The sequence below is a fragment of the Lissotriton helveticus genome, chromosome 6 (assembly GCF_964261635.1).
Source record: "Lissotriton helveticus chromosome 6, aLisHel1.1, whole genome shotgun sequence".
Classification (NCBI taxonomy): Eukaryota; Metazoa; Chordata; class Amphibia; order Caudata; family Salamandridae; genus Lissotriton; species Lissotriton helveticus.
The window spans coordinates 1856592459-1856736637 of record NC_136067.1 but is presented as its reverse complement, the minus strand read 5'-3'; positions in this window follow the sequence as shown (position 1 = coordinate 1856736637).

Sequence of the window (144179 nt, the reverse complement as noted above, 5' to 3'; positions counted from 1 at the left end):
ATCAGTTTTTAGGGGCCCTGTCCCACCCGGGCCCCTGGCAACAACTCCTCCTTCTGGGGATCTTCTGTGGCTATTCTGGGGGTCCTGCTCCCACCCGGGACTCCAGCATGCCTTCTCGATGTAGGGCAGCCCAGAAAGCCTAACCCCGGCTGCCCCCACCGGCTCCCAGTGCGGCCAACACTCTTTTGTGCTGCCGCGGGAGCCGCTTGGAACTTCTACTCTGCCCGCTCCCGCGCTGGCAGACGTGGCCTCATCCGCCGGTCCAGCAGAATCATGGGGGAGTGTGGCGGCACTCCCCTGGCTTCCTCTCATTCTTTGGGGCCCGGGGATGGGGTCCCGGGCCCATGGAACACCTTTGGGGGGTGATACCGTGCCCCCCCTTCACCACGTCATTTTGGGCCCAGGGATGGGATCCCAGGCCCGCTTCTCCATCTCGCGGGGAGCGCGCCGTCGCTCCCCGTCCTTGGCGGTTTCGGCGGGCGCAAGGATGGGCTCCTGGCACTCCGTTGGGGGCATCTTCTTGCGCTCCCCGACTTTGCTTCGGGGCCCTGAGATGGGGTCCCGGGCCCCTCCAGACTGCGGGGCGCGACGGTGCTCCCCTGCCTCCATCTTCGGTGGGGGCCAGGGTGGGCTCCTGGCCCCCTTGCAGGGCACCTTCACGAGGAGCACGGCGGTGCTCCTCAGCTTGCCTTCTCCTTGGGTGCAGCCCCTGGGACCTGACCCACCCCGGGGGCATCTCTGAGACCCACGCGCTTCGTTGTCGGTCTTCTTAAGGTCAAAGGTCGCCTACCTTCTGGGGGCCATATGTCAGCACCTGGGGGTCCGATCTGCCCCATTTTTGCGTCTTCTTGCTTCTGGTGGTGCCCCCCAGCCACTGGGAGCACTCTCCCTTGCCCTCCCGGTCTCCAAGAGGGTGTATTCTGCAGGGAGCGGTCTTCACTGGCTCCCTGCGCCAGCCTTTTTGCCTGGCTCTCCTCCTGGGCCTCTCTTCTCCCTGTGCAGAGGCCCCTGCTTCTGCGCACCGGTCCTGGGCTCTTCTTCTGGAGCTATTAGGGGCCTGGGGGGCAGCCAGGGGGGTCTTCCTTCCAACAGCCCATTGTCAGGCTCCAGGACCTTCCACCCCAGAGACCGCTTCTCTTCCTGTGCAAGATCCTTTAAGAATTTGGGGAGGGGGCTGGCAGGAAGTCTCTGTTTGCCATATCACTCAGCGACACATCACTTCCCTGCCACTGCTCCCTCCTTCTTGTCCTTCTTGTCCACCCTCTAGGTTTGGTCTCTGAAACCCAACTCATTTCCCCCGCTGCCTTCCCTCCTTGGTGCAGCCTGGTGACTGGCATCCACTGATAGCTGATAATCTTCTCTTCGGGGAGCGGAGGACTTAGCTTGTGGAAGAAAGGTTATCAATCCATCCAGCTGAGGACAGCCCTCAGCCTGGGTCTGGTCATGGCTGGCTCAGAGAAATATGACAGTTCTTTATGACCCAAAAGCAGTACAAATATGACTTTGGACTTTGCAGAATACTTCTTTTCATATCCGCTACAGTGAACTTCAGTGCGTGTCTGGAATCTGTAGGTCCTATGGAAGTTACCTTAGCCCATGGGCTCCACACTCCATAGGGGAATAATGAAGTGAAAACCAGTAAAACACACTGACTTTCCCTGGCATGTCCCTTCCCAGTGTATAAAGCCTATTCCATGTCACCACCTAATTTTGCATAAGTCCTGCAACACCCTTCACTCTGTAGCTGCTCCTGGACTGCGCACGCTAGGAATCTCCCTTGCGCAGCCCCTACACGTGTGCCAACGCATGTACACCTGTGTATGCATGTAACCAGCCTGGTGCCCCTTACTCCCGCTGCTGCGCAGTGGCCTGGAAGCCAGGAGGACACCAGTAAAATCCCCATGCAGTCTCTTACATCCTGAGTTCACTGTGGGTGGGTCCCAACTTATGGGGTTCCCCCACAGTAAAAGTTCAACCATTAGGTGCTCAAAAAGCAAAAAATCCGGGCGGCCCATATTGTCAGGACCACCTTCTAACAGTGACCATCTACGATTGGCTAAAGTCACAGGCACAGTGGCCTGCTGGGATCAGCAGACCACCATGTCTGTGATTGCTTTGAAATAAGAAATTAAATTTTTTTAAGGGCAGACTGTTTTTGCTAAAAGGGAAAATGGGCTGGGTTTAAAACGCACAAAAAAAGAAACATTTTATAATCCCTTTTCAGGAGACCAAGGACAAAGATGTTTTGTCTACATTCAAAAAAGGAGACTCTTTCATGATTTTTCAGGAGACCAGGGACCACTGGCGTCTCCTAAAATGTATTTTGTCCATATTCAAACAAGGGAAGGTGGTCCATTGGAGACCACTTCCTCTTTGCAAATGGTTGCCAATTACTTTGACTTAGTGGTAAAATATTAATGTTATGCAACGACTTTCAGTTGCAAAACATTAGTACATAACTTAAGGGCTCAGTATTTGGAAGGGAGACCCTTGACACTCCCCTTCCCCAAAAAAAAATCGTTATTTAATTGCAAACCCTAATTGTGATTTAGTAATGTTACTAAATCTGAATTTGGTTTTTGTATATTCAAAAATGACATTTGCGTTTCTTTTGACACTTACCTTTCTATATAGTAAATACCTTGAGTTTTACATCGTGCTTCATTACCAACGTCGGGTATTTCTAAGCACTGTGAATAGCAAATACTATGTTTAATGGTGCTCAATTGATCAACTTCAGGAGGATGGAGGCCTGAGTCAGTTATACATTTGAATGTGCTTCTCACTGCCAGCTGGGTATTCTGCTCCCTGTCTTAGCAGACCTGCAGCTGCAAGGACTGTAGTGAAAGTGGTCATGTCATTTCAGCCGAGAGCATCCAATTTCTGAGCTTGATTAGCAGGTTTTAGAGTATATAAAAGGTAAAAGAAATGGGCCCAAAATTAAAAAAAACTGGGATTTTTCTCCGAGAAGAGGGAGTTTCTCTCAGTGCACGTTTATGTCTTTATAATTAACTAGCGAGTGAATTTGGAACTGTGCTTTGCACCACTATACCTCAGATCAAACCACTGTTGTTAAAATATCAACTAGGCCTCTGTGACATGACTTTAGTGGACATTAGCACTAGAAGTAAATACTATCACCTTCATTCGGGGGTAAATTATACTGAATTTGTTTGTGTGTAAACTTTCTTTAGGGGAACTGGTGAATTGTTACATGAAATGTGATTAATGTACAACTCATTTTCCACCACTTTTGAATTAGTCCTCAAAAAGTTTTGATAGAAATATACTATCAGGGGGTGGCATAACACAATTATTGATTGCCCTGGTAGCTTTTTTGAGAGATATCTTGAATTTCACTTGACCTTGCTGCCTCGCAGATATTAACCACAGGGCCTTGGTTACACCAAGGGGGTTATATTAAGGCATTTTATCAGCCCAAAACTTCATTACTCTGTTTGTCCCTCTCTAAGTTACAGAAGTTGACCCTATTTTCAAGGATCCATTCTCACATCTATGGTCCAACGATTGTGCGTTACAGGTGGGCAAGTGGTTTCTTACAACACTTGCGTCCCATATCCACAACATGTACCTTAGTGTTGATCAACAGCTGACTGGCCACTCTGCAGCTGGTCAGCACAGCACTCTATGAATAATAAGGTATTAATTGCATGCCCATATTTGGCATATTCATGGACCTGCAGTAGGGGAGACAAAACTAGACAGGTGCACAAGAGACCTATAACTGTGAATCAGGGTAGGTGCTTCGGTATAAGTCACCTACATCCATGGCCATGCCCCCATCCCAAATGTTGTGCATGACCCACCTACGTGGGCAGTGTAGATTGTTCACATGCAAAAGCACTTTTTTAATTTGGCTATGTGCGCATTGTATCTTTTTCAAACAGTGCACACGGATGCAACCAAAGGATTCAACAATTTATAAGTATTTCAGGACAACACTGTGCACCTGTAGGTTCTCTTAGTATAAGTAATTCTCGAACTGCGAACTTATTGCAAAGTCAAATGAACCATTAACTCTTACCTAAACACTATGAATAAATGGCCGAACCTTGCAGAATGTAATGAGTAATTACATACATGCTGCCCATTAAAATAGAGAAAATGCTCCCTTGTAGAAAAATTCAGTTTGCTACTCAACTGTTTGGGGTTATATTAATACTGGCTTTGGTTGCCTTTTGAGGGCAACCTCCATTAAACGACAGATTCTAGAAAAAAGCTCAGAAAAAGACCCCCTTTTAAATGAGTTTACAATGAGTAAAAGGCACATCTAGCTTGCACTTCATAAAGCATTGGTTATGCAAGTTTGCCAAACAGCCTGGTAACAAAACAGTGCACATTGTATTTTTACCAGCGCTGTAGGAACTTTGCCCGATTGCTTTTGCGTAATTAGGTAACATTTCAAAGAGCTTGCACAAAATTACATGCAATTAAAAAGAAATGCAAAACTGGTATTATTGCACAATGCGGCAGAATAGCGCAGGAATTTCACGTAATAAACGTAATTCTGAATTACCATAACTGAGCGAGCTTATGCCAGCGTCCTAAAAATTTCGCATGGGCCTACTTATTGCCATTGGGCAGTAATCTTTACTGCTATATGATGAATGTTACACCTGGTGCTATATTTATAGCTGCTAATTGCAGGGTAATGATGTACGTATTTCCAGCTGTATTTATATGCATTAATTGGCACTACCACATCCTACCTTCCACCCCTTCTCGTTTGGTATTTCCATTCCACAGTTAGTATTGCATGGTAGAGTTTCCCCTTTAAAAAAGGTCCCTTCTGTGCGTTTTCTACCATCCAGTGGCTACAGGAGAGAAATCAGTCATTTAGTCTAGGCCCCCAGAGTGATGGCTGCACCTGCAACAAAACCCTCTGTGTATAATACGTACAGTTAGTGCACCCATTACAACTCTCCAGCAAAACAACTTGGCTGAAAAACCTTCTTTAAACGCTGCGCCTGTGTACGTGTCTCGCAGATACAGAAATCGGAAAGGGGATATATGATATAGGGAACCAAAGTGATCTTTATCGACAGGGCTCAGGAGTGCACATGGATTTACAGCAAACGCGTCATCCATCATCCTGCCACGGCGGTCCACGGGCCTTAGCGCTACCTCCCTGGTGCAGTCATCTGTGATGAAGTTGTTACTGGACAGACCTTTCCTCGCTACGGTTTCATCTAATAAATAGTTAAAGGTTATGAGAGACGACTGACTTCTTTTTTTTTTTAACAGCGGCAGCGTGTATACGAGCTTGACTTTCTCTTCCTTTTTAACATCTTCCTTTTCATATGAACTGATTAAAAGTGAATTTCCATGCTAAGAGGCTGGCATATGATATGAAGGGTAGGCCTTCCTCTTAGCCGGGCCCGCATCGCTATTAATTTTCCCATATTTCTGGCGCGGGGGTTACTGGGTCCGGCTCTTTAATTAGATTTGAACAAATTGAATTCAGGAAAAAAAATGAAATCATACATTTCAACATCACCTAATTTGTGATAGTTTTTGGAGTTGATGTACTCAAGATATAAAAGTGTCAGGCCGCTGTGTATAATAACCGGCCAATTATCTCGCTTCTTACGGTTACATCATTATATTGCTCGGACTTGTTAGCTGCTTGCAGCCCGCCTCTTTCTGCATGACTGAAATTTAAACGTTTGATGCATTAAATGTTTTTGGGGAAGCCTGAACAAGACAGGAAAGAATGTTATCTGGACAGAATTTTGAGGGTTTTGAAATATAGCCTAAACTGAGCGCTCAAGATGTGCAGTCATATTAAATCAGTGGTTAAGTTACAACTCTCATAAATTGTCTTTATGCTAATGGTCGAGCCTGATTTACTGCAGCCATTAAACGTGCAGAATAGGGGGAAATAGTCTTCTCACGACTACCATTTTCTCTCTTTCCCATTTTATTCCTTTGCAGTTCCACAAAGTGTGCCAACTTCCTCAAGAATTTGTAGCATAAACAGTTACAGCGTGGAGGTGACCTGGGAAAAGCCTACGGGGGTCGCAGGTGTGATTGAGAGGTATATGTTGAAAGCCTACCCAGAGGAACAACCAAATGTGTCCCCTCTCACTGCTGTCGTCACTGATACAAGCAACCGTACAGGTAAATTGTGCAGGATGTCGAGTGAATTTGAGATAAAAAGCAAAATAACAGTTTTTGCAGACTAAAATTCTTGCAATGTGACCACAACTCGCAGATTCAGTATGAGGTATATTTCTTGAATCTTTCTTTCATATCTATTACTCATTTTGTGTGTTATCTATCCAGTGCCCATGGACTGTTTACAATATTGCCATGTGAATCAATTTCGAAAATATCCCAGATCTTAGCTTCTGCATTTTGAGCAACTTATACTGGACAGAGCAGGCTAAATGAACCAATGCTGTATAACAGGATATTCTTAGAAGAACTGTATGTCCCAATGTATACAACAGTACAACAAAACTCTGCAAGGAACCTGAAGGTCCAAATTCAGCTTAAGATAGTGATATAATATACCTTTAGGAGAAAAAGCAATACAAATTGGATCAGCAGATCAACCAGCAGTATTCTTTAAACTCATTCCCGGTTAAAATAATGACTGCAGCAAGTGAGTTCCGCCTATTTATTCCCCCAGGATTTTTCACACTAGATTCTATCGATTTCATGAGTGGGATGGGGCATTCATTTTATACCCCAACAACACGTGTATGTCACAGTGTTATAAACAAATACCCTCCACTTCGTTTATTATATTTTTATTTGGCATATATAGCCATAAAAAGAAAGAACTACAATACATACTATTAAACTCTGCTTTGTACAAGCCCTATAACGTTAAAACAGTATAAAACATAATAAAATCCAGATAAAATTGAACAAAGAATCTCATGCAAACCGTAGGTGGTACCTAATTCATCATCGGCGAGGGGATCACTTATATTGGGTATACGTTTGTGCATCCGCCATAGGAAACAGGGTCCCGGAATAACCCCTAGCATAGGTAACGTAACGTTTCAACCCCACTCCTTATAAATTCTATAACCAGGTCCTTCAGTAACTCCTGTATGGCAATTAAAAATCTTCCCATTGCACATGTTACATTTAAAAATCTCATATTTATCAACAAGCTAAGCGCTTGATCCCTACAAAAAATTTCATAGACAATAAAAAGAGGTTTTAAAAATGTTTTCCGTTCTTCTAAGAACCACAAGCAGTCCAACAAAATATGTGGGCCATTGCATTTTACTTGCAATCCACATGTACACAGACCTTGCTCATTCGTCATTGCAGATTTTATCATCCGATCCGTGTTGCATGGGTTCAGGCCCACTCTAAATCTCAAGATTGTATTTCTAAGTTTTGGATTGGACATGGCCTCGATATAGGGGAATGTTTGGTCATTGGTCCACCCGTTTATCAAAAACCGGGAGGACGATTTGCTCCTCAAATAACCCAAATCTTCCTCTCGGGCCTTCAAGTTAATAATAGCTTAGGGATCTACTGCCCCGACCTCCATTGGTCTGAATCTAAGGATAGTGTGACACACAACTTATCTAGCCTGGTTCTAGCTTGGGACGCCCAAGTTAGTTCACTAGCCTCTATTTCTTTTTTGCAGAGTTTTTCTATTTTGGCAGGCCCCTCCACTTAAATAGGTGTACATCGAACAAACATTTGTGAAAAAAACTAGATTTTTGTTCTATATACACCTATTTAAGTGGAGGGTATTTGTTCATAACACTGTGACATACAGTTTGAAGGGTGTCTATATTTTTTACAGTAAATACGGGGCCCGAATGAGTAGGGATAATACCAATGTAGTATGAAGTTGTTGGGGTATAAAATGAATACCCCATCCCACTAATGAAATCAATAGAATTGAGTGCTCGTTGATGATCGGGTTTGATGTTGTCTTGTTTGTTGCTTTCAGTGGAGGGCAAACTGACTTCTGGTTTCAGAGGAAGACATGAGCACATGCATGTGTGCACATGCGAAGGCCATGCTTGTAAGACTACTGTCTTGCACAGCCAAGTATCTGTGCACAGATAGCCTGTCTCACAAGGAACTCTTCAAGAGTTCGTACTGACCTGGGGTAGGCCTTATAATGTGAGTGGGCATTCACAGTGTAGGTCTGTGGTGCTTACATTGTATTACACGCTTATAGGTGAATTCTGCACTAAGTTGCAGTTTCACCCTACTTGGATCTACAGGGTCCAGAGAAGTATCAATCCAGCGGTAAACTTGCACCCCAAGTGTAGATTTGCATTCCTGAACATCATATGTAGACTTACTTATGGCACTTTAAAACTTGTCATGCTTCCCTGGCTAAGCTCATAATCAGATTCCAAACCTGTGTTCATCCTACTGGGACATATTAATTACTTTGCTTTCCAGCAGGTGGATCAAACAACTCCAGACACAATAGGACTACGTGCAGTATTTGACTGAGTTCCAAGAATAGGAGAGGGTGAGAAAGAAATCTGCATCTGTTAATTACCTTGTCACACTGCCCCAGGGGTGAAACAGCCCAAGCCTACAGAAAAAGAGGAATAAGGTCAGACATCTGCAGAGAAGGGCAGAAGAGGTTACATTTTGGTGGGAAAGTGTCAGGCCACTGTGTCACTTGGGAGAAATGTTTCCACAGTTAACTTGAAGTGCCCATATTGATTTGTCCCAGAAAGCTGTGCAAGAGGGTTGGGACAGGGGTGACGTGATGATGTAGCTCCTTAGGACTGGCCAGGGTGTCTGTCTTCTAGAAGTTTCCCTCTCTACTTAAAAACTCCTGCACAAGGGAAAGACTCTTGAGAGGACACCGAACCTGGGAGTGAACACGCAAAAGAATGCCCAGCTGGAAGGAGAATCCACCTGATGCTCCTCCAAGGATGGGCTTTGGGATTTTGACTCCACCTGATCCCGAGGAGAGGATGGGTCTCCCCAGGGCCAGTGGAATGGACCTGGTGGTGGACCCTTAATAATTCAGTTGGAACTTGTGTGTAGTGGCCGTTGATTGACTCCCCTGACACCCAGGTGCCCTGCAAGTAACCAGGAGGCTGAGCAACTTGGAGTGTGAAGCTGTGATGGTGTGCTGCATGTTGACTGTGGAGGGGCTGTGCAAAATGCCCCCACAGGTAGCAGCACCAGACAGAGAGCAGTTTCATGCAGAGAGTCAGAAAATCCAGCTTTCCACAAAAATCACCCTTTAAAGCCTTAAGAGACTACTCTTGGTGGCTATGGTGTGCCACAAGAAGCAAAACAAATTCAAAATTTGGCCGGTCAGCCCTAAGAGCCAAAGATAGGCAAAGAATGCTGCGTGTAACAATTCATAGTGATTTCTTAAACTTTCCCCCGGGAGGGCCATGTTCCTGGGGGTCAATGTAACAGTTACATTTCATATTTCATATTATTTTGAAACCTAATTTTGGCCCCAGGAACTTTATCTCGTGGGGCCTGCCATAGTAATACACGGTAACATAGGGTACCCTATCTATTTGGAGCAAAGAAGACTGGAAAGAAAATGGCCAGCAGGTGCTCAAGTGCCCCAATGTGTCAGGAATACGCTCCACAGGATCCGGCTGTTGCTCATAGGGGTCCACCTCCTAATGTTGCCAACTCCCTGATCTTATAAAACAGGGAGCTAGAACCATTAAGCGAGGGAAAAAAAGGGAGGGGAAGGAACTGCTGGGACAAAAGGCTCTGAAATGACATAAACATAAAGACACGGTTATGCAATGCCTGTAACAAACAACTACTCTCATAATTTCTCGCTATAAGAAGTGTACTGAATGACCATCAACACACCTCAAACCTTAGAACCAGCACTCAGTCAGCAGTTCAGGAAATTAGCTAATAACACACAAGTTAGATCTCTGACTTCAGGAAAGGGAGAAGAAACTCAGTTTTCAATATAAGGATATAGGTTCCTGTATACTCCATAGAACAATAGAGATTCGGCATGAGCACAGTTCATCTCTATACATCTCCAGCTTCAAAGATAATGTTTCTGGAATATTGTCTCATCATATTCCTGTATAACATAGTACTTGGAGTCCCAACAAAAGATAATCGGTTTAAACACGGTAGAACGTAGTGGCCACCACAATCCTCAGTTGTAAAACACAATACCCGGATATCCAAAACTACACGGCAGCAAGTGGTAACCAAACACACCTTGCTCCGCTAGTCTCGTAGAAAGAGAACATCCAGGAACGGTAACGCGTGGCAAACAATACACACCGCGTTCCGCTCTATCAGAAATGAAGAATAAAGTGTCACGGCAGCATGTAGCTCCCACCACTATGCCCCGCAACAATTCCGCAATGCCCCAGGTGGCAATAAACGGTAACGCTTGGTCAGCCGACACACAGCGTTCCGTTCTTGAATCACAAGCGCCGCCGCGCTGGAAGACAGAAGTAATGGGGGAACAGCGGTCAAATCTGTATCTACACGGTAACGCATGGTCAGCCGACACACAGCGTTCCGTGTTTTGAAGAAGGCGCAGCCGCGCCGGTAACTCACCGACCTTCAGAGCAGCGCCCGGCAACTTGAATCGCTGGAACTTGATCCGGGAGTTCAAAGCACAGAGAGACCAGCTCCCCGAGACGCAGAGGGGGAAAACAGGAAGTAAACAGAATAACGCGCATCCCCCTTAGCGCGTGAAGTCATTAAGTACCTCCCACTACAAGAGGCTCATGGGAGTTGTAGTCTTTAGGCGCTAGGTAGGCGCCACGGAACTCGAATCCTGACACAATGCCTATGTCTAGCTAGCACACCTCGGTCAAAGCCTCCATGTGAAGTCAGCACAGCGTGAGGAACACTGGTTTCTGCTAACACCTTTTGGAAACAGCACCAGTGGGAGTAGAGAAGATGTACAGAGAATGCCAATTCCTGAGTGACACAGGCCTCCACAGCCGCACAGACCCTGCCAGCAATGAGTGTGTGTCAAAAACACACACAAAAAAAGAAAAAGACAATGGCGTGATGCCTCAGCAGCAAAGACAAAACATTTCTGTGAGTGCAGAAGCCATTGAATGTGCACTGAGATTGAAGTGCCCCATAAGGCTTACCATGAGCTCGTAGTTTGCATACCCTGTGAATGGGCAAATGGGACATATTTTCCAAGTGTTGTGAGGGGTCTAAGGGGTTGCAGCAGCTCCCTAAAGATTGGCCCCCTAAAATTACCCTATCTGTCCCTAACTTTGAGAGAGGTTTTGCCTAGTTTCAAAATGCTCCTGGGGCTAGAGCGTTTGTGTTCCTGGCTTTGGGAGCTCCTGTTGGTTGGTTCTAAAGCTGCAGTAGTATCACAGTGAAAGTAAAAAAGAGACCCTGGGACACATGTTTTAGAACACAGTTATGTATTGACAATGGTAACAGAAGACAAAGTTTTAACATTATAATGAATGCTCCTGACTGCTGAAACAACCCTATTGACTTCAATTGGGGGTGATAACATGCATTGTTTATTGGTGCTGTCCACATTGACTTCAGTGGTGTTACTTTGGCAAAGTATAAGATATGGCTGCTATTGTTTTTGTTATGACACCTGAAAATGCCAGTAGGTCTGCTATATTGATAATGACATCACCTTAAATTGTGATGTAGCATCTAGTATAGGTGGGGGATATTTTGATTTAAGGATCCAGTACCCACTAGAGGTGTAATGCAATATGAGGATATCACCAAAGGTATTCCAACTATCTGATTTTATATTTTTGTCAATAAAAAGTTTAACATGCAGTATGTGTGTGTAATAAAAGTACGTTTCCTTTTTAAAAGAAAAGGCACTAACTGCACAGTGATTTACTGAGTAGTGTTGTTGTGCAGCAGTGGGCCGAGGTTACACGCCCAAACCAAGTCTTTGAAGTATGCATAGGACTTCTCTGCTTCACTGTTCTGAGAGAGTCAAGTGACACAGTGAGCTACTTGGTTCCCAATAAAAAGACAATTGTGGATTTATTGCTTTTGAAGTACTCACTTCCCTCGCAACCAATAATCTATTTTCTTACAGATGATTAATCTAGTCAATTGTTATTTAAACAGGGGAAAACGTTACCTGACAAATAAAAGAACGTGTGGTTACCTTAAACCTTTATTGAGCGCACATTCAAATCCATAACCATGCCTTCTAAGCTACATTTGAGCTGGGCGATGAAAAGTTGAAACTACAGTAGTGAAGAATGTGCAAATGTATGAGACGTGTGTCAATTCATCCAAAGAATCTGTCAAACCATGTCACACAGGTTCCAAGTGTAGAAATGCATCAGAATTTGAGTTGAAGTGAGTAAGTAAACCTGTGTCTGTAGCTGCTGAGACAATGTAAACTTGGGTGCAGGCAATTCAAACTTCAATCAAGACTTTGTATATTAATGGTGGTGAATGTTTTCTGTGCTTGACAATTTGATCTAGATTAGTCATGCCAAGTTATTTATAGCCAAGTAATGGGATTTCAAGTTATCCATTTGAGTTGTAAGCCTGTAGCCATATAACTTAGTTGTGCTGGGTTTGAAGATTCAATCCTGTTGCAGCCTCTGAATGTACAAAGAAACATTGCTGAAGTGCGCTTATTGGATCTGTCTCCACACATTGACCTCTTAGTAAAGAGTTTCAGGGATCTCCCCACTGCATTCAGGTTAAGAGGGCCTCTACAAACACCCCTAGGGCAGCAAAAAACGAGACCAACTGAAAAGACAGGATCTCAGTGCCTAGACCTTTAAAAAACCCACAGGGTTCTGGTGGGCAGCAGCCACCTTAGCAATGTGTCAGACATTCCAAAATGCTTAAGATTCCTATAATCTTGGGTAAACGTCAGTAAATTGTATGTAAAAAACCAGAACCGTTTTCTTGTGTGCGATTCTTCTCTCCTCTTGCAGATGGATGCTGGTATGTACCATTGGTAGAATACTATTTAATTATCTCAGAAGTCCCACAAAAAAATACAAAATCCTAAACTACAAATGGTTATAATTATTGTGCACAGGGCAGGAACTGACATTAGAAAGCTGCTAGAGGGGACATAGAAGGGCAAGATGGTGACGGCACGCTAGACCGCTGTTAGATGCATCCTGACCAGTACCGATGATATGGATACCGCGGGATGAGAGCTATATTACATCTCGGGCAATTGATGCTATAAACCACCCCGAGTCTGGCGATGTATAGTTTGGCTTGGTGAAGCATTGTTAAAGGGGAAAAGGAAAAATGAAGACGGGAGTGCTTTTCCCATTGGAGCTCACGGACTCAGCAAGCGAAAGGAAGGCTGTACTTAAAACCCAGCTCTCTCTTTTCACCTCCCTGATTGGAGTTACAGTTCTGCGGTTGCTTGAGGGTCTACGGACAGCTGAGCCCTTCCTAGTTAGTCCACAACGGATTGATCCTAAAGACGAAAATGAAGCTTACATGGCAGTTAACCGTGACGGCGCGACCATGGCCCCGAAAAATGCAGCAGCGCTGGTGGCCGCAGCCGCGAAGACCAGAGCGGCAAAGCAGGCATTACGGGATCGGGAACAGATGTTGAAGCGGGGCGGCGATATAGGCACTCTTAGCGCTGGTAGCAGTGAGGCAGGGGGACCCGCTGTGGTCACAACGCTCACCCCAAAGTCAGCAAGACAACCTGTAGCCGCCCCCGGACCCACGGTGATGGATATGCTCTGCCGAGCCCCCGGGATATCCTTTACGAAAACAGCCCTGAAGACACCGGTGTCTGACGTGGAGAAGGCACAGCCGGCAGTACAGACCTCGCCTAGTGCACAGGAAAACTTGGAAACCACGGATGGAGTGCTGGAGCGGACCGGAGGGGCTGATTGTTTTGTTAGACTCGAGGCTACAGAAACAGAAACTTCCGCAACTGCAGAGATCCCTGAGGGGCTCGAGCCCAGTGAGTTACCTGATGTGGAGGAGGTGGGCCAGTCTAAAGGTATGACCCAACAAATAATAACTGTTAATTCCCCAAAGATTGTTTCCTTAAAATCGGTAGAAACGCCGTGTATAACAAACGTTATAAAGTTTGCTTCTCCTGGTCCCCCGGGGGGACAAGCAATAAATCCGATAATACCAGTGTTGGTACTCTGAGGAGGCTATCTCAATCGGGAACTTGGGGGTAAATGAGTCAGGTAAAACAAATATTTCTGAGGCCGCAGCCTTGTCAACAACTGAGAATGTAGAGACGGATAAAGATCCCACACATTTCTACTCTTTCTCTGAGGATGCCGGCTGGTCGGGGGATACAGAGGAGGATATCGAAGATGATGCCGAGTCTAACCTCACTACAGAAAGCGATCAAGATTTGAAATATAATGATCCTAGGGCTGGTCGAAAAACAGTTCTAAAAAAGAAAAAGAGCCACCATGGTGCAACAGACCTGGCATGGGACTACTCCCCATCATTACAGTCTATAAACCAAACCCACCCACCCCACTCCTCTCGCTCAGTATTACTAGACCATCCAGACCAATCTGGAGCAACACTGACTTCAGTTATGGATACTGTTCTTCAGGCCATTGCCTCACACCGAGAGGAGACCTCTAAAGACGGGCGCAAGGCACAAGCAGCCCTTCACAAAGTTCAGGGGGTTGTACGTAAATTAGCAAAAACTGTGGGCACCTTTAATGAACAAATGGTCGAGATGGAAGCCCGCATAGTGTCCAACGAAACTGAGGCTGCAGCAACCCAAGAACGAGTTGACTCCCATGAGGCAGAACTAGAGGATGTAAGGTGGAAGCTAGAAAATTATGAAAATCGTCTACGCCGAAACAACTTGCGCGTCCTAGGAATCCCAGAAAAAATTGAGGGAGACGATATCTGCGCATACATTATACAACTTTTCCGAGACACCCTCCCTGAACTCTCCGGTTGGAACTGGGATCTGGAAGTACAACGAGTCCACAGAGTCCCACTGACATTGAAACCCACAACTAAACCTGGAGGTTACCCCCGAGCGATTCTAGTATACTTTGGAAACTTTCTCTTAAGACAAGCCATTTTTGATAAGGCCAGGCCCGAAGCACGTCGTAGCAAAGACTCCATCTCATACTTCGCCCGACCGGATTTTTGACACGTAACAGTGGAAAAGAGATGGCGCCTGCGACAATTGATTAAACCATTCTTAGAGAAGAAGGCGCAGGCATATCTCAATAACCCGGCTAGACTGAAGATAATATTTGGAGGACAAACGAGATTCTTTACCTCTGAGATCAAGGCTAAAGAATATTTAGATAGCCTGAGTTAACTTTAGATTTAAAAGAGCAGGGGGGGGAGGAGGAGGATAGTCTTGTTATATCTTCTTATCAATGCATGTCTATATTTAGAATTTTTTTCTTTTTTTTATCAGCCAGGTATAGGTGTTGTTGTTGGTTTCCTCTTTGAAAAAAAAAGAGATTGCTTGGTAGAGTAAAGGACTAGTTATATGGCACACCATACTATATGGCATGATTCCTCTTTTCTCCCATTTTTTTCTTTTCTCTCCTATTCCCGCGTGATAATTATTTTTTTTCTTTGTTCACTGTTTTAATATCATTGAGTACTGGTTAGGTAGCACTATCCCATCACCAAAGACTCTCTTGAGTCTGATTGCCTTTTTTGGGGGTGTGAGGGGGGGAGGGGTATGGAGCGGGGAGGTTCCTGAAGGGGAGGGGGGAGGGGCAGCAAAATAATAAAGATAAAAAGAGCAAGTTCGAATGCACAAATGATACATTAAGTTCAGTAACAAGTGGTGTACAACTAATTCTAAGGAAATTGGGAAAGTGGAAATTATGGTCATATTTATCTAGGCAAAAAATGTTATGTTGTATTATTAATAGTTTAAATGCTGAATATGTACAATGGGGAAGCTAAAATTATGTAGCTGGAACATCGCAGGTCTCAACGACAGAGGTAAAAGGGCACAACTCTATCAGACAATTCGCCAAGGCTCTTATGACATACTCTGTTTACAGGAGACTCACATCCCAGTGGGGGACAAGGAGCATCTAAAAATACCTGGCTATAATATTCTTGCTTTAACAACACAAACGTCTAAGACACAAGGGGTTGCTATTTTAGTAAAAACTACTTTGGGTCAACCCAGGCGCAGATTGGCTGATCCCCATGGTAGATGGGTTATAGTTCAACTTGGCTTAGGCATTACCATCTGCTCACTCTATGGATCAAACCAGGATGTGCCCCAGATTTTCCAAGATCTTGAGCTCGAATTGGCATCCTGGGCAGGCTCATTGATTGTCTGTGGAGATTTTAATGTAGCTCTGGGTTATACACAGAACAGTCAATTACAGCAGACTTATAATGGACGTAAGCCTAAAGTGTATAGGGCAGTAAGGCAACTTACGGATAGCCACAACTTAATTGACATCTGGGCTCTGAAAAATAGAAACGATCCTGGATATACTTATTTCTCCTTTCCTCACAATAAATATGTCCGGATCGATTATATAATGACCTCTATGGAAAATGCCGCAAACGCGGTGATTGTTAAATCTCCTAAAACACTGTCAGACCACAATGCGATTATTCTTTCCCTCGATGTCACAAACTATAAGAGGCCTCACTGTCAATGGTCATTTGATCGAAAACTCCTGGTCAACAGAGAGTACATAACATATATCACGCTCTGGGCACAGGAATTTTTCGACTATAATCAGTATAGTGCCCCTAGACTGGTGGTCTGGGACTGCTTTAAAGCAGCTCTAAGGGGGGAGACCATCGCTTTTGTGGCTAAACGTAAGAAAGACCAGGATAGGCTAAACGAACAAATTAATTCCGAACTAGCAAACTTAGAAGTACAACATGCCACCCAGATACACCAAGGGGAAGAGTGTGACAACACCTTGCATAAAATATTAGTCCTCAAAGCAGAGATCAATAGCGGCTTCACCCAAAAAGCAGCTGAAACCTTTCAGGCGAATCAAAATAATGTTTATGAAAATGGGGAAAAGGTGGGGAAACAACTTGCCCTTCGAACACGCCAGAAACAATCTCATAATGCCATACAATCTATTGAATTTGAGGGACAGAAACATACGTCATCTGTAGACATCGCAGGGGCCTTCCAACGCTACTATCAAAAACTCTATCAAAACGAGGATCAAGCAATGGTAGCTGACACAAAAGACTTTCTAAATGACTGGCTTCAAGATTCAGATCTAATTAGAACGATTGATGAACCAACTAGGGAAGACCTTGAAAAAGAAATCTCAGTTACCGAGCTTGAATTAGCACTCATAGAGTTGGCGAACGGAAAAGCCGCAGGCCCAGATAAAATCCCCCTTGATCTGTACAAAATACTTGGAAAGCAGATCATCCCTTATTTATTAGATCAATTCCTTGGGGTCCAATGGTATGGCATCCCACCTGAATCATGGAAAAACACAAACATAGCTATTTTCCCCAAAAAAGGAAAATCTCCCGAGCTGCCATCCTCATATCGACCCATTTCACTCATAAACTCCGACTCGAAGCTTTATGCCAAGATTCTCGCTAACCGGCTTAGCGGGATCATCGAACATCTGGTCTCCCGAAGGCAACATGGCTTCATCCCCGGTAAGGGCACTACAGATCACACCCGTAGAGCCATCTCCCTTTTTGACATCATGGGAATGACGGGGGGCCGGATGTCGATGATCCTGCTCGACGCCGAGAAGGCTTTCGACCGAGTCTCGTGGCAATTCCTATGGGGAGTCTTGGAACTAAACAACTTCGTACTGGGTGTTGTTAAATCCATCAAGGCACTATATGTCGACCCTAAGGCTAAACTCACCGTTGGGGGCATCGAATCGGAGTCCATCAATATTCAAAGGGGCACGAGACAGGGGTGTCCGTGCTCCCCAATCGTATTTGCCCTCTACATCAATCCACTTATCTCAAAGCTGCTTATTTCCACCTTAATAGAGCCTGTGACAGTCAGCATATTCATACTAAAATTCTAGCCTATGCCGATGATGTGGCAGTATTAACATCTAACCCTACTGAGGGAATTTTGGAGATTGAACTAATTACCCAGACCTTTGGCTCTTATTCAGGGTATTCCCTGAATAGGGATAAGACAATGGTTTTATGTACAGAAAACATCCAATATGAAAGCCCGTATAGAGTCAACCAAGCTACATATCTCAGAATCTGTATATCTCCTAAGGTAAATGAAATTAATCAACTTAACTACGATCCACTGATTAAGAAAATAAAAAAGGATCTCATAAGAGTTAATAACCTCCACCTATCAATTCTAGGCAGGGGGAATTACCTCAAGATGAATATTTTCCCGAAAATACTTTATTTATTTCGAGCAATTCCACTGATGGTCGAAGAGAACATTATTAAGGTTTTAGATTCTTGTATGTCCAAATTTGTATGGAGCTATGGAAAAATTAGGAGGGCGATGCCATATTTGACATTATCACAGCAGAGGGGAGGGTTAGCCATTCCAAATTTGACGCTATATTTATGGGCAACTCTCCTTCAGCAAATGGCCCCTTTGTTTAACACCAACCCAATAACCGCTGCTGAATTAGATCAGAATATTCCTTCGATATATGAATTGGTATTAGGGGATAAAGCCAGAGGGCTGTTATTAAGGCAAGTAGAACCTTCATATTTAAAAAATAAATAAATTTAAGGTTATTACTGATGCATGGAAGATCTGGAAACATACAACAAAACATCTAGCAATACCGAAATTTACCAAATATACCCCTCTCTGGTATAGCTCGATCTTACCAGCTCAGCTTAACGATAGCACCTCTAGAAAATGGGAACACTTAGGGCTTGTTACTGTCGGAGATTTTCTTGGTCGAGGTCCCACAGTGTCATTTGAGGATCTACAGCGAAAATTCGCAATCTCTCCGACTGACTTTCTGAAGTACTTACAAGTCTATACTACCATTCGGCAATCTTCACCAAAAATTCAGCCAGAAATTATCCCCTTCTTTGAAATTATAGCTAGGCGGACCACCAGGATAGGGGCTATATATGAGCTATTGACAAAGAATCAGAATGATGATATGGAGCGCGTTGAGAAAGGATGGGTAACAAAACTAGACAATCCTAATGTAGACGTTGACATGTCACTGATTTTATCCTCTAAATTGTTCTTAGCGTCCAATTTAAAGGCCCAACATTATCGAACAATATATGACCTTTATTATACACCAGCTAAGTTATTTACTTGGGGCCAAAGGCCCAATGATCAATGTCCAAGATGCGGTCTAGGCCCAGCGAATCTCATACACATGTTTGCTGATTGCCCTAAATTAAATTTTAATAAAAGAATGATCACCGAATATTGGACAGAAATTTTTGGGCATAAATTAAGAACTTCGCTTACTCTGTATGTACTAGGTCATGATAACTCTCTGGGCTACAGCAAGGAAGAAGTAATATCTGTATTCCTAGGCATGGCTGTGTTTCGAATCATACTGGCAGCCCGTTGGAAAGAACCAAACGCACCAACCTTCCAAATGTGGTTAAGCCAATTCTTGGGGACTTATAAGCAAGAAACAGCTATTTACGAAACTAGAGGGAAAAAATCAAGAATCCTTGGGGCTCAGATTTGGGCTCCTATAACCCCCTGGTATGAAAATAAAAGAGGTCCCTAAATACCTCCTATGATAGAACTATGAACTCTATAGATGAACTTTATAATTCAATGTATGATATTATCCCTGACCTTTTTCTTTTGGTCTAATGCAAGATTGTAACTCTGTATGTTTTGAGCTATTTCGTGGTTACTATTAATTTATGCTATTTATTATATATCAACTGACTTTTTCTTATTGTTGTATACATATGAACTTGCTCAAATAAATACAAAAAAATAAAAAAAAAGAAAGCTGCTAAAGGCATTCAAGCTAATACACTTTTACTTAACAGGGGAAGTGCTCCCTACACCAGAGCTCCTTCAAGCATCACACTTTCATCTATTTGCTTATTAATATACACTAGACCAAAGACAGCATTCACGGTTCTCTACCTACTACTGCCAGGACCAGTATTGTACAGGGTGTGGTCTGCTGTCTTATATGAACCCTCAGTATGAATAGAACAAGCAAAAACTGCAGCACCTATTGTGCTTATGGGCAGTATAATAGACTACTAGCACTTACTGTGCTTCATCGCCTTTCCCCCAGAAGATCATTAAACCTTAATGCATCTTCCTGTTGGCATTACCAGATGGGGTCTTATTGTGATCAGCTGCCTCTATCACAGGACAAATAACTAAGAGCAATTATATGTTAGACTTTTAGGAGACATAGCTGCAGTTATCAGATTCAGCAAAGTCAAAATTATGCCCAAAGAAAGTAAACAAGTGTGATGAACACACAAAATTTGTTAGGTTTTCCACAGATGATCCAGGCACACATACTTATATCACAAAACACAATCACGGATTGTCTTGAACAAATCCAAAGCCTCTTATGTGGTCTGTGACATTCTACACACGTTTCTATTTTAGCTACAACATTATTAAACATATATAATACATGTAACACTGAAATCATTCCTTGCTGAATCCAAAGTGAAGGTTCATCAGTACGCAGATGAAACCAAACATTATTTAAATATATCACCTGTGGAAGACAAAGGCTACGTTCCTACCTCCAGAGAATCCAAAAATGTACCTCTGAAGATATACTAGTATTAAACATTCAGAAAAATGAATTACTTTTTGTATCTCCAATACATCAATAGCAACTGAATTCAGGCTTATTGGCTGAGTTGAATGTCTTTACCTTTGCCCCAGTCCTCTCACATGAAGTAAACCTACTTTTTTTCATCCGGGATAACCTCTTATCTCTTTCCTCTCATGAAAACAAAACCATCTAAGTTTTTCCTCCATTTCTTAAAAAAATAAATAAAGAACTATTTCACATAACTACAACTGTGCTTGTAGGTGTCTCCCAAACAAACATGTCCCCGTTATAAACTCTGTTTCACTCTACAGCACTGTTGGTCACTTTAAAGAAAACAATTAACCAAAACCAACGTAGCTGTAAAAACCTTTTTCTATGGTATTGCTCTCTGCCCAAAAAAATCTGAGGATGATGCCATCACTTCTCTTTTCAAAAAATCTTGGTTTGCATATACCTCAACAGGATATAAGTTTTTTTTGCTTTGGCAATAGAAGTGGGACCATCAAAATGGAGTTACCAAGTACCACTTACCTCTCTGTTTTCTTCAGCCTATTATTCCTCTCAAAGATTCTGTCCTTTTAATAGAAGGACTTAATTTGATGTTTTGTATGACGAAGGACATTCATTTGGAATATGTAGCTAGCTTCACCTCATACTGAAGTTATGCAGGATTATATTGAGGGTTTAATAAGTGGCTATTACTCAATAGGCTTCTTAAAGAAGATTAAAGCATGTTTCTTATTGTTTTGAACGAGGTAGTTATCAGTTCATGAAATAAGTAAATGGAGCTCTTTAACTGGTGGGTCCCTTCATAATTCAATTAAAAAACGATTCCAGTTTGGCAAAACATCAGGGGGAGCTGGCAGTTGTCATGTGAAGCACAGCATTCTCACCACATAGCTGCCGACATGACTTACCAATGAGAAGATTTCCCAAGGGTGCTCCTTAGACTTTTAAATCAGTTACACTCACAACTAGGGGTTCACTAGGCCAGCAACAGCAATTGCAGTCACAAACTATTGATACAATCCTCTCTGAATAGGAAATAGGAGGTGGAGCCACTTTCACAGAAAAGTTCCTAAAAGCCCTTTGATGAGTTAACAAACGAATCTGCCACCTAAAATTAATTTTGTATAAGAAGAAAAGCCCTTTGGTGGTTGCATACCCTGTGATTTCGCAATTTATAATGTTTACAATTGCAAAAGGCCTTTGTACATCTGGCTCCCAATGCATAAACATTGTTGGAGATCATTCACTAACACCATGGTTTTGCTAAGTTTATTAGTCTTAATCGTATCATAGCTTACATTTCTGGTTAAAAATTACTTTTTACCTTACTGAACATGGGTCGAGGCACCGAAGAAATAAAGGAATGCCCTGTCACAATTGAAACTTGAATTGTAATGGGCTGATGTACAAAAGAAGTAGTCTGCATTATAAAAGCTTTCACATAATGTGGAAAACAAATCATACTATAATTTAGACTAAAAATGAATTACAATCAATCTGGATTAAGGATTTATAACTCGAATGACCATATGGAAATATGACCAGCTACAATTCTGGAGAAGGGTACTTTTAGGTTTGCTTTTTCTAAATTCTGTGGTTGTAACATAGAGGAAGAAATATTGATAGTTGCTATGATGAGGAAATTGTTTGCAGTTCTAGGCCTGTTCATTGCTATAGGGGATTTCAACTTTGTTCTGAACTATACTCTAGTTCTTTTATGGACTTCCTGATTCTGAGCCATTTATGTAGAAATGCAGTATGGTACCGGATAAGGATGAAGGATATGGGATAGATTATCTCTTCTTAACAAATTGTGTTAATACCATAGCCTTATAGCCACAGCCAAATGCTATACCAATTGTTAAAGGTTATGAAATCGTGTTATAGGCACAAACTGAAGATGGGACCCTCTAACAGTGGAGAAGGTCTATTAAAATCTGTATACCCAGAGGCAGAAAGGCTATTTGAATATTCCACCCATTGAGAACAGAACGTTCTAAATAAAAAAGGAGAATCAGAAAGGCAAATATTTGAATGTTGCAGCAGAAGATTTAGAACAACAATTATTATCTCTGAGCTATTCCACTGGAGCTCCCAACATTAAAATCTCATAATGTTTGTTTACAGCACATGGAAAATCAGAAAATGCACTTGTTTCTCCTATTTCTACTTTTTAAGCATTTTATGAATCAGTAATAAAAGTACTATTCAGTTTATTACAAAATATGAAGGTTTTTAAAATTCAATTTGGTTTTACCCCCCTGCTTACAGTAAGAACTCTACTTGGGGGCCTTCAATAGATAATTCATGTGAGAAGAGTAAGGCCAGGGCAGCTCAAATTTTTCAGCTGAATAGAAAAAAACATATTATAGAGAAAAAGCAATTAGGTTGCATGTCCTTAATCTTGCTGTTGAATGAGACAGTGTTGCTGAGAAAACAAGGCATATTTGAAATAGGGAAGAAAAGTAGTGGGGTAGTTGGCTACCATGTGAAAGCCAAAAGAGTCAAGAAAAAAAGCTCTGGTGATTGCGCATTCCACCTTAAAAGAGCTGGAATAACGGATGAGCACATATGTTATGTTATGTTATGTTAGCTGCTTTTGTACCGCGCACAGCTGCCCCAGCAAAGGGGCGTCCTGGCGCCCAGAAGGGTAACCACAACATTACAAATAGTCGCCAAATCAGAAATTTTTATTAAAAAGTACAGTTTTAATAGCACGTCTGAACTGGAGTAGGTCTTCCACTGCTCGAATTTCAGCAGGAAGAGAGTTCCAGAGTTTTGCGGCTACTACTCGAAAAGAGCGGCCGCCGGACCTACTTAACAGAAAACGTGGAACAACAGACAGATTCTGACCCATCGATCTCAGGGGTCGAGAGGGAACATACGGGGTCAGTAGATTCATCAGTATGGGGGGGGCTGTGCCTTTTAAAATTTTAAAAGCCAGGCAGAGCACCTTAAACTCGATCCTCCTAGCAACTGGGAGCCAGTGGAGCGCCTGCAGTGTTCTTGAGACCGAGCATCTCCTAGGCAGCCCGACCACCGCTCTTGCAGCTGCGTTCTGTACTCTCTGCAGCCGCTTGAGTTCCGCCTGGTTGGTTCCTGCTAGTAGAGCACTGGCATAATCTATCCTAGATAGTACTGAAGCCTGAACCACTAGCTGTCTGGCGGGGGCATCGAAAAATTTCAGTACCGGTCTGATGCCCCTGATGATACCAAAACAGGAGGCGGCCACCCTCTCAGTATGGCAAGTAAAACTAAGGGTGGGATCCAACCAGACTCCAAGGTTTTTCATCTCCATAGCAGGAGAAGGGATCATTCCTAGCTCCGGGGGCCACCAGTCATCGTTCCACCATCCAGGTTGCTTACCAAACACCATGACCTCTGTCTTCTTAGTGTTCAATTGGAGACATTTCTGATTCATCCAATTGGCCACCGCACGGAGCCCCTCGCAAAACTTGAGGGCCTCCACAGCTGAGTCCCCACTTAACGTGACCGCTAGCTGTGTGTCATCCGCATAGGAGACCATTGTCAGGCCCCAGCGTTTGACTACAGCAGCCAGCGGTCTAACGTATATGTTAAAAAAGGTGGGGCTCAGCGATGATCCCTGTGGGACCCCCAGTGTGAGCGGGTAAGAGGTAGATTTACCGGGAGGAATTGCGACCTGGAATGATCTGTCGGAAAGAAAGGAACGGAACCAGCACAGAGCCGATCCCCTAACGCCTACATCCTCTAACCGCCGCAACAGGATCTCGTGGGACACTGTATCGAACGCGGCACTCAGATCTAATAGCAGGAGTGCCGCTGTTCGTCCGTTGTCCAGCACGGAGCGCAGATGTTCAGTCATAAACAACAAGGCAGTCTCCGTGCTGTGGCCTGCACGAAATCCGTTTTGGGTGAGATCCAAGATGTTAGCTTTGGCGAGATGGTCAGCCGGGATCCCATTCACGTGGGCCTCGGTGACTTTGGCGGCCCACGGCAGCAGTGAGATAGGGCGATAGTTCTCTGGTTTGACCGGATCTAAAGAGGGCTTTTTTAAGATAGGTGTTACTACCGCATGCTTCCACCTAGTGGGCACAGTCCCTGAGGATATGAGATGTATGACGGAATTGCGCATGGAATTACCAAGCATGCCTTTACAACTTCCTCATTATCACGCAAATGCCTCTATCATGCACATTTTTACCATGCATATGCTTGTTTAGTAGGTCGTCATGGCCTATTTGACTTCGGTGCGATCTTCCCAATGATGTCTGCAACCTTGCCCTGCTGAAGGATTCTGAGCTCTTAAAAAGAGACTAAGTCTGTGCAAACAAATTCTGACTTGGCAAAGGATTGAAAAGTATCAGACCCCCAAGAGGACTGCCAGGGATGCACATTTGAACATTTTTTGCCAATATCAATCAATCAATCTATTTGTAAAGCGAGCTACTTACCCGTGAGGGTTTCAAGGCGCTGGGGGGAGGGGGGATGCTGCTACTGTTCAAATAGCCAGGTCTTGAGGAGTCTCCTGAAGGTCAGTAGGTCCTGCGTCCGCCATAGGTGGAGGGGGAGGGTGTTCCATGTCTTGGCGGCGACCTCATCCAGTGGCTATCTAGCTGGTAGAGGACTTCCTCAAACACTGTCTGCAACCTCACCTGACTGAAAGAATTTGGCTTTATTTGAGAGACTTCGCCCTGTGGTAAATCCTTGACTTGGAAAAACACGCTTGGTGTATCTAACCCATGCTCCATCATGGTTAACCTGAAATGGATTACTGATTGATGCTTTACTTTTTTCTTTGTGGCTCTTTTCTTTAATCTTTAAAATGTATGTCTGTTTCTCTCTATTGGTTTTTTATCTTTTTTGTTTATACAATTAGTGTCTTTTTTTATGAATTGGAGTGGGATTTTTATTGTGTTGTGTGTTTGACTTTTAAACTATTTTGATAATGTTAAATGCTTTGCACATTTTCTTTAAATTAAACCTGTCTGCTCTGTGCCATAGCTATCAAGGGTTGAGCTCAAATTTAAATTATTAAAACATTTACCGGAACCTAACTAGTTACTGCCTTTATTAAATGTGATAGACAAACATCCACCCCAATTAATAATTTGCTTTCATGCACATACCCCCATACCATTGCCATTTTAATTTGTACCACTCTGGATGCAGTTGACTTTCTTTGTTTGGATATGTTGTCCTTTTGTTTTGGGAATAAATATTGAGAGATTACAAATAGTCAGATTGGGTTCCAGTCTGGTTTTCATTGCGAAGCATGAGTTATTAGTAAGTGTGCCATATTTTTTTCACTGACGTTGAACATTACATAATCTAAAACCGACTACACCAACAATATGTTCCTTCATTTCATTTCAGTATCAAGGCCCAGTAGGCACCCAGATATTTGACATACAAGACAATCAGAAACCAATTATAATCCAGATTAAAACATGTTCCAACGTTATGAAATGTTTGTCAAAATTCTGTAATGAAGGAAAAATGTCCAAATAAAAGCTTCCAAATAACAAACTTGGGATTTCATGCAAAAACATAAAACTAAATTCAGTCCATCTATGCTTTCCTTTGAGTAAATGTACAATTGTTCCTTCTAGGCATTTCATCCAATTATCAACCATTACACCAATTTTCCTAACTCCTATAATCCATCACCCTCTTTGCGTTGTTTTTAGGAGTGTATTATTTCCAACATTTTTTTTTGTTTAAATCTTTTTATTAGGCTTTTACATTTCAGGTTCCCATGTGGGATGTCAGATCAATCATAGGTCAGTCATCACATGTATAATGGCTACACATTATCTACAAACATAATACATCATCAGCATTTTGGTTCCGTTCCACCAAGTATGGTTACACATCATCTCTCATGGACTAGTTGCTAGGTCAGCTCGTTACATGATAATGTGTCTCACTGTGTCTGGTCCCTAGAGCTGTATGATGGCGAAGACTGGTGTGGGTGTCTCCCCTCTGCTTGTATATGTGACCCCTTGCTATGTAGTCAATTATTAATATTCTGTAGGTAAGTTGGTATCCGAACCGCCGACTGAAGATTAACTAGAAACGGTGTGAAGCAAATTCTTCCAAAAGAGTGGGGAAGGGGAGTGCGAAGGGCGGGCGAGGGCAAGTGGCTGTGGCGGGCGGAGTGTGTGCTGGCCATTGATCCGAGGGGTGGGGTCGTGAGGGTCCCGGGGGGGGGGGATTTAGGAGTCTATTATATCCAACATACTGCAGTTTTGTCCAAACAGTGTTATGGAATTCCTCAAAGTGTCTTATTACAAGGTAGCTTTTTATTGGTAATAACTTGCATTTATAATTTGTGTGCTCTTTAACAGCAAAAATTACTTCCAATATACTTTTTGCCACATGGACATACCATTGCATATACCATGAAATCTGATAGCATGTTAAGTGTGTGAGGATTTTTAATTTTGAGCTATGGGGAGTAGTATTTAGAGTCCTGTTTGGACTGCACTTCCAGTTTTTATATTTTCCATCTGAAAAAAAAGTGAATATGCCGGCTTCTTCAAGTGGCTATTAGCGTCCATCTCTCGGATGAATACATTTCTTCTTTCTGTTGACATGTTCTCTGTGTGTGTAACAGTAGGGCTAGGTGGAATGTTTAATTCCTGCTGCAGAATTAGCACAATTTGATGCCTCTGCGTTACTCTTGTAACACAGAGTTCCAGCCAAATTCCTCCAGTTGCTGCATGGCGAAATGCAAGCACAAGCAAGGTTTTGCATCCCAGAGTGTGATATTCTAACGCCGGTGGTCATGGTCAGAGAGCTGCTTCTCGAGAAATGTGCTGCCACTCTCGCGTATTTTCTACTCAAGCGGCAGCAAATTCAGCTTGAATGGAGGAACGCTCCTGCACACCACATGATGCCATTTGCACTGACTTTTCATCACTGCTCGCACTACCGGCACTAAATTCCAGTGCGATGTTCATATTTTCCGCTCATTGGCGGACCTCCTCAGAATCTCTCAGAGTTTTTATGTAACTCAGTGGAATTCCGCAGAGTGAAGTTCCACGAGTTCCACTCACCCCTGTTTAATAGTTACTTCATAATTTCTAAAAACATCCAGTTGTTTTATTATCCTCTGTTTTAAGATATGGGCATGGAAATATAGGTGGTTATCATTCAAACCTTTATTGTTTTCCTCTTGAGAAGCCTCAATTATCATATTATTCTTAGAATATAAAGTAAATTATCTCTGCTTAAAGCATCTATGTTTGTCGAGCTGTGCCTTGACTACTCGACCAGCTAACCCTAAAAGAATAAGGCGCTCATTATGAGCTACCTTGATTTTTTCCCAGTTAATTCATTCTCTGGAATTGCCGATATCAGGGGTTTGGTAACTCTAGGAGGAGAGAGAGTTGCACTTCGGCATGGAATCCTGAGGTTTACTTGAGAAATTACCAGAGAAATCAGTAATTCCAGGTCAATTTCCAATTCCCACAATAATTGCTTTTTTTCCGAGACTCTCAATAAGACATTTTGTTTTCTTTCAGCTGCTGAAGTCTCATGTTGACCAAAAACAGTTATGTAGAGATCTGAGGATCTCACAGTTCTGAGAGCAACTGCAGGACCTCTCAGAATTAGTTGACCATTCGTGATGATGGCCCAAAAGATTTGAGAGGCAAAGTTCAATTCCAGACCAGGTGCAAAATCCCTGGTAGTGGAGAACATTTACAATCTTACACATTCCATTGCCTGATTTAGGATAATAGCCTGATAGGTCTGTCTCCTGAACAAGTTTAATTCAGTTTGATAAAGAAAGTATGGTCATTTTCAGTGACTAAATGTAAAGGGAAGGTGAGCAGCAAATACATTTGCACAAGCCCATACTCAACTAGATTTAACGTTTCAGAGCTAGCCGTGATAACTTTGTTCCTTTCAGCTTTATAGTTGTTTCAAATGACGCAAAGGAATTGTTCTGATAAAAGAAAATACCAGAAGAAAACATCACAACTGTGACAGTCATGATTACCTTAATATAATTCCTTGCAGTTGTTGCAGCATTTCACACTTGTACTGTAGATGCCAGCAGTAGCCTGTAATGTATTTTTCAGAGGATGCCTTTATATGCTCTAGCTTGACGCGCTGAACAATAATATAGTGCTAATATATTGCATTCACTTCATAGCCCATGAAGCAAGGTTTTAATGTATACATGTAATGGTTTTCCTGTTACTCTTTAAAATTCCTTTAAAATATCTTTCTTCATTTTAAATGGCCGCTTAAACATTATCAATGCTTCTTTTTGTCTCAAGCGTATGGTAAATCTTGTATTTATTCGAATTAATGCAAGTATTTTTGCTATGGGAGAGGAAAATCATAGTATTTCATGATATCAAATGTATGTGGGAGTACCTTTTGACAAGTTGAGCCTTGGACTTGAGGCATCTTAAGGATGAAATACAGTAGAAGGATGAACACTTTTCTCTCATCAGGCATATTTATGATTCTATGAGAAATGTGTGACTCATATAACTACAGTTGTCTGGTATTCGATGTGAGTGTATTTGTTGCTGGTCTAAACCCATGCAGCTATCAATCTACTGAACTAGCTCTATATTCCGAGAAGACATTATGGCATCAAGCGGTGGAGTTACCTCGCCTTGATAGTGCCATTTCAATCAACACAGTGAGATTCACACAGTTAAAAGCCTCCCCTTTGATTATGAAAAGAAAATATAAAGGGCAGAGAAAACAGTGTTTGTGGGAGTGTTCACACCAGAACCAATCGTTAAATATGGGTGGGCATAACTGGCGTAATTCTCTCTGGTGTAGTTACTTTTATTTACTGTAAAATTACTTGTAATCATGCGTAATTAAGTGAGAAGCTTAATCCAGCACATAGCACTATTTTCTTAGTGCAAAGTGTTCTCTTGTGTCCAAAATGGGCCAGAGAATGCAATTTATGCTAAGAAAATAGCACTAAATACTACACAACTCAAACATCAGCAGCCAGCAGTTACTCGTTCTCTTAGTTCATTGTTCATGTGCTTGTGCAGTAGGATTTTAGCCCCAAATTACTCTTAATTTCGGTAATTTTGTGTCACAGGAGTAAGACCTGATTACTGAAATTACTCTGATTACCCTTGATTTAAAAAAAAAAATCCTGGTCCTATAAGTAAAGTGGGTGGGTGTTGCAAAAAACAGCTTGCTGTACTTCAACGCTTTGAACAATTATAATCGATATTCTTGTTGCATAATGACTGCTGATCTCTCCATTGCAGGGATCTTTTTCCAATGTATGCGGACAGGAGGTGAGGAGAGATGAGGGCAGAAATGCACCCACTCATCTGCAACACTGTAGGAATGACACATTAGGAGGATACCTCTAACCCCCTTGTGCCACTTGAATTTGAACGGTGCCTACCATGTCCAATGTCTACAGCCGATTTAATGCATTCTCCCAGCATTGTGGAAGGTCATTGAACCTCTTAGCTCATGAAGGTAATGTTGCCAAGAGTAAATTGCACTCTGATTGGTGGCCATCACTGGAATGCTGGTCTGCTTGGGTCAGCAGACCACCATGTCCGTGATCACCTTTTATATTAAAATACTGCACATTTAAAATAAAACTTTGTTTTTTTATCAAGTTTGTTTGCAAGTTGGCAGTAGTCCCCTGTACCACTGCCTACAACCCCAACACAGTTTTTTTTTTAACATTCACCAAGAGGAAGGGGTTCTTGACTCTTCAAATGGGATTTGTAAATAGGAAAAATATATTTTGCAGTTGCAAATTCTAAATCGGAGTGTTTGTGACCATGAATTAGGTAAGTACATATGTCCCATATTCCTTCAGAGGTTTTTTATAAAAGGTGGACTGTGTGCGTATCTGTGTTCACACTAGCTGACAAGCAGAACGAAGAGTCAGGCAAAGGACATGCATGCATGTCATTTAGGGGTCACAAGGGACCTCAACTGTGACCCATGTTACATGTTTCTACCATCACCTCCCAGTCCAACTGTCGTCCCCAAGATTCTACTGTCCCCTTTTTTACCTAAACATTCCTTAACCATGACATTCCACTCCATCATTAAGGTTAAGTCCCAACACATCCGTCTCCTTATAATTTAACAACAAAACATATATGTAAAAGTTAAAATTACATTTATGTAACCTACAATTTAAAACACACTATAATATTAAATTGCCCGGTATCAAGGAACCAATGGCAGAAAACAAAAGAATGCAAAGGCAAATACATATCATAAAAAAGACCCATATTTAAAGTTACTAATGTGAATACAATCATCGCTGTTTCTCAACTGGATCTTCAGCTCTTTTCGTAAGGCTAAAGGCACCCTCTGGACTTTATGTATTACGGGATGTGCTCTATCCATCACTCTAACTTTATGCATGAAGTCTTTAAATAAACCTAAATCTTCTTTGAAAGCTTCAAGATAATCCTCCCCCCCATTTATTATTTTTTATGGATAGAATTCAGACACAATCTTTCCTTAATATTACCTGAGCAGGGTTGATAGGATCTAACAATATTCCCAAATTCTTTTTGTCATGCTACTCCAATAAACAAGCATTAACTTTAGCCTCGTAGACAATGCCCTGTATTCTGTTGTTTTTAAAATATAGTTCTATTTCAAACTCTCCCATCACTTCAAGGGTTTGCCTCCATAATTTACAGGCCGGATAATTGATTTCTTCAGTTGGATTCCACACTCACTAAAGGCCTCTTTCCATTTCTTTTCACTCAACAAAGTGCACGGGGATATAGAATCAGCCATCACTTTTACGTCTACTTTGTTTATCATTAACATACACAAGGGTATTTTTTATCAAATTTAAAGATACACTGCACACTTCTTGCTTACAATTATTCTGATAATCAAATGCTACCTCTTTGATAGTTAGTACTTCACTTTTGTCACTATTGTATAGATCATTTTCACTTATGATACTAGACTCAACCGTGTGTTTTTACTAGGGTGTGCTCTGCTTGTCGACCTGCATACTCTCGCAAAATGCCCCTTTTTCATGCATTTAGCACAAGAGCTATCTATGGCAGGGTACACAATAGCATTTCCTAAGTGAGATGTGCTTCCACATTTCTAACAATCTAACCATATAAACTTGTTGTTTTTTGTGTGCTTTTTCAGTTTTGTTTGATTAATTTGAGTTTTTCGATCCCATCCTTCTTTTTCCTTTTCTTGTACATTTGTTTTTACTAGGGTGTGCTCTGCTTGTCGAACTGCATACTCTCGCTAAATGCCCCTTGCCTATGCATTTAGCACAGGAACAATCAATGGCAGAGCACACACTAGCATTTCCTAAGTGAGATGTGCTTCCACATTTCTAACACTCTAACCATATAAATGGTTGTCTTTTGTACGCTTTGCTAGTTTTGATAGGTTTATATGACCGTTTTTCCATCTCATCCTTCTTTTTCCCTTTCTTATATTTGCTTTTATTAGCTCATATATTCTAATGATGAGACTTAGTTTCTGAAACAGTCTTTTGTTCCATGTATGAGACTGTGCTCTCTATTCTAGCTGTAATTCCCATTGCCTTCTGTAATGTTAAATTTGGTGTTGACTATAAAGGCCTAGATGTAGGTAATTCCCATTTACAGACTCTTAAATACCGAATTTTATCGATTCTGTATTTAAGAGTCTGTAAATGGGAAGGGGGCAGATTTAGGTAATTCCGAATTCAGGAATACCGAATCTGTAAGATTTGGAATTTACCGAATCGATAAATACCGAATCCTGCAAGGGTGCAGGGGGTGTCACTTTGACACCCTCTAGCACCCCAAGTACAAGCTTGTGTGACATGTGGCACACATACATGCCCAAAGGGCATGTCTGTGTGTCACATGGCACAGGTGTGCATGCACAGATGTGCATGCACTCCTGAATTCGGTATTTTACCACACAATAGGATTGTGTGGTAAAATACCGAAACTTAAGGGCCTGTGGCACTCTTAGGAGTGTCAGCTACATATGGATTTACCGAATCGGTAAATATACCGATTCGGTATTTTACTGAATCGGTATATTTACCGATTCTGTAAAATTTATTAGGGCTCCTACATCTGGGCCTTAGTCTCTTGTTCCTTTTTGTTGTTTGTTTTTTCCACGAGTTGGCCCCTGATCATTTTTTCTTCAAAGACTTTATTTTTGCTGGGCACTGGTACAATTCCCAAGGCTCCTACGAAACTTGTTGCTGATTCTCCATCAATTTGTACTTTTTTTGTAGAAGTTGTGCATTTCCATAATGCCATTTTTAAATGCCTTTAACCTCATGTCGAAGGACTTTATAGCAGATTAAATATTCATTGACACCACCATCACTTTCACAATCCCCTTTTCATATTAGTGCTACTTCTCTAGGAATCATTTTGAAAATGTTTCAACCATCTAGATCTAAACAATGGCATACTTTATTAAAATATACAGCAATCAATATACAGCGGGATCTCATTACATGTTGGTACCACTGCCTCACAGTCCAACTGTCATCCCCTAGATTCTACATTACCCTTTCTTAACTAAACCTTCCTTAACCATGGTAACAATAACATTCCACTCCATGGTTAAGGTTAAGTCCCAACAGAGGTGGCAGAGGCAATGTCAAAACAGAGCAAAAGTTAAATGGTGCTGGTATGTGCACCTATTCCTTTCTGCAGCTCCAGTTGAGAACTGAGACATTCAAACCTTAGCTTGGTAAAACAAAAATAAGTATACAATAATGCAGTGTATACAAATACACATTTTAAACCAGATTTAGCAGGTTTTTATGAACGTGAACACATAGGAGTGTATGGTTTTGAATAAAAACCTGACATTTGTGCCATGATGAGTGATAATGCCTTACAAGGGATGCTAATCAAAATGTACTAACAATTTTAAGGAACAATTTATGTCTATACATTTTTGCACATTGGTCCATGTAAAGACGTACAGGTGGACAAAACCAATAATTGGTTATCTTTGGAAAATTATCCCCTCTGTGGTCTTCAGTTTGGTGGCCTCCATCACTTGGAGACTTACCAACCCCTGTTCAGAAGGTCAGGAACCTAGGGATAATCTTTGATGAGAAACTGAACTTTGTTAGCCATGCTAATCAGATAGCATCCTCAGCATTCCATAAACTCAGACTTCTAAGGAAAATACTACCTTTTCTTCCAGAGAATGCTAGGAAAACGGTGGTGAGTTCCTTGGTACTTTCATCTTTGGATTACTGCAACGGTTTATTTGCAAATGCTCAATCTCGGGTAGTCGCCAAATTACAACTAATTCAAAATGCAGCGGCAAGGCTGCTGTCTGGCACTCCGAAATTCAAACCGATTAAGCAAGTAATCAGGAACTACCACTGGCTAACGGTCAGAAATCGGATCAGATTTAAAACCTTATGCCTTACCTTTAAAGCCCTACATTGTCTTGGGCCGGAGTTTCTTAAACAGAAGCTCATCTTCTATCGCCCTACTAGGCCACTTAGATCCGAACACTCGCACCAATTAATGGTGCCGCGGACTAGGACTGTCACTTGGGGAGACAGATGTTTCACGAACACCGCAGCCAAACTATTCCGCTGGCAATCAGATCTACACATTCACTGTTTCAATTTAGAAAGCTCTTGAAGACTTGGTTGTTCGACCAATGATGTCCCTCTTTATTCTATTAATTTTGGATCCCGATAATGTTCCCACTGAGACTATAAGCTGAGTCACAGCGCCAAGACACCCACGGGTATAAGCTGCGCTTTATAAATTTTTAAAATAAATAAATAAATAAATAATGTTTTTTTGAAAAACATTTTGTTTGTCTTTATGTCATTTTCCAATATGCTTAAAGTTTTTTCAATAGAAACAATTAAATCATATTTTGTGGTATAAATAATTCACCTTCCCAGTTTTATTTTGTGTTTTATTGATACTGTATTTCTCGCTTTGGAAATAAATAATGTTTTGTTCAATAAAAAATAGAAATTGGCAGTGTTCCTATCATGTCAAATAGCTATTTAAAAATTTAGGTGGTATATGAATTAACATTTATCTGTGTTATCAACTTATGGTATTATTTAATTGTGAGCTTCTTCACTTAAGTAATGTCTGTTATTGTGATATCATTTGGATTACGTGTATGTGACATCACTTTCTGGCAGAATTAAGTGTTACAGATCATATGATAGCACTTTCTGTCATGTCATTTTGTCAAGGGAAGGATATGTGATGTCATTTCCACTTCGCCTGGGATTTTTGTGAATTGACCTCCTTGAGGACATGAGGCAGAAATTGCACTTCATGTCTAAAAATAACATAAGACTGTCAGGTTCTGTGAGCTCAGATGCCAGTAACAATATTAGCTTGTGCACTCTGCATAACATCTGAAAGCCTATATGTTGACCATTAGAAAGATGGCATGACTGATCATGTTCATTTCACCAGAGTGGCTTGAATATAGGTGAAAGGTAGTGTCCATTACCAGAAGCATATCACAACCAGTAATAAAAGTGGCAGTATTGAGCAGAGACCAATAGGGTACAGAAAAGATAAAAGGTACAGAGGTTTACACAAATGCTTGTGGAATCTTGAGAACTTTCTGTTATACGCATACCAGGGTCCCCCTGCTATTTACTACAGCCTCCTATTATAGAGGTGCAAACAAGCCAGTTATAAGCTACACAAACAGCATCCATCAACCCGTTGTGTGCCGAGGACGTAACAGTTATGTCCTCGGTTGTGCCGTCGGTGTGCCAACGACATACCCGTTACATCCTCTGCACATCAGTCAAAAATCCCTCTGCTATAAGCAGCAGCGGGATTTTCTTTTCACTTTTATTTAGCTCCAGGAGCTGGGGAAGAGCTTCCCCAGCTGCTTGAGGCATTTTTTTCCAGTGTAATGACGATCGGCGCGCATGGTGTGCCAACGTCATTACATTGAAAGTGAAAAAATCTAAATTTCACTGCCTACATGCTCGTTGGGGTTATCTTAACCCCCGAGCACCTAGGCAAACTGGACAGGTATCATTGGAAAGGGGAGATCTCCTTTCCTAGTGGATTCTTGCGTTGGGATCTCTGCAGGATCCACATCATTAGGCACCAGTGAGGGAGAAGCAGCCCCTTGAGAAAAGGCTTTTGCTCCCCTTTATTTTTCTGTCAACTCAGTCTTTCTGCCCCCCAGGTAGCAGATGGGGGCAATAGCCCCCAATCTGCCCCCTTGAGGCAGAAAGCCCAATAGACCACAGGGATTCTTGTTTTTGGAATATGTAGGGGTGGGGACTGCCCAAGATAGGCATGCTAATGCCCCCACCCCAAGATAAAAAAGGGACATTCTTTCTGCCTGCCGTAGGGGGCTGATTGGGGTTTTTACCCGAGATCTGCACCCGAGAGTGCAGCAAAAACCCCACTGTACACCAGTGATTTATTTTATAAAAGAGGTGTGGGGGCTGCCCATAATGTGCCGGACCATGTCCCCATCAAACTAAACTGCAACAGAAGTCTTTCTACCCCCACTGGGGGCAGATGGGGGGACTAGCTCCAAATCTGCAACCCCCGGGGGGAGCAGAAAGCTCACTGCACCACAGATTAATTTTCTTCTTCCTGGGGGTATATGGAGGCAATAGCCAGAGTGGGTCCAAAAGGGCAGGTTTTCTTTTTATAGTTTTTAGGCTGACTTAGTTTTGCAAGTTTGAGGTTTGCAAGGGATTCTGGGTAACAGAACCTGGTGAGAGCAACACAAGTCCCCCATCTTGTATTTCCCCTGGGTGTCTAGTATTCAAAGATGTACAGCTTTGCTAGGTTTCCCTAGGTACCGGCAGAGCTAGTGCCCAAGCTTCAAAGCTAAGCACATTGCAAAAAAAGTTAGTTTTCAGTGGAAAAATGTGACGTGTCCACGTTGCATTTTGGGCCATTACCTGTAGGCCCATCCACAGGGGAGATATAGGGAAACACAGAATAGCAGAACAAATGTTATTATCTTTTACCTTTCTATGGATTCCTGCCTTTGAAATGAAAGACATTGCGTAAAAAAGAAGCCATTTTGAAAAGTACCCTCTAATTCACATGCTAATGTGGGTACCACCAAATTCAGTGATGCACAAATAACCACTGGTTCTAAACTTGTTCCCATTTCAGAAATACATAGGTTTCCTTGTGACCTAATTTTACTCTTTATATTTTACCAAATGAATTGCTGTATACTGGTACACAATGAAAAACCATTGCAAGGTGCAGCTCACTTATTGGCTCTGGGTATCTTGGTTTCTTGGTGAACTTGCAAGCCATATAAATCCTCTCAACCATAAGGGTCCAGCAGACATAACAGTATATTGCTTTAAAAAATGTACCATCTTTAGAAGAAGGTACAGGTGAAAACGTAGACACAAATGGATGTTTTTTTCAACTCAATATTTTTTATTTCAACTGTTACTTTCTATACGAAAACCTTGAAAGATCTACACAAATGACCCCTTGCCAAATCCATTATTGTTTTCACACCCATTTCTACACCTAACTGGAAGGATGTTGAAAGTACAAAAAATAGGAAAAATAGGCTATGCCTCAGTAAAATGCCAAAACTGTGTAGAAAATGTTGGTTTTCTGACAAAAGTCTCCCTGTTCCTGAAAGCTGGGAAAATGGTGAATTTGACACCATTTGCAGGGGAAAAACAGATTCTTTCTTCTGCAGCACTGTTTTCCCAACCCCCCCTCCCCCCAAAACAACTTTAGCTGTAATTTGGCTAATTTCTTGGTCCCCCCCCAGAGACTCCACAAACCATGGGTACCTTTAGAAACCTGAGGATATTTGAAGAAGAGGATGCAAATTTGGCATGGAAACCTTATTACTTTTTCCCTCATGGTCGTCCCTCACCTGGCGCCATCGCTTTACCTGCAGCGGGCGCAGCTGTGTGTAACTTTTTATTTCGCACACCAAAAATATTTAATCACTCAGACTCAAACATACACACTGCCACTACAGTCCCAAATAGACTTGAGAACAATAAGGATACCAGCTTAGATCCATCACAATCAATGTATGTGTTGTACCACTCAAGGGGCATTAGATTATTTTATAATGAAGGATACTAAAAAACATAATATATATAATATACAGCAATATAATATAGAAGCCTATTGATTTAAGCTGCAATAACGGTGCATAACAAGTAGCGTGATTAAAGGAACCAAAAGTGAGAGTAGTTCATTGGGCAGATGTTCACAGTATTGTGGTCAAAATATGGCCCTATAAAAATATCACATTCTCAGTATCAACTACCACTATATTGTCAGGTGAAAAAAAAGATGTGGGTTAATTTTGATAGTAAATATATACTTCCCTTGATCCCTTGATGGTATAATTGTAGTCAATATTGAGGAGTTAATGATTTTGTAGGTGGCTTCAGCAATATTCTAAATTGTAAGCTAGCTAGTTTTTCTTTTTAGACATTTATTTGAATATTGGTCTCTCACTAATCCATTTGTCTTCACCGCTTTCTTTTTTGTTTTTATACATGAAAACCAGAAAATATAGCCTGTGTCTTTGTAATTTATTCCTCGAATGACATAGCCGTCAATGTATTCTAAATTACATGGCATATACTTGAATGCCTTCCTGTCTCAGAGACCTTCACCGCTGTATAGGATTAAACAAATGATCCGAACAGAGCAGCCAAATTCAGTGCATTCTTACTACTTAATGATTTCTCTTCGAAAACTCAAGTACAGGAACTGCAGATTTTCGAGCCGACCACTTAAAACTAAAGACGCCAACTGTAGTATGCTTTGATCACAGATGGTGAACACATGCCAAGAACTAGCTGTAGGTTACAGTACCAATAACTGAACTTCAAGTGGCAATTTGTTCCCACAACAAACAGTTGTGTGCTTGCACAAGTTGCATCTAAGAATATTTGCCTCTAGCCAGGTAGTCCTTTTAACTAGACAAGTTGACAGGGAATAAAAGACTACCCCAGGGCTATATTTGTAACGTACTTAGTTAAGAGTGTATTCAGCATGCTTGTTGATAATGGTACTGTAGGCTATACCGCAGAATCATTGCACCAAACTACCAAGCATATAAATAAAAAAAAATAGGCCAAAACTTTGATACATTCAAGATCTCAAAGAGAAACAGATTAGTTGGCAATGCATGAAAACATATGGTAATATGTAGGTAGCTCCACAACAGAGACAAGGTGACCATAACACACTGCATGACATTGTCCATCTTCAACTGTGACTCATCCATGGCACACCACTTTTTGTGCATCCTTCTCAAACCAATTTCATTAATGATGCACAAATATTGTTTTCCCAGGCCAACAAAGAAACCTAAACTGTACATCACAACCACGCCATCAATACCATAAATCTAGTCTAACATGTAATTCCGCAAGGATCCTCACTCAGCCCCACCCTCTTCAACGTCTACATGAGCCCCCTCGCAGCCATCGCACGCCAACACAACCTCAACATCATCTCCTACGCCGACGACACCCAGCTGATCCTCTCCCTCACCAACGACCCCACCACCGCCAAAGCCAACCTCCAGGAAGGAATGAAAGACGTCGCAGAATGGATGAAGATCAGCCGTCTGAAACTGAACTCAGACAAGACGGAAGTCCTCATCCTCGGACCATCTCCCTCCGCCTGGGATGACTCCTGGTGGCCCCCTGCCCTGGGCACCGCCCCCAAACCAACGGACCACGCATGCAACCTGGGCTTCATCCTGGACCCCTCCCTCACGATGACCAAGCAAGTGAACGCCATCTCGTCATCCTGCTTCAACACCCTGCGCATGCTCCGAAAGATCTTCTGGTGGATCCCCACCGAAACCAGGAAGACTGTCACCCAGGCCCTCGTCACCAGCCGTTTGGACTAAGGGAACACCCTCTACGCTGGAACTACAGCCAAACTCCGGAAGAGACTCCAGCGCATCCAGAACGCCTCAGCACGACTCATCCTGGACATCCCTCGCCGCAGCCACATCTCGGCCCACCTGAAGGACCTGCACTGGCTCCCCGTCGACAAGATGATCACGTTCAGACTCCTCTCCCATGCACACAAGGCGCTCCACAACAAGGGCCCGAAGTACCTCAACAGCCGCCTCGCATTCCACACACCCACCCGCCAGCTCCGATCCGCCAGCCTCGCCCTCGCCTAGTCCGGAAATCCACCATCGGAGGAAGATCCTTCTCCTACCTCTGTTTGATTCTGGGTCCAGAGGGGCAGAGCAAGCACAAGCAGTGCGTGACCGCCGAGGAGCAGGTCCTCCACTTCCCCCTGGTTACCTGATGATGTTTTAAAGCAAAACACAAGAGGTACTACTAGACCTCCACACCGGCCAGGCACAATACCTTGACCAACCTTGTTGAAAATAACAGGTACACAATCCTTAGGTCCTGAAGAAAGCCCAATAGACCCCTTCTGGGCTACCATAGGGCTGAAACATGTCGACCTTTTTACTGGACATGCAATAGTGCAGAAGATTCCTAATTACTCTTCCTACGCACGCCATTATTTTAATAAGCCCCAAACCAAAACTCAATAAAATTCACTTTCTATGGTTGTTAAGGCTTTTAAAACAATTTTCTTTAACGTCACTTATCACAATTTTTTTTCTCTCATCACTACTGTATTAACCAGTGGTTCACCTCCTGGCGGAGGAAGCACAACAACTAACCCTATGATGATGCTATCACGTAATAAGTGAGGCGGAGAAACAAGATATACCGCCAACCGATCCTAAGTACGTGAATGAAGGTTTTTTATCGGCATAGAAACCCAAATTACAAATAACCCTGATTACTCAGGACAAGTGATCCCTTCTCCCCCCACTATTGATTTTTTGTAACTAGCCTAGGAAGCTGAAGGGACCACAAACCTTTCTTCTCGCCCCTCCTTGATTGAAAACAGGGTATATTGTGAGCCAGTCCCAATAGGAAGGCCCTAGCTATAGCTTTGGGGGACTGCTAACACATGGGTTGCCACATTAACACAGGCTTAGGCTTAAGGAAAAGGAGGTCATTCTTCAAATAGATGATGTGATCTCCAGCTGTGTCAACAGGATGCCTGGCCCAAGATTGCTGCCTCAAGCCCTCTTAAGTTGGGCATTCTTTCTTTGCCTTGCAGAATTCCCTATGGTGGGCTCACCCTCAACTTACCATTCCGCAAGCTCAAGCAGGTCATACGGTGGAGCAATGACCTCCCCAGTAGGCTCCAGGTCAGCCTCCTCAGGCACCCTTTCAACTTGGTCTGCAAGAGTTCAGGGGCTTGTTTCCCCTGCCCTTCCTCTTCTTGTCAGTAGCTTGGGCCATTGTTCCAGGCCTCCTTGACTTCTCATCTGGGCAACCATGACCGGGTGGTCATGCAGACCCACTCAGGCAACCCTAACATCTCCAGGTGTGACCTGAGCTTCACTTCCTTCCAGACAGTGTGCTCTAGGTCATTGCCTAATAGACAATATACAGCCATGGTAGGGCACAGCTACATTTAGAGAACCTGAAACCTCAAATGGAAGCAGAGCCACTAGTGGAATGTATTGGATACCACCTGCTCTGAGGACACCAGATGGCACCTTACAGTAGTCATGCTGGCTCCTGTGTCTCTCAAAGCCTTCACCCTCTGCCCATTGGTGTTGGCCCTCCACTTGGACTTGGAACTATTTTAAAGTATGGGGGCCTATCCCCCAAGGATAGTAAGGTCAGCTCTGCTCTCTATCCTATTCTGACTTTCACCACCTCCTACCCAAGCGCTACACTGGCCAACCTCTGTGTCTGACCATCAGTGGGGGACTGTGCCCTCTTGAGACATTTGGCATCTTCTTTCTCATGCCTATTCTTGTGCACTCAGTACACTGGTGGGACGAACCTCCCTGCCTTCTTGTTGAAGAACCCCTTTCTCTTTTGATCAGTTTTGGACTGGTTGCCTTTCCTTTGGGAACTATTTTGAGGGTCTGTAGAGTACTATTTATTTTAACATTTTTCTCCCCTCTCTTTCTTCTGACGGGGGCCCTGTCCACCCTTTCCCCACATTGCACTTTGATAGATTATCAAGACCCTACACCAAGGAAACCTGTCACATGAAGCAATTTAGTCTTGATTGTAAAAGATTTTTAAATTCCCCACCCTTGATGCTTTAAAGGTGGTGGTAAACAATGTAAGATTTTTTGTGTTTTTGTGGTTTTACATAACATGCTAAAACTTGAAGCTGTGGCAGTATGAGAGCTTACATATTTAACAGTTTGGGTTCGGAGAGGAAATATTGAGGTAATTGCATATCCTGGGCTGAAAGTAGCCTCAGTTAGCTAATATTAAAACACCTAATATAGGCTTCACGAGATCGGATTTCAAACTCTTGCCATAGTAAATGGTAGGAATAAGGAGATGATCTGTTGGAGATTGACCATCTTCTGATAGGTGTTTTTAATTACTTTTTGTTCAGGATACTTTTCATTGGAGCGAAGGATTCAGGATTGGTAGAAAAACGTTTGCAAAGTGAAAGCACTTTAATGTTCTTTACTCCAAAAACTGTTAAAGAATTCATTCTTATTTTACTGTAGGTAAAGGTGCATGTTGAATGTGTGAAACAGTGTAAGGTATGCTAAAATGTCCCTACAAATGGCCTGCATGATAATTCCAGAGATCAGTCACTTTTCTAAAGATCAAGGTTTAAAACTTAACCCCAAAGAAAGATTTCCTTGATCTTTTCAGCACGTCTTTATCTTTCGTGTGGTCTTCCGCCAGATTTATGCCTTCTTTTTCTGAACACTTTTTTGTTGGTCATAGGACTCTACACATTTTACTCCTGCTAACCAGTGGTAAAGTGATTGTGCTCCGCCTTGTAAATGTAATAAAATTGGCATACACCCAATTGACACATAGAAATTACTTATAAGACCATAGTATGTGGTACTATATGTACCCTGGGCCTATAAATTAAATTCTACTAGTGGGCTGCAGCACTCATTGTGCTACCCAGTAAAGTGGCATTGTAAAACATGTCTTCAGGCATGTCCCTGCAACTGAGGTGTACAGCTTTAAAACTGCCATTTCCACTTGGCAAAACAAACAGTTTTTCAGTCCTGAACCTTCTTTTTAATGCCTACTCTCTCACTGGCAGATGTAGCTCACACCTAGGCATGCATCCCTTTTGTCAAGCTACACAGCTTGGCTCCAAACATAATAGAAGGGAGAGCAGCCTCAACACTGATTTGGAATGATCACAAGGGAGAGTTTGCTCATTATCATAGCCACATTTCTTAGTCTGCACAGAGATCTCTACCCAGGGGAATAAAGGTTCAGTCATTCTGGCTATAAGTAGAGAGGGGCACTGTGGAATAGTTTATGGTAAAACACACAGTAAGTGCTGCAGAAATTGGGTAGGGTTATCCCTGGGAATTTTAAGCTTTTTAGCTAAGGAGTGGCCAGGAGCTTTCCCGCAACCACATGCTGGCACTGATCATAATAGTGATATTCCCAGAACCTGAAATCAGAACACTCCTGGACCTGAAAGATTCATAAGAAGGATTGTCCTTCTGTCTTCAGAAGAAAGACTAGACCACAGAAGACACACCAAGGGTCAGTTGGCTTGACACCTGTTTGAGCTACAGCATGGTTCTCCAAAGTTGGTCCTGGAGAGCCAGATCCAGGCCACGTTTTTAGCACATCTCCATACACATAAATGTAGTTATCTGAAAAATCTGGCATTGATCCAGCCCTCCAGGACCAACTTTGGAGAAGCCTGAGCTACAGGAACAGAAGTTTCTAGTGGCCGTTTCCCAGCTGCCCAGTAACAACTGTACCTGCCCTGGACCCTGCAGCTGGCCACTTTAGGAGTAATTTGTAACCCTCAAATGGTGCCCCCCATTTCCTGGACTCTTGGGTGGTGGTAGATTGTAGTCCCCCTGTCCCCAGACTGCAAGATCTGGGACTTAGAATCTTTTTGCCAACTTTCTACCTGCAAAACCAATGGAAACTGGGACTGCTGTTAAATCTGCAGCCATCTACGTCAAATCAATGGTCAGTTTCGGCTTGCTGGTTTACCCAGATGAAGGAGATCAGACATCCAGAGAATTTCTAAGCCCAAACCTAGAGTGCTTCAACAGGGCCTACACTGAGCAGCAAACCATCAAGGTTGCGCCTTCCTAGGTGCAGACATCAGACTTCACCTGGTTAAAGCATTCCTGCCTTCATCTTTGACCACAGTCAGACCGCTGTCCTTCAGAAAACCTGTCATCGAGCCCCACTTTGGATCCAGTTTGGGTCACTGACAAGTCAGTAACAACCACTTTTTCTTCCTTAGTCAGAAGGCAAACTTTCCACGGGAGGAACCTGGTCGCTGAATCCGACCCATGAACTTCATCACGGCCAGCCTTATGTTTTGACTTTGAAGTGGTCTCACATGACCAGAGACTGTAGCTGATGCTTTCTGCTTTTGGTTCTATATTTATTTCAAAGTTTAAAAATTGAGATCTCAAATTCTATCTATTGAATTGTTGTCATTTTTTATGTCATTTTATTTATTAAACCTCCCTCTATTTTTCGAAATTAATTTCAGGTTTTTCTTCTGAGGTGTTTGCATTTTATTACTGTTTTGGTGCTGCAAAAATACTTTACACTTTGCCTCTAAGTTAAGGGTTTTGAAAAGGAACAAAACAGATAAAAAGTCAAAAATACAACCGAAAAGTCACTTTAATTTATAACGATAGGCAAACATGTATTAAAAAGAATTACACCAAAATGACAAAAATCCATTAAGGATATTTGTAGTTATGAATTTTACAAGATTTGTGATAAAAATGCAGCAAGAAAATTTAAAGTGCAAATGATAGTCTATGGTCACAGTTGACCGGCAATTAGGCATGATTTGAACCGACCGTGATGCAATGTGGGTCGGCTACACCAAGCAGGATCATGCCAGTAAGAGACTTTACAGTGGGGCTTAGGGCCAGATGTACAAAGCAGTTGGCCCCTGTCCTCTGGAAGTCTAAACATTTTCTCTGTCTCAACTTTTCAGAGGTGTTAGTAGACGTTCAGTAAAACACAGCCAAGGGTCTCAGGACTTAAGGGGCAACACTTGGAGGTTTAAACTCAATCCAGCAGAGGACACCAGCACTGTCCAGTCCAGGTCCAGTTCAGCAGAAAGTCCACTTGCAGCTTGTTTTGTCCCTGTAGCTACACACAAAGTCAGAAGCTGACCTTTAGAGTCTACTTTTTTGCCCTGGGTAGAGGTGGGAACAGGTTCAGCCCTTCGGGTTTCCTCACAAGTCTCAAACAGCAGGTGCACTCCATCGTCTGTTCTTCCACAACTCCATAGAATGTTCTCATGAGGGTGCCTTGGATTGCCTCATTTATGGTTGATACTGGCTAGTGGGTGGTGGTTACTCTTGGCTCTTCCCAAGGAACCCCTACCCAATTGTGCAACAATTCCTGTTTGCCCGACTGTGAACAATCCCACAGTACACCTTACTTCTAAAATGTAAGATGGATAGACCATCTCTACGTTGTGCAGAGCCCGTGTGTTCACCCAGGAGTATCGTCAGGGAAATGAGCAGTCCCCTCCTCTGTAGTCACTCAAAACAGTTTCTGGGAGTAGCTCCCCTCTCACTCGGTATAAGCCAACTTGGCTGGTGAGACAAAGGTTTTTTTTCCCTAGGTCTCACATTACATTTACTTGTGTCTAGGCAGGCAATATAAATGTTAATGACGTTCCTGGGTCTACCCTGATTGTTCTTCTTGTAAGGGAAAATACTCTATGCACCCAGACAATTGTTCCTGCTCTGGAAGCAGTTATCACACCTCATTAAGGTCAAGCACTGGTTTGAGAGCTGCTAGAGAGCTAATAAAAATTAACCTTGTCGTTTTTGCCAGGGAGAGTTAATTTCCTTAAAGTTCGTTTTCATAAATATTTTTCAAGAATCAAACTTCATCATCAAATTGAGCTTTAATTAAATATTAAAAATAGTTGTTAAACTAATTTTCTAGTTATTCCTACACCTGAGATAGCAGAATTGACATTCTAGTTGTCCATATATGTCTGCCAGAACTTTCCACAATGAAAATTGCTCTGGGGGCTTGCCACTGTAGGGTCAAGGTAACATTACATTTCTACATATCCCACTTTTAAATACCATGCATTCTGCCTTATTGGCTACAAGTTCTATATAGGGATGAGTAAGTAATATTATATATAAAATTAATATTATAACATTCATGACGCTCTATACTTTGATTCCAGTCTACATCCTGGGTGCAACAGCACTGAAAAAAATGCAGCACAAATAGATTATTATGCACAGGATTCCCTGTCTGCTCCAGCCACTTGCTAAAGGCAATTTTGAAATGATGTATTGCTGATCATCTAAAGTATTTCTGTGGCAAGTTCCAGTTACAGCATTGATACAGGAGTTTAAGTAACTTTAAATTGTGCATGTCATTGTATGAAAACCATATGAGGATTCAGGTCAGCGCTTGTATGTTTGATGTTATAATGCCTCCTTTATCTCTCTGTAGCAGCCTGCAATATATTTTGATTAACAGTTTGTAGTATTTAGGAGTCGCCTGACAGAACATTTCCTCACAGCTAACAACATACACATCTTAGTCTTCTGATATTCAGTGTTCTTAACTTTCAGGTAAAAAATAATAAATACATCTGCATATAATTATAAACCTAAAAGGTGCGTGGATGTTTTTCCACTCTGAGATTAGTAATATTGAACTGCTAATTTTATTGTATTACTTACAAGCTTTTCTTTTGCCAGGCTACACGCACAAAAATAAATTACTGGGTAATGAGAGCGGAGCAGCTAGTCTGTTAATTGAATTAAAAGCTGGGTGACACCGCTGCAGACACCTGTCCAATTAAAGACAGGCCAAGGTGTTTACCAATGCTGTACAAGCGATTTGAAGATGACAGAAATCTTTCCGCCCACAGATTAGCATAATGAAGGAGAACAGATTAGGGTGGAAGCCAGCCAAACAGCTATGTTGGCAACTGAGAAAAAAAGTAGTTTGCTGAAGTATGTAAATAAAAAAGGTACACACTCCCTTATCCAGCATTTGCCCTTTTTGTACTTGTTAGTAAAAAGAGAAGAGGTTTGCATTTATAAATGTCATATTAAAGGGTCCCTTGCTCACGTGCCACATTTGATATACTATGTGGAAAATTGAATCAGCAGAAAAAGTAGTCTGTGCCAGCAGAATGCTTCACAAAACTTCTTTTCATAGCTCATTGGTGAGGAGTGATTTCTCGCATTAGACACGACTAGTTAGTTAAGGACGCGGTGGATACCATATGGCATACACTGATCAGAATGCTTGAGTATTTTTATAGGAATCTGTTTTCTAGTTTCTGAATGCAATATGCAAACATAAGGAGCTTTCCCTGAAATGGAACATATTCTCTAATCTTTCCCTACATTAGATTTGTTTTAGCTTTATGATATGGGATTTTTATGTTTTAACAATATGCCATTATTTCATTTTTATCTACAAAGATGTGGGAGGTTAGGCTGAGATAAGATCTTTCAAGTCATGTTTGCTGCTATCCTCTTTAAAGGTGTGATAAAAAGTGATTACGGAATATCGCATGAGCCAATCTTTCAAGGCACTGGCAGTTTTTGGGAATGCTATTCATTTTATTTATTAAATGTATATATCGCTTTTTAAAAGGTAAGCGGTACATTTTGGTAAGTGTAAAAGAGCAGCACAAGGCCAACAATATTTTTGAGAAGTAACAGGGTAATGTGGGAAATGTAGAGAGTGCCTCTTGTTCAGATGACTTGGGAGCTGTGTTGCATGTTGCCTGCCTGCCCGCCTGCGTACCTGCCACCAGTGTCTAACGGAGGGAGCCGACCACAAGTCCCAGCCTGCAATGCACTGCCACGTTGCGCCAGGAGGCGCTTAAATCACCGCCAGTGCTCCTGCAGCGCGGGAGCCGTGTTGATGTTGCCTGCCTGCCCGCCTGCTCACCTGCCACCAGTGTCTAACGGAGGGACCGGACCACAAATCCCAGCCCGCAACGCACTGCCACATTGCACCAGGAGTCGCTTTAATCATTGCCAGGGATCCCGCAGCACATGACGCTTGCGGGTGTGCCAGGGCTGCGCCCGGGCAAAGCCTGGGCCAAGGGCGGGCCCGTCTGCACCCGTCAAAGCCCGGAGGAGGCTGGGCTGGGCCTGCCTGCTTGGTTTTTCAGGTTTCTACACTGGGATCCAGCCGTCAAGTTTCTTTTTTCCCCTAAATTGGTTACATCCTAAGCTAAACTCCTTTGAAATTAATTTAAATTTAAACGGAAAACTGCTCTTGCTCCAAAAACAACTGACACTACTTTAGATGGCTTTCTGCAAAAGGCGGTGGGGGTACTAAATAAAGAAATAGAATTGGCTGAGAGGATACTGTCACTAGCGCCCCCCCTCCCTGATCTACTAGTTACTGCCACTGTTACTGAGAACTTTCATAGGGCAGCCATTGGAATACATTCTGAATTGAGGCCACAACCTCCACTTTCGCCCTCTATTATCATCGTGAGTCAGGGAAGCCAATGCAACGTGCATGAGAGAAAGGAGATTGCGTCTCAGCTAATTATGGAAAAAACTGGGTCCCTAAGTGTGATAGGAGGGAAGAGGAAGCAAATTGAACTGGCAGGGGTTGACCTGGAAGTGAAGGGTCAGTTGCCAAGGGTTTAGTGCATGAAACAATCTCACCCTTCAGGTACTGCCAGTAGGACCCGTAATGGTGGAGGGAAAACTGCACAGATTGATCTGGACATATTACTTTCAATAAGGAGCAATAGCGGGCAAAAACGTGCCAGATCACCCTCCAATCAATCATCTATTCACACATCAAAGATCTGGCATTAGTCGGCACTGTCTCAAAATTTTATCAGGGCAACCGAGTTCAACAATCACCTCCCTGGACATCTAACAATAAAAAGAGTGACTACTGGGAGCCATGGGCCCACATACCAGCTCCCACTTAGTCGTAAGGATGTGTATCGTTTATACTTTCAGTCCCTTCATATAGCACAATCGTTGCTTATAATTTCATTTCCCTTTCAAGGAACTCCAAGCGGTAATTCAACTTGGCACCCTGATGAAATTGCAGCTAGTATTTAACAGGCAATGAAACATGTTGGACGTCCTTGAAGTGGTTTACAACATGCCTTGTTTTTAGCATTGGGCAGACTCACAGTTCGGATTAAAAGTGACAAGGATGTGTGTGAGTCTAGCTCAATTTTATTAGAGACTTCTTGAGTCTTATTTTTCACGGGGTCTTTATTGTTTGTCTTTTTTCTACACCTTTCCTTCACTGGACACAATTATTTTTTCATTTGAGAAAGTGATCGATGATGACAAAAACGTGGGCAACCTGGTGAGAACCTACCAGTAGCTCCTCTGGTGGTGCGCACGTGAGATACTTTCTCATTTCTCTAAACAGTTTTTCTCTTTGTAGCACACATACACCTATGGTATGTTGCGTGATTGAGTGATGGGACTGCCCGTTTTTTTCTTATGTGTAATTGTTTTAAAATAGTAAACAAGCGGGTACAGAGAATTAGGCCGGACTGTGCTAACGAACAGCTGGCCTTGGGAAAAGATAGGAATATCTTCCCCACACCAAACCTGCAGAGAATACGAATTTGAGACAGTGCCTACTAATGCCAGATCTTTGATGTGTGATCTGGACATATTAACTGAAAAAATCAGCAAGGTTGTAAAAGTTGCTCTGGATCCTATTTTTTCTCGCTTCCAAAAATCAGAGGCGATAGTGGGCAGCCTTGGCGCGTCCCCCTGTGTATCTTATACTCCCCCGAAATGTGTCTGCCCGTTCTTGCTCTTGCTGTCGGCTCTGTGTAAAGCAGACATAGCTACGTTAGATAGCTATCAGGTATCCCGAAACGTGACAGCGCCCGAAACATATAATCCCAGTGGATCGAATCGAACGCCTGTTTCAGGTCTAAAGAAAGACATCCCGCGTGAGGAAAGTGCTGCGGCACTTCCGACATTAAGTGGTGTAGCTTCCTAATATTCAGGGAGGTGCTTCGTGCTGGTATGAACCCCGTCTGGTCTATATGTATCAGTTGGGTTAAGTAGGGCTGTAGTCTGTTAGCCAACACCTTACTTAATATTTTGTATTCCGTGGGTAAGAGCGACAGCGGCCGATAATTAGCCATGTCAGCATGATCTCTGCCTGGTTTAGGTAATGAGATGACCAGACCCTGGGCGGTAGTGTGAGGCAAAACACCCTCCTCCCAGATCGTCTTATATAATTCCGTCAGTTTCGGTACAAGCGTCTCTGCGTACGTAGTGTAAAATTCGCTGGGCAGGCCATCCATACCAGGGGTTTTGTTGCGAGGGATTCCCTTCATGGCAGTTTTGATTTCTTGTGAGATTACAGGCCCTGAGAGTTCCTTTTGCGCCGTTTCCGATAGAGTGGGGAAGGTCAGTGAGGAGAGGAAAGTATCTCTACGTTCGGGGGGTATCTCTACTGGTTTGTCATATAAAGAAGCATAATATGTTTTGAAGGCTTCGTTAATCTCACCCTGCGTATACACTCTTGTGTCATCTGCCGTCCTGATTTCATTGATCACAATTGCGGGAGGGGCGTCCCGGAGCAGCCTAGCTAACAATGTGCCTGCCTTATCCGCGTCCACATGCGTCCTTTTGGTGTATTCCTGGTAGTCTATGGCTCTAAGTGACTCTAACAGTTCAGCATGTTTAATCCGCGCTTCCTGTAGCGCTTCCGAGTGTGTGTCATCAGTCGCCACCAACTGTTCCAATCTGTCCATTTGTGTTTCAGTGTCTATCAGTGACTTATGTAATTCCTGTTGTGCCCCCACTGTCGCGCTAATCGCTCTACCCCGTACCACCGCCTTGAATGCATCCCATTCTATCAACCTACTGGTCGCTGTGCCGCTATTCTCGGTGAAGTATCGTTCTATTGTGTGTGATAAGTCCGCACAGAACACCGTGTCTTCCAGCAGCTGTGGCCAAAGGCGCCACGTGGGGACCCGTGTAGGTACCCTACCACATGTAATGTTGATCTCTTGTGGGCTGTGGTCGGAGAATGTTTTGGGGAGGTATGTGGAACTAAGGACCTGCCCTGCAATGTCATCCGAGCATAGGACCCTGTCTATTCTAGTGTGTAAGGCATGTACTGCCGAATAAAACGAGTATTCTCGGTGGTCCTGGTGTCTCATCCTCCATACGTCACATAACCTCCATCCATTCATCCAGCGCACTAGTGCCTCAGTTTGTTTAAATACCCCCGCGCCACGCAGTGGCGGGTGAGATCTATCTAGGGTGACATCCACTACCGTATTGTAGTCCCCACCTAGTATCCAAGGGCAGGTATCCCATCCCGCAAGCGCTCCGCTGATAGCGTCCCAGTATTTGTCTTGATCGAAATTAGGGGCATATATGGATCCTAACACCACTAGTCTTCCGTCCAGTGTCCCCCGCACAAAAACACACCTACCCTCCTTATCAATTTTCTGATCATGAGCCACAAAAGGCACTCCATGACGCACCCAAATCGTAGATCCTCTAGCGTAGCCTGAGTAAGAACCTGCCCCCTCCATTTCTTCCTGAGTTTGGCTATTTCACTGGCTATCATGTGCGATTCCTGTAAGCAGGCTATCTGTACCTTGCGTCAAAGCAGTAGCACATGTATCCTGTGGCGCTTATGTGTGGTGCCCATACCTCGTATATTCCAGGTGACTATGTTATAGCTGTCCTGTACATGCATGGGGTCAATCCGTACAGCAGTAAGGGTACAACCGCAGCGCCTGCGAAAGTGACTAGAGTGACATCTGCGTTATGTAGGTGACCATCCCTCCCCCCAACGTTCCCAATACACGGTCTGTAACCGGAACCATTCCAGACCACAACATAACATTGCAACAAGCAAAGCAAAATTCGCAATCCAAGGGCCTTCGCCAAGTGGGGGGCGGCTACTACACCTCGCATCCGTATGCATATTACTTGAACAGAGCACTTTGAAGTTACAACAGTACCCGAGCCCACTCATTACTTTCCTGCAGTAAGCATATAAACAGCAAATAACAGAGAACAACATCATATTTCAGGTACATTCCACGGAAAAGGTACAGCACAATGTATACTTGCGTGTGTGTATCAGACAAATAAGTCCATAATCAATTGAGGGGTAGCCGAGGGGAACAGGGCTACGCTGCCCTCAGAGTCCGATCCATGAGATGACTCATTGTCCGTGGAGGATTTAGTCTTGTTATCGGCTCGCTGTCCATTCGTGAAGGTCGCAGTCGTGACGATCGCCTGTTGCTTGGATAGGTGTAGCCGCTGCGAGGAGACTCGCTTGTCCAGAATGAGCTGTCTGACGCGACGTCCCCTGCGGCCCCCCGAAGCATTCTTCTGAGTTCTCTTGGGGAAGTCCTGGCGGTTAGTGGCGTTCTCAGCGGCAGTCAGCTCCATCACTTTGATCCAGTCCTCCACGTCACCGGGGCTCTCAAAGAAGTAGGTTTTGTGGTCATGTAAGATCTTCAGGCGCGCCGGAAACAACAGGGCATATTGGATATTCAAGTCTCGTAGCCGACGCTTCACGTCTAGGAATGAGGAGCGCTGGCGTTGCACCATCACTGTGTAATCCGGGTATAGGGAGACTCTCGTGCTCTCGAAGGTGATCGGCGCCTTCCCACGGGCCTTCCTCTATAGTGCATCCCTATCTCTAAAGTTGAGTAGTTTCACAATAAGGGGTCTAGGCGTTCTGCCAGTAGGTATGTGATGCGCCCTTTCGATGCAATATTGCGAGGAGAGTCCTTCCAGCATGACATGGTCCCTAAACCACTGCCCCATATACCTTGTTGCGTCTATCCCCTCACTTCTCTCCGGCAGGCCGATCACCCTAATGTTATTGCGCCTTGCTCTCCCTTCTGCGTCCTCCACCCGGTCTATTAAGGCCACCATCTGCATCTTAAGGTGTTTCACATCGGCCACTGTTTGGTTTTGCTGCGGGAGCACTTCCGCCAGGGCCGTTGCATGTTCTTTCACTTTATCAGCTACTTTCGTGTGCTCCGCCCTCAGCAGGGTTAAGCCAGTTGTTAGGGCACCTATCTGCGATTCAATGGCCTTCCTGGAGTCGCGTACTTCCTGCAGACTAAGGTCCAGTTTGTCTGCCTGCGCAGGCACCACCGTAGGGGGGATACTGTCCGACTCCTGCGTATTATCCACTTTGTCATTCATATCCTGTGTGGGGCCCGTTACCGCCTGTCCCGACTGCTTCAACCTGTTGCGCCCCATATCGGTAGAACAGTGCTGCACTCCGCCGTAGTCCAGCGCAGCCACAGGTCTAATGAAAGGGCGGCACTCTTCCAGGTCGCACTCGGGCACCAACTGGATTTCAGGCGCCAAAAGCTAGTGGTACTGCCGTCAATCCACTCACCGGGCGCGGCCCAGCCCGGCCAAGCACACCCCCAGTAACGTGGGAGGGGGGCCCGCACTGCTCCCGCCACGCGGTTTAATGGAGTGTAGCACCGCTACGTGTAGCAATCCCTCTTGTGGCCCGCACCATGGGGGAAGATATGGCATAGGTTCAGGCGATAGTACCCAGGGGAGAAAGGTAGATCTCCAGTAGCAGTCCCAAATATGCCTCCTCACATCCCCGGGCAATATGAGCAATATGGCTGTGGTTTCTGCACCATGTATCCCAGGGGGGCATTCAACTCATGACAGCGTGTCCCCCTGTGTGTCGTACTCCCAAGAAGCCCGCTCCACAGCGTTTGCAGTCAAGGCCTGCGCAGTTTGCCCCCTACCTCCAGACACTATCTTCCAGGCTTCAGGGGCTAGGCCTCTAGAAGGGAGCACTCACCATCCTGTCCGCACAGCTCCTAGAGATCAGGCAGGGGCAGCCGGTCTGATCCACAGCAGTCCACAGATGGCCCAATTACAAATGGCCACCGCCGCTGCCGGAGGTCCGCCCGGTATGCTGCAGACCCTGCGTGTGTGCCCGGATCTCTCCCGCCACAGTGTGTCATTGAGGTGCCTCTCCGATCCTCCCGACAGCTACAGGCAGTCACAGGCGATGCAGGGGAGTGCTCCGCACCTCAGCGCGGAGCGCGGCAGTCGGGGCACAGCACCAGTGAAGGACATGCCTCACCGCATCCCCGGGCTCGCGTAGCAGCGTGCCCCGGCCCACCTCCACAAATCGCCACACCTCCTTCAGCGTGTCAGCTCCCGGCAGCGGAACCGTAAGTGGAGCTCCAGTGTGTCCGCAGCTGGCGGGTGTCAGGGTGCGCCGGTCAGAGTCGCTGTATCAGTCTCGACTCAGCGGCCGCCGGCATTCGCGGTCTTCGTCCGCCGGTCAGGGGCGGTGCCCATCCCCCCGCCGCACCTCTCGCCTTCGGCGGTGTGAAAGGAAAAAAACGGCACATCGCAACCTCCGATCAGCTCCGAGGGTACAGATCTGCCCTCTTGATGTTCCCCAACCGCTTTCGCCGTCCACACAGCAGGTAGATTTAGTAAATTTCAGGATCTTAGTGGGCTCGGGTCCGGAGCTCCGTTATCAGGCAGCCGCCATGCTCGGCTGTTGGCCACGCCCCGGGATTATCTAGCACTTAAAGTTCAAAATGCAAGGCTCCCTTTATCCACCCGCAAGAATAAAAGGGTAACTGATGAACTTTCTAGTGCCTCGTTGGTGACTTTAGAACCATTGAATAGACTACCTATTATAGATAGTCGGGCCACTTTGGGGCATCCCCTCACAGATACCAGTAACAAGTTAATTGTTAAAAATGTAAGGGAAATTGGGACGGTTGGTACCGTTAACGAGGATAGATGAGGGAGGGGACAGAATGGGAGAGAGCGACTAGGCTCCAGCATGCTTGTGAGGGCGGGGTAAAGAGAAACAAAAGAATCTTTAAGTAATTTGGACTCAGGGCATAGATTTTTATCCGGACAGGGAGCAGAAAATATTTTAAATCTACCCCCACTGTACTCCTTCCACAGTGATCTTGACAGGGTTCCCTCACCTCCTCCCAGGGCAACAAGAAAGCTGCCTGAGCCTTAAAAACAAGCCAGCATATTGGTGCGCAAGGAAAATCCATCACACAGAAATTGGTCAGAACACATTATTATGGCAAGGAGGGTTGGCTGGTTAGGCCATACAACCACTTAATTTTAACGAATCAAAATGCACACTTTTTGCCCTGAACCACATCATACTCACCAAAAGAACCGATAAAGGCCTTTCCGCTGGGTTTCTCATACCCCCCCCCCCCCCATCAGGGGACTAGTAAGAGGCAACACCTCTCAGGGTATGGACCAAAAAGATATCCCCCCACTCAGTCCCTTTCATTTATCCACCCTAATCGCGTTGATGCTCTCTCTGGCTTGACAGATATTGATTGACTACCTGGACAATCATGCAGTCTAGTCGATCTGAAAAGATCATGTTTACAGCGCCCTGTTTTAGGGAGAGTTGTTAAACATCAGCAGTTCTAGCAATGATACAGAGAATACTGAAAACCCTATCCAACACTTATTCACGGTTTCTAATACTGATTCGGGGGGGGAGTAGAATCATTTCATTGAACATTGCAGGAATATATGAATTATTATTTAATGAGGATTGGGTGGATTATATTAGAGGCTTTGATATTATTTGCCTTCAAGAAACTTTGTGTCAGGCTGTTACTGTGCTGGACGGTTTTTGTTCCTTCACCGTCCATGTAACACCCTCACCGGCTGGGACGGTAAAAGAAGGGCTTGTAGCATTAATCTCAGTCAAATATGGGCACATACAAACCCATGTTGTAAAGACCTCACTCTGGTACCAGCTAGTCATCATTTCCAACTTGATTTGGGCTAAGTTATTGCTAGTAAATTGGTATTATAATATCTTTGACCAGAATAGCAGCCACGTGATTGATGACCTACATAGTTGATTAATCCCATTGCGGGGAAGTGGCAGCCCTTATTTGTCATCTGGGTGGGGGACTTTAATTGTACCATTTGTTCTTTTAGTAACACTGGAGTCTGTGGGCTGCTAGACACAGAGGATCAGCCACAGCCACATTTTATTCATACATCACAGGGTGAGGCCTCGAAATCCATTATTATTCACAATGACCTAGGCCTTATTGATACTAACAATTTGGTCTGCAGCTCATTACACCAGTGTCCCACTTATGTCGGAGGAGGTAGAGAAAGTACAAATGATTTTATGTTTATCACTAGGAAGTATTCCCCGCTTGTTGGTGACTTTGATGTGGTACCAATTAAGTATGGGCAAAATTTGCGAATTCGCGGTCCACGAATTCGTGCGAAATGGCAAAATACTCCGCGAGTTCGCGAATTTTCCTGCGAACTCGTGGATTTTTTTGCCATTTCCACAAATATGTGGCCACGTGTGCCTGTAACTTTGCCAGCGCGCCAAAAGGCGCCAAGGTCCCTTGAGTGAGCTGGCCATTATAGTGGGGACGAGCGGTAAGACATTTTATACCGCTAGTGTGTGGTGGACGGGGCCAAATGGGCGGGTCTTCTTTGCGAGTTCACATGCATCTTGTTTATTAAGGGTCAGAGACCGAGCAGAGCAGCAGATGAGGAGAAAGCAGCCTCCTGGTCACAGGAGCTACATGGGGATGGCGCTCGGGTAACTCATGGATGCAAAAATACGTTTGGCACAGGACCCCAGAATCCTTCAGATGTCCAAGATAGCTCTGCTGCGCGTTTTGGTACAAAGCCATTCTGATCCTGCTCAGCGGGTTCAGGCGCATGCAGCTGCTGCTGCTGGACAATGTCTCATCTCATACTAAACTGCCCCGTACAGGCATATGCTGGCGCTGGGCAGTAGGGTGCAGTGGCATGCGAGTGCTGCATGCCTGGTACATTCGCATACCGGTGCCAGGGGGGACACGTGTTTATTGGTGCTGTGTAGCAAGTTATGACTTTACATTTTGACTGCAACAGACGGTGGTACCACCTACACGGATCAGGAGCATCCAGGAACCAGACTTTATGGTTCAAGAGCATAATGGTGCTGTGCGGTACGGGTATATATGTACTGGGGGCAGGGGGGCACTTAGCACAATGTGTGCTCACACCCAGAGGGCTCCCAGGCAATTGAGCACAAATGATTTTCACACTGAGAGGGCTCCGGGGCAGTCAGCAGTGCGGGGGCTCACGCCCACTGGGCCCCGGGGCAGTTCAGTAGCGCGGGGGCTCACAACCCCTGGGCAGCTCAGCAGCACGGAGGCTCACACCCACAGGGCTCCCGGGCAGTTTAGCAGCGCCACCCTCTGGTTCATCACTGCCACCCTCTGGTTCACCACTGCCACTCTCTGGTTCACCACTGTCACCCTCTGGTTCATCACTGCCACCCTCTGGTTCATCACAGCACCCTCTGTTTCACCACTGCCACCATCTGGTTCACTACAGTCACCCACTGGTTCATCAAAGCACCCTCTGGTTCACCACTGCCACCCTCTGGTTCACTACTGCCACCCTCTGGTTCATCACTGCCACCCTTTGGTTCATCACAGCACCCTCTGGTTCATCACAGCACCCTCTGGTTCACCACTGCCACCCTCTGGTTCACCACTGTCACCCACTTGTTCACCACTGCCAACCTTTGGTTCATCACTGCCACCCTCTGGTTCACCACTGCCACCCTCTGGTTCATCACTGCCACCCTCTGGTTCACCAATGCCACCCTCTGGTTCACCACTGTCACCCTCTGGTTCATCACTGCCAGCCTCTGGTTCATCACTGCCACCCTCTGGTTCATCACAGCACCCTCTGGTTCACCACTGCCACCCTCTGGTTCACCACTGCCACCCTCTGGTTCATCACTGCCACCATCTGGTTCACCACTGCCACCCTTTGGTTCATCACTGCCACCCTCTGGTTCACCACTGCACCTTCTGGTTAATCACAGCACCCTCTGGTTCATCACTGCCACCCTCTGGTTCATCACAGCACCCTCTGGTTCATCACAGGACTCTCTGGTTCACCACTGCCACCCTCTGGATCATCACTGCCACCCTCTGGTTCATCACTGCACCCTCTGGTTCACTACTGTCACCCTTTGGTTCATCACAGCACCCTCTGATTCACCACTGCCACCCTCTCGTTCACCACTGCCACCCTCTGTTTCATCACTGCCACCCTCTGTTTCATCACTGCCACCCTCTGGTTCATCACAGCACCCTCTGGTTCATAACAGCACCCTCTGGTTCACCACTGCCACCCTCTGGTTCACCACTGTCACCCACTGGTTCACCATTGCCACACTCTGGTTCATCACTGCCACCCTCTGGCTCACCACTGCCACCCTCTCGTTCATCACTGCCACCCTCTCGTTCACCACTGCCACCCTCTGGTTCACCACTGCCACCATCTGGTTCACCCTTGCCACCCTCTGGTTTATCACTGTCACCCTCTGGTTCATCACTGCCATCCTCTGGTTCATCGCAGCACCCTCTGGTTCACCACTGCCACCCTCTGGTTCATCACTGCCACCCTCTGCTTCATTACAGCACCCTCTGGTTCACCACTGGTTCACCACTGGCCCTCTCTGGTTCATCACTGTCACCCTCTGGTTCATCACTGCCACCCTATGGTTCATCACAGCACCCTCTGGTTCACCACTGCCACCCTCTGGTTCATCACTGCCACCCTCTGGTTCATCACTGTCACCCTCTGGTTCATCACTGTCATCCTCTGGTTCATCACAGCACCCTCTGGTTCACCACTGCCACCCTCTGGTTCACCACTGCCACCATCTGCTTCATCACTACCACCCTATAGTTCATCACAGCCACCCTCTGGTTCACCACAGCCACCCTCTGGCTCACCAGTGCCACCCTCTGTTTCACCACTGCCACCCTCTGGTTCACTACTGTCACCCTCTAGTTCACCACTGCCACCCTCTGGTTCATCACTGCCACCCTCTTGTTCATCACAGCACCCTCTGGTCCACCACTGCCACCCTCTTGCGTGTCACTGCCACCCTCTGGTTCATCACTGCCACCCTCTGGTTCACCACTGCCACCCTCTGGTTAATCACTGTCACCCTCTGGTTCACCACTGCCACCCTCTGGTTCATCACGGTCACCCTCTGGTTCACCACTGCCACCCACTGGTTCATCACTGCCACCCTCTGGTTCACCACTGCCACCCTCTGGTTCATCACTGCCACCCTCTAGTTCATCACAGCACCCTCTGGTTCACCACTGTAGATTATGGGGAGAAAGCACACCTGCCCAGCCTCAACCGAGACAAATTAATTTGGGGCTGGTTAATGTGTTACTGAATTTGAGCTTCACGTCCAGCACCTGCTTCCTTATCTGTAAGTGCTTCCTGTTGCAGTATAATTTTTATGACAGCAGCATTGTGCCATACTTGTAACTATTCTCTGACCCTGCTTCGAGGGTCAGAGCAGGGTCAGAGAATAGTTGCAAGTAGGCAACGAACTCTGGAGGCGCCGCTCAGGAAGCACTTACAGGGTTACAGCAGGTGCCCAAGTCGAAGTTAATTTCTTTGTAACCATTTTGTAAATGGTTACAAAGAAATTAGCTTCAACTTGGGCACCTGCTGTAACCCTGTAAGTGCTTCATGTACTTCAGTTTTGCAAAATCCGTTCCGCTCGCGATTTTGCGGACTTTTCTGCAATTTCGCGAAATTTAAAGACCGCGAAATTGCAGAAAATCCGCAAATTCCGCCCGAGCGGAAAGAATTTTCTGCCCATACTTACCAAATATTGCAAGTGAGCATAACCCTTTAGCCGTTTTCTTCAGTATAATAGCTAAGTTTGGGAAAGGTGATGGTTGCCCTATATATTTAAATCAAAATATAGACTGAATTGGGGTAAAGTTGATCCCATCCAATTCAAAGTAAAAACTGTCATAACAAATTTTAACCTCATTTTGAGTTGTCTCCAAGCTGATTTTCCCCCTGACGAGGTGGTACATGACTTTGAACTGATCTGTGCAGATGTGGCAAAAGACCTGAACGGATCAGTTCGAAGAAGGGAATCCCAGGAGGTGCGATGGCTTAACGCTGAGTGTTCCATAGCACCTAAGAATCTTACAAAGGCCCTCCATCCTTGTGATAAATTAAAAATGTAAGGCAGATCTGTAAGTGTACTATCGAACAAAGAAAGGACGAATTGAGGAATTTAGCTTGGGAGGATCTGGGAAGGGGCCAGTGCACTGAAAGACTCTAAAAGCTTCTGGGACATAATTAATCGCCCCCTGTTTAAGTACGAGCCTAAACCTTGGATTTATTGATCCTGGGGGCAACCTGGGAATCCCATTTCTCAGCCATATTTAATCCCAAAAAACCTTAATACATTAAGTAAGTGGGGAACTGATATTTGATCGAACATTGGCTTCAGAATTAAGTGCATCAATCACAGTGGCAGAAATTGAGGAGGCTTTAGAGAAGGGAATCTGCATGAAAACCCCTGGTCCTGATGGGGTTCCTGTGGATGTGTTTAAAAGAAACCCTAAATTATAGTCAACCTTGCTCACCAACATTTTTAAAGCTGTAGTGATTGGCCTATTCCATCAACCTGGAAGGAGACCATAGTGGTTCCAGTATACAAAAAAAGGCAACAGGAGTGACTCTGCCTGTTATAGACCAATTTCACTAATCAATGCCACTGCTAAGGTACCACCGGAGGGTCATCCTTGCACGTCTGAAGACCTGAGCGAACAGTACAGGGATTTGTGTCCAGAATATGGTTTTAGAAGGGGGATGCACACTATAGTACAGTGCCTCAATGTGTCCCTCATCATGGGCAAGTACATGAAGGCCAGGAGGGGTTCTATCCATCTGGCCTTCATGGACCTATCCAGTGCTTTCAACACAGTCAATCGGGAGAAATTGTGGGAACTGATGGAGGAAATGGGTTACGAAGAAGTCCTTATATCCCTCCTACCCAGGCTTCATACCTCTACAACGGTTGTCGTAAGATACAGCTCTAGGGGGAAAAACGAGGCCCATTGTCTCCACAGAAGGTGTCCGACAGAGTTGCATTTTAGCTCCATTCCTCTTTTTATTGTATACAAATGGTTTAGAGGCTTTTTTTTTAGAAAAGGAACTGGATTTTCCTAAAATTGGAGGCAACCCGATCCCATTGTTATCTTATGCGGATGCTGCTGTTTTAGTGGCTCTGACAGCCAATAGCCTCCAAAAGTCACTTAATGCTTTTATCGATTTTATGGCAGCACGGGACTTAAAAGTAAATTTTATTAAATGTTATGTCATGATGTGTGGCCACAAAGTAACGAAAACAAGAACATTTGAGGTTAGAGGCAAGACCATTGACAAGCTAAAAATGTTTACATATTTAGGGAATATTTTTTATTGATTCTATGAATTGGGACCATCTTATCATAGCTAGGGTCCAACATACTAGTCGGGTTGTGGAGGGGTTATTTCGCTTTGCCCGCAAGTTAGGCCATAAACCTGTGACAGAATTTGTTACCCTCTACAAAGCCAAATGTTTGCCTGTGGCATCCTATGGTGCAGGACTGGGGCTACCTTAAAACCCGACAACTGCAGGGTCTGAAAAATAAATTAATAAAAAGGTTATTGCTGACCTCAAATAGTGCCCCAACACCTTTTTGTCATCAGGAGATAGGGCTGGCCTATCTTGAAGATCAAATTGGTATTGCCCCATTCCTCCTTTGGGCCAAGATTTGGTTTTCTGAACACCTAATCTTCTCAAGGGATGTTATCAAAGATTGTACCAACTTTGATAGTGCATTGTCTATCCCCTGGCCCCTGCTTTGTGAAGGACAAGTTACATGAATTAGGTTTGGGGCACCATTATGACAATCCTACCAGTATCGATGTAAATGCGAAGCTGTTATAAAAGAGGCATTTTACGCTAGGGCACACCTGCGCTGTGCACAAATGGTAGTATCAGGCACACCATGTTCTTTTCCCGGAGAACAGCAATTTTATCTAACTTTTACCACTAACATTCAAGTACGATTTTATTTGACTAGGTTTCGATTAAGCACATTGCACTTTTTAGTGGCATTCCCTAAACAATCAGGATGGGTTCACAGCTTACCACCTTGTCCCTGTGATAATTTGGCAGCTCAAAGCATGATGCACTTTATTTTGTTCTGTCCCCTCTATAAAGAGCAGAGGAGGACATTTGTATCCCCACTTTTGAGGGAAATGCGGCCATGTACTTATATTGGTGGTTTTAATCTCTTACAGTCTTTGTCTAGTTTAACTATCTGCATTGCAGTTTCAAACTTCATTAGAGTTGCAATGTCTATAAGAAAACTCTACGAGTTATTATAGCCTAATAAAACCTGTGTACCTCTCTTATAAACAATTAATTACATGGACAAACTGTTGTGGTCGATACTACAGATGGACGTATGGGGGATTCGATGTCAGGGTTCACATTCTTCAGAACACTGTTTGAATGCTATTTATTGTCTGCTTTTAATTTTTGGTTTTATCTATTCCTCTGTAACCATGATATGTAAACTTCATTTTAGCAAGTATCCTTGTGAAACTTTAATGGTTCTGGAACCAAATAAAGGTATTCTGACTGACTGACTCAACAGCTATCCCTGAACTCTCGTTTGGGTTGGCAGATGTCTAGCTTGCTCTAGACGCAGTAACCAGAGGTGGGGCCCAAGGACCAGACGGCATACCGGCTGATGTCCTTTTACAGGATAGCGGAAAATGGTCAAGGTATAACATATTGGCAGCTACTAGCATTGTAAGGGGAGCTCCCTTACCAGAGTCCAAGAAGGGAGCACAAGTAATTCCCATACACAAGAAAGGAGATAAATCATCGCCATTTAATTATAGGCCAATTAGCTTAATTGAATGCATTAACAAAAAAAATGTTCGTCCAGACTGGTCGGGATTGGATTGATGATAATGTTTTATCACCCAATCCAGGAGATTTCCGTAGGAAGGTTAACACCATGGACCAGGTTTTCCATTTTCTGTTATTATACTGGAAAACTGTGGTGTTCGGCGGAGGCAAAATGTTTGTTGCCTTCGTTGATATCAAATCAGCCTCTGAGCTTGTTCCATGTAAGAAACTATGCCAGGTGCTCTTTGATATGGGTATTCCCTGATCTTTTGACTGTCTTAACTCCTATGCATGATGGCAAATATGCTTGATCTATGCACTTGTGGAAGAGGTGAAGGATAATGGGTTTGGGGGTTTAGATGTTGTGGAATTTGGTGGTGTGTTTTCTGGAGTTTTCGAAGGTATCGAGGCGAATAGCTTTTGAGTGCAGAGCACAACTTTTATTGAATATCGATCTTTTGCCCAAGAAAAAATAGGCCCGTAGCAAGGGAATTGGTAGCTGAGAAGGATGTGGGGAGCTGTGGTTTGTAAAACCCAACTGTTCAATTAATGGCTTGCAATTTTGTTTTTTTATTTTTGTTCAATGAAAAGCAAGAACATAAAACTGCTTTCAGACGTAAACATGAATATGTCAAACAGCACTACAGTACAAGGATCAAATACAATGAGATAATGCCAGTGAACATATACCATGAAAACAAACATAAATGAAGCACACATATGTCTATTAAAATATTTCTTAAGTTTGGATTTAGAGATTAAAAAAGTGGCAGGGATTTTCCATATGTAAAGGCAGAGAACGCGACCAGTGTTTCACACCCTCCTTCACGGTTAGTCTCATGTCTTTCACACCAATTTCATGGTGTGTTCAGTCTGGGTCCAAAGCAGAACTCCGGGTCCTAGTACCAAAAAGTTGCATTGAGGGTGCGAACAGACTATGAAACATTCTCGGGCATATCTATTCTATATAAATGTTGTGGGGAAAATTATGGGGAAATGTTGTGGGGAAAATCATAGCCTAAAGCATAGATTTAAGCGCTTAATTTGTAAAAGAACGAGTGCAGGTGTCCAAAGCTGTGCTCAGAAGTCCGCTGCTGGCGCTATTAAATGCCAGCATGCTGAATACAAAGGCTTTGTAGTCATGATGTCTCTTTAATCCACTACCAGACACTGCCAGCCACTTTATCTCACTATTGCAGGGTCCTGCGTTCTCCCTTTGTGAAAGTTTTTCCATCTTTCTCTTCCTCTTTCTTTCATCTTTGAGTGTTTTTCCCTCTCCAGCTCTCACTAAATGTCTGATGAGGAAAAATAAGTGCTGGTCCCCTAAAATTTGTGCTTGTGGACCCCACTGACAACCACCAGCACTGATAGATTGAAACAAATGTAATTGTAAACTGAGTAATTTTTCTAAATAATCCAATCGAAATGAGGGATTAATCACATTTGTCTCTAATAAAGCCTTGTTTTAACTACAAATAATGTTTTTTCATTGACAAAAGGTAGCAGAAGTATGACTTTGCCCCTACTAAAATGTAAATTAACTTTGTTCTTGGGATACACCTATTAATGAAGAAACAGCAATTCACTTTAAAACCAATGCTACCTTGGAGCCAGCATCAAATAGGACATATGCTTGTGATGTTAACAAAATATGTAAGAACCTTACCCAATGAGGTTGTTTGCTGCAAGTACACCCTTCATCAGGGTAAATGTTGACATTTGAGTATGCAGCTTTCAAAGGTTACCTCCTATTTAAAGATCACCACAATCTCAATATAGAATTGAAGGTAGCCTCAACCCACTCATACAAGAAGAAGCTCACACATTTTAGGGCGTTCCTTTTCCTAAACATGAAATTACATCTTAATGCAATCAATCAATAGGGTCCTCCATGGTACAACTCACAAATCTGATTTCAGATCTACCCAAAACTTAAATGTGGTCAAATATGGGTCCCTCATTTAGAAAAGAAAAAAAAATAGCATTTAGTTTACGAATTTAGGATAGAGCTGATAAATTCAGTTCCTCTTTGATAATACCACCTTCCAATGCCATGCCCTTCACACCAAACACAGGTACTAGTTTATCGTACTTTCAAGTTTAACAGTCAATCAATCAACGATTTTTAGAGCGCTGCTTATCACCTGAGAGGATATCCAGGCTCGGGGGAGGGAGCTACTGCTGGGAGTTTTCAGGTAAATATCCAGGTTTTTAGGCCATCTCTGAACGTCTGTAGGGTGACTGCAGTCCAGAAGTGGAGTGTGAGGCCATTCCAGGTCTTGGGGGCCAGGGAGGAGATGGTGCTGCTGCCACTTCCGCTTTTGTGGAAGTGGGGCGTGTGGGTGAGTGAGGTGGAGCGTAGTTATCTGCCGGGTTGGTGGAAGTTCAGTCTGTTCAGTCTGTGGTTGAGGTAGGCTGGTCCTTTGTTGTGCAGGGCCTTGTAGGTGAGGGTCAGCAGTTTGAACTGGCACCTTTTTTTGGATGGGAGCCAGTGGAGGGCTCTGAGGTGGGAGTGATGTGGGCTCTTTTCAGGAGGTCGAAGATGAGCCTGGCTGCATTGTTTTGGATGATTGCAGTCTGCTCAGTAGTTGTGAGGTGATGCCCATGTAGAGGGAGTTTCCAATGTCCAAGCTGCTGGTGATGAGTGCTTGGGTTACAGTGTGTCTGATATTGATGGGGAGCCATTTGAATATTTTCCAGAGCATGCAGAGGGTGAGGAAGCAGGATGAGGAGACCACGTTTTTCTGCTCCTTCATGGTGAGCTTGTTGTCGAGTATGATGAGGAGGTTTCTGGCCGGGTCTATGGTAGTGGACAAGGGGCCCAGTTCCGCTGGCCACCAGGAGTCATCCCATGGGGAGGTGATGCTCCCAAAGACGAGTACCTCTTTTTTGTCAGTGTAGAGAGGGTCAAGACTGACTTGCATATGGTTGGGTCCAAACCCGGGGTGGAGTGGTGAGCAAAAGAACAATGGAATAAACCCAGATCTTTGTGACTGGGGGTGAATGTTTGCATTGTTCAGCATTCCCTCCATCATTTTGCTTAGTGTTGAATTTGAGGCATTTGTTTTGCATCCAGCTGGGTATGCTGGTCATGCAAATGTTGAATTGGTTTTGGTGTCAGTGGGGTTTGAGGATAGGGAGAGGATGAGCTGAGTGTCGTCAGCATATGATATGATGTTCATACCACAGGATTTGATCAGTATGGCCAGGGAGGCCACATATGTGATGAACAGGGTTGGACTCATTGAGGACCCACGGGGAACGCCACAGATGATGTTCTTTGAGCGTGAGGTGTAAGGCAGGAGGTGCACACTCTGAATTCTTCCGGTGAGGAAGGAAGACTCCATTTAAGGGAATTTCCTTGAATCCCTATCTGATGGAGTCCATGTGGGGGGTTTAGTGTGACATGGTGTTGAAGGCTGCGGAGAGGTCGAGGAGAATCAAAGCTGCAGTCTCTCACTGGTCTAGTTGAGATCGAATGTCATCCGAGGCTGCAGTTAGGGTGGTTTCTGTGCTGTGATTAGTGCAGAATCCCAATTGGGATATACCCAGGAGGTAGTTGATCTCTAGGTGGTTGGAGAGTTGGCTGTTTATTGCTTTCTCCGGGACTTTAGCCAGAAATGGGAACAGGGAGCTGGGCCGGGAGTTCTTCTGGGTCAGCAGCAGTTTTCTTTTTAGCAGAGCTTTACTTCTGCATGTTTCCATTCTTTTCGGAAGGAGGCAGAGTTGATGGATGAGTTGAGGATGGCGGTGATGGAGTTGCTCCCCAGGTTGAATATGTGGTGGGGGCAGGGGTCTCTGGGTTCTCCTGAATGGATGGGGCTCGTGATGGTAGCGGTGGTTTGCATGGTTAGTTGATCCCACATAGTGATTATAGTGTTTGAGTTCGAGACCTGCTTTTGAGGAATTCGTCAAAGTTTTCACAGGTTAGTTGTGGGTCAAAGTGTTCGTAGATGGTGGCAACTTTTTTGTAGAAGAAATCTGCGAGGGTGTTGCTGAGCTCCTGCAAGGGGGTTACAGTGTTCTTGGTTGCTGAGGGGTTGGTGAACTCTTTGATGATGCTGAACAATTCCTTGCTATGGTTGGAGCTAGCTTTGAGGTTGGTGGCGAGGGCTTCCTTTGTGGCATTTATCGGGCGTCTGTGATATGTATTGAGAGCCACTTTGAATTTGGCTTGGCGTTTTGGTGTTTTGTTGGTGCGCCACATTCTTTCCAGTGAATTGCAATTTAATTTGGAGGCTTTTAGGTTAGGAATGAACCGGCTGGTGTGTCTGCCTTGTTTGGTAGGTTTGAGGGGTGCGACTATGCCAGCGCATTCCGTGATACAGGTGTTGAAATTTTGCACAGCCACCTTGAGGTTGGTGGTTGTGTCTGGGGGGTCGGTGTCGAGGGTGTTGGTCCATACATTTTCTATACCTTTGAGCAGTGCTTGTATGGTCGGTGAAAGTGTTGGGGTGGTGGTGATGGAGAAGTGGACGATTGAGTTGTCGGACCAGGTGATTTCGGAGGTGTAGCTGGATTTGATTCTGTTGCTGGCTGTGATGATCGGGTCCAGAGTGTGTCCAGCAATGTGCGTGGAGTTGGTGACAATTTGGTGGAGGCTGAGGTTGTTCATGCTCTCTATTAAGTTTGCTCTGTTGGCGTCGCTTGGGTCGTCGATGTAGAAATTGAGGTCTTCAAGGAAGATGAAGTTCTTGGAGCGGATAGCCAGGAGGCTAGGAAGTCGGAAATGTCCTTGCAGAAGGGAAGGCATGTTCCTGGTGGTTTGTAATCCATGTTGCCCCTAATGGTGGACTTGCTGTTTGTATTGAGTTTGAAATTGAAGTTTCCATAATGGGGGTGGTGTCATGAGCGGCTGCTGTGCAGTGGAGGGACTCTTTGTGGATATGGCTATACTACCTTCGTGTTTGTTGACTCGCTCTCAGTGTATTATCTTGTAGCTGCTGGGAGTGGTGGTGGCGATGTCTGGTCAGAAGCGTGGTAGATCCATGTCTCGGTGAGGAAGATGACGCCGACAGTGAGGGAGGTGATTTCTGCAGTGTGGTTGTGGAGTGATCGGGCGTTGATCAGGAGGCATTGGAATTCTCCTTTGTCAGTCGGTATGGGCCGGGTTCTGAGGGGGGGATCAACGTTGCTGGAGAATCGGCAATGTCAGCAGGCGAAGCATCCTGCCATTGATCGAGGGGAAGTGAGGCTGTAAAGGTCACTGGGATTAGAGCAGTTAACTCTGCTCTGGAGTAGCTGTGGGTGGTTATAAATCCAGGGGTTCTGGCACTGGGTGCAGTTCAGGCGCAGACAGGCACAGATGGGCTTGCCTTTGGTGCTCCTTCGGCATGCCAGCGGTGCACCCACTGCACACGTCCACTGTACGGCAGCGCTGCAGCCTCCATTAAGTAGGTTCCTGGGAGGGGGCAGGGCCTTGGGCAGGGTTAAGTGTAGGTGGGAATCAGGAGGGGGAAAACGGTTTAGTTTAGGCGGGAATCGGAAAGCAAGATTAGGAAAAAGATGCATTGTTACCAAACAGGGGAAATAGAGTCACAATTGGTGGGTTACAAGGTTACGAATAAGTGGGAGAAAAAGAAGCTTATGGGAGGCCAAAAAGAGGCAAAAGTTTTATTAGGCAGGAGGAAAACAAGGTTCATGGAGGCAAAAAGGTTACATTTAGGTAGGAAAAAAAGACAGCTTATAAAGGCAAAGAGGAGGCAAAAAGTTTATGTTTAGGCACGAAAAAAGACGGTTAGGGAGGAAAAAGTTACGTTTAGGGGTGAAAAAAGGGTTGTTTATGGAGGTAAAAGTTGTTTCTGGAGGTAAAAACTGTGGATTTAAACGTACACACCCATATATAAATATTCAAATACCCACACATATATTATATATATATATATATATATATGTATTTGTAACGGGGTCGGGTTGGGCTACCAAGACGAGTGGTGGAATCCTGATTGTACCCCTTCTGCTCCACAGACTACATCTACGAGGGGGGCCTGGGACGCGGAACCAACCGATGAGTCGTCTACAGTTCCCTTTAAGTGGGCGTATGAGGACTTCCAGGAGGACCAGCCTACCTCTGACGTCGACGATCCTGGATGGGTGAAAACGGGGAAGGCCCTGTACGCGGCGTGGGACGTCACCACCGCACCGAGGTACAGAGGAAGCGAGGAGAACCGAGCGGAGGAAGAAGACGAAGAAGAAGACGGAAGGCGAAAAGAAGGAGAGCCAGGAGGCCAACGACCCCGTGTTCCGCCGTGCCACGCTCCCGAGGGAGGAGTGTGGCTCAGCCAGGTACGGCGGCGTTGGGCGGCTTGGGTGGGGAGGAAGAGTTCCCCGTGTGAATAGCGTTGAAACCCCTGTATGTAACTACCCTCTGTGTTTCCCGTCCCCTTAAAATACCTAGTTACCTACCCCGCTCTCCTCACTCAATTCCCCCCCCCGTTACAGCACAGAGTCACTAGCGTGTTTGTTCTATACACCGGTGTCCTTCACTATCACGGGTTCCCTTAGGTGCAATACCTTGTCAGATAAAAAGACTAACGGCGTCCCTCTGTCCATTTCCTTTCTTACATGTGGATAAAACGGGAGAGCAACACCACAGTCTGGAACCCCACGGGAGTGACGACAACCGGCTGTCCAAGACGACATCCCCGACGTCTAACTCTGAACTGTGGGGCTTTCACTATCAACTACCCTGCGAACCCCGAAGACCACCACCACGGATAAAACAGAGTTTGCAAGGGAAAGACTGACATTCCGCACAAGACGCACGTTGAAAATAAAACCTAGTTTAAAAAGATATACGGGTCTAGTGTCTGTTGAGCCAGAGTTTGTTACCACTGCTAGTGTTCTCGATCCCCCTGCCCAGCCTACAGTATTGTACTGGTAAATATTAAAAGTAATTTCAGTTGTTTGTATAGGGTTAAGTGGAATGTAGAGGAAGACTTTTAACAAAAATTACATTTCATTTCGGATTAATTTTTTTAAAGCAGTAGCATTTTTGGAAAATGCAGGAACATGGGTATCAACCAGTGGTATTGAAAATCCAAACCTTATTTATTCTTCACCATTTACTATTCTTTGTAAAACCTAAAACTACATACACAATAGACACAAAGTTGGATGCAAGGCCGGCTGTCCCTTAAGAAGTTTTGCCTTGTTTTCCTCATTTTCAGCATTTTGATGCTAACCTTGACTCTTGTGGAAATCTAAACAAGGCAAGCACTTGCATACAAAATGCTTAAGTCACTAGCCAAAAACTGTTACTTGCTACTCCCACGAAAAGCAGTACATCCGGTTTGAGAGTTATTAAGATTCAGGATAGAAACAGTAGGATTGGGCGCAGGCATTGGAAAAACCTCCAAACTATGCAAAGGCAATTCATCAGCAAGTACGCAAAACTAATATTACAAAATGCAATTTTGCACTCTACCTACTATCAAATAGCTTTAAAAAGCAGGTGTGTCAACGCATATGCCTTTTCCAATTGACAAGTCGGTACTGCATGACAAGCTGTTATACAAACGTGACGTTATCCTAAGCCTATATAGAAGACATTTTTTTGTCCTTTGCCGGAACAATTTGCCTTTGTTTTTCTTGCCACGTTGTGGAGGATAGTGCGATCTTTGGTGACCTCAGTTATTTGTACAAATGGCAGTCTTGGTGCCTTGTTATTTATACTCAGGTTCCAGCTGTACAGTAGGACAAAACATCTGTACAAGATGGATTTGTTTAGAATTCTCAACTGAAACTGATACAAAATGACATTTTGTATATGTATGAATTGTATAGATACGCCTATGAATTACATAGATTTACACATTTAATGGATCCATGAAATCCAATGAGTGTACGCCTGGAATATGAGACACACAATAGATATATAGGTGGTACTATTTTCTTCATTTGCCCCCTGGAGAAATCCCTACTGCCCCTAGGAATATGGGGTGGGGGGGTGCATTCCTTTTCCTATTCTGTGATGAGAGCTTACACCTGCTCCTCATAGAAGCAGCTTTCCATTGGGAAAAGAGACCAACTTGAGGCTAACCACTAACTTTTAGTTGGAAACTCGTACAAGAATACCTGGTTTCCTGTCACTAGTTGGAGGTTGGAGTTTTAAAGAGAATCAGTACATCAACCGTCCTAGCAAGCAGTAATAAATATGATTAGTGAGCAAAAAATATATGGCCATCCTGATTTTCTAAACTTGAACCAGGGAAAGTACTTACACAAAAACGTTCAGAATTGGATACTAAGGGGATCAAATTGAAGTTGGTGGGTGCTGGGTATTTACCAAAACTATGACAGATGCCCAATCTTGATCTGGAACAATTTAAAATTTGGAATTAAAAAAAAGCTAAAAAGTAACTTTATTGTAAACTTTTCAATGCAGCTAAAATTGGTGGCCAGATTCAGTATCTTGTTTAAACGTGCTATGTACATATATTATGCTTTATGTGGATTTAAGCTGCCTTAATAACTACATTTTGCAAAAATGTTATCCTTTTGATATTCCTATATTTTAAATGTAAGTAATTCATTTTTGCGCAGTTCCCTCAGGTTTCGATTGGACCTATGGACTCTGGACATATGATATTTAGATTTCTCATGCAGTCGTAGCCCTGTTTCTCTAAAATTTGCTCAACATTTTGGCACTGTTGCATGCATATCTCAGATGGGAAACATCCTTTACAATACAGTTTTTCCTTGTATGCCTTTACCACCCAGATGCCTTTACTATGCAGATTAAATGACAAATTACGAGTTCGGCGTAACCCATTGAGGTGGTCCGTGGACCAGGATTTGTCAGGACCCTATACTTATTAGTTCTACTCTGCCACTCTGATCGACCAATTCTAACATGGTTGTATAGCTAACCAGAAATGCCAGCAGCACTCAACAATAAATGTCCTGACCCACTACATTACTCTGAGGTTCAATATTACCTCCTGCTATCAGTGGATGGAAATGTGTCGAAACTCTCACCACAAAATGTCAGATAGCGAATTTTGAGAGAATGACAGGCACAAAAGGCAATTCTGAATCAAGTGGATGGATTTGTAAAACCCAAATGTGACATTTCTGAAGGAGGGATTAGGGAAATCTGTTTGGATCTGCTGGGAGGAGTTCAAGTAGGTTTAATTAAAGGACTCCAGTAAGAGCCATCTTCAACATGTGCGGGTATGCTCTTCCTCGTTTTATCTATACAATTCCCTCCCTGCTTTCTCTCTAATGCATGAGTGCCTTTATCAATCATGGATCAAATTAGCATTCATGTCCATCAACTATGTCGTATGTCCTAAATGATTTTATAGAGATATCATTTTCATGCAAGGACTCTTGATCTCCTAAAACCCAATATATTGCATTAATGAGATGAATTATGGATTTTGGTTGAAGCAAGTTCTGTCTCTCTTTCCATTCCACACATATTTTTATACAGTTGTCTCAATTAGTTATCATTCACCATGGAACTGGCCATTTGGTGGCTGCCATAGCTTGGATTGTATGAGCAAAGTTGTAATGATGTTTGTCGGAAGGGTGGGCCTGGAGGCCACCTCCCTCATTTAGGTGAAGGTAGGAGGAGATGTTGAATGAAGGTGTCTGCATTCTGGTGTCATGAGATGCCTTGTTGCATCAGCAGGATAACTCATAACTGTTGAAGCAGTGGAACCCAACTTATTTCCACCCCGGTATGAAATATTCTCATTGAGAAGAAAATGTCAAGTAGAGCAGGTAGCATGTGTGGAGGCAGGACAACCTCTTCACTTGTTCATCTCTAGTAACTTGTACTCACCTTGTCCTTTTGGTTCTTGTTGCAGCAATGTTGGCGGGCCTACAACCCTTCACAAACTACGCCCTCACCCTAACAGCTTGCACTCTGGTCGGCTGTACCGAGAGCTCCCGTGCATTGAACATCTCTACTACAGAAGAAGGTAATTCCAAAGGTCTTGACTTCCACATTTCAGTCATGAATAATAAAACAGGAGCAGAGCTAAACGCTGCAAAGCCATTTGCTGGAAAACCCCAACCTAATTTGATGACAAAGTGCATTGCCAGACTGTAATTGCTCCATTTTTGGGGGGCGCGCGAAAATGAATCAAACTCCATACCCTTTAATGACATGCATCTTTAATAGCTGTAATGCAGATTAATGGGCTTTTTAATTGCTGTTACATTGTTCATGCAAGAGCCTTGTCATTAATACGAAGCATCTGAAAGATTAATGAAAGCTTCCTCATTTTACTGTGGCTCTGAAGTAAATCCAGAGACAGACTGACTAAAAAGAATTGATTGTATGGCACAGTATGAAATTGAGAATCAAACAGTTGATTTCCACGGTCTCTTTCAACAGTTAAACACTAGAGCAGGCAACAATTATTTCAGTGTGATGGAAATGCTAAATGCCAGTTGGGACATGTATTAATCATTGAGTGGTCTGCTTCTCCCTTCACGTGGTGCTTGTACATTGTAAAATAAACATTGCAATAATACTGAAAGGCACATGTTTGCAGGAAGACACAGCACTGCACATGGTCCAGGCTGGTACTGCATGAACATGGAAGTCACGGGCTATGTCCAGGTTAAAGGCATGCTGCATTACGTTTGAGAATAAAACGAGATTTAAGAGCACAAGCCAGAGCTCCCTTTGCATTTTGGCACATAAGGATTCTCGCTTTCGGTCATTCAGTTTGGCAACCAGGATGCTGTGTTAGTAGATGAGAAATACCTGAAACTAAAGATTCATATTAGAAGATATATCTTTGTATATGACATTCTCCGGCTTTCCGAAAACATAAAACTTAGTAGCAACAAATGCTTGATTTACGGCTGGTCAAGTTATTAATCCTTTTTTTCCGTGGTCCCATGAACAACTCGTCTTCAATGTTTTGCCACCACTCTCCCACACACAATCAAACTTGAGCTATTTAGGGATATTTTCATTTGATACAATAGGCTACTCTGTCCCTGTTGGACTGTGCTTAGGAAAAGTTGATATAAAAAATTAAAACCAACCTACATTTTGAGTCTTTGTTCAAATAAGGATACCATAGCATGAGAAACATAGACTGGGGTTTAACACTTCACTTGATATTAAGTACAAATAAGTACAAATAAAGTGTGTTACAATGTCCACCTATTGTTAAAGGTAGCAACCAGTTATTGTCCACTCATTCGAGATGATTTTGCCTTTATGTGATGCACGTAATCAGATGCCCAAAAAATCTCTTCAAATTAAGCAACTAACCCCCAGATTCATCAAACCCGAATGCTGCGATTTTTAAATTGCGAGAAATACAGAATCGCAATTTAGAAATCGCAGAATGGTATGCATGAAAATTTGCGATAAAAAAAGCGAATCGCAATCGGCCGCAATTGCCGATTGCGATTTTCCCAATATCGCATAAAATTCGCAGAATCGGCCGTTTTCCCTGTTGAAATTGCGATCTCGCAATTACCGAAATCGCAAATTGCGATCTCGCTAATTGCGAGATCGCAAAAACGGGAAGTCGCATTTCGAGCACAGTGATGACATCACAACCAGGAAGCAGGCAGTTCCCACCCACATTCTGCATACTGAGCCTGAAGTGGAAGCAGCACTGTCCAGAGCTCCACTCCAGACCACCTCCAGCTCAAATTCAGGAGACACCCCAGTGCAGAAAATGTCCCAGGAAGCAGCAGGGGGCAGTACCTCAGAAAGGAAAAGGAAAATAAAGTTTTCCAAACAAGAATTGGAATACCTCATAGAGGGAGTGAGCAAAGACCACGACCGTCTCTTTGGGAAGGACTCAAGGAGGGTGCCTGAAGCGGACAAAAGAAGGATATGGATGCGCATCTGCGCCAAAGTAAATTCCGTGGGAGTGACCCAGCGCTCCATAGAAGATTTAAAGAAGAGGTGGTACGACCTCAGAGGGCGTGCCAAGGAGAGGATTGCAGAGAGGCTGGGGGAGCGTGTCGCAACAGGAGGAGGAGATGCCACTGTCCCACCCAACACCCCACTTGAGGATCTCGTGAAAGACACCCTGAACCCCCAGGCATGCGTGGGGTTAACCCAGCTGCACTCCTCCCGATCCACCCAAGATTCACAAGGTAAGTGCCATGCGACTGCGACCCGTTCCCCTGACAATGGCCATGACCCCAGAGCAACCCATCAGCAACCCCAGTCATGCAGACCATGCACACCAGAAAAGCCCTATTGCATTGTGGGACATGTAGTCTGACCACATTTTCCATCTAGCCCCAATACAGCCAGTCCTGTCCGGTGAGAGTCAATCCTACAGCCAGTCAGGGAATGTTAGCCTGCATGCATGTAGCAACCTTCTATGTGCAAGATACATGTCATTAATTACCGTCCACTTTACATCACAGGTGGCGCTGCAGAACCCAGCACTGACAGCGAGGCACTGCAAATAGTTGATGAGCCAGAGGACACCGAGGGAGACGTCTATCCATCCCCTCAACCAGGACCATCAGGGCAAGCTGCAGCACCAGCAGTAGTACAACTACCTGCCCCTGTGGACAGTGCCACCTCAGCGCCAACAGGTGCGCCACAACCGCAGCGTGTGACACACATGCCAGTGGGACTGACAACAACAGCTGCAGCACGTAAACAAACCCGGCGCACTGCCGCTGTGAGAACCCAGTCCAGCGGACTGGTGAGGGTGGCGCGCACCACAACACCACGCGCTGGCAGGGGGGTGAATATGCGGGCACCTGGGCTCTCCATTGAGTGCCGTATGCTCCGCATACACCAGAAACAAGCCCGTCATCACGCAGCAATTCACCTACAGCTGCACAAGACCGCTAGCAATGTGGGACAGCTGTCAGACAGGATGGAGAGGATGATCGCTGCAGTGGAGGCCAACACCCAGGCCATGTTGACCCAGCGGGACGTCAACCGGCGCCACCACCGCCAGCTGCTGACCCGCCTGTCTGCGTACACGCGGTCAAACTACATAATAGGGAATGCCACCTCCCAACTCTCACGACGCTTGTTGGCCATGCAAGGGCAAATGGTCCAGTGCTGCCAGGATGTCGCAGGAGCACTGGAGCAAGTTACCAATGCAGTGCAGGGTCTGCAGGCAACTGGCCAGGCGGGTGGGGGGATGACACTAGTGAGGCAAACTCAAGCAACAGTGTCAGGACCCCTACGCAGGGTCTAGTAATTAGCGGTACTGAATGGCCTGCAACATGTCAAGACTCTTCACTTAATGGGACTTGGACAGAAAGAGTACGACGTAAGAGAACTAAGATGGCCGCCGCTTTAGAAAGACAGGTCGGCGGTCTAGTCTCTACACTGCAGCAGTGAGGAAACTAAGGTGCCGCGCAAGCGCGTCAAGAAACGCGCACTTCACCGCGGTTTTCAGCCGGAGAACAACGTAGAACCTGCGTTCCAGTTAAATAGTTTTTAGCCCCCGTAGGTTATAATGTTTTGACCCCGTAGTGTATTAAGGCTGGAAACAAACCGTTTCCGATGGTGACTCGCAGAACTAATTCCGCGCAAGTTCTTGTCACAGCCGTTACGTCTCAGAGTGGAATCAAGGTTGTCCCTGAGGAGGAGCTCGTATTCGGCGCACAGAGTCAAGCGCGAGTTCGAGTCCTTCCGTGTGTGTCACAGAGTCGAGCAAAAGTTCAGAAGAGCACCGAGACATTGAGCTGGGAAGAAGAGTATTACATTACAAAGCTAAGTGGAAGTTTAAATGAGCCTGTAATGAACTGTTAGCAATACTTACCAGAGTAAATTTCAGTATACCGTCATTCTGCAGATAGACCTTAAATAAGGGAGAGAGACAGAGAGAGACCTCAGTGTCATAAGGAAGGAAACGAAAAACGTACAGAAAAGACAACACAGTGTATATATGTTAATACTTACCAGAGACTGCTAAATACTGCCACAACCCTAGAAAGAGGAATAACAGAGGTTAAGGAAGTAGGATGCTCGCAGAATAGCAGAGGAATAATAAGAAAAGGAACAGACAGAGAAAAGAAGTTAATAAGAGCTCGACTGATTAGTGAAGTAAGTGCATAATCCAGATATCTAAATAATAGAGGCAAGCAAAGGCAGACAGGGAAAATAATATATCCTTTTCTTCCCTGTAGTTACAACTAATTGAGCGAGTTAAAAAGAATATCTACAAGATTAATACAGAAGAGAGGCTAGAGTCCTGAAGAGTGAGGGTAGGTAACACAAAGGGAAGAGAGAGTAAAATAAATCCCAGAACAGAGTAAGCTAGTTTCGTAACTGTATGTTATTTTCTAGGTTCCAAAGAAGATAGAAGTAATAGCGACTTAATGGACTGAAGGAGCCACTCAGGACCAGTCTCTTCTTTGTTTGTTATTTTATCCAATTCCCCCGTCCCCCAGGGTAATGGTTTGGAGGTTCTGTTCAAAGACCTAAAGACATTGCTTAAGAGGATTAGGGACCCAGCATCTCTGTTCCCGTGCAAGAACCAGTAAGCTAATAAGCTAAGTAGTATTCAGGTCTGACAGAGTGAAGTGCCCAAGTTGCCTCAGCACCTGAACAGAGATGGTGAAGGGAATTGACCTGCAATCCCTAGGAACAGTCCTAGACGCTATACAGAAGGAATTGATTGCAGTCAGAGAAGATAATCGTAACCTTAGACAGGAGGTAGTTAATTCCAGAAAAGAAACTGCAGAATTAGCGCAAAGACTAAGACAATCTAGTACCCTGGAAAGGGAAGCGATGAATCCAGTATTAGAAGCCACAAATAGATCCACCATACAAGTAATCCATTCACTATCTCCTGTTATACCATTAGCCGCTCCTGAGAGATTTAATGGGGATCCACAGAAAGCACACATTTTTCTCTCACAATGTTCATTACATTTTATGTGCCGCCCTTCGATATTCCCTGACGCGCAGTCCAAGGTGGCCTTCATACTGTCTTATTTAAGTGAGGATGCAGCGTCATGGTCTATGCCCTTAGTCACCCGGGATGACCCCTTGTTAAGAAACTTTGAAGAATTCAAACAAGAATTCCTTCGGATATTTGATCGACGGAGAATATCCCAAGTAGTGGATAATGAGTTACTGGATTTGTGGCAGGGGAATCGAGATTTGATAGCGTACCTGGCTCAGTTTAATAAACTGGTGGTGGAGACTGACTGGCCTGAGAGCAAGAGAGCGGCAGTGTTTTATAGGGGTCGAAGAGATGAATTAAAAGATACCTTAGCCCAGATTCCAAATCGACCCACCGAGATTTCTATACTTATAGACTTGGTCTTGGAGATAGATTTCCGACAGGGAGAAAGAAGATGAGAAAAGAAAAAGACCCTAGAGCAATAGCTCCCAGGTACGATAGAGCTCGATCAGACGGTATAAGAAGTTCTGAGACACAACAAGGAGCCCATGCAGATTGGAACTATAAGAGGGCCCTTATCCAAAGAAGAGAAGGACAAAAGAAGATCTAGTAATTTGTGTATGTACTGTGGATCCGGGGGACATTTCGTTAGAAATTGTCCGAAGAGACCTAAAATAGCCTTCAAGCCGAAGGAAAACTAATGGCACCACCTGTGGGAGGAGTTGAACAAGTGAGTGCGATCCAAGGAATGACTCCAGGGGAACATCGAGTAGCGAATACATTACAGGCTGCGGCTCCGCATCTAAACTTATCAATGGAAGTGAGATTTAGACAAACGACCTTAACGGAGGTGTCAGTCATGATCGATTCAGGGGCCACCGGAAATTTTTGCGACTTGAGGTTCGCTGCAAAGGTAGGCATACAAGCAATCAAGAAGATCAAGAGTGAGCCAGTCCGGGCAGTTGATGGAACGAACCTTTCGTCGGGTCCCATTGTGAGCCACACAGAACCTATTCAACTGATTTCAACTGATGGGCATAAGGAAAAAATTCTGTTTAACTTGATCGATGCTCCACAGTTCCAACTGATTCTAGGTCTCCCATGGCTCACCGAACATAATCCCACAATAGACTGGAGTTCTAGAACTATTGTAATGGTGTCAGAACCAGTCTTTTCTGCTGGCAGTGACACAGGAGCCGAACGACGTAAGCTCCCAATTCCTCCCCAGAACTCCCCAGCCACACACGAATTTTGAATGCGTAGCCAGAAGAGCCCCGACGGGGAAAGGGGTATTGGACAGAGAAGAGAATGCACACAATTGTAGTCTTCTTTCTTCTTTTCGTCTTTTTCTTTGACTACTCTTGTTCTGCTCTGCTGACTTGACAATGCTGTAAAATAAAATCACATATAATTCTCCCTGCTCCTTCTTAACTACGCTATTGATTCTCTAGTTAAGTAGTGACCTACCCAAAGAGCTGTGTGCTTGTTCCTCTCTTCTATTCTGTTGTTCTTCTGTTCTGAGTTGTGAATCACTGTAAGGAAATGTACTGTGTTTATTAAATCTCTTTCTTTCCTTAAACCCTCTTATCTTTATTTTATTTCTTGGGGCTCACCTACAGAACAGTGAACAACTGCCTTGTAATTATTCTTCTTGCTTCACCTTTTTATTTTCTCTGTAGTTGCTTCACTACTCGAAATTTCTCCTAAACTCTTACTCTTGTTTGTCGAACTTCTTGTTTATTCAGACTTAATCTTGTATCACACTCTAGTCTCTTTAACAAATTATGTAGGTTAATTGGTAGTTCTGAAAATTCTACAGTACTTCTATGAATACAGGAATGTACACCACTTCTCGATAAAACACTGCGCTCTAAGCATTACTCGCATGCCTGAGAAACATACTGTCTTATGGAAATGAAGAGTAACGTTTTTTCTTTTAGCTTACTAACTCGAGTCACGTATTAATTTTCTAGAACCTGGAACCGTCTTACTTGAATTCAGTTGATACGCTAATCTTCTGTCACTCTGGAAAGAACTCGCGACGCGTTTATCTTTTCCCTGACTAAACGCGACGCGCAGATACACCTCCTACTCCTCTCGATAATCAGGTGAAGTGCGCAGTTCTCCGCGCGCCTCACCGACATCACTCGAATCCTTCTGGCGGACTAGAGCGCTAACCTGTCCTCCTTTTCGGAACATCTTGCCGCCATTTTGCAGTCTGCCCTGCGCCCAATGCTGCTTCCACAACTTTGATAAGGCTGCTATTACCATTCCTCTAGAATTCTTCAGAACTAGCTTCTTTTTATTGGATCGACAGACTGGGGACCTGACAAATGGATTCAAGTTATTACCACGATAATTGTTTTGGCACTGAAGAGAACCACCTAGAGTGCAATCCGGCTTTATCTTTGTGTTCAACCGGTCATTCAATGTGTGTAATCAATGTCCAAGAAATACCCGAGGAATATAAGGAGTTTGAGGATGTGTTCAACGAAGTGGAAGCCGAACAACTACCGCCACATCGAGTCTATGACTGCAAAATAGACCTGGAACCAGGTTCGAACTTACCATGCAGTCGTGTTTATGCACTGACGGAAAAAGAACACCATCATTTAAAGGAGTATTTGGATAAATACTTGGCCAATGGTTTTATTCGGCCCTCTCAGTCCCCTGTCTCATCTCCTTTATTTTTCGTGCCAAAGAAGGAAGGAGAATTGCGGGCATGCATCGACTACAGAGCCATCAATAAGATTACAAAAAAAAATCGATATCCTTTACCTTTAATCTCAGTACTTCTGGATCAGGTGAAGGGAGCTCAAATCTATACCAAACTAGACCTAAGAGGAGCATATCACCTGGTTCGAATGCGTGAGGGTGACAAGTGGAAAACGGCATTCCAGACGAGGTTTGGGCTTTTTGAATATCAGGTGATGCCCTATGGATTGTGCAACGCCCCAGCTGCTTTCCAGCATTTCATCAATGACATCCTGAAGGAATTTATTGACCAGTGCGCAATTGTATACATGGATGATATTTTAATCTACTCGTCCGATGTAACAAGACACCAAGAGCAAGTGAAAGGAGTTTTGAGGAAGCTACGAGAAAATAAATTGTTCGTAAAATTGGAGAAGTGTGCTTTCCATGTGTCGCAGGTGGAGTTTTTGGGTTTCGTTCTTTCCCCTTCCGAAATATTGATGGATCAACGAAAAGTTGAAGCAGTAACGAATTGGGAATCACCTGCGAGTGTGAAGGAAGTTCAGAGCTTCATCGGATTCGCAAATTTTTATCGAAGGTTTATTAGCGAATTCTCCAGAAAAATTCTCCCTCTCACGAAATTACTGAGGAAGGGAATTAAATTTGAAAGGTCAAAAGAGTCGGAGGAAGCCTTTCAATCTTTGAAGAAAGATTTCACCTCGGCGCCTGTTCTGTTACATGCAGACCCGTCGGAACCCTTTTATGTAGAGACAGATGCTTCAGACCAGGCTGTGGGGGGAGTGTTGTCCCAGCGACATAAGACCACAGGGCAGCTGCACCCGGTTGCTTACCGATCCAGAAAGTTGACCCCGGCAGAGATTAACTACACAATTACCGAGAAAGAGCTATTGGCTATTAAAGACGCCTTTAAGGAATGGCGACATTACTTGATGGGAGCCCAGCATCAAGTGACGGTGCCAGAACGCTTACACCCAGACAATTGAGATGGTCTTTATACTTTGCAGATTACGATTTTGTGATTACCTATCGTCCGGGAGCTCAAAATGGGAAGGCGGATGCGTTATCCAGAATCGGCACGGAAGCTCAGAAAACTCTTATAGAGAATCAACCAATCATTCCCGAGGCAAGGATTATTGGGGCCACGACTTCCATCAACCTGAAAACAACCATCGCAGAAGTTATGAGTCCAGAGACAATGCAAGAATGGGTTAAGAGAGATGCAAACAGGAAGATCATTCGACAGTTGCCATAGTGGGAGAGGTGTGGCGCCGCGGCCAGGGCGACTGACGCTGGAATCTGGGGATCAGGGTTCGATCCCCGGCTCCGGCGGCAGGTTAGCCCAGCACCATGTGACTCTGGGCAATAGCTTGCTTAATCTTCCCGACGGCCCCCAGCGCCTAGAGACCCTTACGGGTGATTGTGCACTTTACAAATGTGGATTATTATTATTACTACCAAGACACTTTGTATATTCCCACAACTGAATTACAGCAACAAATAATGCGCAAATGCCATGATGACAGACTAGCTGGGCACAAAGGAGAAGCCAAGACCGAAGAGCTAATCAAGAGACATTGGTGGCCGAAAATAACCTCAGACATTGAGAAGTATGTTAAGTCCTGTGAGGTTTGCGCAGGGAAAGTCGGAACAGCAGGCACCGAAAGGCCTATTACAGCCCTTACCCACACCACCTCATCCATGGCACACAGTAACACTTGATCTTATCACGGATTTACCAAACAGTCAGGGTTTCAATACCATTCTAGTAGTAGTGGATGCCTTTTCTAAGATGGCCCATTTTACAGCATTAAAAGGGGTTTCCTCTGCTAAACAACTAGCCACCCAATTCAGTTCCCAGATAGTAAAGATACATGGGATTCCTAAAATAATAATCTCAGACAGGGGTCCCCAGTTTGTATCTCATTTCTGGAGAGCCTTTATGGAAGGGTTAGGAACAGAAGTCAGATTTTCCACCAGTTACCACCCAGAGACTGATGGACAGACTGAGTGGGTGAACCAAGAACTAGAACAGTATCTACAATTGTATCTTCTGAAGGAAGAAGGGGATTGGTCTGACTACCTGTGGACGGCAGAGTTCGCCCACAATAATGCTAAGAGTAGTTCAACAGGGGTATTCCCCCTTTTACTTAAATTATGGCAGGCACCTAAATTCGACTATTCGACAAACAGACATAACAGTACCAGCGGTTAAAGAGTTAGTTTTGCATTTGCAACAAACACAGCTAAAGGCTATTGACAACCTAAAAGTGGCCAAGGAAAAATACAAGGGCTATGCTGATCGGAAGCGACGTGAAGGTCCTTCCTTAATGCAAGGAGATTAAGTTTGGTTGAGCACAAAACATTTAAGATTAAAAGGTAACAGTAAGTTTCAACCCCGATTTATTGGCCCCTACCTAGTGGAAGAAAGAATCAATCAGGTTACCTATCGATTGAAGTTACCAGCAAAATTAAAAATTCACCCAGTTTTTCATGTATCCTTGTTAAAAAAGGTTTCCACAGATCTGAGAACACGATCACCTCCAAAACCAATTCAATTAGAGATAGGAACAGAGTTCGAAGTCAAGGAAATTCTAGATTCCAAGAGATCAAAGGGAAGACTTTACTATCTAATAGACTGGAAGGGTTATGGTCCAGAGGAAAGATCTTGGGAGCTGGATGTGGATGTTCATGCCCCCAGGCTAATTAAGTAATTTCACCAATGGTTCCCCATGAAGCCCAGAGAGGGAGAACCTGCCTTGTTGGGGGGTACTGTCAGGACCCCTATGCAGGGTCTAGTAATTAGCGGTACTGAATGGCCTGCAACATGTCAAGACTCTTCACTTAATGGGACTTGGACAGAAAGAGTACGACGTAAGAGAACTAAGATGGCCGCCGCTTTAGAAAGAAAGGTCGGCGGTCTAGTCTCTACACTGCAGCTGTGAGGAAACTAAGGTGCCGCGCGAGCGCGTCAAGAAACGCGCACTTCACCACGGTTTTCAGCCGGAGAACAACGTAGAACCTGCGTTCCAGTTAAATAGTTTTTAGCACCCGTAGGTAATAATGTTTTGACCCCGTAGCGTATTAAGGCTGGAAACAAACAGTTTCCGTCGGCGACTCGCAGAACTAATTCTGCGCGAGTTCTTGTCACGGCTGTTACGTCTCAGAGTGGAATCAAGGTTGTCCCTGAGGAGGAGCTTGTATTTGGCGCACAGAGTCAAGCAGGGTTCGAGTCCTTCCGTGTGTGTCACAGAGTCGAGCAAGAGTTCAGAAGAGCACCGAGACATTGAGCTGGGAAGAAGAGTATTACATTACAAAGCTAAGTGGAAGTTTAAATGAGCCTGTAATGAACTGTTAGCAATACTTACCAGAGTAAATTTCAGTATACCGTCATTCTGCAGATAGACCTTAAATAAGGGAGAGAGAGAGAGACCTCAGTGTCATAAGGAAGGAAACTAAAAATGTACAGAAAAGACAACACAGTGTATATATGTTAATACTTACCAGAGACTGCTAAATACTGCCGCAACTTCACAACCCTAGAAAGAGGAATAACAGAGGTTAAGGAAGTAGGATGCTCTCAGAATAGCAGAGGAATAATAAGAAAAGGAACAGACAGAGAAAAGAAGTTAATAAGAGCTCGACTGATTAGTGAAGTAAGTGCATAATCCAGATATCTAAATAATAGAGACAAGCAAAGGCAGACAGGGAAAATAATATATCCTTTTCTTCCCTGTAGTTACAACTAATTGAGCGAGTTAAAAAGAATATCTACAAGATTAATACAGAAGAGAGGCTAGAGTCCTGAAGAGTGAGGGTAGGTAACACAAAGGGAAGAGAGAGTAAAATAAATCCCAGAACAGAGTAAGCTAGGTTCGTAACTGTATGTTATTTTCTAGGTTCCAAAGAATACAGAAGTAATAGCGACTTAATAGACTGAAGGAGCCACTCAGGACCAGTCTCTTCTTTGTTTGTTATTTTATCCAATTCCCCCGTCCCCCAGGGTAATGGTTTGGAGGTTCTGTTAAAAGACCTACAGGCATTGCTTAAGGGGATTAGGGACCCAGCATCTCTGTTCCCGTGCAAGAACCGGTAAGCTAATAAGCTAAGTAGTATTCAGGTCTGACACACAGCAGCCAATCTGCGCCACTGGTGATAGTACCCCGCCGCAGCACCAGGCCCACTGCTGCCTCACGGGCAAATCCTGAGGAAGAGCTGGAAAGACGACTGGGAGCGTTCGCCCGGAGGCGCCATTGACCATTTCTTTAGTACCATGAAGGGCCATGCTGCTGAGACAAGCATGCCCTCCTCAAATACATGGGAACATATGACTCAATATAGCTCTCATGTTACTGTGTGAGAAATTACAACTTTACCGTGAACAAAACAATAAAAAATATTCAGTACCAGTTAATCTGACTCATGTCATTATTTGAATTGTCATGCATGAGTGAAGTGTTGGGTGAGGGGAGTGGGTGCACTAGAAACAGTTGATAGTGATTTGGTTGCAGCGCCTGTGTCCTTCTGCAGTATTCTCCCAGCGTGCTGGACACACATGTGCAGGTGGGTGGTTGTGCCCTTCCGACTCACTGCCAGAGAACTCTACAGGTATCCTGCGCTTGGTAGCAATGTTGTGGAGTATTGCACACACGGCCACCTCAGGCTCGTATTTGAGGGCCCCACCAGTCTTGTGAAGTATGCGGAATCGGCTCTTCAAAAGGCCAAATGTCCTATCAATGCAATTTCTTGTGCGTATGTGTGCAGCATTGTAACGCCGTTGCTGTGGTGTTGCAGGGTTGAGGTATGGGGTGAGGAGGTACTCACGGAGACCGTAGGCACTGTCACCTGAATGTAAGGAGCAGAGGGTGAGTGCATGTTATGCGCAGCTACATGGTCACAGTGTAGATTTTGGTGGCATGTGTACTTACCAAGTAGGTGTCCTGCGCCGAAGTCTCCCCTGGCCAGTCGTGTGTGCATGCCGCTGTGCCGGAATATGAAGGACTCATGTGTGCTCCCCGGTTATTGTGCCACTATGTCCGTGATGATTGTCTTAGCGTTGCACACCATCTGGATATTCAGGGAGTGGTAGGACTTGCGGTTCCGGTACATGTATTCAGTTTGTGCAGGTGGGCAGATGTGGATTTGGGTACAGTCAATGCATCCTATTACATGTGGGAATTGCGCAATGTTGTAGAAATGAAGCTTGTTTTGATTCAAGTCCTGTTGGGTGGTGGGGAATGTGATGTAATGGTGTAGCCGGGTCAGCATAGCCTCCAGGAAACTCCTTAGGCAGCGGGACATGGTGCTCTGGGAGATCCCCCCTGCAACAGCGACTATCCCCTGGAAGCTTCCGGAGGCCAGGAGGTGCAGGCAGCACAAGACCTGGACATGGGTGGGCACGGCATTGGTCCTCCTTGTTGGGTGCTGCAGCAGGGGGTCTAGGTCCTGGATCAGCTTAGTGATCATTGCCCCATTCAGGCGGTACTTGGAGTAGATTTGCTCCGCAGTTTGGCCCAGAAGGGTGACCCGCAGGCGGAATATTCGCTCCTGGATCCTGCGTCTGTTCCTTGCTGCAGCCTGGAGCCTTCGCCGTCTGACCACCATGTATAGTCCAGGCATTATGAGAGTCCTCATGCTCCTACTGTGTCTCCTTAAGTGTGTTTGATGAGGCCTGCACCTGTGGCTCGTTGTTTTTTTTTAAACTTTTTTTTCTTCTTCATGGTTACCACCTGGTTTGGGTTCTCCTTAAATTGCGCCTCGCAAAATGCTATTTTCTGATTTTTCGCAATTAGCGACTTTTCATGAATTGCATTTGTGAATTTGCTAACTCCGATTCGCTATAGGGGTTCCTCCTAGATTATGTGAATTATTTTGCGAATTCGCAATGATTTTTTTGCGATTCCGCATTTTTTACATATTCCTTTCATAAATTGCTTTTCATTGAATTGCGATCGCAATAGCTAATTCGCAGCTATTGCGATCGTAATTTTGCTTGCTGAATCTGGCTGTAAGAGTTGCCAGGCATGAGAGTTCTCGCAAAGGTGTGAGGGTATCATTTATAGAGTTTTGGTGTAGATGCCCTACATCAAAGTGAAAGGGCAGGAATGCACCGTATTTATCCAATATGGTGCATTCCAGTCCTTCACCCCGTGCTAGCTCTGTTTCTGCAGCCATGCGTCAACACATGGCCCATTACACCAATGCAGGCACCTTCCTTCACAAAACCAATCCTGGGAGATTTTTTCCTACTTCTATGTGTGCTGCAGATTGCACCACAAATGGAAAGAGGAAAAAATGACGAGAAATAAAGTTATTTCTCCTTGTTACGCCTCCTCTAGGGAGGCGTAAGGTTTTAGCACATCCCCAGGTTTCCATGTTTTTGTGAATCTGGGAAAGAATCAAATCTATGGGTGTTGCATGGGAACACCCATTTGAGCTGCATTGCCTTACTCCCTACACAAGTGGCGCTGCGTGACCTTATAAATATGATTTTATAATTTGCGCCGCAGGAGCATCACAAAAAAAACTCTCCAGTGATGCAAGGGGCTCATAAATATGCACTGAGTGTCTAATTTGAAGTGAATACCTCCCATTTGTTTTGCTATTAGATGCCACGTTGTCTGTTGCTGCCCCAAGTGGATGCAGGGAACTGTGCTATTGCATCTCTGGTTCAAACTGCATTATTACAGCAGGAATGTCCAGTATCATCTAACACACAGAGGGCCTGATTTAGAGCTCGGCCGACAGATTACTCGTCACAAACGTGACTGATATCCCGTCTGCCATATAATGCAGTTGTAATACAGCAGATGGTATATGTGTCACATTTGTGATGGAGTAACCCATCTGCCGAACTCTAAATAAGGCCCAGGGTGTGATTTCGTCATACCCAGCAACTTTTTAGAAGAGGATATGACCACTGGGGCCCTGCCTTGTTGATTTAAAGTCAATTTGGATCTTTTACCACTGCTTTTTTAATTTCGATCCTGGAACCTCTATTATTTTAAGCAGGACTTGACTCCACAGCAAGATTGCTTTTTCACATTTGCAAATTCTGTTCACAATGCACCAAACATTCCAGTATTTCAGAAGAGATTTTAAAAAGTAATCGGGAGAATGTATTTAAAATATGAGACAAACTTTCTGAAGCCGTCATTTTGTATAATTTTAGACGCCCTCTCATGAAACCATCTTGAGCTCAAGAAAAGTGGCAAAGTCTTATTGTGGAAGTTCCAACATATTTTTGCGGGTACTGTACTCCCTTTGTTTAGTAGCTCGTTAGACTTGCAGCTTTTGGAACCAGATGCCTGGATATATCCTAAGGCTTCAACTGCACTTACCTAGACTCCTTGGAGCCCTACTCTGACACAGCATCCTGGTTGGTCTAAGTGGACATTCTTCTTCCAATAAAATTTTCTGAATGTGAGTTTATAAAACTTCACCAGGCTAAATTGATGAGGGGAGCTTAGCCCAAATTTCCTCTTTTGTGGAACGTTCTAAAAATGTTCATTACTTTTTTACATTCCTTTTGATATGAATTAAGCACATTACCTGAGGTTTTGGTGGTATGTTTTGAGACTCTTATCAATATTTTTCATTTTCATGTTATATTTTTATTTTGAAGGTAAAATATGCTGAACCTTGTAAATTCCTTGTTTTGTGCTGCATTGTTGCCTTGTTGGTTAACACATTTAATTCATCTCAGGCCAAGATATATAAGTCTACCAAGGCTATTCTGTTTGAAAATGGTTTTCCTCTGATGGAACTCTTGATTGGGCATTGAGGGGCCTCAGTCACATCTCAATAAAGACTGTGATATTTTCCCCTGACAAAATCTTACAGCCATTTTTATGTAGTTCATCCAGCCTGTGTTATCCTACCTTCCACTCTGTGATATCCTACCTTTTCTAGAAAAGGGTGCCCAAGACATGGAATTGATTTGCTAGTCTTAAACATAAATATTGAAAGTATGATTCACAATTAATATGTGTCTCATTGTGGGGTGGGAATACTTGCCTAAATGCCTTTATTTGGCTACGAATTGTACTTTGGAGGACCTCCTAAAATGTGGCATTTCATGAGAATCATGTTGGTCATCTTAAATCTGGTATCTCATTACCTGAGGATCATAGTGAATCATGTGGAGTGGTTCCCGGATGGGGTGACCAATTCCAAAGGTGCAGGTAGCAGACTGCTATCTAACTCACATCTAACTCACATAAGTAGTAACAAGCCCAGCACCACAATTGGCTTGACGCAGAACACACTGGTCTCCATCAGTCTGGCTAGGTGGCAGGCCAGCTGGCTGCTGGACAATCAATGTAGTATCAGGGCCATATAACAAAAAGAAGGTGTATGAATTGAAGGTACTCACAATGTGAAATCACCACTCCTCTGCAATTGTAATAGTAGTTTTCTTGGGACGCCTCCTCTCTATTCTCTGGTGAGGGCAGAGCCGGCTTAACTGTGCATCTAGAATCCTTTTATTTGCCAGGGTGTTCGCAAACAAAAGGCACACAAACGCTGGCAAAAACTAAAAAACAGGGGAATCTTGAAACCAAAGCAAAGTTTGAAACTAGCACATTGAAACTTAAAGTACAACAAAAACGCTTGTAATCAGTTGTTTTAATTAGGGGTGGGTGTAACTTGCAGAATTTGACTCTGTGTAATTCCACAGAGTTACATAAAACTCTGTGGGATTCAGCGGAGTTCCACCAATGGGCAGAAATAGGCACTTCACATTACTTGCACTTTTATTTAGCGGCTGTAGCGTGTTCCGCACTAAAAAAACAGTAGATTTTCTACTTGAGCGGCAGCCTTCTGACTGCTAATGTTTGTGACTGCCTGCAGCTGCACGTACTAGGAAAATCTAACTGGAAGTTCTCCTAGTGCCTGAAAATGTAGGTAAGGGACATCAAATCTCACTCGCCAACTTACATCGCTCAAGAAAAACAATTCTGACACGCGGTATTTGGCAAAATTTGGCTGGAACGCCACATTACAAGAGTAAGGTAAAAAAAAAAAAACTAATATTCCTATCACACAGTTTCAAAACCTTAGGCCTATCTCTCTTCTTACATACTGTGCCAAAATTATAGAAAAAATAGTTAATAAACAACTTATGGCATTCTTGGAAAAAGAAACCCTACTCCATTCCTCCCAATCGGGTTTTAGACCAGGCTATTCCACCGAATCAGCGGTCCTGTACTCTACAGAATGCATCCGCAAGATGGTGGACGAGGGCGAGACGGCAGCGTTGGTCATGCTTGACCTAAGCGCAGCATTTGACACCGTGCTGCACTCAACGCTGCTGTCTCGTCTCGCGGATATAGGAGTGAAGGACCAGGCACTGGCATGGCTTGAATCTTTCCTTACCAAAAGATCATTCCAGCTACACTGCCCACCCTTCAGATCATCTCCTCGAAGCGTGAGCCATGGGGTTCCACAGGGCTCCAGTCTGAGCCCTACTTTATTTAACATCTATATGGAACCCCTGGCTCACGTTGTAGAGGATTTCGGGGTGGGCATTGTCAGCTATGCTGACGACACTCAATTAATGTTCAAACTAACACCGGACAGCAAGGAATATGCCACCAATTTCTCAAGCTGCATGGCAGCTGTAGCTACTTGGATGGACAATAATTGTCTCCGTTTAAATGGAGACAAGACTGAGGTGCTGGTGGTGGGGAAAGAAACCTCAATATGGTCCCATGCTTGGTGGCCCTCTGCACTGGGTGAACTACCCAGCCCTGTAGAAACGGTCAGAAACCTAGGGGTCATGTTAGATTCTGACCTCTTGGGCAAATCCCAAGTTAGCAAAATAACAGGAAAGTGCTTCGGCACATTAAAAGTCCTTCGTAAAATCATTGACCTTATTCCCATCGGAGCCAGAAAAACAATAGTACATGCGCTAATAACACCCCATTTAGATTATGGAAATGCTCTCCTGATAGGCCTTAACCAGAAAGGCCTACACCAGCTGCAATGCATTCAAAATGCAGCCGCCCGAATGGTGCTGGGTCTTCCTAGAAGAACTTCCTCCAAAGCAGCCCTAGCCAAGCTGCACTGGCTTCCCGTCAGGGAAAGAGTCAGATTTAAAAGCCTCTGCTATGCCCATCGGATAGCCCACCATAAAGGACCCATCTACCTCAGAAGCCTCTTGACCATCCATTGCCCGATCAGAGACTTAAGATCATCTGGCATGATGCAATTTAAACTACCCCGTATCACCAGAGCGAAAATGGGAGGTAGATCCTTCCGCTTTTTGGCGGTTAAACACTGGAATGCCCTCCCACTCCACTTACGGATGGAACCTTCTGAAACACTATTCAGGGCAAAACTGAAAACACACCTATTCCCGAAATAATTCCAAGATAGCACCTCCCTTTGCCCCTACTCCTCTTGAATATTTTGTAAGCAGTAAGCGCGGGGATACACAGTTTCGTGCAGCCAGGCGCTTTACAAATGTTTTATTATTATTATTATTATTAAGGTTGGGTTGTCAAAATTCTGCCAATTCATCATGTGGGATGGAATACTACGCACACCCCAAATTTTAATGACCCCTCAATCTCAATACCATTGATGATCTGAAGGAGGATGAGTACCCAAAGCACCACTACACACATACTGCTGGTACTGGAATATTTTCAAGAAAAATAACAAAATTGCTCAAGCTGGAGGAGAAAATCACACTTTATGAATATCCATAGTTTGGTACAATATTCAACACTTTGAGGAGCTCCAGCAAAGTGGTGGCAAATGAAGAAAAATCAAACCTGTTGTCTCAACATTATCATGGCTATCATCTCGTCAGTGCAGCATTTTAAAAACACTCTTCCTAATGATGCTGAATAATTTATCAGGAGACTGTGTGGGGTTAAAATGCAAACCTGTCTTAAGTTCTAAAAGTAGGTCAGGGCCCCATATACAGTGGCATAGGGAGTGACTCGCCTGTAAACTGAGGAGGTGATAAAAAAATGTGCAAGGGTGACATGTTTCCTCTATATAACCCAATGGTGAGGCCATTGTGAGACCACTCAACATGCCTCTAGAAAGTAAAGCATAAGCTATTCCCCATATCAGGTAGTAATTCTTAACACATTAGTATGTCCTTCTAAGATTTGTTTGTGAACGTTGGGTACTAACTATGATGCTTACCAATGGAAAGTCAGATTTTGTTTGATTGTGTGCCTATGGCTGGCACTCTGACTGTGATACTTCTAAGAACATCCCTCTCTTTGCAATTTCACCCATATTTTGTTGGACTGATGCTGCTGGTTTTTTATTCTGTGCACTGGGGCTCTACTAACTAGGCCAATCCCTACCATATGGTGCAAAGTGTACCCAGGGCCTGTAGGTTAAACCCATTAATATACTGCAACACCCATAGCACCACTTAATACAGTGAAAGTGCACCACATGGGCCCAGCACCTCTAAATTAAATGCTTCAAGTGGGCATTCAGCGCTGATTGTGCCACCCAGTTAAGTAGCCCAGTTTTAAACTGCTCTTTTGACCTGGTAACGTAACCCTTTTGCCAGGCCTGAATCTTTATTTTTACTACATATAAGTCTACACTAATGCAGGCCCTGTATAACCCAGAGGACACAGTGCAATTTGCTTGAACAGTTTGAACCTGTACTTTTAAGTTGTACATATGCTAGTAGTGAAAAACTAAAACATTCTTTTTTCACTACTGCAAGGCCTACCTTTCCCAAAGGACAACATTGGTGTTTTCTTATGACATTTTATAAGTGTGATTTCCAAATGGGACTGGGTGGCCAGTTTATGTTTGGTGTCCCTGGAATCCTAATTTAAAATCCTAACTCCTAAGTCAGATTTTAAATTCAGAATATTCCACTTTTAGAGAGCTGGCATTTTCCTGCCTTAGCCATTTAGTGCTTGTATTCTGTCTCAGATCACTTGACTGGGTGTACATGACAGTTGGGCTTAGTGTAATCCTCCTAGACACTCACACACAATAGGGAGTTTAGGTGTGCTTAGATGGGCCTTCCCTGGCAGGTTTGGAGGGAGGTGATGGGCACAGCCCTACTTACACCTGAATAGGCTGTGTCTACACAAAGGGCTGCATACCACCGGTAGTTAATTTGGAGCCAGGAAAGGGAAGGCAGGATTCCTGGGGTCATCAAATGGAAACTTCTGAAAGCTTCTCCCCCACTTCAGTGGCCCAACTGGGTATACATACTGGACTTCAGACACCACCACTGCAGTACACTTCTGGATCTGTGGATACTCTGCCCGGAAGAAGGACTGCTGAGCTGCTAAAGGACTGTCTCATTGCGAGACTCCTACCTTGCTGTGCTGACCTGCTGCATATTGCCATCCTGACTGGGTGAGATGGACCTGCATCTCTTGAACCCCGAACCCCAGATTGACTCCAAAAGGCTAGTTGACTGGCCTCCTGACTTGAGACTCAGGGACAGAGGGCTCCAATAACCTTGCTCCTTCACCTGGGCTCTGCTGTCTGTGAATCTACCACACCAAGTGGGGCCACCCCAGTCCGAGACCCTTTGAAGTGGGCCTTAGGTGCTCTGCCAGCCTCTGTGGAGCCTACGGAACTGATGCAGCTCCTCTGCTGTGTGGCACAACCCCAAGCATAACTGATGCATCACTGCTGCTCTGTGGATTGGAACTTCCACAAAAATCTGCACCGCATTGGAACCACCACTGTTCGGCACATCCTCGGCGCGGGCCCCGGATCTCTTGCCAACAGCAGCCTCCATGACGGCACCAGACTGTGCCTCGTAGCTCCTCAGAACTGACACACCACCCTGACTGTGCAATGCATCCTTGACCCTGGACGTCACAACCCAAGTCCTCATCAATGGGATCTGTGACAACAATGCAGCAGGACCTCACACCACAGCCTCGCCGCATTGCTTCTTCCTCGTGACACAACATCAACGCGGTTCCTCGCAATGGTCTGTAAATCAGAATGTAATGCACTTTGTTCAATAGGCCTAACTTGGGCCCTGTAGTCAACCCACGCTTCATCACGGTCAGCCTGAACTTGTGACTTTGTCTCAGTCTGGTGTGACCCGATATCCATGGTTGGCTTTTTACGTCATTTGGAGCTATTTTTACTAAAATTTAAAAAAATTGAATATCTCTAGTTCAACTGATTGGATTTTTGTTGTTTTGATCTGGTTTTATTTATTAACCCCTTGCCTGCTTATGACGGAACCACGCCGTCATGAGCCACGGGCGGCGTGTGCTCATGACGGCGTGGTTCCGTCATGCGGCTGCTGCTCCGCCCAAGCGGCATTAATTCTCTGCCTGTGCGGGGGAATTATTGAGCGGGCTGGGCCGTGATGGAACCACGCCGCCATGAGCACACGCCGCCCCTGACTCATGACGGCGTAGTTCCATCATGGGCACAGCATCGCCGCGCTCACCCCCCATCCCGCCAGCGCCGTGGCGAGATTCGCGCCGCGGCCAAGGGGTTAAAAATCACTTTCTTTTTCTAACCCTCTTGTAGCCTCCTTTTGTGTTGTGTTTTCACTGTTACTGGTGGTGTTGCATAAAAACGTTACATATTGTTACGCCTTACTGCTCTGTGCCAAGCAACCTGAGGGTTGAGCACAGGTTAATTTAGGGATTGCTTGTGACTTCACCATGAGAAGAATTGTGGTTGCTGTGTAAGAAGGGTTTCACCAGCTCAACCTGTAAACTAATTACTTATAAATATTAAATTTAATATTGTAATCTCTGGCTAGGAAATGCCTACAAATGTCATTCCTGGTCTTTTTGAAATAAATATTACAAGCCCAATTCACTGGTGCAGCCAGATTTGTAATACATATTACAGAACATATATTTTTATAATGTTACAATTTCCCTGCCTAAAGACTCAGAGTCTCATTTGTATGAGCTCCAACTATCATCTGGCAGCTGAATAGCCCCCTTGTTGACGTATGAAAACTGCACCTTAAGCAGGGCAAAGGCTTGGATGAGATGAAGGTTTCTGTTCCTCTGTCAGGATAACCATCTGGCCTGTGTTCAGGAACTTGATCACCTTCAAAGAAGCCTACCCTGTCACCAGTAAATGTTAGCTGCCACCTGGGCAGGGCCCTTCTTTGTTCCCCCTGCCAGGCAGCCACCAGTCCCAGTGGGAGAGGAACTGCCTTCAGAACTGGTTTAAAGTGACCACAGATTGTGTGATTGTTCATTTCCCTGGCCACACCTCTGAGGTGGGCACACAGGCTCTGCACAAGAGAAGAAGGGTTTCACCATGTTGAATTAGGGCTGAGGGGCACTGGGGAATTGTTTTCAGTAGGTCACATAGAAACTGCTGCAAAAGTGGGTAGAGTTAACCATAGAAATATTTTCCCTATTGGTTAGGGAGCATCCAAAAGTCCACCCTGCCCGCAGGCTGGCATCGGGTGTAAATGAGGGCCCCAATGGTCACCCTCTTCAGAACACTACTGAACCTGTGGAAGACCGAAGAATGAGTGCTCCTGCTTTTTAGACCTGTGAGGATACCTGAAAAACTGAACCTACTCCAACTTTTAGGCCTGGACGGAGTTTGCGGAGTTCCGTTGTGCGCAACTCTTCGAAGTCACAAAAAAACTCTGTGGAGTTCCGCAAATGGCAGAGTGTGACGCAAACTTCTGTTTGCACTGACCTTCCTGCTGCTCAGGTAGAAATTCTACTTGAGTGGCAGCTCATGCTCGTCAACTTACCATTGGCCAGCACGAGCGGGGAAAAGCTGAGCTGCGCTACATGGAGTTTTCTGCACTCCACAAAGCACAGAGTGCAGAAAACTCTGCAAACTCCATAAAGGGAATGGAGTTCACTGCCCAGGCCAACCCACTTGTACCCAGGACAAGTAAGTAGACTCCAAGGGTCAGATGGCCAACCTATTAAGCTAAAGGGCTACAAAAAGCTGCAAGAAAGTCATTTTTCTCAAAGAGCCCAGCTAACCAGTTCCAACTGACCTGCCCTGGACTATGTTGGTGGTTGATGTTGGGGTGCATCTTAACCCCCAAGTGTTGTTCCTGAGGTCCTGGGATGGTGTACTCCTCCTAATATCCTGAAAATTCTGGGACTTAGAACCTTTTTGACTTCAAAGACCTCTGGAGAAAGGGGACAATCCTGCCGAGTCAATATGACAAAGGTGCATTTCTGCTGGGCCAAAGATTCAAGTTGTTTCAACTCAGAGTTTTTCCATAGCATCAAATCAATTTTGAAGGGAGGTAGGTGAGAGGGTATCCAGTCTTGTTGAGCCCTGTTCAGATACAGTTTGCAGCTCCAATAAAGTAACTAAGTCCGAAGGTAGAGATCTTCTTAGAGGCGAAAGTGCCAAAAGTACATGTCTGGTGAAGAACTGTCCTTGGACATAAATTTGGATTTTCCCCTGCTCAGACCTTTCTTGCCAACAGTAAACAGCTTCACCGGAACATCATTCGAGGGATATCCGGCTTCAAGGAGCCTGATGGACCACAGCCTGTTTCCTTGCCCTGCTGAGGATTTTTGAGGTTTTTTTCAGACACTAATTATGAAAATAAAACTTCTGATAGCGTAGAACCTGTGTTCTGTATTTTCAATATCCGACCCACACTCCATCACGGTTGGCCCTAAATGGAGTCTAGGTGCCAGTCAAACGCAACCAGATGATTGCAGTTTACACTGAATGCTTTTTGGCACTAATTTCATTTAAACATGTCTATCTTCATTCCAATTACTGTTTTTTGTTGTTTTTGGTGACAGTTTGCTGATTAAATTATTGCGATTTTTAATGTGGTGTGTTTTTAACTTTTCTTAAGTTAAGTCTGTTTGCTCTGTGCCATTGCTGCCAGGCAGGGCCAGACTGGCTGTAGCAGGCACCAGTCGTTTCCCCGGTGGGCCGCCAAAATGGGGCCTGGTTTTGGACCCCTGAGGGGCCATTTTCATTACCAGGGGCCGGTAATATTGCCCCGTTACAAAATCGGTCGAAAGCAGCCCTAGAAAACAGCTCCGCCGCATCCCCCTGGCCCCCCGGGCAGGCGGGCTGAGCAGTTTGCCAGGGTCGGTTTTGATTCCCAGTCCGGCCCTGCTGCCAGGGTGTGTGCTTAAGTTAAAATGACTGTAACTTTTACTAGACCTAATAAGATAGTGTCATTAGTACTTATGGTAGACTCTCATCCACCCCAACTAATAATAAACTTTCTCACAGTGCCTCATTGTTATTCACTTCTTATCGTCAAAGTAACCTTTCGCTCATCTAAATACCCATAGAAACAAGCGCCAAGGATTTTTTTTCTGCATGTTTTCAAACATTTGGATCTCCCACTGAAGTCATAATTTCACCTTCAAATATTTCATTGGGGCAGTGGTCTGATTCTAGGAAACCCTAAATCTGCACAGAAGAAACATATTTGGTTCTTAGCTAACCTAGTGGCTCCATCAAATGAATTTCTGTGAAACGTGACCCCTGTAGAAGATTACCATGACAAATTCGGAGTCAATACAATATGAAATATCTCCTATACATTTTTCATTTAAAAAATAACGAACTTAAATTGAGTAAAACTTCCAAACATAGTTACTCCAGTCACTCAATTTTTATTTTATTGTATTTTTTTATGTACAATTTTTTTATTGAACATAGTTTAGCTTTTTTACGCATGTACGCCCCAGTGAATCAAAATGCACATTACATTTATCTTCTGGGTTTAATTGTCTACAAATGCACAAAACAAAGTTGTCCATGTAAATTCAACTGATGACAATGATCAGAAGTTCCTACTTCTTGTATGCAGTTTGTATTTAAAAAGAAAAAAACATCCTTTTGGTTTCATGGAAATGCCACTGTATCATTTCAGCCTCTACAAAGCTAAGCAGACCTCCTCGGGATGTAATCGAATCTTTTACATGAAATGCAATGAACAAAAGTGCAAAATGTTTAAAAGTCAAATAATTTCTTCTTTTAAAAAACAGTTGCCTACATGAGTGGTAATTTTAATCGAAATTGTCGTCAAATATGTCATGGAAAAAGTACCCACATAAATGTTTTCTACATGGCACAGATAAACCCAACTAAATTGGGGATACATTGATTATAGCCACACTTTGAAGGAATTAAAGCAATCCATTGACATCCACGTCTAAACTGGTGCTATGAGACTGTTTTTGAACTCACTGACAATAAATAAAATCTCAGACTTCTGGAGGAAATAATAATCCAAGAGCAAAAACCACCACACATATTTATTCTGCCATTCTACCACAGTAGGGGAGTGCCTGCTACCAGTTGATTATCATTCTCATTCACATTTGACATGTACTTTAGAAATTCAACAATTTTTCATTACCACTAAATTCTAAAATAGGCTGTGCCTGCCCCTAAACTTAAGGTAATGTTTTCTTCCCTATATATTGAATAATCCATCCTAGTTTTTAGGTCTCGCCTGGCGTTAGCAGCGCACATGCGCTTCTCTCGCCTTGCGAGGGCTTTTGCAATCGATACGCTTTGAGAAGGGAACTTTAAGCCACGCCCTTCTTTTTAATTGGCTCGTGATTCCCAATTGGGCTTACTTGTTACGCCTTGTCCTCTTTTAGTACGGCTCATTTTGACAGGCCGACGCCATGTTTGTTTCTGTGACGTAGGAAGGTGTGCTCCAATCGGGTGAGTGGCAGCTGTAGGTGCTCTCTGCTGACCCCTGTCTCTGACATTCTTTACGGTTTGGCATGTTACCATTTTGTATCTCTCGTTTTCACTTGGTGACCGGTTTGTGGCCGAGAATGACTACCCCTACTTAGAGATAACCTCCTCTCCACTAATTCAATTTCTTTCGAACAGCTCCTCCCATGCCGCAGGTGCAGTTGCGGGAGGCAACTGGTGATGGGCCCTTTCTTATCTTGGGCCCAAGATGTCTGGTAGACGTTGCTCTTCCATGCAGCCAACAACAGGGATTATCCCCCAGCACTTAACGTCCCACACCGCTGGAGTCATCAAAACACTTTACAACTCAACCTCATTTGCAGGAGGCGGCTGCTGACAGCAACAGTGTCCTCGCAGGTGGCTTGCTGGCCCCTCCCTAGGGGACACAAAAATGTCCCAATCAGAATTAGCAGCAGGGTGGCTGGAACGACTGATGTTCCCGTCATCCGGTGGCACGGCTGCTCACAATTACTACTGTGTGTTGAAGTTGGGCTTATTGATCAGCCGGCCTCACCCCCCTCATGCCCCAGCATTCCGTCTCTCCAGACTTCCCTACACATTGTCGGACTGACACCTAAGTCCTTTACGCCACAGTCAACCAGCTCTGTCACTCAAGTAGGAGAACTATACAATGCAGGCATTGTAATGAGCTTCCAAAAACTCAGACAATGGCACAGCATGCATGAAGGGCAGTTCATGAAATATGATAGGCACTCAGTGGCAAGGAGCCCAATCTAAACAACCAATGCATAATCTTTTGCATACTTTGCACGCCTTGGGTTGTAAGCTTGCCCACTGGCTGTACCAAGCCCAACTACAACCGCTTGATGCAGAATTGCTCAGGACCAGTGGGAAACAGACATATGCAGAGTATTAAATGATCAAGAATGGTGAACAGTGGTCCAATATGACAGAATACCACGTAACACCAGCTTTAAAATAATATCGCTCTACGCTCTCCACAGAGCATACCTTATGGAACAAGCTCACTGAACAATTGCAGGCTCACATTAAAAATTACAATAAACTTCACTAAGAGCCTACCATACAGCAAACACTAAGACTGTCCACAACACACACAACGCTTCCTCCCAAGAGCAGGATTTGTTTTAGTGTATAAGAAAGGTTGTGGCTTCCCGATAAGTGACAATGTGCTGAAGTGCGTTTTTTTGGGACTATACTATCGTTTTTGAACAATATATAGTTACATTGCTAACAAACAGCTATTGTGACCTGTCAAATGTCCAGCTGGCTTTCCTCTAATGAATTATTTATGCTCCCAAGACCAGGGTGTTCAGTACACAGAACTTTAGTAGCTTGATGGTTTTGGTTGTTAGTTAGAATCTGTAGGTCCTGGCTGATATCGGTTTTCAGCCACAATTTTGTTCACAGGAACTCGCCAATGTTTAAAGGGACATGTATTCGTAGATTTAGCTGGGAAGCTTTTATATAACAAGCATTTGCAATGCAATAGGTCTAGCATTTTCAAAACTTTGACCTGTTGGTATTATAAATGACAATGCCTTTTATTATTACAGGTTTTTAAACAAATAAATAGAAGGCATTATCATTTACAATGTCAAAAGCTCAAAATCTCCCAAAGGCGAGACTTTTTGCATTGCAAATGCTCGTTATGATACTTTCTCCTACTCATCCCTCACAGGACACAATTTAAAATGTTCAGAAATATCTATTTCATTCAAGGTGTTTTGCCCCTCCAAGCTCACCATACTAAAACGTTTTTATTCGTGATTACTTCCTAATTTGTTTATTCACATTTTTCCATCCAAGCTGCACATTCCATGCACTCTTGTTTCGCCATAATTTGACAGGTACTTCATTAATTATATTTGAAAATATTGTATGATGCTGTTTCATGTCTAAAACATCTTCCTAAGTGTCAAGATGCGAGTAACCCTGGTTCTGTATGAAGATGGTTTACTCCACATCTACTGAAAATAATGTTTTCAGTAGCAGAAGAGGATGGCGGGATGCACAGTGTAAGCACTGCCGAGTTAGAGACTTTGCAGCTCAGATGAGTACGCTGTGTTAAACACCTGAGTGAAGACAAGAGGGATGGTGTCACCTGGGGCCTCTGGACTCTCACAAGACTTGCACATGATGGTGGCCATCTTCAATGCTTAGTGTATAGACTCCTCGTAGTTCCTAGCATCCTTGCTACGCAGTCAGGATGCATGGTTGCTGTAGCCCTGACTTATCCATTCTATGACTCATTTGTAATTTAAGTCAGTTGCTGGTTGTAGTGACTCGAGACTCCTGAAATGACTCATGACTCCTGAAGCCATAATGACATAACCAGGAGTCCACACCATGCCAAAATGCACAAATGTGTTTAGAAGAGTCAAGGGAAGACCAAATAAATGCAACTCACAGACACACAATTACTGAAAATGCATGGGACAGCATGAGCAAAAAAAATGACACACAGTCCCTATTTTATCATGTATATAACATGTTCTCTTATTTTTACAAAATTCTGTTTGCCGGGTCAACATGTGTCCACAAATGTTGTCATTTCAGCAAAATGTGTTAAAATATCAAACAGTTGTACACGTGGAAGATGGTCGTTTAGAAATATTTGTTCGACTTTATTCACACCTGCCTGATTTTAAAAAATAGCAGGGAACTGGGAACTTCAAAAGCTTTGCTTATATTTTAAACAGTATCTCTTGAGGGCATGTGCTGTGGAAAATACGATTATGTCTAAGCCGACCTTTGTACAGTCAATTAATTTGCATTGTCATGATGTTCTTTTGACATCCTTTTCTAATACTCCTGTTTCCGGGTGCTTTGTGCAGTAGGAATGGCATCATGACGTATTGACTCGAAAAGCTTCAAATATATCTTCTTTGTGCACCACCCACTAATACACAATAATTTGAGAAATGCAGCTAAACTGAAATAATATACACAAACAGACGTTCTTGTTCTGCTTCTTGCTTCTTTTAAGATTGAAGATATTCTGGTGTGCACCATGAGTAGAATTCACAAACAAGTACAGATTTATACAGACATCCTATCCGGCTAGCAAGGTTTAAGCAGGAATAGATTTGTGCAATGAAATCAGATAGGACCACTGGGAGTATGTGTTTTATCCTCCACGAGGACTAGACACATAGTCAATGAGCTGAAATTCTATTCTTAGCCCATCTTGCATTCACGCTGGCTCTACGTAACCTACAGGTACTGGAGAAATAAAGGCGAGCTGACTTCTAGAGCAGTAAACAATGTGTTGTTGCATAAAATGTAGCAATTGTAATGGAACTTCAGTGGGAACCTAAGTAACTGCTTCAGTGGAACAAATGAAGAATATTACAACACAGTACAAAAATCCAATATTTAAATACAGGAATATTAGTATATTTCATGGCACTTATACAATCTCTGTTCTCGATTTTTTCATGTTGAAATGCATGCTGTTGCATGATTTCAGTCTATATGTTCGAGAAATGTAGCATTTAAACAACAATTGTTTTATTAAATGTTTATGTATTTAGTTTTAAAATAATCCAGAGAAATGTGATGGAAGTCACTTGCGTAGCGTAGAGGCCACAGCTGCATGCCACCCACCACCACACCCAAAGAGGTGGACACATGTGGGTTGCTAGTGTGTTATACAAAGGAAAGTGGCCTAGAAGCTTATGTGGCAGTAGCCGTTTAATTTACTGACCCTGTGCCACAGACACCCCCACAGGCCCCCAGGGCCCACCACCTCCTCACGGCTAAAATAAACATTAAAGAGGAGGTTTGCGTGGTCCCACCCGACCCAGGGGACCACCACCACGAAAGGCCGATTTCTTTTTTTAAAAGAGGGAGGAGTGCTGTGTGGGCCCCCTCATGGGCCATATGTGGCCCCAGGGACTGTAGAACCGGCTTTTTGGAGACCTCTTCCCCACTAGGAGAGTCAATGCCAGTGGTGCAGGGCACACCTTAGAATCTACGGGTTCTCCTTGTTCAAGTCATACATTCCCAAAGAGACCAGGACAACCAGCCATGGAGGCAAGTAAGTTATGTATTAGCTCAAGCTAAGGACAGAGGTCCTAGAATGGTACAAAGGCAATTCTACGGAGACTGCTGCTTTTACTCCACATCTTACACATATTTATAGCGCTAGCCACGCCCATTTGTACAATACACAGTTCCACAATGTGATAAGTTCCTCATTCTGACAAGTTCTACGTCAGTCTTGTGGTGCAATCGTGGTCAGGGGACATCTGTTCTCTGATTGCACAATGTCCACAGCCACGTGCTTCCTTGCCCAACTGGTGTGGTCATGGGGCACAGCCTCGTGCTTCCTCTATTAGTTGGTGTTTTCACAGTGCACAGCCTTGTGCTTCCTCTATCAGTTGGTGTGGTCACAGGGCACAGCCTCGTGCTTCCTCTATCAGTTGGTGTGGTCACAGGGCAGCTGGTCGTGACAGGTTGAGTTACCAACAATGGACAGGATGTGGCTGAGTCTCTGGCACAACTGGGGTGTGAGGCACACAGGCAGCTTCTCGGAATCGGCTCGACCACAAGGAGCAGGGGGGGTTGGGCAAGTTTCCACAGGGACGTGGAAAGCAATTCTTCATCAGGTTGCCGAGAACATGGCAACACAAAATGGAGTCATGTGGGTTATTTTAAAATACAGTTCAACAGTACCACGACCTTTCCAGGGGGTGGCCCATGCAGAACAAAGGAGAGGGGCTGCGTGTCCCCCCTCCTCGAGTCATATATGACTCTGGGGACCACCACCCTGCAGGGCCAGTTCCTGCGATCTACTGAGAGGCCCACCCTCGGGAGATAGCTTTTGCTTAATAGGTGCTGTGACAGCTCCCACCAATCAAAAGGAAAAACTCTGCTTCTAGCTGTCAGTGTGTTCCTACTTGCTGTAAGTGGAGTTTCTCTGCATGCAGAAATTAAAGATTTGCTTTTGCATGCAGGGTGCTGCATTTCCAGCAGCTCCCTCTGTGCGAGAGCAATGTTGGCTCCTGCAGGAGGCAGTGAGCTGTCTGTGACCATGGTGGCCTTGAGGCTTCTCCTGCGGTCCCAAACATGCACACGGGGTGCCCTGTGAGGAATACGTTGCCAGGCCCCGGTGATGGAGTTCCCGGGGCTGAAATCAGCCTGGGGAGGGGGTGGGGGGTGTCCCCCTACCTGTTCTACTCAGGAGTATACAATGGTCTTCCATCCTTTTCCCACTTTGATAGACAGCTTAACCAAAGGGCACCATGAGCATTTCCAGACAATTTCAGTGACTCATTATTGATGCAGAGCAATATGAGGACATCTCACCACTTACTTTATTTAGTCAAGAGGAAGTACCCCATGTTTGTTGGAGATTCAACACTTTACAGTCCAGGGCTGCACGTTTTCAGTTTACGTGGGGTGTGCTCATGTGTGACATTTTCACATTTAGTGTGACACTTTGCGAGACACATTCACTTCAAGTTACGCCTTCCTAAATGTTGTTCTAGACATTGAAGAAGTGTTGCTGACTACTCCGCTTGATCCCAATACCTCCACATCTCTCAACACCCCTCACAATAACCACGTTAATAGGTCTCTGCTCCAAGGAGCCTACAGAATCTTGAAGCTTGAGTGGAAAGTTCAGCTCTTTTCATAGTAGCCAAAAACACAGCGGCTTAACTGCAGCATCAAATTCCATAAATACAGTATCCCTTGGCTTCTCATCCTCTGTACAGCTCCCTAAAGACCCCACAGTCAGCTGTACAAACAGCCTTTGCACTCACAGTGATCTTACTACCCCTCTCTTAAACCATGCATGGAAGGCTTCCCTCTCCGAATGTAAGCCTGTCACTGTTCATGCCAGCTCCTTGAGTGTGGGGCAGTCATGCTTTCATCCCAATCACAAGCTTGCAGCTTTTAAGCAAAATAAGTACACGCATCTAATTGTTTCCGTAAAGATGGAACTTGTGCCACTACCAACCAGCTTTCTCTTTTTTTCAGCCAAATGCACTTTCTATTCTAGACATAAAAGCCTATACCCATAATCTGGATAACAAAGTTTCTCATGCTAGATTACAAAGTTATGTTGCATTAATAGTTAGAACTGACTGGAAGTTTCACAGATGACACATTAGTTAGTTATGCCAGTACTCCAATACTGGGAACATATTGCATACCCCGCATAATCTGTCACTTACCTTCAAGAGAGGGATCATATTTAAACAATGACTTAAAATAAGAGTGAAAAAAGAAACACTAAGCACATCACGCTTTCAGAAAGTGCAGGAGTTTGTCTGACCTTCATGTGTTCATTGCAGTTACAAAACTGTAGTTTGCTCAACAACAAATGTTTCAACAAATTTGTTAAGTAGCTGAGTTCAATCCATAAGAAGGTAATCCAATCCATATTTTTCTTTTATATTTAAGAGTTTGTGGTCCTGTTGTGCCTCAATAAATCTGGTCTGCAAATCCCACAATGCAAAGAAAACACTTGGACTGCATGAGCTACTCACACATGAAACTGGTAAACATTAGAGCTCTGGGAGAATATGATTAGCTTGTAGTAGCCAGGTTTGAGATGTTATGCAGAGAGCAAACAGCTGGCCAGACAGGGGGACTCTTGAAAGAGCCTGCAGGCTGTATGAGGGACCTCCATGGAATAAGGCTGTATAATATAATCTGCAACCCTAGCCCTCTCCCGACTGGACTCTCCTGTGAGAGCAGTCATCTTCTGCCTCAGTGTGTTCAGCTTTAAAAGGAGTAGCAGGCTGTTAACTGCAGGTTATCCAGGTTCCAACCTAGTACAGCTTAGATAATCAGCTTAGTTCCCTACAAAAAATATATACCCGACTCTCACACGCCTGTAATTTAGGGTTGACAGAAGTCGGTAAACGGATGAAGAGATGTAGCATGAAGCAGTACTCACTTACACATGCAATGGAGTCTCACCTCGTCGCTGCTACAGATTCTGCTAACCCCCTCAGCGGTCCCTGATGCTCTCTCTGCTCTGCATCGCAGTGAATGCATCTGCCCAGGGCCAGAAGATGGGGCACGCTGGCGGGAGAGACCAAATGCACTATAAAACCCTCTTCAGCTCTGCAGCGGGGTGTCCTACACAGTGAATACCACTGTGCATTGGATGGAAATGTGTGAGTTCTCTGTTCAGGGGCTCAAGATTGGTGGCGGGAATGGCAAGAAAAAGAACAAAATGCCACCCGCCAACTATTCCTGCTGGGCTCAAGACTGGTGGCGGGCATGACAAGAAAAAGAACAAAATGCCACCCGCCAACTATTCCTGCTGGGCTCAAGACTGGTGGCGGGCATGACAAGAAAAAGAACAAAAATGTCGCTAGCCAACTATTATTGCTGGACCAATTATCTCTCATGTACTGTCAAGAGAGGGGTGGTGGCAGCCCTTGGAACAACAAAGCAAGGCACACCCGGATCCAGATGGTGTCTTTGTCATTTGCTTTACTTTCACAACTACCATGTGGACCAGGTCCACCAATATCACTCAGAAGCTGGCCCAGCTTGATCATCTGAATGAATTCTTGGTCGGCTCATTGTGATTGTAAATATTGATGCTACTAGTGCCTTCAATGTATGATTTGTGAGAGTATGAGGCAATTAATTTTGTCAAAGGCAGGTTGCGAGGGAAGCCAATTTTAGCATGCTTGCAGGCTGCCCGGTTGTTAATGCTGCTGAGCTCTGGTGTTTGCACACCTCTTCATGGGGTGTCTCAGGTGCACCACAATGTGTGACAAATGCATTTTAGTGCTGGAAAGTGGACACCAGCACTAAAATACGTTAGTCTAACCCCTGATGTGCGGTACTTGGCAGGGCTAGTGGTCTCGTCATCTTCTCTTGAGCAAAGATTTATGGATAAAGACGCTTGAGGAACAATCACATTATTGGAATTACATGAACACAAGGTCACTGGAAACATTACCCTATGGTCCTTTACACAGCTGTAGTGTAAAGTATGCACAAGACATTTACCCAACAAGGTAGCGCTCACTACTTAACCAGATGAACGTACACCAGTGGTGTTTTTGGTAAAACTGGGGAATTTCCTGGGAAAAAATGAGGTTCCAGTCTGGCCCTGATGTGCATTTCACAGAAATTGAACCACAATGGAAGCACTTACAAATATAAAAATAGCAGGTGCCTCATTTGAAGCTCCACTTCAGTAAAGCACAAAGGTTCATAACTTCTTGGGATTGGAGAAGGCAAATCAAATGTGTTTCCTCCTGTATTCCATGTTGAAAAACAATCTGAAATCCTTAATAGAAGGGATTGCATTGTTTATATAATGGAGCATAATCTGATCTGTAGAGACTGTGACAAGTGGTTTATATGTGTCTCCTCCTGGTGAGAGCACAGTCCATGGTTCTCCCTTTTAGATACTCTTAAATATGCAGATGCCCAGAATCCATAGCAGCACTCACACATCAATTCAGACACACACAGGCACTCACTCGCCCACTCACAGACCCACACCGCAACTCACACACCCACTCACAGACCCATACAGACCCACACAGTGCACTGTAATGACCTCACATATTACATCACTTATGACATTGTCAGTGACATCACATGACCATGTGATATCCACAGACCCACGCACACACCCACTCAACTCCCATAGAATGTCTCATGCATCCACTCCCACACAACCAACCACATTCCCATTCTCAGACCCATACAAGCACTCACGCACCCACTCACTGATCCATAGAGCCACTTACACATCCACTCACTCATTCAGCCACTCACACATCCACTAACTGACCCTTACAGCCACTCATGCACCCATTCACCCACCCATATAGCTACTCATACACTGAGTCAGTCACCCACACAGCTACTCAACCACATTGTCACTCACACAGCCACTCACTCACCCATACAGTTACTCACACACCCACTCACTTATTCATACATATACTAACACGTACTCACTCACCTATACAGTCACTAACACAAGCACTCATTCACCCCTACAGCCACTTTCACCTTTACTTACTCACCCATACAGTCATACACACACACTCACTCACCCATACACTTGTGCACCCATTTACCCCTACAGCCACTCACACACACCATCACTCACCTATACAGCCTCTCACATACCCACTCACTCGCCCATGCACCACTGACACACCCAATCACTCACCCAAAGAGCTCTACTCACACTCACTCACTCACCCATACAACCACTTACACAATCACAGAGCCACTCAGACACCCACTCACACATGGATAAACACAAACAGACACTCACATAATATATGTTACAAATAGCATCACTCATTAGTAGTACACAATGTTCACTAATTTAACATTTGTAGTATCTTACTATATATCTTTACCACTGAAAAACTTTTAGAAAACCCTCACAATCACTGGTCAGTGATTTCAGTTGAGCTGTCATCAGTGATGTTACTTACCATGTCATGAGTCTTGTAATATGTGACTTCATAAGTAGTGCATTTTGGGGGTGTAAGTTATAATTAGCTCAGATAACTATAACTGCTGATTTTCAATGGTTTTGTTTGAGTGAAATTTGAGCCAAACTATAACTTTCCTGTAACCTTTGTTGTTTTTAAATAAATGTAAATATTTTTAATATATAGAGAGGGTTTGTTGCTGCAGTCACAATGGCTGGTCACATAAATCAAGCACTAGCTCTAGATTACAACTAAGTTTCTAGAACCGTTTTGGGCTGACTTGATTCTTTAGTATTTAAGGAACTGGAGCAGTGCCTTGGGCAGTGGTAAATGGTTGTTTATCACTGGATCTTTCAAGATATGTGCTACCTTTGGCTGGAAATATAGCAGCATTTGATGATATAGAAACTAAACAACACAACATAACAGAATAACATACTCATAATAACATAAGTAAAACATGACAGGGAACATAATAAAACAATCCAAACAAAACACAGCTGCAGTACAAAGCAACACAATCAAATTGCAAAATACAGACACAGAAGCACAAAAAAAACACAACGGAACATGTTACCATAGCCACAAAATACCACACAACAAAAATGGATAAACATACTTGTCACACAATACCTCCTCAAGAATTCAATCCCTTACCTGAGTGAGGTAGTAGATGAAAACAACCCCAAGAGGTCTACTAGACGGTCTCTTCCATTCTCAAGCCTCAACAAACGCTGTCATGTGGGAGGCTAAAAATACATCTTCTCCCTAGGAATTCATATTTTCAGTACATCCTTCTGCTGCGTTATCTGGTCATGGGCTGGATCTACAATGATTTACTTAATTACGTGGTTAAAATTCCCATTTAATTAATGGCCTACAGCACAATAGAGCCACCACATTTAACATTACAAGAGGTGGCAAAATCTCCTTTATATTAACATGTACTCTGGATGTTTCTATGAATAGACCCATCTTCAAAAAAGAATGGTTGGAGGTTATGAACACTGATGCAGAGCTATTGAGGATTAAGGTTTGTATGTCCCAGGGATGGTCCAGGGATTAAGGAGGTGGATGGTACAAATGCAATATATTGGTATCCCATTAACAAATTGGTTTTGATAAATGGTATAATGTGGCATTCAGACTTGTTGATTGTGACGTCAAGCATGGGGGACATGATTTTGTCCTTAGCATGTGAGGGTCAAACACATGTGTGCAGTGGAAAAAACAATTAGAGGACATTTTTGCTGGCCTGGTCTAAGTAAGAGCATTAACAATATGCATGCCATTTGCCCTTTGTGACAAATCTCAAGTTACTGATCCAAATCCCTCCATGCAGTAACAAATCCTGAGAAAGGATGGAGCAAGGAGTCAATGTATTTTATTTGTCCTCCTCCTGTTGAGAATGTAGTTTGGTAGTATGGTATTGTTGCTGTTGTTTACAATTTCGTTGCCCAGCAACAAAATGTGTGAACCTGCCTAAATAGTCTTGCTGTGATTGTTTTTCAAGTCAGAGTTTTCTTGGGTGGGGATTCCTGATGAAATGGTGACTAACAATAGAGTGAGCCTTACTGAATTTAAATTCGAAGGTATTTTGGTGAATTTAGGTGTGAAGCACCCAAGTACTTCGATGTAAATGTAAAATGTAAATGTAGTATACTTGTAAAGCGCACAGCTGCCCCAGCAACGGGGCGTCCCGGCGCTGTATAACTCTGGGGAACCCGTCCTGGCTTTCCCTGTGGGATGGTCCTTGCTGGGAGTCCCCAAGGTGGAGCCAGGCATCCCCGGAATTGGTGGGGCCGTTGTGGAGATTAGGCAAGCTAATGCCCAGAGTTGCCGAGTGGAACCCCTGATTAGAGTAAGCACCGAAGCGAGAATTATCGAGTCCGCTGACCAAGGTCCACGACCCTGCCGCGTCGGGAATTGAACCCTGGTCCCAGGCTGACTTCTGCTCTCAGGCCTGCCGCCTCTAACCAGTGAGCCACACTACTCCACTGTATCACCTCAGAATTATAGGTCTTGTTGAGTAATGCAACAGAATAATGTAAGATAATTTGCAATTGTCTTTGTCGAATGGGGTAGATTACATGCAGGAGTCTTGGAAAAAATATGGGAGCTATAAGGTCTACACCAAGCATGGACACAAACATATCTTTTTGTGCTTTTAATAGAAAGAGTTCTATTTTCTTAGTTATTAAGAACCTGAATGGTTACATTTTTTGTACCCGAATACAAGATGACACCACTAGTTTAAAACAAGCATTGGCATAGCCAATAGGTCTCGCTTTTGTGACCTTCTAAGTATTTAGTTATGCAGCACAATATTCTTGATGCAACCACATCCACTGTTGCATGGCTAAACACTTATAAGGTCCCAAAGGCGAGACCTATTGGCTATGCCATTGCTTGGTGTGGTTGTGTGTGTGGTTGTGTGTGTGTGTGGTTGTGTGTGTGGTTGTGTGTGGGTGTGGGTGTGGTTGTGGGTGTGGGTGTGGTTGTGGGTGTGTGTGTGGATGTGTGGTTGTGTGTGGTTGTGTGCGTGGTTGTGTGTGTGTAGTTGTGTGTGTGGTTGTGTATGTGGTTGTGTGTATGTGGTTGTGTGTGGTTGTGTACGTGTGTGGTTGTGTGTGTTGTTGTGGTCGTGTGTGTGGTTGTGGTTGTTTGTGTGGTTGTGTTTGTGTGGTTGTGTGTGTGATTGTGGTTGTGTGTGTGTCTGGCTGTGTGTGTGTGTGTGTTGGGTGTGGGTGCGGTTGTGTGTGTGTGGTTGTGTATGTGTGAGTGTGTATGTGGTTGTGTGTGTGTGTGGTTGTATGTGTGGTTGTGGTTGTGTGTGGTTGTGGTTGTGGGTGTGGTTGGGTGGTTTTGTGTGGTTCTGTGTGGTTGTGGTTGTGTGTGGGTGTGTGTGTGCGGTTGTGGTTGTGTGTGTGGTTGTGTGTGTGTGGTTGTGTGTGTGGTTGAAAGGGGACACGCAATTAATCAACTGGGAGGGATGAGGAATTACAGTGTCCGTTTCTTTCCCCAAAATATTCAATTAGCAATCAGCAAAATTGGACACTTGTTACACTGCTCGACTTTTGGTTCAGTGCAAATAAGGAAACCCTCAGAGAAGTCAATGTATGCTTGAGAGTAGCGGTATATTAGCTTCATCCGCCCCACATTGACATTCATGCAGTTATCATAGGGTTTTTCCTCTTGGTGTGTACTGCTAGCCTCATCCAGAGGCACCTCCAGTCTCGAGTGCAGTGTCCAGAGACAAAAGGACTTTCCCAAAAGGATTGGATAAAAATGAAAAAGAGTGCCCAGAATTTTTTTTTAATATTGGGCAAACTTGCATTATTAAAAATTGCGAATACTCATTGGTAGACCGAGTTACAGGACTATATGGTATTACTAAGGTGGTATTGTCGACATGTTTCAGCTCTATTGGGCCAGGCGGTCTGTAGAGCTTTCGTCAGGACTTACAAAGGGTTGGTACAAACAAACACATATAAAACTACTCACACGAATTGTGCGGTAATCCCAAAACTCAATGCATTGATTTGAGTATTGTATTCTTCTCGATCTATGAAAGAATATACATATAGAGCTATGTTTAGCTGAGTGCAGTGAATCCTAAAAAAGGGGTAAGTGCAGTAACATAAACGGTGTTAATATTAACACCGGTCTGAATCATGAAAGTTTTATCATGAAGGTGAGCGTTTAAGGTTCAGGAAATAAATTAATTTACACTGAAAGTCGCTCGTGAGCAATGGAAAAGGGAAAGTGGCTTTGGCTATAGATGCATTTTCATTTTTGAGTGCAGGCGCTGATTGATTTCGTGGCTCGATTTAAATATATCACTAATTGTCAAGGTGCTCTCTCAGCCTCGCATCGCATGTCATATTACGTGCTGATCATTCACACACAACAAGGTTGCCCTTTCATTCATTTGTATATTTACTCTGAAAACCAATAGATATTATTGTGGCTCTCGTCAGGGTGAGGTTGGCGCCATGTCTCATATTAACGTTATTTTGTCAGGGGGGGCGCTCTACGTCTATGTATAGTAGACGGCAAGTGAAAAGGTTGAAAAAACACAAGCCGGCTATTGCGGCATTTCTGAGTTCTTACCTGTCGTGATTACGACTTCTACTTCCTGCGGGGGTACCTTCAAACGCTACAGAGCTGAAGCGGAGACAGGAACCACGATCAGGACAGGATAGATTATAATGCTTACCCAGGAGAAGAAGTCGGAAAAGTGGAACATCGCCATTGCCCGCATGGAGTCCTTCCTCCTGCCTTGTGCTGGCTCTGCCCCCGGAGTACTGGGAGCCGGGTTGTAGTTTCTTTTTAAAGGAAATTGGCACCTCAGAGTAAAGGCATTCTGACAGCGTCATGATGACTCAGCCAATGGCGCGCTGAAGGAGGGATTATAGTTTCTGTTTTTAGGGGCGATTGCGCCTCTGGTTATAGTGAAGTCCAGATAATGCGTGATGCAATACAGGGTCCCCATGAATAAAAGAACAGTCAATATCTGTTGTTTTTGTTTGCCACATTGGATAGTAGAGTACTCATATCCTAGAATAGGTCATAGTTTCTGAAATTTTTGACATTTTTAGGAGACAGGGAGGGATGTTTGGTCATGTTTCACTGGTAGGAATATTAGTAATTTTACTTAGCAAAGTGATGCCAAGCTACATTGTCATTTAACCCAGTGTCGAAGGTACGCAAACGGTCCACCCATCTTTGCTCCTTCTCATACAGGATCTTTTCAGCATTGCCAGATCTGTTGGTCAGCATTTCTATAACTGTCCATTGCATTTCTTCATGTGTGTGATTTCTTTCAGTGAAATGGGCACACAGCTTAGTAGTATTCCTTTCCAGCCTGATGTTGCTCCTGTGCTCTCCTATCCTGAGTTTAACTTTGCGACAGGTCATCCCGATATATCTCTTTTGACACGGGCACTGGATCATGTAAATAACATGAGATGAATTACAGTTTGTGAACTGTTTCTGGGTCCATATAAAATCATCTCCCAATTGCAGACTTTTTGTAGCTGTTGTTGTTTTGCAGGCTACGCACGTTCCACACGGGAAGTGTCCTGAGAGCGGAGTCATATTAACACTGTTAGTTATAGGTGCTAAAACTACAGACCTAGGGCGTGTATGTACCAGAGTGTCTTTAAGGTTCTTGGTCCTTCTATTTGCGAATCTTGGTCTGGGCCAATCGAACTTTCCAGTGTTAACTATGTGCCAGTTCTTCTTGATTAGTTTTTGAACAGCATATGTTGCTGGATTATAAGTGGTCACACACGTGGTTAGATCTTTCACTGGTTCTTTTGGGTATGTTTGCAGAAGACACTCACGTGGTTATCAGCCCTCTTCTTGCATTTTTTAATAACTTTCTCAGTGTAGTCTCTCATTTGCAATTTTTTGCTCAATTCCGCTGCTTGTGTTTGATAATCGCAATTTTTGCTGCAATTCCTTTTCAGTCGAAGGAATTGACTGAAAGGCAGGTTGTCTCGTAGAGGTTTGGGGTGATGGCTCTTGTGGGACAGCAAACTGTTTTTCGCCGTTGGCTTCGTGAAAGTTTTGGTTTGCAGGGTGCTATTGTCATTAAAGATTGTTAAATCCAAAAAATCAAGGTGGCTATTGCTGAAAGTATATGTGAATTTCAACCATGGGTCCAAAGAGTTGAGCCATGTCATGAATTCAGGCAGATCTTGATTGGTGTTCCATATTAGGAAAATATCGTCAATGTATCTCTTCCAGTATACAAAATCAATCAGCGCCTGCACTCAAAAATGAAAATGCATCTATAGCCAAAGCCACTTTCCCTTTTCCATTGCTCACGAGCGACTTTCAGTGTAAATTAATTTATTTCCTGAACCTTAAACGCTCACCTTCATGATAAAACTTTCATGATTCAGACCGGTGTTAATATTAACACCGTTTATGTTACTGCACTTACCCCTTTTTTAGGATTCACTGCACTCAGCTAAACATAGCTCTATATGTATATTCTTTCATAGATCGAGAAGAATACAATACTCAAATCAATGCATTGAGTTTTGGGATTACCGCACAATTCTTGTGAGTAGTTTTATATGTGTTTGTTTGTACCAACCCTTTGTAAGTCCTGACGAAAGCTCTACAGACCGCCTGGCGCAATAGAGCTGAAACATGTCGACAAACCACCTTAGTAATACCATATAGTCCTGTAACTCGGTCTACCAATGAGTATTCGCAATTTTTAATAATGCAAGTTTGCCCAATATTAAAAAAAAATTCTGGGCACTCTTTTTCATTTTTATCCAATCCTTTTGGGAAAGTCCTTTTGTCTCTGGACACTGCACTCGAGACTGGAGGTGCCTCTGGATGAGGCTAGCAGTAAACACCAAGAGGAAAAACCCTATGATAACTGCATGAATGTCAATGTGGGGCGGATGAAGCTAATATACCGCTACTCTCAAGCATACATTGACTTCTCTGAGGGTTTCCTTATTTGCACTGAACCAAAAGTCGAGCAGTGTAACAAGTGTCCAATTTTGCTGATTGCTAGTTGAAAGGGGACAGTCAGTAAATGTGTCTCCTGTAGCCAGAGGGCGGGACATAGGTGCGCTGTCACTCGCCACCAGAGCCGGTCACACATGGCGACCAAACCCCTGTGGACAGATCCGTGCCGCGGAGGCCCCGATCTGAATGGACAGCCCGTTCTTGGCCGCTTCCTTCGTTATTTGTTTTTTTGCATTAAATTGTGTGTCTATGCTCATCTCCCATTAGGCACGCTTCGCTTTGCACACATTACTGACTCCTTTGCGAGTATCTTGGATTAGCCAAAGGCTAATTGCTAATAATGAAGCGAAAGGAGTCAGCCAGCATGGCTGGTGTGGCGCAGCATATGGGGAATGGGCACCCCAGTCACTCAATATTCACGTTTTCCAAAATATTATTGAGATGGCGGCATCCTGCAGCTATGAGTTACAGCTTATGAGCGGACTGGAAGAATGCAGGCCGCCAGGGGATTGTCACGGCAAGGGCGGGGGCACAGGGGGCGGAAATCGGGAGTTGACGATGATTCTCCATGAATTATCAATTAAAAAAAAAAGACATCAGAGAGGATGCTGGTCTATATAACACTGGTGACGTAGGTGTGAATAAAACCTTGAATGCATTCTTACCATTTGTCTATTGTGCAAGTTGAAAAATACGACAAAATGGACCTGCTCCATTAAATGTTTTCTTTGTGCAGAACGTAAAATATTAAAGCAATTGTTTTGAGCTATTATTATTTTTCTGGGGGATTGGGGTGCGGTATGGCTGGTGGTTCACATTCGGAGAACTTTACGTACGGCTGAGCTGCGAGGTTCTCCACCACACCTAAACAGCACCATGCATTAGTTCAATGGGAGTTCTACCATTATATCTTAGAGTGGAGCATTAGTTATATTGCGCTTTGCTGGTGACCGAACAAGCGGTTGATAATCAGATTGCCATTTTAGAATGAAAAAAATCTGATTGGCTGAAAGTGGAACCACAACAACCTGAAACCTTTATTCTGTTGTACTTGTGCACGGGGAGCTGTGCAAGACAGTCTGCCGGATCCGTAAGCCCACACGATAAAGACTCCTGAGGCCTCACTGCCAGGACTGGTGCAAAGTTCCGTTCCAGTGGGTTCGATTATTCACTGGGCAGGGTGGGGATTCAGCGAGACGTCACTCAGTTATCTCGGGAGCAGGCTCGCGTACACATTCACTGGGATTGACCCGTTAGTGAATCTCTGGCAAAATTGTTCAGTTTTTTTCCTTGGAAAAATCTGAAAGATTCACCGGGACAGACCCCTACGGTTACTGACTGAACTAAGCCTGTCCGTGGATTCACTGGGATACACTGACATGCCAGAGATTCACGAAGCAGGCTAGCACTGAGATTCACCGAGCCGGACTGCCGAGGGATTCACAAGAGCGACGAGTTTGAGAAAGTGACAGGCATCGTTCAAGGATGTTCACCAGTCACACTTCTATCGCCTTGCAACACCTAAAATGGGAAAGATTCACTGGGACAGATCCCTACGGTTACTGACTGAACTCGCACGCACGTGAAAGAGATCGCTCACAGAGAAAATGAAGCAACAAGAGTGGGCGATGCTTTTAAGACACTAATGCGAACGGGAGTTGTGAGAGCGCGCGCGCGCATGAAAGTGAGAGAGATCGCGCGTGCTTGTGCTCGCGAGAATAAGCTGGTCGCCGCTTTGGAAGCACTTCCAAAAGCCAGTTACTAAATGTCTCGCTGACAGTGCATGCGCGCTGGATCAGTGAGACCTAAAAAATAGAATATGCCCAAACCAAATCTATTAAAAAGAAAGGTAGAGAATTGTGTGTTGCTGAGAGAGGACCGCATTTTCACTGCTGAAATATTAGGCTGTTGTGTGGCATTGTGTGGTATAGTTTGAGAATGGTAAATGTTGGATCATAAAAAGGGTGTCAGTTGTGCTCTGTTTACATGTGAGAGAACTGGTTGATCAGAATAATGAATTTGATGTAAAAAGTAACCGAGGATTGAAGGGTCCTTGGTAAAGCCATGCCCCCCAACGCCCAATGCCTCTACCAAAGAAATGGCATGTAACGGACTGTTTTGTTCTGTAACATGTGTATATCCTTGTGTGTGTCTTGGATCCGGTGTAGTTTGTATGTGAAGGTTGTGCTGTGGTCTAAATGTGTACGGGGGAAGATTTGTTGGGTCTTTAGTTAGTAATAGTGTAAGTCTAATGTATAAGTAAGAAGAATACTGTAAATAGAATGTAGAATACTGGTATGCAGGACATTAAGTCAGTTGCTTCCTGGGCCTTGGCCTTACAGGTTGTTGAAACCCAGCTCATAAAATAGATACTACTGCACGGTGTTTGAACATTTTACATCTTTTCAATAATCTATTTTTCATATATTTTGCAGCCATCTCCTATTTTACACCGAAATTGAACACCATAATTGAACAGTTTAGGACTGCACTCATTCATAACGTAGATGTTTCTAGATTTGTGAATTGTCTTTATCCAAATTAAAAGAAAAAAGTTAAACATAGAGCCTGCTTTGTATTTCATACCAACATACATAAATGTTTCTCTAAGGGATTGGTTTAATAGTGCCTGTTCCTTACAGCACCTACCTGCAAATGTTTAAAGGAAGGCAGATTTGAAACATCTGAGCCTCGTGCCAGAGTGAAAAGAAACAACACTTATCCAATATTTGTCTTCAATTAATTTAAATAAATGAAAGCAGATTTTAGCTGACCGCGTTCCCTCCAACTTCTTTTCCAGCCTTAAAATGTAGTATATTGTATTTAGTCCTCTATGTTCATTGGAAATAATTGGGCATAATACATAACACACACTATGTGAAGCAGTTACAAATAGTGTACACATCTGTTCTTTCTTTCAGCCCCCGAAGATGTCCAGCCACCAACAGCAAAATCCCTGCCTACTTCATTACTCTTATCCTGGCCTGTCCCAAGGAAACGCAATGGCATTATAACGCAATATGCTTTATATATGAATGACACACTGGTCTACGAAGGAAATGAAACACAATACAATGTGTCTGGTGAGCTTTCATCTGCTCTGTACATTTGTTTTGTTCAATTTTAAAGAATTATTTTACATTTAGATTTCACTTCCTGTTGTGCGCACAAAAAATGTCTTTGGTGTTTTTATCGCTTATTTCTCTTATTAAAGATTACTGAATGTCGACATAGCTCTAGGCGTGAGACTGGATCTGAAAACTTTGGATGATACCATTGGAGAGTCTATCTTCAGAGCCAAGATAGAGTTGTCTTTGAAAGTAATGCCACTGCTCCACAAAAGTCAGCACCCTCACCTCTGTCTTAAGTTTGGCCTTATACCTCCAACTGCTTGAGGCATAGGAAAAGATGGAACAGAACATTAAGTCTGATGAAACTTACTAGCATTATATTTTACTGTATTAGAATCTTTACATGATTACAATGAAAAGAGAAAGGAGAATGCGTTATAGTAAAGGGATCTGAGGGCCTAGTGTAACTTGTTTCTGATTGTGAGGGTGCCAAACTAAAGCTGTGTCAGTGTTTCTTGCACATAGTAGGATCACTATCAGTCTTTGGACATCCAATTGTAGGACCCTCCATCCACGTTTAACTGACTGAAAATAATGGTGTTGCTACTGTATTAAAATAGGGAGAATTCTGATAGGGCTTATCTTCTTTGACATGCAAAATATTTAGTGAACCATAAAAGTGTAAGACAGGAGACTGTGGCTATGTTGTGTTTAATTTAATTTCAGGGAGTCATTGGCTTTCTTAACAAACAGCCTTTTGCCATTGAAGTGTGTGTCAAAGAAATTAGCTTGCACAGTGGCAAAATATCCTGTGATTTCATCCTTGTGTGGCACCATGAAGCTATGACAAATCCCACTGATCTAGCAAAAATATTGGTCCTCAAGGCATTCTCTGAATTCTTCAGAACACACAACATTAGAATAAGGGACGAATGTATGTGGTTATTCAGAAAATTCGAGCTGATCATACTATCGCCCAGTATGCATGGTTATACATCACTAAAAAAGCGAAGGTGTAGACAGATTTTAGGTTAGTCTGACAGAGGTGTACACCTTGCTTCACTAACCTCTTATTCAGTATGGGAGGTGGGAAGGAGCAACATTAGTTCTAAGTTGGTCATGGAGGGCCGGGTCCATGCCAGATTTTTATGATAACTACAGGATATGCTAAAAATCCGGCATAGAGCCAGCCCGCCAGGACAGACTTTGGAGAACCCTGCTGTAGAAGAATCCGGGTACAGCAGTTTTTTTAGGCTCTGTGTCAGCCTTAATAGCAAACATATCTTTCCAGGAGCATGTCAATTGCTTCTTAAAAATGTATGTTCCAGACAGTAGAAAAAGAGGACAAGAACTTATTCAGCAAAGGCAAAAACCAAAGGAGTGAACAGAGCTGACTATGGTGAAGGTGCTGCTTACCCTTGGAACGAGAAAACACAAAAGCTGCGAGACAACTACACGTAGAATAATTGTGCCAGGTGGAGACAAAAGATATACGGTGAATGTCACCCCAGTGACCATGCCAGTCTGCATCTACGAGGGGGATGAAGCAATCTTTCAAGGCGATAAAGCGTAGGGCACTCTTTATCTTCTTTTTCCTAATGACTTTAAAATCTGTTTGTCAACAGAATTTGCATGTGCTGGAGTCATGGTTTGTCTCAAAGCATCACATAACGCATACATGGGTATCCAACACCAGTATAAATCACACACACACAACCAGGCATTCTTAGGACACACTTCCAGTAGCTAGAATAAGCATCTGTAATATGTAAGAAATAAATAGTGTGACAACAGTTTACGAATCCCAGGGTGCAAAGTTTTTATGATGCAAGTAAAGTTCCGTGTAGTTTCGGATTATTCATCTTGCCTCAGCGAGTATCCCAATATATCTTCACGACAAAGTATGTGGTACGTAGGTGCATGACTTTCATAGCTTTTCTTCGTGATCCATCACTCAAGTGTGAAAAGCACATTATACACTGGCCTGCGAATTGTTGGAAATGGACTATATGTGAATAGAGCTTCGTGAACATTCCACTTTTCATAGGGAAGCCCAGTTCATAGAACTTTGTGACTCTAACATATTTTCATAGTTTTGCGAGACATACACAAAGGTTACGTTCATCGAACTATGCACACCCCCCTCTCTGAACTCCAACATCTTTTGGGAGAAGCCTGGTTGCTAACAGGCAAACCAAAACTATATTGAGTGTTACTCCTTTTTTGCACCAAATAACTGATCAGTGCACTCGTAACAATTGCCAATAGCGTTATTGACTATTTACACACAAGCGTAACCTCATTCCTCAGTTGTGTAGTCACTGTGCACCGTAGGCGAGTGGGTGCAAGAGGGGTCCTATTTGTGCTCACATCTTCATTGGTGCAGTGCTAAAAATACCTGCAAAAACTGTTTGCACACATTTTCATGGCTGTGTGGGCATTTAAGTGTGGTCATTTTTTGTTTTCATAATGTATCTAATCTACAGATATGTACATATTTCCAGGACCAAATAAGTATATACAAATCTAAGCAATTCTCAATGGTCGTTTTTAAATTACACAACATCTTTTAAAATGCAAACAGTCAAAAAATTCCCACCTTGCCTATGCCAAATGAGCAATCCCCGCGCTGGGTCAGTTCTGACACTGAAAAATGATCCCAGTTGCAGGACTTCCTGGAGGTGGTAGGTGCTTGTTATTACAAATGGCGCGCGCTTAAAAGCAAACCATGGCATTCAGGATTGAAATGTAATGGATTTTCTGTAGCCCTGCACACCTTGGGGGTATGCTGTAGAAATGTACATGGCCTATGCATTTGAGAAACGTGCTCCTTGAATTCAGTGTTACAATGCATGTCTAAAAATATGTAAACGAGTAGAGAAATGATTTACTGTTTCCTTATTTTACTTTCCCTTCTCCCAGAGGTTTAGCTGAAACTGAAAATACTCCTTATTGTTGCATCGATTGTGCTCTTTTTTATTCATACTTGCTCGTGTTGGTTTTATCCACTTTTCATGTGAAATGAACTCCATATACTCCTTCAGCAAAAGAAAATAGCACTTTTCAATAGTAAAAACAAAACAAAATTGCGTTCCTCCTTCATTTTTCAGTTCTCAGATGCACATCCAACTCTCTGTCCCACAGCCACCCATTAGAGGATGGCCTAGGACTATCTCATGCTCAGGTTCATTACAGCTGAAATCATATGCCTTCTGTCCTTCTTATGGGTCGTTCTTCCAAAAACTTTCATCCAGCCTAATATATTTATCACATTTGTATACAATATACTCTGCAACCTTCAGTACCGTAAGTCCTACTCTTCAGCGCCTCAAAGGAGGGCTGTTTGCAGTGAGCAACTACTTTTCCTTGTGTCCCTTTACATTGACGCTTCTCTCACTCACGGTATCACACTATTATAGTTTGCATATGTATAGTACAGCATTCCATTGTTTTTCCCTGAAGGCACTTTCTATGCAGTTGTATAGGAAGAGATCCTGGTAATTGCACGCCTGGCCGATAGTGTGTGTATAGTGTGTCCTCTGTGACTCACTTTGAACATTGTGTGAGAGGTGTGGAGGTGTGCCACATTTTTGTCATTATGAATATGTAGCCTAGAAAGGTGTATGGGATGAAGTCATGCTTCCATATGTATACTTACTACTGAATACGTGAGATGGCCAATTGTTTAGTTATAGGCCGGTATTTACAGCTCTTTGGAATACCGGGTGTTTCTGAAGCATCCTTTTTCTCTATGTATTTGTAGGGCATTTCTATAGTGCGCACCTAGCCAAAAGGCAATGGAGCATTGTAAACGGTCGAAGACAAGTTTAAAAACAAGTAATAGGAGAGGAAACTTTCTTGTGGACTGTTAACACATTGTGATGTAGTGTTCTTTAAAGAGGCGAGCCTTCATCTCTTTCCTAAACTGGAGAAGTGTTGGGCATTGCTGATGGATGTGGGGATGTTGTTCCAGATCCTGGATGCATAGATGGAAAATGCCTGCTGCCTTCTTTTTTATTTTATATCTTCTTAGTATGCAATCTGATGTTGTCCTTGCTGTGGGTGTGCCAAGAATCATCAGAGATAAGTTTGTCTCCTTGAGAGATAGTTTCAGGTCTGCTTGTTTTGTGAGAGAATGGATTACCTCAAAGAAAAATGTGACAGGATCAATGCAATGGTGGGCTGAACCCTGCAAGTGAACTCTATATGCAGAAAGATGGATTTTGTGTGGTGTAGAAGACACCTTTGTCCACCTAATATTGTTACTCTGCAAGAGAGAACTTTGAGTCCTTGATCACTTACAGGATTGCAATATGCTCATACTCTTTTCTCTTCCTCCTGCGATTAGACCCAACTTGTGCCATACTTCTTCCGTCTCCACTGCCTGGGTCCCCACCCTTTAGCTACTAATCATCTTTCTCTTCTGGCTGCATCTCCCACTGCAGCTTCCCCATCTCTTTGCTCCCTTGTGCTCATGTTTCTCATTATCTGCTCTGCGGGTCCACACAATCAATCACAGGGCTTTAGAGCAAGCCTTGCCTTCATTGCCTCTCATTTACTGAGCACACTGAAAGCACTGCTGTCAGTAACAAACAGCCTTGTCCGACTGTACTAAGTTTTAGTTTGTAGATATATAGCGCTGCTTATCACCCGTGAGGGTATCCAGGTGCTGTCCAAGAGCACGGGGAGAGTAAGTGATTTGCCCAGAATCACAGGATGTAACGCCAAGACTCGAACCCAGATCCACAGATCCATAGTCGGCAGCTCTTATTGATGCACCACATCCTCTCCCTAAAAGCTTAGTGTGTGCCTATTTGACTGCAAGTTGAAAGAGCCCTACTGATCAATATTAAAGCAGTAGGATGTGGGGTTTAGATCCCTATGCGGTAGGTCTGATGCACAATTGGCAACCTATCAACTAAATAGTTGGTGAGCGGGAACCAGTGACTGATTGTACTAGAGAATTGGACACTTTTTCCCTTTTTCAGTACTGAAATATGGAATCATATATGTAACATGTACGAGATTAGCAAATCTCTGTATTAGAAGCTAGTTAAATATCACAAAATTATGAAACAAGTAACACAGTTGGTCAAACAGGGTACTTTCACCAGGAAGCAATGTCCTTGTTCTACTACAAGAAAACAATAGGCATAGATTGGAGCAGTTACAATGGCTATACAGAAGAATCGATCACAGTTACTATCTTTACTTCTCTCACATGTACAAGGCTCTAAGAGATAACAAGACCTTCACCATGAAATTCACAAATATTTGAAGTACATTTCCCTAGAGAGTTCTATGTAAGTGCACCTGGTACAATATGGTTATTCATAATTACACAGTGTTAGAACTGGGGGTCCCTAGTTGGCAGGGGAAGGTACCACTGTCCAAATAGGGACCCTTGCTTCTAGCCAGGGTAATGAGGAAACCCTCTGAGATAACCCCTGCTCACCCTCTAGGTAGCCTGGCACGAGCAGTCTAGGCTAACCAGAGGCAATGTGTAAAGTATTTGTACCAACACTCACAGTAACACAGTGAAAACACCACAAACTGACTCCACAACAGTTTAGAAAAATAAAGGTATTTAATCTAAACTACACAAGACCAAAACGACAAAAATCCAACATACACAGTTCAAGAATATGGTTTCAAAAAAGTTCTTAAGGTCTGCGATAAAATTCTTCAGGTTGTGATAAAATAATCCACAGATGCGTGAAAAGTTCACAGTTGCATCACGTTTACTCACAGTACCTTTTAGTTGCGACAAAGTTCCAAAAGCAGAAGCTGGTGCGGTGGAAAACAAGCGATGCGTTGCTCCTGAAACCCTGGGGAGGCGTTTGCGACAGCCCCGCTGCAGCAGCAAGCGTGTTGCGACGAATCCGGTCTGTATGGGGAGGAAGGCCACTTGTATGGATTCCGGTGTGTAGGTTCTGTAGGAAGTTTGTTCTCGCAAAAGGCACGATGCGACGATCTTTGGAGTTGCGACGATCCCCGGGGCGACGATGCGTGGACCAGCGGTGATCTTCCCTCTCGCAGCTCCTCGACGCGATGGTTTCTGCGATGACTCTCGCAGCGACGTGATGCAGTCCGCAAGCAAGCGGTGCGGCGATCTCACCCAGGACAACAGGCTCTGCGACGACACTCGCAGCAATGTTAGACTTTCCCGCACCGGTCTGGTGCGTCCCGCAAACGAAGGATGCGACGGCTCTGGCAGCGGCGTCCAGTGCTGCGACGATCTCGGCCTTTGTAGCGGCGGAAATCTTCTCGCACTGTCGGGGATGCGCTCCGCAAGCGAGCGATGCAACACTTTTCAATGGCAAAAGTCTCTAAAGCTTAGTTTCAAGCTTCCCAGCACAGGTACAACTTCCAGAGGCCCCACAACTGGATCAAGCACTCCAGGAAGGACAGAACTCTCTCAGTAGAGTTCAGGGAAGCTGGGGGTGAAGTCCTTTTGTTCCTGGGACTTCAGAACAGGGAGCCAGCTCTTCTCAGGCCCTTAGAGATTCCTTCAAGACAGGGGACACAGCACAACAGCAAAGTCCTTCCCCTCTCCTTGGCAGCAAAGCAACAGCATCTCCCATGTTAATCTATGGAGCAAGATAGCCTTACAATAGTGAAAAACGAAAATGGCTGCTATTCACTACCAGAGCATGTCACCTGCACCAGTACATGCTCTACCTTTCACATACACTGCACCCTGCCCAGGGGGGTACTTTCGGCCTTCCATAGGGGTGACTAATGTGCATGAAAAGAGAAGGGTTAGGCCTGGTCAGTGAGGGCGCTTACCAGGAGGACATGGCAGTTTCTAAACTGCACACAGGCACTGCAGTGGCAGGCCTGAGACACCATTTTAGAGCTACTCCTGTGGGTGGCACAATCAGTGCTGCAGGCCCACTAGTAGCATTTGTCATCACCAGCCCTGGCACACCCAGTGCACTTTACTAGGGACTTCATGGTGATACAAATATGCCAAACATGTATATCCAATCAGAATAACAATTTACATAGGGAGCATTTACACTCTGGCACTGATCAGCAGTGGGAGAGTGTCCAAAGCATCTAAACCAGCAAAAATGAAATCCAGCACAGCATCAAAAATACAGGAGGTAGAGGCAAAAAGATAGGGGGAAACCACGCCAAAGATGCCAGGTCTAACACGTGTCCACTCCAGCTGAAAGTGGGGAGAACTACCCACCCTCTTGGGAGTTCTCTTCACTAAGGCGGAAAAATCTGGACAGACCATCAGCGTTGGCGTGCTCTGTATCAGGGCGGTTTTCCACCGTAAAGTCCATTCCCTGTAGGGAGATGGACCACCTCAACAGTTTTGGGTTCTCACCCCTCATTTGCATTAACCACCTGAGGGGCCTGTGGTCGGTCTGAACACGGAAGTGAGTCCCAAACAGGTAGGGCCACAGCTTCTTCAGAGACCAGACCACAGCAAAAGCTTCCTTTTCAATCGCACTCCACCTCTGTTCCCTGGGGAGTAGCCTCCTACTAATGAAAGCTACCGGCTGGTCCCCATTCTCCTCAGTGACTTGTGAGAGTACTGCTCCCACACCATGCTCTGAAGCCTCTGTCTGTACTATAAACTCACTGGAAAAGTCAGGTGCCTTGAGCACCGGTGCTGTGCACATGGCCGCCTTCAGGGCATCAAAAGCAGTTTGGCAGGCTTCGGTCCAGTCCACTCTTTTGGGCAACTTCTTAGAAGTGAGTTCTGTCAAGGGGGCGACAATGGTCCCATATCCCTTGACAAACCGTCTGTAATACCCAGTGAGTCCTAAAAAGGCTCTCACCTCTGTCTGTGTCTTGGGTAGCTCCCAAGCCAGAATGGTATCAATCTTTGCCTGTAGGGGCGCCACCTGGCCGCTCCCCACCTGGTGTCCCAAATACACCACAGATCCCTGCCCTATCTGGCACTTGCTGGCCTTGATAGTGAGGCCTGCCCTTTGCAGAGCCTTCAACACTTCACAGAGATGTTGCAAGTGTTCCTCCCATGTGGAGCTGAACACAGCAATGTCATCCAGGTATGCGGCACTGAATTCCTCCAGCTCGGACAGTACCTGGTTAACCAGTCTCTGGAATGTGGCAGGGGCATTCTTCAACCCAAAGGGCATGACTCGGAACTGGAAGTGCCCCTCTGGCGTTGAGAATGTAGACCTCTCCTTGGCCCCATCAGTTAAGGCAATCTGCCAGTACCCAGAGGTCAAATCAAAGGTACTGAGGTACTGGGCAGCTCCCATCCGATCCACAAGCTCGTCAGCTCTGGGGATGGGGTGTGCGTCAGTCTTCGTGACCGCATTGAGCCCACGGTAGTCTACGCAAAACCTGATTTCTGGAGTGGCACCTGGCGCAGCAGCTTTTGGTACCAAGACCACTGGGCTAGCCCAGGGGCTGCTGGAGGGCTCAATCACCCCTAGCGCCAACATCTTGGAAACCTCTTCCTTGATGCTGGCCCTGACCTTGTCAGCTACCCTGTAAAACTTTTGTTTTACAGACAGACTGTCTTCAGTGTCCACCTGATGGACGCACCAGTTGGTGACTCCTGGGGTCAGGGAGAACAGGGAGGAGAACTGACCCAACACTTGGCGACAGTCACTCTGCTGCTCTGGGGTCAGGTTGGGCGAGAGGACCACACCATCCACTGACCCATCTTGCTCCTTTACTGCCAGGAGGTCAGGGAGAGGATCACTATCCTCTTCCATTCCTGCATCTGTAGCCATGAGCATTGTCACTTCAGACCTCTCAAAGTGTGGTTTGAGGCGGTTCACATGCAAGACTCTCAGGGGCTGCCTGGGAGTCCTCAGGTTAACCAGGTAGGTTACCTCACTTTTCCTTTCCACCACCTCATATGGCCCAGTCCACTTGTCTTGGAGCGCACAAGGCTCCACTGGCGCCATCACCCACACTTTCTGCCCAGGTTGAAATTCGACCAGAGTGGTATTCTGGTCGTACCATCTTTTAATTTCTTCCTGGCTAGCTTCCAGGTTCTCCTGAGCGAGCTTCCTGAAGCATTGTGTCTGGTTGCGAATGGCAAGCACATAGCTGAACACATCCTGGGGGGGTTTTCCCACGGGATTTCTCCCACCCCTCCTTCAGCAGTGTGAGAGGTCCTCTAACAGGGTGGCCATACAGGAGTTCAAAGGGACTCAACCCTAAGGACTTCTGAGGCACCTCCCTGTAGGCAAACAACAGGCATGGTAACAAGACGTCCCACTTCTGTCTCATGGGCACCACTAGGCCCATAATCATACCTTTCAGGGTCCGGTTGAACCTTTCAACCAACCCATTACCTTGAAGGTAGTAAGGAGTGGTGAACTTATAAGTTACCCCACACTCCTCCCACAGAGACTTCATGTACCTAGAGATGAAGTTGGTACCCCGGTCGGAGACCACCTCTCTGGGTAACCCCACACGGGAAAAGATCCCCATCAATGCACGGCCCACCACGGGTGCTGTGATTGTCCTGAGAGGGACTGCTTCCGGGTATCGGGTGGCATGGTCCACCAAGACCAGGATGAACCTGTTGCCTAAGGCTGTCTTGGGGTCCAGGGGCCCTACAATGTCTATGCCCACCCGCTCGAAAGGGGTGCTCACCACTGGAAAGGGTTGGAGGGGTGCCTTCAACTTCATTCCAGTCTTGCCACTGGCTTGACAGGTTTGGCAATACCTACAAAAGGAACCGACGTGCTTCCTCATCTGGGGCCAGTGGAAGTGGGTGACAAGCCGGTTTAGGGTCTTGTCTTGCCCCAGATGTCCTGCAAGAGGCACGTCATGAGCCAGACCCATTAGGAAGTTTCTGAAGCGCTCGGGTACCACCAGCACATGGGCTGCACCGGGCTCAGCAAACTTAGGCTCACTATACAATAAGTCATCTTCCCAGTAGATAAAGTGATCTCTGGCTGCTCCACCTGCTGCCTGATCTACAGCCTGTTGCCGCAGACCAATGTGGGAAGGGCATTCTTTCTGCGCCTGGCAGATTTCCTCCCTGGAGGGACCACCTTCCTGCTACCAATGGGTCAGCTCAGGCAGGTCCCCCAGTTCGGCCACCTGTTCCCCTGTAGGTTCCAGGGCATCCCCCTCAGGTTCTGCTCCTTCCTGGACCGTGGGAACTGCTGGGGCGGGTTTCCCGCGCCCCCTGCCTCTTCCTCTCCTGGCAGGTCTCTGGGCCACTGTTTAAGGCTCAAGTTCTGCTGAGTTACCCTTACTGGCGGCCATAGCATGCGTGGTCACACAGATCCATGCAGGCAACCCCAACATCTCCAAGTGAGTTCTGTGTTCTACATCCTTCCATGGAGAACTCTCCAGGTCGTTACCTAACAGACAGTCTACAGGCAAGGCATCACTGACAGCTACTTCCAAAAGACCAGAGACTCCCCCCCCATTCAAAGAGAACACGCGCCAACTTGCAGAGCCGCACTGAGCTGTCAGCTGCCACCACAGGGTGGATTACATTAGGGATGAGTTGCTCTTCAGACACCCACTGACACCTCACGGATGTCACGCTGGCTCCTGTGTCTCTCAGAGCCTCAACCTCCCTCCCATTGATGGTCACCTTCTGCCCATATTTCTTAGTGTTAGAGGGCAGTAAGGTTTTCTGGACCATCTCTCGGTCTCCTAGAGAGACAAGGGACGTAACTGCTAAGCCCACCTCCCCACTAGAAATGTTTTATTTTTATTTTTATTTTTTTATTTAGGAAGTTTTCTATAGCGCTGTCAAGACCCGGAGGTAGCAGAGCGCTTTACAGTAATAGAATGACAAAAATCTGTATAAACATATACATAACATAAACATGAACATGAACATAACATAAGTAAGGTATAAGCATTCGATGAGTGACATTGTAAGTGGAACAAGTGTGAGTTGCCGAGCTTCTTTGGTTATGGGATTCACTGTAGTCACATAGTTCAGGGGTTGCTTGCTGACCCGGTTATCCACAGCCAAGGGAGCGGATCAGGAACAAGGATTTGAGTTGCCTTTTGAATTCCACAAAAGAAGGAATAGTTATGATGCGCGGGGAGTTCCAGATTTTGGGGGCGTTTCCAGTGAAGGAGCAATCCGCTGTTCTTTTCTTTCTGGTTTTGGGTAGGATGAGCAGGAAGGAGTTGGAGCTTCTCAGATTCCTGGCTTGGCCTGCTTTTTTGAGTTTATTTGTCAGGTATTCGGGTTTGCCGGTATGGAGGGCTTTGTGGGTTAGGCAGGCCGTTCTGAAGTTACTACGCATTTCTACTGGGAGCCGTTTGAGTTCCTTGAGTGCTGGGGAAATGTGATCCGATTTTTTGATGCCGGTAATCATTCTAGCAGCAGCATGTAGTGTTGTTTTTATTGGTGCCAAGTTCGATTTCGGGATGCTTGTTAGGATTGCGTTCCCATAGTCTAGTCTTGACAGTACCAGAGATTGAGTGGCCAGTTTGAGATCCTTGTTAGGAATGTAGGGTTTGATCTTGTTCAACAGTCTGAGGATAAAGAAAGCACCTTTGGCTGCATTCTTGATGTGTTTTACCATGTTTAGTTTGAGGTCTTTGATGATCCCAATAGATTTAACAGAGTCGGCTAGAGTAAGATTTCCTTTAAGCGCATCGATTGCTTTTAGCCATTCGGTGATTTGAGGGTTGTCTTCCTTGTTCGAGATGAGGAGTGTCTCAGTTTTGTCTGGATTCAGCTTCAAGTGATTGTTTGTCAGCCATTGTTGAACATCTTTCAGGACATCATTTAGTCTATGTATGTCTGTGAGAGAGGAAGTTTCCAGATAGATTTGTGTATCGTCAGCGTAGAGGTGAAAGCGGATGTTGGCTTTTCTGAGTAGCTTGGCGAGTGGTTCCATATAGATGTTAAAAAGCTGAGGCGAGAGCACCGAACCTTGGGGGACGCCCTTATTGACCTGTTGGATTTTGGAGGTGAAATTCTTGATTTTTATTATTTGTGTTCGGTTGTGCATGAATGAGGAGAACCATTTGAGAACTACTTCGCCGAGGCCAACTCTTTCTTGAAGAGCCTTGGTGAGGAGTTTGTGATCCACCGTATCGAATGCTGCAGAAAGGTCAAGGAGAATGAGGAGGCAGCATTTATCTGAATCCAGAGATCCATGTATATCGTCTATGATATTCAGCATCGCTGTTTCTGTGCTGCATCCTTGTCTGAAGCCGGACTGGAGGGGGTCTAGGAGATTGATGTTGTCCAGATGATGAGTCAGTTGCAGGAGTACACAGCGTTCCAATGTTTTGGCTAGTAGAGGGAGGTTAGATATAGGTCTGAAGTTGTTCAGATCTGTTGAGTCAAGACCTGTTTTTTTCAGCAGGGGGGTAACTTGCCCAATTTTTAGGCAGTCAGGGACCACTCCGTATTTTAGGGAGCTGTTTATGATGTTGCCCCATATAGGTGCAAGAGAGTGTTTCATTTTCATGATTAGTGAGGGAGGGATGGGGTCATAGATATGAGCTGATGGTTTGGAGGACGAGATCAGCGAAATTATCTCTGCGTCTGGGACGGGGCGGAAGCTAAGCCAGGGGGTGCTCATTGAGCCGGGGGAGAGAGCCTGAGGAGCAGCCGAACTGGTCTTTTTGGGGTGTGAATTGTTGGGGTCAAGTGAAAGTTCAATTTTTGTGATCTTTTTGTTGAAGAAGTGGGCGAAATTGTCGCAAAGATCTTTGGACGCTAGCACAGACGAAGACAGTGGTTTGGACGTTTGTTGCCTGATGATGTTGTAAAGTTCCTTCGGTCTATTTTTGGCTTTGTCCAGTGCCTCGCGGAAGAAGCTGGATTTTTTGTTTTTGATGTGGTTACTGTATTTCCTTCGGGCTGCTTTCAGTTGATCACGAAGGATGGCCGTTGGGTTGTTTCTCCACTTTCTTTCCTTGGCTCTTAGAGTTCTCCTTTCAGTGTTGAGGTCAGCGTTGAAGCACGTTCTGGAAGGGATAAATCTGCTTCTTTTGAGCTTTAGTGGCGCAAGTTTGTCGAGTATGGACACTAGCTCGGAGTTGTAGCAGTCGATGAGCTCATTGGTGGAAAAGTGCGCTTTGTTGGCCGGAAGAAGAGAGCTTAACTGATCATCCAGGATATCCAGGGGTATTTGAGAGAGATTTCTTGTCCATTTGGGGGGTCTTGGGGGGGTTTATGTGAGGTAATGGGGTGATTGATATGAAAGAGGATCATGTGGTGGTCTGACCAGTCAACGGGAAGAATGTGGTTGATCGTGATTGATTTCTTTTGTGAGATGATAGCATCCAGTGTGGCTCCTTTGTAGTGGGTCTCCTCGGTGCAATGTTGTTGCAGGTTGTTATCATGAAGGAGGCTGGATAGCGATTGGATTAGGGGATTGTGTGTCTCATTCCAGCGAAGATTCAGATCCCCAAGAATTAGGTTATTGGAGTCGCTGAGTGCGCCTTGTGCAATCAGGTCGGAAAGTTGTTCTCCAAAAGGGTTGTTTTTACCTGGGGGGTGGTAGAGCAGGTGACACCATAGAGAGTCTTTGTCATTGGTCTTGATGATGGTGGATAGGCATTCGAATGAATCGTAGTCAAAAGAGGTGGTTTCCGAGATGTCCAGGCTGTCCTTGTGGATGATAGCCACCCCTCCTCCCCTATGCTCTATCCTGTCTTTGGTAATGAGGGAGAAGCCAGGTGGTACCAGCAAGTCAAGGCAGGGAGGGGATATCTTGTTTAGCCAGGTCTCTGTGAGGAACGCAATGTCAATATCGTGAGTGAGGATGGCTTCAGCTAGTTCTGTTGCGTGCAGTGAGGCCGATCTACAGTTGATTAGCAAGCAATTGGAGAATTGTTCCTGATTGCTGGCCGATTTGTCTTTGATCTCCCTTGGTATGGCGGTGAGGACCGGGTATCTCTGAGGTTTAGTGCTAGGAGGGACTTCCGGTGACCTGTGATTACTTGGATTTTAGATTTGGGAGAATCTAAGGCGGGGGTGTTGTATGTGGCGGCTAGTAGGACTGCTTCGCTGTCTGACATAGGTGCTGCTGATCTTAAAGGCCTTGAAGTCAAGTGTTTTGTGTCTGATAGGGGGTTTGGAGGAGTGTGGAAAGGAGTATGAGTCTTGGACCTTGGGAAGGGGTCTCCGGTTTTTGCAGTCAACCCAATATACACAGTTCAAGAATATGGTTTCAAAAGAGTTCTTAAGGTTTGCGATAAAATTCTTCAGGTTGCGATAAAATAATCCACAGATGCGTGAAAAGTTCACAGTTGCGTCACGTTTACTCACAGTACCTTTTAGTTGCGACAAAGTTCCAAAAGCAGAAGCTGGTGCGGTGGAAAACAAGCGATGCGTTGCTCCTGAGACCCTGGGGAGGCGTTTGTGGCAGCCCCGCTGCAGCAGCAGGCGTGTTGCGACGAATCCGGTCTGTATGGGGAGGAAGGCCACTTGTATGGATACCGGTGCGTAGGTTCCGTAGGAAGTTTGTTCTCGCAAAAGGCACGATGCGACGATCTTTGGAGTTGCGACGATCTCCGGGGCGACGATGCGTGGACCAGAGGTGATCTTCTCTCCCGCAGCTCCTCGACGCGATGGTTTCTGCGATGACACTCGCAGCGATGTGATGCGGTCCGCAAGCAAGCGGTGCGGTGATCTCACCCAGCGACAACAGTCTCTGCGACGACACTCACAGCGATGTTAGACTTTCCCACACCGGTCTGGTGCGTTCCGCAAACGAAGGATGCGACGGCTCTGGCAGCGGCGTCCAGCGCTGCGACGATCTCGGCCTTCGTAGCAGCGGGAATCTTCTTGCACTGTCGGGGATGCGCTCGCAAGCAAGCGATGCGACACTTTTCAATGCCAAAAGTCTCTCAAGCTTAGTTTCAAGCTTCCCAGCACAGGTACAACTTCCAGAGGCCCCACAACTGGATCAAGCACTCCAGGAAGGACAGAACTCTATCAGTAGAGTTCAGGGAAGCTGGGGGTGAAGTCCTTTTGTTCCTGGGACTTCAGAACAGAGAGCCAGCTCTTCTCAGGCCCTTGGAGATTCCTTCAAGACAGGGGACACAGCACAACAGCAAAATCCTTCCCCTCTCCTAGCCAGCAAAGCAACAGGTCAGTCCAGCAGAGCAACAGCAGGACAGTCTTCCTTCTTTAGTTTCAGCTTTCTCCTTTGCAGAGGTTCCTTCTTGTTTTCAGGATGATCTAATTTTCTGTTGTCAGGGGTCCTGTACTTATACCCCTATAAGTCTTTGTTCTCTTTGTGCAAGTGGGCCCTGATCCCGGTCTGAACCAGTTCTGGGTGTTGCTTGAGCACTTTGTTTGCCTGGCTTCTCCTTTGCTTTCAGAGTAAGGGGCAGGGTCGTCAGCTGCCCAGCAGGAGGTGGAGCCAGCATTGTGGAAGGCAGCTACAGCCCTATTCAGGCCCAGGTGCTAACTCCTCCCACCACTCAGGTTGAAAATTAAGTCATTCAGCCTAAGGCTGACTCAGCCAGCCTCCTGGGGAATCCCCAGCCCCTGTCACTCTCAAACCAGGCAGTCAATACACAAACAGGCCAAGGCACACAGAAGGGTCAGACAAGAGAACATCAACTTTCTAAAAGTGCTGTTCTCAAACACAGGATTTAAAAACAACCTTTCCTAAAAGATGTGTTATTAAATTCTGAGTTCAGGGATACTAGATACTTATGTCCTATCTTGTTCCTTTTTTTTTTTAAGTATCTTTATTAGTTTTTTCCCAAATTTACAAATCCCTCTCTCCCCCCTCCCCAAGTCAGACAAGTTCAACAAGAATATTTCACATATAAACACAGAGAAATTAGGAATTTTAGATGAATTCATAAATCATACATTAATGGCAAAATAGGTAAATAGGTTAATCAACCAGCCAAGACATTTCCAGTCTATTTGGGTGGATACAAACAGCATCTAAATAATTATTAATTTCAAAAAGAAACATTTTTTAAAACCATAACAAATTAAATTTTAGCAGCTCTTAGATCACGCTGGTTATGGCCTTATGTTACAGAGAATTACCTTGGGATTGAGACCACTCAATTAAGGGATTCCAGATTTTTAATCCCCGGGCCCTCCGTCTTCTGCCTTTTCTTTTATATATAGCCATTTCTAAGTTAAATATAGCTAACAATCTAGAGAACCACTGTTGAAAAGATGGTGGGTTAGGGTCTAGCCAGGCGGAGGCGATACAGATTCTTAAGACCGCCATTGCGATAAATACTAATTCGTGTCCAGGGGATGGTTTTGCGAGACTAGTCGCCCCAAGCAAAATCATTTCATTAGAAAGAGTTATTCGGTTTTTAGAACATCAGTTAGAAACCGTTCGATGTTCAATTTTAAAGAGGATAGGTTTGCACAGGAGGAAAATATATGTATGCTGTCTGCATTAGATAAAGTACATCTAAAACAAACTGTACCCCTCCCACTTCCCCATTTGGCAATTCTATCAGGGGTATAATACATAAAAAAACAGGTTTTATAAAACTGTGTTTGCAGTTTAGTTGACATAAGGATAGTTAGGGATAAATCATATGCATAATTAAATTCTTCTATGCTGATTGCTAATTTCCCCTGCCACTTCTGTGCTGTTTTCTCAAGATTGTTCGGATGGAGGGATAGCAAGTGAGAATATATCTCACCAATTGTGAATTTTTTGGTTCTTTTTAAGATTTCTGCTGTCGGTATTTTATCAAATGGGGTATTTTCCCTAATCCTTCGTGTTAAAAAATATCTGATTTGCAGATATTTAAAAAAATCCCTTCACTCCAAGTGATATATTTCCCTCAAGGTTTCAAAAGAGTGTAACCCTTCATTTGAAATAAGACATCCAAAATGTGTAATTCCTGCCATATTCCATCTATCAATACAGGCATCTCTGAATATTTCAGGGAGGGCCGGGTTGTTGCTTAGAGGAGAATAAAGCGAAAGTCGTCCTATACCCAGTAATTTCCTCACAGCTTTCCATGCTTTAAATCCTCCCAATAAGGTTTTTAGGCGGACCTTTTTGTGGTAGCTATCATAGAGAAATCGCCACATATAGCCTTTGCTCTTATTACCTAATACCAGCTGGTGGATCGATGGTTGGTCTTCCCCTGAAACAGTCTCATTATCATCTAATAGAAAGAAGAGTTCATGATTATATGAAAGCATACAAGCCCAATAATATAGCTTAAGGTTAGGAAGGGCTAAGCCTCCTTTTTCTTTAGGGAGAGTCAAGAGCTTGTAGGCTCTTCGAGGTGGTGAATAAGACCAAATAAAACTAGAGAAAATACGCTCCATCCGTTTAAACCAATATTCAGAAATTTCCAGATTAATTGCTCTGAACATATAGAGCAATTTAGGGAAGTAAACCATTTTTAGTGCATTTACACGGCCAATCAAAGATAGGTGCAGGTTATTCTAACAGTGAAGATCTTTCTGCATTTTATCTAGCAGGGGGCTGACGTTTAATTCGACCACTGTATCGAGTTTAGAAGAGATACATACCCCTAGGTAGGTCGCTTTTGTTGTCACACGGGGATCCACCATTGTGCATTTGTCGTTTAGGATTACTTGGGTTTTGCTCTGGTTGAGTGCATAGCCGGCTATTTTGCCAAAGTTTTTAGCCTCAGTTTCAATTATAGGTAAGGCTAATGCCGGATCTGATGTCACAATGGCGATGTCATCGGCATAGGCTAGAGTTTTAGTCATATAAGCTTGGGTCAGAATAGAGATAATCCCAGCATTAGATTCCAGACTGCGAATAAAGGGATCAATGTAGATAGCAAACAGCAATGGGGAGCATGGGCATCTCTGTCGAGTGCCTCTTGATATTTTAAATTCTTTAGAGAGATTGCCATTTACCATCACTACAGCTTTAGGGTCAGTATATAGTTTTTGTACAGCCTGAATGAATCCGTGTTTAAAGCCCAGATGACCCATTGCCATCCACAGAAATGACCAGGAGACCCGGTCAAATGCTTTTCAGCGTCTAAAAGAATAAGCGCCATTGGATCTCCCGTCACTTCTGTACTGTCAAACAGGGTAATCACTCTATGAGTGTGGTCTGTAGTTCCTCTTCCTGGTACAAACCCGTGCTGGGAATTTGAGATAAGTTTGTGTATTAATGGTGCCTTTCGATTCGCTATTAATTTGGAATATATTTTTGAGTCCACGTTGATTATAGTGGTAGGGCGGTAGGAGCCCATCTGATCTGGTGGTTTATCTTTCTTCAAGAATATGACTATTTTGGCTTTTGACCAGGACTTTGGTGGTTGTCCCTTGTTAAATATATGAACACATAGATTTAAAAAAATCTCTTTGATGTGATCTAAGAAAGTAATATAAAACTCTAGAGGGATAGAGTCCAGGCCAGTTGCCTTTCCTCTAGGCAAAGCCTTCACTGCCTCTAAAATTTCTTCCAGGACTGGTATCTCTTCTAGATCATCCTGATCTTCTTCGGTAAGTCTACTAGATGGTCCCTGATTTAGGTATTCTCTCATATTGTCTGTATCGGCCCCTGTTTCCTCTGAGTATAAAATACTATAAAAGTGCCAGAATGCCTCTCTAATTTTATCGCTTTCTGTGATTAAGCCTTCCACTGGGTCTGATATTTCCCGTATGAGATTCTGAGATGTTTGTTGCCTCATACGTACGGCTAATTGATGGCCAACTGATTCACTTACTTCGTAAATTTTTTCACTATGAGCTGTTGCTTTTTTCACCGCTTTGGTGATAAATGTATTCATGATAGCAGCCTTCTCTATTGTCACTTGATAATGAATTTTGGTGAGTTCTTCAACTGTTAAAGAATCGCGAGTTGCCCTAATGAGTTTTTCTTCAGAATCCTGTAATTTCCCTAATAGCGCTTTATATTGGTCCCTGGCCAATTTATTGACCCTTATTGAGTATTGTGTAGTTTCTCCTCGGATTCCTGCTTTTAGTGCATCCCATACTATCTCTATAGAGGTACTCCCTACATTATTTTCGAGAAAATTGGGAATCCATGCTCGCATGTGATTGCAATAGTCTTCTTCAAGTAACAGGGATTTCTCGAAGGTCCAATTTCTTGGCTTCCGGCCCCATTGTCTCAGCTCTAGGGTGCATATTAGAGGATTGTGGTCAGAAAGTACTCGGGCAGTTTTTCTATTTGTGTAATATGGCTTAATGTCTGTGATAAAAGAAAATAGTCAAGCCTTGCATGAACTCGGTGTGGATTTGAAAAAAAAGTGTAGCCAGGATCCTCAGAGTTAGAGATCTGCCACCCATCCAGAAGTCCATGCATATGACATAAATGTTTTAGGGCCTTAAACACTTTAGGTTTCCTCCCATGATATACCCAATTATCATTCATTAACCAGTCGGAGAGTAAATTAATATTGAGATCCCCGCAGATGAGTACTGGTAGTGGCCAATGTGCAAGTTCACTAGTAATCTCATTTATCAGGGTGGGATCATCACAATTGCTCCCATAAATTGAGCATATAGTAATTAATTGTGATTGTTCAAGTTGACATTCCGTGATTGCCCACCTGCCGAATTTATCTGTTTTGCATCGGTTGAAGCTTAGGCCTCCGCCTCTAGCTAAGATTGCCACCCCCCTAACACGAGCTCCCTGAGTAGTAGCGCAGATTAATTTGTATCCCAATGTTTTTAAAAGATGTAGCTGTGAACCTTCGATATGCGTCTCCTGCATACATACTATATTGGGGCCCGAGGATTGTAGGCCTACCGCTACTGCCTGTCTCTTCTTAATATCATTTAGGCCGCAGATATTAAGTGACATAATCTTCACTGTACCCATTTATTTGTACTAAGTATTTTGTAAAGATGTTTTCCCATAAGTAAGGTATTAGCTATAATTTTATAATTATCTTTTTCTCTGTGGTTTGTAAAATTCCTGTCTGACCTTCCCCCTAGACCCCCCCTCATTCCCTGCCCCCACCCACCACCACCTTTGAAGGTTACCTGACCCTGTCTGGACCAGGGGTGTGAAATCCGTGAAAGCGGGTCCTGCGGGCTGGGCTAGTTTAATAATATGTATTATATACTCATCTAATCCCCACTTAACAGAAACCTAAATAATATGATAACATTTCACACTTAACTTTATAAATTAAATATATTTTCCAGCCTGCTTATTCATTCTATTTAGTTCTTAACGCTTCAGTAGAGGATGGTTCCTAATTAATACATATTGGAATAGTTAATTCAGCTTATCTATTCCTTATATAAGTCCTTTTATGTGGTTTTGCGTTATTTCCCTGAGTTTCGTGATCCAGTCCCTGAGATTTCTCGTAAATAGTCTTCTGCCTGTACTTAGCTATTAAAGTATCTCGTTGTGCCTTTGAATATGATTTTCAGGCATGCCGGGTTTTGCAAAAATACTTTTGCTCCAATTTTTTCAAAGGGTCCAAATAGCTGGCGCATTTTCCATCTTCGCTCGACAGTAGAGTGGGCGAAGTCCGGTCTAGCAAAAAATTTGAATCCCTTATGTTTTCTATGAGTGGTAGGTCTGGCTGGGTCATAGATTGCTTCACGGAGAAGAAAGTTGCCAAAGTAGACCAGCATTGCCCTGGGATATTGATGTTGTTTATTAGAGTGTTTTGCTGGCCTTAGAGGAAACCGATGGGCCCGCTGTATCTCCCTTTCCATATCCCAGGCTTCCAGCTCTGGAAATGATGTTTTAAGAATGTTAATCATTGCTCCTCTGGCGTCGTCCCCTTCAAAGTTTTCTGGAATTCCAAGGAACCTTAAATTGTTCCTTCTAGATCTATTTCCGTGATTTTCCACTTTCGCCATAAGATCTTTTATTATTCCATCTTGTTCTTTTTCGTTTTTTTTGGAGCTTCACGATATCTGTCTCGAGATTCTCGGTGCGAGTTTCCACCATGACCATTCTCTCAGACATCTCAGAGCAAATGTTACCCACTTTTTTTTACTGCGCCTTGTAGTTTTTCAATAGCCATGCGATTCCTTTGGCTATCTTTCTTCACATCCTCATGAAAAAATGTTATTGAGCTTAGCACCTCGCTCAATGAAGGCTCAGTTGTTTTTTGACGTGATATTTCTCCTGGTGATTTAATCATCGGGCTTTTTCGGGTAGAGTTAGGTCTGCTTTTGGCATAGTCTGTGTTGTTACCGGGGTCTGTGGTCTCTTCGTTCATCATATTTTTTCCTCTTTTATGTTTCATCCTTTTTTTACCCCCGCTCTTTTTCTTTCTAGTGTTAGTTTCGTTAAGTAATCTTGAATCGTTGGAGCCAGAGATCTCCAAAGGTGCAGAGTCAATTTTGGCACTGGGACCTGATTCACTTGTGTCGCTTAGTTCACCTGAATCACTTGAATCACTTGAAATAGACATCCCTGTTTCATATAGTTCTGATTCAGAGTCTTCGTCTGAAAGTGAGTGATTAACTGAGTGCATTTCATTCCCAGCTAGATGCATTTGCATGTCGAGAGAGCGATGTAGATACTCAGCTTCCTGATTCGTCTCTTTTTGATCAGATTGCTCTCTCTGATTAATTATTATTTCATCAGCCTCTGTATCAGCCTCTATGGATGCTCTTATCTCTTTGTCCCTCATATTGGGGTCAGCTTTCAGAGTTCCTTTGCCTAGTCCTGTAGTATTATTCCCCTCAGGGTTGGCATCAGTTAGGACCATACTCTGAGCATTTTTACCGTTTTCATTCAGCTCTCTAAAGTTCTTGCTTTGCAGTTGGCTCTGTACTTTTTCATTTGTTGACGTGTCGCTCGGGCACTCCTTGGGTCGGGGGCTGAATATATTAGATATTCTTGGCTGGGATGTTGTCGGTAGTCCAGTATTCTTGGCAGCGGCTTTTAAATTTTTAATAGTCTGTAATCTCTGCGCTTTTTTGGCCATTAGTTCCAGCTTCGTGTTTTCCTCTATTTCCTCTGTTTCTCCCCCTTTCTCTTTTTTTTTGCTAGCTTCTTTCTCCTTCTCATTCTCTTTCTCTTTCTCTTTCTCTCTCTCCTTGCGTTTTGCCCTTTCTCTTTCCTTTTCCAGCTTTTCTGCATTTTTATCTTTAGTTTTCCTTTTCTCTTGGGATTCATTTCTTGCCAGGTCTTTTTCCTTTGCTCTAGCTCCCCTGGTTTCAGGGCCTTTATGTCTGTTAATTAGATGTGAGGTGTGTGCCTCTTCGAGTATTTCTTCAGTTTCGGCACCCTCATGCTTTTGATTTCCTAGGCTTATCACGCCCTTTAAGAGTGCCGGGTTTTCTTGGATCAGTGTATCTCCTTGTAGGAGTGCGCCTTCTTCATCCCTCTTCTCTCTGTCGCGTGCCGTATTGCTTAACGTTATATTATTTTACAAAACAAGGGAAACCCAGAAGGTATGCCATAGGGACCTTGGGCAGTAACGTATTTTAAAGAACAATGGTCCCTATTTTGGAAGGAAAAATAGAGAAACACAATAATCATACGCTTAAATGTATCGTATGTCTTTTGTCCAGCCGGACAAGAATTTATTTTCATATAGGTTCAATTAATTGTGATTCAAAACATTAAATAACAAGTGGGCACAGCCGTGACCCACAGAACACAAGACAAACCAACGAAAAACAGAATGGCCAAAGGCAGGGTATAAAATGTGTCTGTATGTTTGTAATCACTTATGACAGACTTAGATAACCAGTTACACACCATTGATCATTACAATATTATAAAATCATATTGCATATGGTGTTTTTAGTGTCGACGACGTTTCGATGCTATTCACAACAGTATAAAGCATCATCTTCAGGACAAAAGATAAATCATTGTTGTCTTAAACTTGATCACATGTATAGCCTATATCGCATTAGTTTGAAGGAGCAGGTAGATGTACCGGTAATGGAACGCACATTAGGATCCATAAATAGTGGCAGTAGTCATTAGATCATTATTAGGCCGTTGGCCTTCCTCGAAAAGTTTAATTTCTGATATCGATATGAGTGAGTGCCGGATCGCACTAGGGGCTTTTGGTTAAATGAATATGTCCACTGGGTGCCAAGTTGCACCTCTTGAATAGCAGAGGATGGTCAGGGCCTGGAAGCTCCTGCTCGCGCTGAATAGCTATTAATACATGTATTGCTTAACGTTAGCGTTGCTGTTTGTATTTTCTGGCTTTTTTGACTCTTTGCGATTTTTTGGTCGTTTTGCGCTGCAAGCCCCTCTTCTCCACCCTCTCCAGTGACCCTCTCCATATCTATATCCTGAGATGGTGCTGCGATCAATCTCTGATTCTTCCCTGGCGTCTGTAGGCCCGTCTGTAAATCCAGCTGGGGTCGTCTTCTTTTGACTTCTTGGACTCCTTTCTTCCAATAAGAGCGTTTTTTTTAGGAAGATTTCACTGCTCTACTGGCCTTTTTTGTACTTAGTTTCCTTCAAGAGATTTAACACACTCCATAAGGTATCGGTAACAGAGGAGCGAATTTTACACAGTCTACACAGTCTAAGCAGTTGAGATTTGGTTGCCCTAGTTATTGATAAAAAAACGATATTTATCGGTATATTTATCACTGTATCAGGTAGGGCAAATGAGGTGGTCACGGTTCCAGACCCAGTGCTACCTCCAAGACAAAGCCTCCCTTTCAGTAAATGTGTTCCGCCTATGAGCAGCATTCGCTCCCTCTGCTCCTTCCTTCTCTCTCTCTCCTTCTTACACCGGCTCCCTACATTACCCTGGCAACGAGAAGCGTGGGATACGGCGCCTGCGTGAGATTTAAACCCCCTGTTCTCGTATTAGCAGATGAAGTTTTCGGAACCACGGAGACAAGACGAGGCAAGGTGAGGGGACGAATTTCGGTGTTTGTATGCATAGAAGAGGAGAGGGCATCCGAGAGGGCATCAGCCGAGCGAGCGAGTGTTGTTGTTGGCAATATATTCAAAATAAATCACTTGTGGATGACGGGGTGCGTCAGAGGTGAGAGCGCAGGACGAAAGAATTGGGAAAGGCAAGAGAGGCAGGGAGAGAGAGTCCGTAGCAGTCCTTAGCCGGTTACAGTCGTGTGAGCACAGGGACAGGAGCCAAACAGTGATATGATAACGATAATGGTGGTGGCAGCATTTAGCATTTGGCCTTTTAGCAATTTAGCTGATAGTATTCGAAAACAAAGTCAAAAAGTTTAGCTCGCGATCAATCCTTACCGGTGCGGTGCTTCCATATTGCAATATAGGAATGCAGCCCGATCACTGACCAGGAGGACATGGCAGTTTCTAAACTGCACACAGGCACTGCAGTGGCAGGCCTGAGACACCATTTTAGAGCTACTCCTGTGGGTGGCACAATCAGTGCTGCAGGCCCACTAGTAACATTTGTCATCACCAGCCCTGGCACACCCAGTGCACTCTACTAGGGACTTCATGGTGATAGAAATATGCCAAACATGTATATCCAATCAGAATAACAATTTACATAGGGAGCACTTACACTCTGGCACTGATCAGCAGTGGCAGAGTGTCCAAAGCATCTAAACCAGCAAAAACAAAATCCAGCACAGCATCAAAAATACAGGAGGTAGAGGCAAAAAGATAGGGGGAAACCACGCCAAAGATGCCAGGTCTAACACACAGCATCACGTGAATCCGTGCTCATAAAACCCAAAATTACTATACAATGTGACATTTTTGTTTAAACCATCTAACCTTATCGGGATTGTTTATCTCAACACATAAAACCTTGTTTATTAAAAAACACAACAACATTGGGAGATAGATAACATTGAAATATAGTCTGTTTCTATCAGGTATGTGTTATATGTATTGAGAGTAATCCACGATGTGACTATCCACCATGTTTAACGCACCAATAATTTTAGCCCAACAACAACCATACAACCGATTTGTGGGTGCTCTTCCACCCACCAGTGAACAATGTCTAAGCTATACGAACCTCAATCATCTTCATAAATATTTTCTAAAGGTTCGGTACAGGACAGAAATAAAAAGGGGGGGTTTGATGAGTCATAAACTGCCCTCATTACGTAGTATCTTATTAATATTGTGCGCACGATAAAATATACCCAAATTGATACCTACTCAGTGTGTGGTGATACTTCCGAACCACACAATCGTCCAGCTAGGGGAAATGTTACAATGGGGTCTGATTAATATCCGCCGCCCTCTAATACACGGTTTAGTGGAACTCTAAAGAATAATAAACCATATATATATATAGTCCCAAAAAGAGTGTACCACAACCAAACAGTTTGAAGAAATTATTTTTATATACATACCTCTGTTATATCATATTAGTATCCATATCCACACGACTGCTATTATGTGATTTGCTGAGTACAGCAGACCCAAACTACTGTTACTCCCTATTAAGTCGATAGGTAACAAAATCTATATCCATTCCCGTATTTTCTAGACATTCTATCAATGGTTTAAAATAGGATGTGGTAAACCAATTGCAAAAGTGACCCCTTCCTCTATGTGAATATAAAATAAGAGGCGGGAGGGGTCCACAGAACCATTAACTCCTCCTTTGAGATGTCTGTAAATGATTAATACTTTGCAACCAAGTTTGGTTATAAAACAATAACATATACTATTGGAAGGTGGTTTACTAGTAGGTGTTGGTAGATACCTACCACTAGTAATAAGTGCACAATCACAATATAAAGTCCAGTCAAGTTCTCAATAAATGATTCCCTTGCTCAACCCTTCAGAGCTGGCTGCGAGCAGGCAGGCTTAACTTAGGAGACAGGCGGGTAAAGTATTTAAAAACACCAGCTCAATAACCTGCATTTAAAATACGAAAGTACAGCATGCTTTAAGACAGCAACAGTGTTCTCTGTGGTAACACGCTTATGCGCTAAATAACTGTTTACATTACTTAACTGATTTTCTTCAATTTCCGCGTTCTCCAGGCTTGTTGTAGGGAACCTAAAAGTTAAAAAGCATACAGATATTTTCTGCTATATAACAACACACAGACATTAATGACAATCAACTGAAGCATTTTAGTTGTTATTCTATTTATTCTGTTTATGTTATAATCTCTGTTGGGGAATGAAGTAATTTGTTGAACGACTTCTAGAGAATGCCTCATAAATATATATTATTACATATATGAAGTGGGTATATGGTTGTTACTGAGATATCTGCAAGTTTGCCTTTAGAGAAAATCCATCTTCCAAACTCACACCAGAGGTATCAAACATTCAGCTTTTGTGTAACTTGAACCACTGACTTACTCTAAGTACAAGGAGGAGGGGACCAAAGTAACAACCCATTGACACTACCAGGCTCTTTTTTCCTCTCTTCCCTGGGGGTCAGTTTTGACTTCTACTCTGTTGGGTCTTTTTGGCCTGTGGGAAGTTGGGAAATTAAGTTGTGGTCCATAACCCTCTTGCGAAAAGATCCAGGTGAGAGCCCAACTCAAAGTCCTTTTTGGGCTGAAGACCAAAGCATGCAGCGGTGCAGCCTTTATGAGTGCAGTCACCTGTTGTGCAGTTCAAGGGTCCAGCAGGGCAGTCCTTCTTCAGGCACTTTAAAGGCAGGGATCTGAATAGCTGGGCAGCTCTCCCATATTTATCATTTGCTCTTGGGTGACAAGCAGGAAGGGACCCCTGACCAATGGGGTGCCACCCAGAAGTTTGACAGCTTCCTCCAAAGTGTGACATATTCTTGTGCCAGAAGGTACTGTACTTCAAAATCCAAAATGGAGAAACTCAATCCTGGAGGTTAAGATCTGGCCAACCCAACCCACTTGCGTGGCTAACTTTCCCTAAAACTACCATTCCAGCCCCTCTGCTAATTCAATTACTGGGGCTCCCCTTTGGCTTGAGGTGCAGGAAGTGGGGGTGAGCCTTTGCCATGTCCTAACTGTCATTCCCCCTTTGAAGGCCAGTTTGGCTACTTCACCCCATCCTGCCTTTTGTTCTGCAGCTGCAGATCTCCTGTCACAAGTTGTCCTTTGTCTCTATGCAGGTCACTTCACACCTCATAAAATCAGTTTGGCTCAGCCTGTCAAAGGCTTGCCAATCAGAAGAGGCTGCTTGAAGACTGGATTTTGATTGATCAGAAAAGCAAGTTCTATAACTTCTTTTCTGTAATAGTTATAATACATGTAACCTTGATAAGTTGTTGGATTTATTCTAAACTATCATTTTAATACTTTGAAGTATATTGTAGCTCACTCTTATCCATAGTTACACTTTAACAAATGAATCCCATGTTAACCTATGGAGTCAATGTGCTACAATGGGGATGTTAGATATGGGGTTTCCGGTTGACTAGGGTATTCACCTAAGTCAGACAGAACACACCTCTCTAGTCAGGGTAAGGGAGTTACACACACAAGATAACCCCCTTGATAGCTTGTAGCATTTGCACAACATACACACACACACCAGTGACAAACTAGGCACACCACAAAAAGAGACTTTACAGAAGGTTATATAAAAATATCCTTTGTATTGCATATACAACACATTAGACCATGATCACATAAATTACTGGGGCACTAGGCACTTGTCATGATGTCACAAAGATCATAAAATCACTTTGCCATAGGGCAAGTGTCATAACCACAATTAGTGCAATAAGTAAATACTTATAAGTTGCAAATGCCATCAAATAATGTCATCACTGTACACATCAATGTAACTCCTGAATCTGAAGCAGTGG